The sequence below is a fragment of the Cupressus sempervirens genome, chromosome 3 (genome assembly GCF_028749045.1).
Source record: "Cupressus sempervirens isolate cs-2001-9-10 chromosome 3, ASM2874904v1, whole genome shotgun sequence".
Taxonomy (NCBI): domain Eukaryota; kingdom Viridiplantae; phylum Streptophyta; class Pinopsida; order Cupressales; family Cupressaceae; genus Cupressus; species Cupressus sempervirens.
The window spans coordinates 653,077,347-653,221,525 of NC_143120.1; the positions used below are offsets into that span (position 1 = coordinate 653,077,347).

The window sequence follows — 144,179 nt, forward strand, 5'->3', positions numbered from 1 at the left end:
TTTTCAATGATGAGCTTATGTTCTTGGGGATACTTCTGGCTGAAGTGATCAAGGCGTGCTTGATTTCTTGGAGGTGCATCCTTATGTAACCAATTATTGATATCTGGAGTGAGCTCCTCATGAAGAGGGGTTTTTGAGGATAAAAAGGTTGTTGGGCCAAATTTTTTGTATCGAGGAGGTGGAATCTCCTTAGCTTTGTGATATGTCGGCCATCCATGGGTATGTGGATCAAGTGGGATTGCTCCGACAGCAAATGCATCTGACAGACTATATTCTCCAAAACCTTTGTTGTTGATCTTTATGGTAGATAGGGTGGAGGCGAGGATGGTTTCTACTTCATTACAAGTGTGGGATGAGTTGGTGATGGTTGTGCCGATGTCTATTCTAGGGAAATGGTTTGTATATGAAGCTTCAACCGCATTGCAGTAAGCAAAGGGTTCTGGATCGGCATGGATGGTCACCTCAGTGCCCTGATGCAAAAATTTGATGCACTGATGGTAGGTGGATGGAACGGCCTTCATAGCATGAATCCATGGGTAACTGAGGAGGATGTTAAATGGTAGGTTTAGATCAACAACATGGCAAACTGTCTCTTGGATGATCGGCCTGACCTTGATTGGTAGCAAAATAGTCCCTTCTGTGGTTCTTTCCAAGTTGTCATAAACTTTGATGGTGATAACCTCACTGATCATAACTGCCTCAGTATACCCAGCTTATTTAATGAATTTTAGGGTGCAAATATTCAAGGCTGATCCATTATCTATCATTACTCTTTTCACAGAAAAATTGGATACCATGATGGTTATGCGAAGCGAAAGGGTGTGATCTGGCTCGACTGCGGGTATGTCAGTGGGTTCGAAAGATAGGGCACATGAGGATGAAAGGTGTCCAACAAGATTATGAAAATCAGTAGCATTGATATCAGAAGGGACATGAGATTCTATGAGAGCACTGTCAAGGATGTCTTTGTACACAGCACTAGTGCGGAGAAGGTCTAAAATGGAGATTTGGGATGGCATGTTCCCAAGGTGTTCTAAGATATTGTATTGGCTTTTTGATGGAGCTGATGGTGTTGATGAAACTGGTGGGCCTATGATGTTAAATTGTGCTCTTCGAGTGGTGACTGCACACTCATTGTCTGGTCCTCGAATATTGATAACATTGACAGAAGGCTCTTTCTCGGATATACAACCTATAAGGCTACCATAGTCTATAAAGGATGAAGTGTGGTCATTTTTCTTCCCATGTTGTTGGTTTGGCTGGCGGTTGTTGGTGTTGTTTTGGATAGGTGCTTTTTTAGGATTTTGGTTGTTGCATGGAGGAAAAGCATTTTGATAAATATGTAAGCCTGCATTGGGAGAGGTTTGGGCACCAACAGTGATTTCTTTCCGATCAATGAGGTCCTGCACATAATCTTTCAATTTCATGCATTTGAGGGTGGTGTGACCGTTTACCCTATGGAACTTGCAATACTCATTGTCTTTGTACCATGCAGCTTTGGATTGGCTTGGATCAATTTGCTGGGTAGGAGGAAATTTGATGAGGTTTTCCTTAGCCAATTTTTCAAAAATGACATCCAATGGCTCACCAAGGGGCGTATAGTTTCTAGGTGTAGGTTGGAATCTAGGTTTTTTCCCTACAGCTACATTGATGGCATTAGCTTGATTGTTAGACCATTGAAAGTTGGGTCTTGTATTGTGGTTTTGATAGCTTTGGTTATTCCATTGTTGGTAATTGATAGCTTGTTGGTTGTTTGTTTGATATGGAGGGTTAGACTGGTTTTGAGAAGGACCAACAATATTCACATGTCTGGTGTCAGTAACCCCATCTGTTGCAACATGCTTGTTTTTGTTCCAATACCTAGACTTGTCATTGGAATGTGATTGATTTTGGTTGGCCTCTTTGTAAATATTGACCACACCATCTTTAATGAGTCCTTTCTCAAGGATCATTCCTTTCTCTTTGATATCCTTATAGGTCTATAGACAGTTCATGGTCATGTGGTGAGCCAAACTAGGATGGGCATTATCAATAAACATTTTCACCACATGGCGTTCTGGCAAGGTGCAGGATATGCGGGTGGTAAGGGTTTGCCATCTTTGTAGGTATTCGGCAAGGCTTTCTCCACCTTTTTTCTTGGTGTGGACAAGATCAACTATTGATAGCTCTGTTTCAACAAGATGAGCATATTGTGCTACAAATGCCTCAGATAATTCAGCAAAGTTTTTAATTGTGCCATAGGGGATTCTGTAAAACCATTCAAGAGCTGGTCCAGCCAAGCTTTTGGGAAAAAGGCGCAAGAGGAAGACATCATTGTATGCCACGTCCTGGCAGTGCATGTAAAATTCTTTGATATGTGTGACAGGGTCTCCTTTTCCTTTTAATTTGTCAAATTTGGGTACCTCAAACTATTCGGGAAATGGTGTCATGGTAATGGCTCTGTCAAAAGGGTAAGGACACACATTCTCAAACTTGAATGTTTTCGAATCATTCCCTTCTAGGATGGCTTTTAGAGCTGTCTTCATTTGCTCCCATTCTGAATTGATAGGTGATGGCCGGGGTGCCCCCAATGTAGGAGTGCCTTGAGGTAGGTATGCGCTAGATGGGGTCACTAAATATGGATGGCTGTGAGGGATTTGCTGATAGGGATTGCACATTGTTTGGACAGCTGCATGGTGGATGACGGGTTGCTGAGGGGGAGGTGGCACATATTGCTGCATGTGTTGTGAGGCTTGCTGTTGATATGGGATTTGAGGTTGGGATTGAGGAACATAAGCTGGTTGTGGGATAAATGGATTGCTTTGTGGGGGTAAGGTATAAGATGGTTGTGAGGCTTGGGGAAAGGATCGGGGGGCTTGTGGGGTTTGACCAATATATGTGGGTTGTGCCCCCATTTGGGATGGTATCTGCAAATAATTGGTGGTTGGCTGGGGTGGTGGATTACCTCCTAGAAGTGGCATTGAAAAGTAGTTGGTAATAGGAGGTAATGGATTAGTTGGTGGTGGAGGTGGTGGGAATTGAAAGCTTGGGAATGGAACTGATGGGGTTTGATAGCTTTGTGGTTGGATTTGGAAGCTTGGTAGAGTGGTGGTGGGAGCTAGGGTCGCTTGGGAGCTTGGCAAAAAATTGGTAGTAGCTTGTGGAATTTGATAGCTTTGTGGAGTGAGAGTAGTAGCTTGTGGATTTGTGGCTGATGGTATTGAGCTCCCAAAACCTAATGGAAATGATGGGATTGTGCTTTGGGTTGTGGTGAACAAGCTGGGGGTGATGAAAGGTTGATTACTTGGCCCCATGGGTGGCATCCCTGTTTTATATTGCTAAGTTTGGCCAAAGATGCTAGCACTAATTTGGGAGATGGGTGGATTTGGAAGGTTGGATTGGGGAGCAGCAGCAGCAATAGTGAAGGGAGTGAATGGTGAGGTGTTTTGGGTAAAGGGGGTTTGGAGTGGAGAGGTATGAACCAAGGATGGAGTGGTGGTGGTTGGGTTGGCTTGCGGCATGGAGATTTCAACTTGGGTGGATGATGGTATATTTGGGTCTGTTGGATCATATGGATTGGCTGGAGGCTCTTCTTTTGGCATATATTGAGGATAATTTGGATCATAAGAGCCTATGGGTGGTGGCAGCTGCCCAAACAATGGGTGAGATGGATCTGATAATGGAGGGGGTCTTCCAAAGTCAAAGGTTCCTACATTGTCCCTTCAAAAATTAGCCATGATTGTCTCTTTGTTCTTGTCTATAATGGCGTTTACCAATACTGCATTTCTTGGTTGGTTCATGAAAGCTTCAATCTCAGTAGGTGATGGCATAGCTTTTTCTAGGCTAAAGGATGGCTGAGTGCTCAAGGGGGGTGATGTTGTTCGATCCAAATGATAGGGCTCCATTGTTTCTTTCTTCTTGGCTAAGCAAGTGACGGGTGGCATGAAAAATGCTCCTAGGGATGAGATGCAATAATGCTGATGGATGCAAAAAGGGGAAGGCTTCTCTATGCAAATGATTTCCTAGGTTGAGGAAAAGCTATATGAAAAAACTTAAGGAGGATTGGGTTGGGGATTCTAACTTCAAAGATATGTTTCCAAAGCACGAAAGGTCTACTTTCCTATGTGCAAGCTTGGTGGTGATTGTGTCAACTTAAGGATAGACTGATGATCCTTTAGGAAGAACATGAGATTGACCACTTATGGATCCCAACCTTTAGCTCAAGGTGATGAGGGATAACAAGTGACAAAGCTAGATTACCCTAGACAAAGCTCTATCAAAGGGATAACCTTGGTGAGATTGGTGGATTTGAAAGATTTTAGGAATGGCAAACTTTTGGCAAGGTGACAACAATTTTGAAGGCTTGGATGCAAATGTTTTTGGATTGCTAGCTAGATGGTTTGATTCTAAATGAGATGGATGAGCTAATAATGCTTAAGGGGATAACCTAAGATGGTTGGCTTTTCTACAAAGATGACTCTAAAGTGAAGCTTATCCAAGAAGATGTGGAGAAACAAGGGTGTTTAATCATAGAAATCATGCCTAGTTGGTAAGGCATAGGCAGGATTAACTCCTGGATGTTGGCTAAATTTGATGGTGCGCTCTAACCAGGCCTCTTGAAGTGCTTCATCAGTAGCTTTGTCCTCTGCTTTGTGGAGTTTGGCAATTTGTGGGCTTGGTGTTATTTCTTTTCTCTTGGCTGAAAGTTCTTGGTATGCTAGAGATGGCTTGAGTTTGACCTTGTGAAACTTTTGTTTGGGTTTGGGTTGTTCCAACATAGATTTCTGAATTTGCTTGGCTTTGAGAGATCTCAGTTGTTTTGCTTCAACTTGTTCAACTTCTAAAATAGGCAGTGACTACGCTAAGTGTGCCCTAAGCTAGGATTGACCAAGTTTGACAAACATTCATTCAACAAGTAAAATAAAATCAAGCAATAGATAGGAACACCTAGATAGAAGTTTGTGGTTCTCAGAATGTGATACTTGCATCGAGGAGTGTGGATGTTCTACAAATGTTTTGATCAGTCACTCCAAACACATTAACACCCTAAATGGTTTTCTGCAAGGCTAACAGTTGGTTTAGCTAGGGAATCCTCGATATACACAAGGTATGTGAGGCTCAAATCCATAGATGAGACCAAAAAGATGTCACACAGCCGAGAGGAGCGGTAACCCACTTCTCCTCTTTCACTTCTCAAGGGTATAAAGTTCCTTGAGGCTTAGCCCAAATGAAAAAATCTTGATCCCAAGAGAGGTGTCTTTCGATTCACCTCCCGATTCTTATACTCTGCCGAAACGCTGGAGTTGAGGTCGTCCAAGGGGTGATGAAATCCTCAAGCAGGCCTCCTAAAAAGAAACAAGGTTTTGGATCCTAATCTTATGCACCCAAGATGGCCTCGAAAGATGACAAGGGGAGAGAAGACATGGATGACCTTGAGCTAAAAAACACGCTTGTTCTTTTACCAACTGACTCTTATGTGTGTTAATCTAGACTTTGCAACTTGAAGCGCCAACAAAAGTAAATCGATCGAAAAATGCAAACAATAAGAAGAGTTAGGGTCAAAAAAAGAAAACTCGCGCGCCCGGAGGCCCTCCACGTCAAGTATCGATTAATTTTCTTTAAGGCATTCAAGATTGAGTGTGAGTTTGTTTTAAGCTCAAAACAAAAGTGTGTGAGATTCGATTTCAAGCGCGCGCTCGGAGGCTCTCCACGTCAATTGTTGTTCAATTTTAGTGCCCAAACTTGAAGTGTGATCAATTTAATCTAGAGTTTTTGTCATTTAATAATTTTGATAAAGTTAAAACAAACGTTCAAAGACCAAGTGAGTTAGTTAGATTGTGGAACATTTAACACATTTTTCAAGTAGACCCATCCCCATAAATGGCATTGAGATTGCAACCAATGGTTGAATTGATGGGTGATTAGAAAAGAGGTGAGTTCAAGGAACTACTCAAATTGATTCTTGCAAATTTGTATTTAACTTAACAAAGTTTCTTAATTGTCAAAAAATCAAACTTTACCTAAATTGCATGTGAAAGAGAGATTTGTTTTGTTCAATTTTAGAAGCTCCAAATGAAGTGTTTGATATTGCAATGGTTAATTGATCCTTGAAATTCAAGATTGGATTTGTTGTTTTAAGCATGCATTCCAAGAAAAATTGATTTTAATCCATGGCATTCAAGAGTGTGTTTTGAGCAACATTTATTCAATGGAAAATGTGTTTAACCATTCAAGTTCATTTTTTAGCAACATGCATTCAAAGACAAATGGTTAAACATTCAAGTTCATTTTTTAGCAATATGAGAACCTGCAAGAAACATGGTTAGTGGTTCCATATGTGCTCCAACCTGCAATGAGACAAAAAAAAGCAATTTAGTTAGTTACCCAAAATCTTCAAAAATGAGAGCTTAACTATGGGAAAAAAAATTTAACTTTTTTTGTTGTTTTTTCTACGCGTAAAAATGCTTAAAATGGTTTAAATCCTACAGAACCACTAAAAGTCAAATTTTGATTTATACTCCTTTTTTTTTTAAAAAAAAAAACTACAAAGTGCAGAAATAAAGCTTTTAAAATAGAAGTGCAACAGAGACAGGCGAAGATGACAGTTCATCAGGCGTAGATGCTAAACTGTAGAGACGCTAATCTGTCGAGATGATGGCGGCAGCGGAGACGACAGTTCAAGTTGCGAAGACGACAGAGTAGTCGATAGAGGAGCTGATCTGCAGAGACGACAGTCCAGGATGCGTAGACGACAGTCAGAGACACCAAACTGGGCAGATGACAATTTGGTTACAGAGACGACAAAGTAGCTGGTGGAGATGACAGTTTGCAGGCACAGATGCCAAACTGTGGAGACGACACTGCGCGAAAAAAAAGATGAAAAACGCAAATTTTTTTCAGAATTTTTTTTTTTTTAATTTTTTGTTATTTTCAAAATTTTGAGCGTATGTCTTCTTCCCAAGTGCATTCTTTAACCTGCAAAAACAAGCAAAACACCTTACAACCCACTCAAACAAAAAGAAACATTAGATTGTTAGAAAAAACAACATATAGATCGAAATAGATGATTAAATGACCCATAGTGGGGTCCCACCGGACGTGCCAAAATGTAGAACAAGATTTTAGTATGCAAAGAACATTAACAAATAAAGTAAACATTCACAAACCAAAAGTAAATTCACATATATGTTTAGACAAAGAAAAGCAAACAAAAAGTGCAAACCTCACAAGAGAAAACACTCCACGCTTTCTTGATTCTGTAGATATGTCCTTTTGATGTGGGTGCATGCTCAAGATTCTCAAAAGCTGCTTCAATGAAGGTGGGTAATGGCAAATTGGTAGCTTTGTGAGCTCTCAATTTGGCATTATAAAGGTAAGATTGATAGCTTTGGTTCTCAAAATAGCATGGTAACTTTAGCTCAAAGATTGTTGATGAAATGGCTTGGGAGGGGATTCAATTTATAGGCTAAGGGCTTGAGGGATGGAGGGCTAAGATGCAAGGATGGAGAGATGGTTAAGGAGGGCTAAGATGCACTCAAAGGGGAGCACATGGATTGTGCTTGTTTAGCACCAATGGGAAGGTGACACTTGTCACAAGGAGGATGAGTGTGAGAGGGTAGGGTAAGGGGTTGGTTAAAGGCATGATGAGTGGGGTTGAGTATGTAAGAGAGATGTAAGAGGAATGAGTGTGGAAGAGGGAAGAGTGTGGAAGATGGATGTAAGAGTCATGAGTGGGCTTGTAAGAATCTTGTATAGTTTTTAAGAGCACTCATGACTTGCTGGTTGGGATTTTTGAGAGGAGACTTTGGTTTGGTTTAGGAAAGTCTTAAACTTGTTTAGGGAATGTGACAACATTAGGGGGTGGATTAGGCTTGGGTTTAGGATTAGATTAGGGATGTTAGAGATGTGCAAGTGGATGGCATTAATGAGAGTGAGTGAGTTAGTGGCTAAGCTTGGTTAGTATGGGTAGATGGGGTGGATTAGGCTAAATGGAAGATTAGGGATAGGTTAGGGGTTTTTGGATTTGAGGATTTTATTTATCAAATAGATTTATTTAATAAATGGGGATTTTTGGAATTAGATAAAAAAATAGGATTTAATTGATAAATAATAGGTTTATTTGATTTATCAATTAGGACTATAGATGATTAATTAAATTAATCAGCTAGAGATGGCAAAGTATTAAATAAGAATTTAATTAATGATGCCTTTAGAGATGGCTAAATTAGATTACCAAAGCGGTGTAATCAAATTTAGGTGTCTACAGTGTTCTTTTCTAGTTTTGGTGAAATTGCATTTTTGGGGACTATACCAACTTAATCCTGCATTTTGCAACTTCAAACACTCCGTACAAGCTCATCTGGACATGAAAATAGGTTCTATTTTTTTTGAAAGTGCATTTTTTTTGTCTACTTCCCATAAATGTAGTCAAATTCTAGGTTGTGTGGACAAAATTCTCACTTTCAGAATTAGGCCTTTTTTCTGCATTGTAAAGCTTTGATTACTTTTCAGAATTGTTATACATCTGAGCTACAGTGCTTAGTGACATATTTGGGCCTCAAAAGGCAGTTGTAAAAGTAAAATTAGAAAGTCCACTTTGTTCATTTTGACAAGTGTCCCATTGTACATGCAATACTTATAAAGTGTCAAAACTATCTTTTTTGGGGGGCGGTCTTTTGATTGAGTCAAAGGGGGGGTGTATTGTGTTTTTTGTGTCTCTCTTGTGTGCTCTTTATATTTTTTGCATCATGGGTTCATTTAAATGTCCACCTCTAACTTCACGCAATTATTCTACATGGAAAGATATTGCATGGAGTAGATTAATGGAAAAAGGTTATAGTCTTTATGTTGATGGTACAATTACCAAACCTACTGATGCTAAAGAACTCATTGAATGGAAAAAACAAGACCAACAGGCTTTAGGAATTATTAAGAGTTTTGTACATAGAGATCTCTTGTTTCACATTACCAATTTCATAGAATCCAAACCAGCTTGGGACAAACTTGAATCATTGTATGGTAAGGTGGATGAAGAAAAGGGATTTCAGATTGAGGACGATCTACTTCTCTTGGATCCAAAGAACTTTGACACAATTCAAGATTACATCAACAAAGCCAATGAGTATAGGGCACTACTTAAAGATTGTGGAAATCGCATGAAGGATGAAAAGTTGATTCATCTCATCCTAAAGAGGCTACCTTCAGAGTATGCTTCATTTCTTTCAAGTTTCAATACTCACAGGTTGACCATGGGAATTGATTAACAAAGCCTTCATTTGATGTATTTGCAGAGATGTTTATTGTTGAACAATCTCACTTGATGGATTTAGGACTTCTCATGACATCAAAAACCAAAGCCTTGGTGGCTAGTGATGAGCACCAATCAAGTCAAGGAGGGAAAAGTTCAAGCAACAACAACAAGAAGTAGTGGAAGCAGAAATCACAATCTAAGACACAACAGTCGTCCTCACAGCAAGGCAATTCTTCTTCCAACAAGAAGGGAAGTAATGAAAAGAAGGACAAACTTTTTTGTGCATATTGCAAAAAGCCAAATCATGACAAGCATCATTGCAAGACTAAAAGAATTGATGAGTTAGAAAACCTACTCAAGAAGAACAAAATTCAAGTGCTAAATACTTGTAAGGATTCAACTCCAACCTCTTCAAAGGGAAAAGAGCAAGCACTTATGGAAAACTCAAGTTCTTCAAAATGGATACCTGACTCAAGTGCCTCCTACCATATGGGTTCTTCAAAGGGAGACTTTTCTTCATTGAAGTAGTCAAAGGTCCCACACATCTTCGTGGGAGATGATACTAAAAATGGAAGTTGAAGAAAAATACATGTGGAAATGGAAAATGGGGAATTCAAAGATGTTCTCGACATTCCAAACCTTGGCTCTGATCTCCTCGTAGTTTACTAAATCACTCACCTTGGAGATGGTCACAAAGTTGAGTTCCTTCCAGATTCAGTGATGGTGCGCAGTCTTAGAGATGATTCATTGGTTTCAGTAAGGAAAGTCAATCATGAAAAGAGGCTTTATTCCTTCTTCCACTTTGTGCCTAAGTCTCCTTCTCAAGCCTTGTTGACTCACTCTAATTCACAAATTACACTATAGCATGAGCAGTTTTGTCATCTTGCCTTCCACTCTCTTCAACAACTTTTCTTCAAACACATGGTGAAAGGTCTACCTAACATCATGATGTAGGAGCATCCAGAGGTATAAGGACAATCCTGTGTCACCCAAAAAAAAATGTACTTAGACTTAGTTTTTGTTTCATGTGTTTTCATTTATGGATACCAATTTGGGTCAAATAAAGGTTCCAACTCTCATAGTTCCACTTTTAGTAATCTAGGTTAGAGTTTTTTAGAGTTTTTAAGCACCTTGGGATACGTGTAAATGCCAAGAAAATAGGAGTATGTAATTGAACCATAATTTTTTTGAATTAGAAGGTCTAAATTGGTTAGATGATTGTAATTGTAATTTAGAGCATTCTAGAAAAAGAATTAGGTCAAAAGGCCCCACGGTTTGAAAGTTATTGCAATTTTTCGATTTCTAGAGACCTCCTAAGAATGCTTCAAAGTCAAGTTAGGGGAATTAAATGACCTTGAATAGGGATTTAAAATGGGGGACAAGCAAAGCTGGTCCATAGGACTATAGAACGCTTTGAGAGCTTTCCAAAAATGTAAACAGTTCATCAATCAGAGCTACAGTTCAAAAGTTATGCCTCCTGAAAGTTCGACTACCATTTCTGGAATCTTCTAATTTTGCACTGACTTCTAAAGCAAATTTTGGAACCTTCCATTTTGGTGGTGGATGCCAACTAGCACTTTCTAGAATTTATTCCTAATCCTTAACCCTTTAGGGTCTATTTAACGACATTTCTGGCATTGTAAAAGGCAGTTCGAAGTGGAGTTTGAGAGGAGGTACTAAAAGAAGAAATTATCTCTAGATTTATACTATTGTAAGCCCATAGGGCATGTTTTGAAGTCTATTTTCTTTGTACTGAATGTATTAGCATATTTACATAGTTAATAAAATTTTCCCTTTCTTGTTGTGACCATTCTGTTATTTGGCTTGACCCCATCACATCAACTTTTCTAAGGGACAGTGTTCATCATGTTCAATGGATATACATTTCAAGGAGAAGTATGATAAAGGGAAGTCTTCTAGAGCTTCAGTTGTTCTCCAATTGGTTCACATGGTTTTAGTAGGACCTTTTGCAGTGACTTCAATCAGCCAAACCACTACATCCTTACTTTAGTTGATGACTTCTCACGATTCACTTGGGTCTACATCCTTCATCACAAGAATGAAGTGATTCATAAGCTTGAAGCCTTCAAGACTCATGTTGAACACAAATCTAGGAAAGCCATCAAGGTACTATAGATGGACAATGAGAATAGATATGTGGATAGAAGACTTAAAGACTTTTGCAAACTTGAGGGAATTGATCTTCAAAACCCACCAGTATTTAGTCTGCATAAGACAAATGTTGCAACATTGAGGATTAGGACTCTCAAATCCATGGCAAGTTGCATAATAAAGGCCAAGTCTCTTGATCCTACATTAGAAGTCGAAGCTATTAGCAGTGACACTCACATACTTAACAGGTCTCCCCATAATGCCTCAGATGGAAAGACTCCTTTTGAGGCATGGTGCAGTAGAAAACCAGTTGTGAGTCACTTCAGAGTCTTCAGTTGTCCCACATGGGCTAACCTATCTTCCAGGGCTTGGCCCTATACTTTCATCGGTTATGAAGATAATGCTAAAGCTTACAGACTTATGGATCTAGAGTCTCATGAGATTTTTGTGGAGAAGGATGTTCACTTTGAGGAAAGTTCACCCATCTTATCCTCTACCCCTCTCCACACTTCATTAACTGTGGAAACTAATAGTGACATCAGTGATAGTGCTTCAATAGATTCAATCATGTGGGGTTCTATTGACAGTTGCAACCAGAGCTCATGACATCAGTCAAGTCCACATGCATACATTGCCACAATGAAAGGTTCAACACAGTAGGGTACATGTTGTCTTCTAGCTCCAGCTTCAATTGATGACTACATGGCAAACATTGCAGGTTTTTTCATGGAGTCACACACTGTAGACTTGGGAGACAGCCTTGAGGACTTACATCTCATTGATGAAGATGATCCTTCTACAATTGTTGTGAGGGCTCACTTTAACCCTCATGTCCATTCTCTACATGATCAATCTTTATAGGTTGGTGTAATTGTGGATCCTTATGAATAGAAATTGTCAGAGGTCTCTTTGTCAGTTGAGGAGATAGATGGTTCATTGGAACAAGTTTAACAGACATCCTTGCCAGATCTACATTCATTCTTTTCAGCACAGTTGGAAGGGGTGACCATCAATATCAGCACAGGGATACATAAGCAGGTTTCAGGACCAGCATACATCTTCAGAATTGCACCTTTGCCATTGTTTCTTCCAAAGGAGAGGAACATCATCCTACACTCTTGGACTAGCTTCTTCCTTGAAGCAGCTTTCACTGACAGGCATTCTTCATTTGGGGGGGGGGGGGGGGGGGGGAGGGACTTTTTCCTCTTATGAGGTTTAGTTCTTCTCCTTCTTCACTATTGTATATACTAGATGTATGTCGTAATGGGGGGGGGGTGTCTTGATTACTCCATCCATCTATGCATCCTTATTCACCTCTCTTTTTGGGGGAGGGTTTTTCCCATGAGGTTTTCCCTCTTTCTCCGCTTTATGAGAGATTGCATTTCATTATGTACATGAGTACCTAGCATGGCCTAGTAGCTAAGATCCATCTTGCATTTCATTCTAGTTCTCGTAAGCTTAAGGGAATTCTCTTAAGTTTCACTTAAGGGAGGGTGTTGGTGTAAATATGTATTTACTATTTACACTTACTTAAGTTTACTTTGGTTAATGCATTATTTTATTTTTTGAGACACTTAGGAGTTTGTGTACCTTTTTGAATTGTCATGTTGACAACACAGAAGTACGCAACTCTATTTTAGCACATGTTGTCTACAACATTGATTTATGTGTTACACCCTTGTAGGCTTATCCTCTCATCATCGCACTTACTTCTATGCTTAATGGAGGATAATCCATATCTGATGGACATGTGCTTGGTTGTATGACTTATCATGTAGTTGATTCTGAGGCATTCTAGATGTATCTTAGAGGCCTTTATATACAGGCACTCCTAGTGTACTCTTAAGGCATATTGAATGAATATATCATCATTTTGATCATACTCTCTCTTTTTGGTCTATAGTTGTGCTTGTGTTTGAGTTCTTAGTTCCTGGGTGAATTTTTCCCTAAAGCAAATTCTTACAATATGTCAAAACCAATCTAAGATTAACAATCTCCCCCTTTGACATGAGTGGCAAAAACACTTGGTCATGCATGAATAACCTTAGCTCTAGAGCATAACTCAGATCATCTCTATAAAAAATTTAAACACTTCAAAATTTTGCAAAAGCTTATGGGTAAAAGTACAAAGTTGTGTCACCTTTCAGGCTAACTTATCAAAATGACTGAATTTGAGTATTTCTATCTAAAAACCATTTTTTATATAAACATATGATCTTGATAAAATTATTCTAGCTAATTTATATATAGTCTCACACTTTTCCAAATGGAAATGTCTATTAAATACATGTTTTATACTAGTTAGTATCCAATTACTAAAAAAATACAGTTATTTCAAAAAATTGACATTACAATAACTCTTACTATTTATTATGATTTTTTTTTAATAACATATAGACACCATTTTATAGAGCTCAAAGTCAATAATATTCTCATATAGACTTCATGGTGTTTTAATTAGATATAGTATATTGTAATTAAAAAATTCTACAAGTATGTTTTTTAACACTCGAGAAGATGTTGATTTTGAGAAAGAAAAAATATTAAATAATATAAAAAATTAAAATTTATATGATGTTCTAGAGGAGAGAGCCCTCTTCCAAAATCTATAATTTTTGTTTTGGTTGGAATAGATTTATTTTGAAAAATGTGGTGGGAGATGAAAACTATCAATTTGAATAAGTTGAAATAAGAATCATTATAAAAGAGAAAATATAGGTCTAAAGCCTTCTTTTACTTTTGATTTTTCTAGCTATATATATTATTGATAACATAATCTAAGATCAAAGGGAAATAAGTTTATCTCCATATAGTTTTGTGGTGGGAACTAGACCCCTAATTTCCAGCATTTTTCAGCAACTAAAATTTATCTTTAAAAAATAGGAAAATATATAATTTCTTATTCTAAATAATTATTAAAAATTATGATCCTAAAATTTATCCATTTCTACACATTTTATTAGTTTACTCCATTTTAAAATTCTAAATAATAATACCAATTTTATGTCATTGAATGTAAACAACTACACTTTTGTTAGCCTTTTCCCTTGTAAAACGGTGACATAGTTTTGTGCTTTTACCCTTATGACTTATCAGTCATACCTCAAAATTCTATAACTCCCCCTAAGTTGATTGTTCTGTTCTAAATCTAAAACTAAATACTCCTACTTGAGTAGATCTATTGTACTGGCTCTATTTCTGTAGTCTCCCTCTGTGTTTGGGCTCTACCAAAACTTATTCTTACCTTTCATGCATTCTCTCCCTATCTTCATTCTCTCCCCATTTTGACACTTATTTCATGGGTGGTACATGAATTGCATTTTTTTCCAAGAATGATTTATGGACCTCCATCATAATTTTCAGTGTTGCATCCCAATTGTCACATGCTACCTCCAAAGATTTGACCTGAATGTCCAACTTGGCAGCAAGGGTGACTAGGCCTTTATGAGTAGAAATATGGGGATCTTTCTTCATCAATGTCTCTGTATATGCTAGTCCTTGTGTAACACTTCCATGTGAGAGGTTAACATGGACTGGATGTTGATCAATGTAGCCCTAATATTTGCATTTTGAGCATGTAACATTGCTAATTGACCTTGTACTGATAGAAAATTTCCAAAATGAGACTAACCTTGACTAGAAGATTGTTGTAGAATGTTACCTATTTTCTTTAAATCTCCCTCCAAATGGTCAATGTGTCTCTGCACTTCTCGTGTGAACAGGGGAACATCACACAACTTGGTGTAAAGAGAGAAAATGTTCTCCAATATCTTCACATCCTCAATTTTGGTTGCTAGGTCAACTTGGTGTAGTGCAATGGCACTAGATATCTATTCATTCACCTTTGTTTGAAACTTCTTCGCAGAGCATTCCAATAATTTGACATTGGTCTGTAGGTCTTAATTGTTTATTTTCTCCATAATATTTGCCAATTGCTCAATGATTGGCTTGACTTCATCAGGGACAGGTAGGCTAAATGCATCAAGAAATATGTCCTTGATGCATGAAGTTCTTGTTTCTACCTATGCTCCCTTTTGAGTAGTTCTTGGTGTTTCTTCCTTGCTAGAGAATCCCACAATATGCTCATGTGTTCTATTATGATTGATGCAGGATCAAACTTTGGTAACTCGATCATCTCATCTAAGTTGATGTCACCATACGATGTCACCTCATCAACCTTAGATGTGCTAGGATTGGGCCTTGATGCTTGCAATGGTGTAGCTTCTATACTCGGCCTATAAAATGCTTGACTAGGAGTAGGAGTAACAATATCTGGTAAGGTAAATAGTGTGAATTGCTATAATTTCCTCTAGCTTCATAGTTAAGACTAATTCTTTAGTCCTATCCTTATCTTTAATTTCTTCTCCACCTTGCGCTTGTGGTATAGGTGTAGGACTGGCCTCCTAGCCTATTTGGACTAGTGTCCCTTCTAGCTGAATTATTGTTACTGTTGGTACTGAAACATTTTGTACCTTAGTGCTGACATGTAAGGACATTGTGTCCTTCCTTTGGTATACTACAATAGACATTGTGGGTTGCACTTCTAAAGATTGAGAGGGGGAAATGGATAATGCTTGTGTTTTCTCCCTTGCAGATGCCAATTCTGCCTTCTCAATCTCATCCACACTCACCGCAATAGGATGACTATATAGTTGTGCCTTGATGGTGGAATCAGTCAATATCTTCTACATATCCTCTTCTATTAGGGGATTGATGCTCTAAATGGTATAGTCAGAAACATCCTTAATCTTTATTGTATCTACTTGTGGACTAGCACTCGGCATATGTCCCTCTAGTACATTCTGATCTTATTATTGCTCTTCCTCAGTTGTCACCTATGTAGTGCCTTCCTCATGTACTTTCCTTACAGATTCATCATTTGTCACTTCAACTATCTCTTTTTCTTCTTTGTCTTCACCTACTTCCTTAGGTGCTTGCTCAATAGCTTTTTGTGTTGTCAGCCCATAGATCACTTTCATAAGTGTGTAGTCTTCTGAACAACCTCTTCAATTTTTTTTAATAAAATATTAAAGGCTCTATATTTTTGAATAAATCTTCCCTTATACTTTTTGATAGCCTTTGTCGTTTCAGATTTGTCCAACTCTGGCATCACTCTTGCAACTGTAGTCTCTCTAATATTTCTCTCAACTGTGAGACTATATTGCCACCTTTGCTCAACTCTATCATATGTGTCCTTGGGTAAATAGTTGGCAATCTTAATTGGAGTCTTCTTGAAAATTGCCATCATGGCATATACAGAGTCTTCTACTTTATACTTTTCTATCTTCCTAAGTTTATTAAACTCAACATGTGTAAATCCACTTAAATCAGCATTATTCTTGATATTTTCATACAAGTTGTCCAAATCAGAAGAGGGACAATGACTTACCACTTTGAATTGGTTGTTTTCATTTGAATCAGTCCTCTCCTCATTCGATTCAACTAGGGCAATATATTTCCTTCTTCTTTTTTGCTCAGGTTCATCTTCTTTTGTAGTTGTGCTAGCTTTCTTGCCTTTAGGCTTCTAAACTTCATGAGTCTTCTTGGAAATAGCCCTTGTGCTAGCCCTAGTAACAAGAACTATAGGCTTTTTTTGTGAAGGTTTCACAACCTTTTTAGGTTTTCTTGTTGTTGGCTTATTTTCTTTTTCTCTTCTTTTCTCTTGTGGCAATAGGTGCTTTATTGGCTTCTTCTCCCTCGGCACCTTCAACAAATTTTGTTTCTTTCTCTCCTTGGTCCTCACCTTGATCCTGTGTAATAGTCAATGGTTCTTGGTTAGGTGCGATGGTTATCTTCATTATCCTCTTCTTCTTCATCTCCTTCTTCCTCTTCACCAAATTCTTCCTTAAGTTTCTTTACAAGTTTGTTCTTCTTTCTCAACACAAAAGTTGTCTTCAAATTCATTGTGATCTTTGACTTTGCTACATCATAATTTCCAAATGCAGTAGCACTCTTATCTACTTCCTCTACCAATAAATCAATGATGGTTGCAAATGCCTCATCAACATTAATCTCATAAGGCAATGGTCTAAGCTAGCTCACCCTTGGAACAACAACTTGTGCATAAGTGAAATCAACATCAACTAGAAAAAAAACATCATTGAAATGCTTCTCTACTAGTGACACTGGAATCCTATGTCTTTGTTTCATTGAATTGTTAAAGTCTTCAAAATAACTAGTCATCACATACTCAAAATTATCTCCAAGTTTCTCTATGTAATCACCAATTTGCACTACAAACAACCTATTTTCCCAAAAGAGGGGAAAGTGTTCTACACATAGAAAAATATACAAACAAGTATTGAAGCAAATTTGCATTGTGCACTTTTTGTTTTCCTTATGGCTCCCAAGTTTTTAGATGATTGTTTGAGTTGTAACTCGTAAAGGTAATAAGAATGGTCTTTCCTTACTATCCTGTAACCCAAATCCACAGCCATACATGGTACATTTTTCAACCTATTGGATTGAAATAATTTATGTGCAATAACTCTCACTACAAATGCAATTAGGGGATGAGTAATTGTGTCTATGGTCATTCCTCTCTTGTTCCATAGTGCCCATGTATTCTTCTCAATTGCCTCTTTTGCATCACTTCTCATAGTCTTAGGTCTATCTAGGGTTGGGTACCCTATCACTCTATGAATAATCCTCTTTGTGATTTTGATAGGATCATCCTCCAACCATACAGAATTATCATGAATTCTACTAAGCACAACCTTAATCCCCTCTATCTTGAATACATTAGGAAAATCTAGGGCATGGTTTAACCATTTTCTCTCTACAACCTTGTATTCCTCTTTCAATACTCTATTTTCACATAATTTTCCATATAGGTCTCTTATTTTCAAGTCTCCAATACTTCCTACCTTACAAGTGTAGCAACACCTTACATCTTGTATCATTAAAACTTGTGGTGGCATCATAGATAACACACCAGACATGTCTCCTTTGTAAGCAATATCAGGAACAGCTCTAAAAATTGGATGTTTGATTTCATTGCTTATCTATTGAACATTTAAAACTTCCTTTCCTTCCTTAACCAAAGCAACAAAAAATCTAGATGTCATAACAGCTAATTAGGGTTTGCATAAATTCAAATAGTGTAGCTTGACACACGATGAATACCTTGAGAAATATGATGTATGGTGTCGAGTAGCTATTTACCTTTAGCTCTTCATGCTCTCTTCAATCGCAAATAATTGCAAATGAGTCAAAAATTGACCATATAGCCCTTGAAACTTCACAATAAATGCTTAGTGCTTACACAGTTGTAAGCTTGGCTCCAATAGCAATTTTGACTCACTCAAATTCCATGTAATTCCTACTACACTTGACGTCCACAGAGAGCTCAGCCAATACTATCACCTTCGATAGCTCGACACCAAGTTTTCATTTAGCAACTACAATAAAGCTTTTCATGCTCAGCAGCAACATGAAAACTTATAGATTTCGTTTAAGTTTTAACCAATACTTTGCATCTTACTTCATGCATATATAATCTTTTCAGAACTAAATCTTTGGAACTGATGTATAATTGAACTTTGAAATATCAGTCCCACACATACCTCTTAATTTCCTAGTTAGGGGTGGTGTGGTCACCTGATCCATTGGATGAAGTGATCTCATATGAACTTGATGTGTTGCAATCTTCCTTCTTCTTCCATGTCTTGTTCATCTACACTTTGACATTCTCAATATCAACCTTTCCTTTTCCTTTATTGAATTCACTTCTAGGTGCCTTTGACCTTGTTGGATAATTTTTGCTAATGTGACCAGTTTTCAAATAGCTAAAATATGTAGTTTAACTCAACCATCTACTGTAGTCACTTCTGGGATGTGTTCTAATGCAATTTTCAAAAACATGTCCATATTATTGACAATAGTGACAACTATACCTTGTATTGTAATCCCAATTGTAGAATCTATCAGTATGGTTTACCTTGGCTTGTTTGTTTGATGACTAGTTAGGCTTGGATTTGCACTCATATGCTCTATGTCCATACTTCTTACAATTGTAGCAGTAACCTTCAAATATTTTTGTGCTTGATGTCTCAGTCTTGCATTCATCTGTTTGAAGTCCTTGATTGTTGCACTTGTGATAGCTACCCATGAATTTCTTCTTAGGGTTCTAATTTGCATTGTTGCTCCTACAAACATTTGTTGTATGACCTATCTTTCCACAATTATGAGAAGTAGGTTTATAGTTCTTACCTTCGTTGTTTCTTTATTCACCACTTTTAGATGATTCTCCTTCTTCAGTACTTGTGTAACCTAATCTAGTAGTATCACTGTTAAATCTAGGAGATCCCATTAATTGCTCAAAGAATTTGATGGCTTCACCAAGTTTGTTAAAACTTTTAGCAAATTCTTTTTTTTCTTTTTAGATAATTTCTCAGTTGTTCATTTTGCAACTTCAGTGTTGTGATCTCAATATATTTTCCATTCAATGCATGATTGAAAATCATCATTTGATTCAATGTTTCCAATTGCATGTGATCAATCCTATTCACCTTTGATGTCTTTTCTTCTAATCTGTTGGTCGATATCCTTTTTTCATCTTCTATCATGACTTTGTCTTCTTCATCTTTCTTTTTTTGCTTGGTCACCTCACATAGCAATATTGATTGGACTTCTTGTTCTATCTTAAGATTTCTGACCTCTTCAGTTAGGGCACCATTCTTTTCCATCAAATCCTGCAACTACTCCATCAAATTCACTTGAATTTCTAGTTGCAAACAATTTAGTACTATCAATCTCTTGGTAATGTGTTTCATTTTCATCAATAGTTATCTCTCTCCTCTTCAATGAGTGCTTCAACTCATCTCTTGCTTCATTTAGCTAATGTAGGGCAAGTTGGATTTCAATCTTTTAATTATCAATAACCTTTCTCAAATTGTAGAATTCCATCTTCAAGATCTTTCCTCAAAGCTGCAAAGATTTCCTTTGCAAAGAATAAGGCTTTGATACCAATTTTTGGAAATAGAGGAGGGTTGAATCAATCCTTCAAAACTTTAACCCTTAAAATAATTCACCACACATCTATCTCACAATTTGCATGTAAACTTAAATAGCTAACTAAACATATTCATCCATAGTATGATAGCAAATAACATTCAACACATGTATTACACAAGATATTTGGTTACCCAGAAACCCTGTAATTGGAAGGTAAAACTGGGGTGGGGATGATAACCACAAATCTTCACTACTGCAATAATAAAATGTATCCAATGAAGCCTACAATGTTTAATCATAAACTATGATCTACCCTTGAAAGTTTTGCCCTGTTAAATGCTTACAAGATTGTTAGATCATACCCTATTAAAGGATTTCAAAACTCTGTTAGAAGTGTGTCTGACTAAAGAACTTAAGACTTACAATGAAGTAAGCACCTTGTTAAAGGATTTACAACAATCTGTTAGGACTACTCTGTTGAGAAATTTAGTTGATTCACCTGTTAGAATGTCTCAACAATGATCCTATGATTAGCACTTTGCTGCTAGATAACAGGTCACCTCTTTCCTGATGCATACTTGATCCTCTCTGATTAGATGTATCACTTATGTCCTCTAATCCCTTTCCTTTGTTCTTTTCTAACTGATTCTACAATGTATCTCAATTTACAAGTCCTTAGCCACCATAAATGCTCAGTTTGCGCATGCAAACTTCTCTCTTCGCTTCTTCCACTATCTCTTTCTTTTAGGGTTTTTCCTCCTTATGAAGACTTAGGTGACTTAGGGTTAGGTATGAATTAGCAATTTTGACTCACCCATTTTGTCACTTAAAACATTCCTTCAACTGATTGGTTGCATGTACTACATAAGGATTCTCAATATAGAATCGTCCTTATCATCTAGAATCGTAAAACAATCCTTAAGTTAGCTCAAAAATGGTTTACCTAGAAGTTTGTGTCATTACAAACAACTATGTCCAAAACTGTTTACTCGACACTTGAAGTGTCTGATGCTTGGCATCCACTATATCAACGATGTTGTAACTCGGCCTCTAAATGACTCAGCATACATTTATCACTTGGCATCTGAATAACTTAGCATCTACTATCTACTCGGTGCTTACTAGTTACTTGGCATATATTGTATATATCTTGCTCGACATACACTATCTGGCATCTTATGCTCGGCATACATTACTTGTTCAGCATGAACTAAGCAACTTAAGTCTATTGTCACTCATATGTCAAAACCAATTTGAGATTAACAATTGTCTATTATCCTACATTTAAAATGACCTTGTGATATCTATATAAATCACATCTTATATCATTTATAATTTCTAAGACGCATTCTAATCATGTAAATAATGAAGAAAGCAATTATATTCATGAGCCATCTAGTTACAAAAAGCATTCTATATTCAAGTATGTTTTTATGTTTTTCATTTATTACTATCACTCTTCTCACCATCTTCGGTTTTGAACACCATCGAACTAGAGAACTCATCATCCATATCTAGCACCTTTTGCTCCATGTTTTTCATTTATTACTATCACTCTTCTCAGCATCTTCAATTTCGAACACCATTGGACTAGAGAACTCAACATCCATATCTAGCACTAGCTGCTCCAAACTTTATGTCTATGTTTCTCTTTGTATCTTTATTCTAAATCTAGGTTATTTTGTCTATTATTATTTTCATATTTTTTATTCAGTGTGAATTAATTCATTTTGTCTACAGTTAATCTAGATCACACACACACACAATTTGCAATCTCATATCTTTTGCACCAAAGAAATAGAATCTCAATGTTTAGTGCTCCTTCCAAGACTATATCTAGGCCTATGTTTGTTCTAATGTTGTACAAGGATTTATGAAAACTCTAGTTTGAATTGATTTTCCCAAGATCTCATATGTTTACATCTTCATGACTTTATGCAATTGATAGCATCATCGAAAATTGCAAAACCCTTCTCAAGCAACAAGGTTTTGTTCAAATAAGTAGTTTATTTCAAATCCTTCGATGGGATGAGAATTCTGGACTATAGCTTTTCATAGCCTTCATCCTTTGTTTTTAGTTATGTTTCAACAACCTCTTCCATCATCTATCTCTTCTAGTCGAATATTTAAACTAGTGTTATTTTCAAAAAGCTTCAACTTGTCTTAACTTTTTTCTCTTTAAATATCATAAACCTCATCATATTTCTACTACAATTTTGTTTCATTTTTTTTACTTAACTTCTTGATTTCACTTAGGGAAAAAATGAGTTCTTGAAGACGTGCTTCTTAAATTTCATTTTCTTTCACTCCATCTTTTCTTTTACACAAATTTCTTCATCTTTCATTACATTATTTTCTTTATGCTTCCATGAAATATTTCTTGTTATGATTCTCATCATTACTATCAATAAATAGGTAAGAACACTAGACAAAATGTTTATTTTACTATAAATTAAACATTTAAATACAAACTTGCCTTTGTGTTTGAATTGATCTCTTCCTTATTCACCTTCTTTGTAGCTTTGAACAATGCTCTCATTTGTAGTTCTAATTATTTATACAATGAGGATTCCATCCAATACATTTATTTTTAACGAATTCGTAATCTACATTGCTCTAGTGACAAGAGCTTTAGCATCAAATTTTGAGGAGAGAAACTTGAGCACCTTCTATGCAACCATCAATTCTTATTCTTTTCCCAAGTCTTCTAAATACTATTAACTTTATCCACACGATATAAGTAATCTTCAACATTTTCCTCATCTTTCATTCTCAAGCCCTAGAACTATTTCATTCTCCAGTGTATCTTTTATTGATCCCCAGTGCATCACTTTGGAAATTTTAAATTATGCCAAATAGCACAAGATAGTATTAATGACTTCTACACTAATTTTACTTTCTACCTATTTTCTCTTGATTTTGGAACTTCTTTACCTTGACATTGCCTACATAAATGTTGTGAATTATGCCTTAGATATCTTTTGTTGATCTACAATGCATGAATTTGACAAATTCAAATAAGGATAGACCACTATATAGCATCCATGACTTTTGCATTATTTTCCCTGACCTACGTTCCAACTCTTGAACAATTTTCTTCAAGTTTTGGAGCTTAATATTCTTGACCTTTTTATTGCCTTCACAGATGCAAAATTTAGCCTGAAACACTTTTGTGGAGATGCAATGCTTTACTTTATCAAATTCAAATTATGTTAAACTACACAAGATAAAGCTCGTGGTTTTTGCATTACTTTCACTTACCTGTTGAATTATTGTTGGAGGGTGTTGAAGTTTGATAACAATCTCAATGCCAAATACCTTTGAGCCATTAAAAAGGTTTGCATCCTTGTACTCCAAAATGTATAGGTTGTTGTGTCAATAATTTCTTGACTATTGTGTGCACTCTAAAGTCTACCTTGTAGCAATTAGATTTTACATAAACTCGCTTTGATACCAATTTATGATCACACACTTACACTAAGCGTGGGGAGGTGTGGATCAGTCTAAGTCAATCTTGTACCTCCAAAAATTTCAACATTGATAAAGATACACCTAAGATCAAACAATTTGGAGAATATTTACATGTCAACTCTTGAGGAGAACCGTAAAGATAAACTACTTGGATCTCTCATCCAAAATTCAGCAACAAAAAGATAACCTTACAAAGTTTGTAAGCTTCAATTCACTCAAGACACAAGCAACTTGGATCTCTTATCCAAAATTCAGCTACAAGAAGATGATCTTCTAGAGTTCGTAAGCACCAATTCATTGGAGATGCTACCTTTACTTATAGAACTTGCAAGCATCAACTCATTGAAGACATTAATCCCTACTTCTAAAATTTGCAATCACCAACCTATTTGAGACACCAATCCCCAAAATTGAGCACCAACTCAACAAGACACCAATCTTTGCTTAGGAGGATGTTTCACCTTCTATATTTTGTTACCGCAACAAATGAAGTTCCTACACTTCTGATACTTCACAACATCTGCTTTGCTTACAAATTTTTTCTACTCTGTATATGAATGATAAAACATTTTCACGAACACCCTACTTACAACCAAACTTCATCTTGCTACACCTATTTATACATGTAAGTAGACCCTATAAATTAAGTCATTATAATAATAGAATTTCACGAGTTTACCTTTAATTACCGCATTCATAATAATATTTTTTCTATGTCAACATCCAAATATATTTTTCTAAATAATAAAGTTCCATGAACTGGCCTCTTATTACACCTCTTTCATAAGAATAAAATTCCGCAAATTAAAGCCAATATAACAATCGCCTACTTCAACAACAACATTTGTCATCAATTTACCATATTTCCAACGAACTCATTCTAATGTCAATGACCATGTTTCCCACAATCTCCCTTATTGAACAAAGCACACTTTGATATCAATGACAATATTTCTCACCCACCCACTCTAAACATAAATACTATATGTCCAAAACACTCATTTCTTAATCAAACACTCTTAACATTAATAACAATATTTCAAACAAAGAGCATCACATAATGTGCATCCATTTTACCTCAAAATACAATGAGAACTATATATATATATATATAAACACGCACTAAAAAAACTCATTTTTTCAATCTCAAAAGCTAAATCAAGATTCTATGGCAGCTCCACAACGCCCTATTAACACCATTCTCCACCAAAGCAAATAGTCATTCACCCAAAAGGTTACATACTTATTGATAAAAGAAATCATATACCAAAACAGTATATTTGAACTTAATATAGACTGCCATTCCATACAAACCAATGTTTTATTAGTTATAAAATTTCCATAACACGATAAAAGAAATCATATACCAAAACAGTATATTTGAACTTAATATAGACTATGCCATTCCATACAAACCAATATTTTTTTAGTTATACAATTTCCATAACACGTGAAAAGTTGCCAAGGGACAAAAAAGTTCCACAGAACTTAAAGAGCTGGAATACAATCAAACGAGCAATTAAATTGGCATTTTTCAATAAGATTAGTATTTGTCGATGAGACTAGTAGACATCATCCATAGAATTATAATCACACACTGTCAAGGAAACGATGCACCCTGATTATTCTCACCATAGCTCAAACGACACTTTACAAATTGTGCGTTTTAAATTGACAGTCAAGTACCAGTAACTCTAGTGGAAGTCTGCAGTTCCTTTAGTAGAAATAGTATATACTATCATGTATAGATCCGAATAGGGCATATCACACCAATCTAGACTGATCTTGTACTGGCAATAAAGAGAGTACATTCCCAAAATCACTTCAAATGTTTCTCAAACCATTCCAACATTTTTTTGTGCGCTACTTCAGCATTAGTTACAGCAACTTGATCTTTCTCATCGTATCTTACAGTCCAACCATGAGCAACTCCAGGATGAATGTTCACAAAGCTATCTACCTGCAATGGAAAAGGAGGACAAGTGTTACATGCATCATACTTACACAAATAAGTTTATCTTTAAAGAAAAATGTCAAAACAGCTTACATAGTATATAAAGTCTCTAAGGAATATATTTAATCACTCTTCAGGGGATCAGGTGGCTGAACGCAACTTTGGAAGCAAGTTAGGAAATCATGCAGTGTGATAAATGTTTTTTTATTTTAAAACCACTTCTATCATACGAGGACTCTCGGCATATCTAAAATTTCATGTTGCTAAAGGATAATGCACGATTGTACACTACCTTATAAAAGTATTTATCCGTAAAAGCAAAGCTTGCATTCATCAACAGGCATGAGTCCTGTCACTAAACGGTCTTTTCAAGGCATGCAAGTTCCATGTGATATTAACATCATAATTTTCTGACAGGTTTACCCTTTCCTATTATTTTTATTAGCTAAGAGCACATACAGCTCATACAAAACCAACATTCCCCATATGTTACAATTAACACTAAGATATCTATGGAGGTCCAGCTAACCATTTCTCCTTGCATTTCTGACAGAGGAATAGGTTTGTAATGCCTCTTCAACCATCACTTGTAATATTATACTACAATTTGCAGTCTTCAAGTCAAAGGAGCCATCTGAATGATTAAGTTCCTTTTATTTTTTGAAATGTGTCTTTCATGATATCATGAACTAAAGAAAACTGTTATCATGTTAAATATTGTGGATCTTTGATAGATAAAACAATTACAAAATAAATGCTTGCAGAGAATATCTTACTTGAATAATGCAGAATGTATTTGCTTTTCTTTTGGCAGTGATCACAGTATTATCTTCCTCCTTCAAACTGTAACTGTAACAATTTAAGTGCTGTATAACAGATGAAATAATAATGATAACAGTGAGCAATGTTTATGCAATATTGTTTGTTGACTGCAGGTACTTTGAATGCCGTGGATTGATTGCTTTCCCTGCGGCAGCATGCTCATATATATAGGACAGAAAGAGACATGACTCCGAAGAGTCATGTCTCTACGTGGCCCAAGACATGCCTCTTCGGAGGCATGTTAGTTTGTAATAATAACAAACAAACTTAAAAGTTAATATGAATGTGCCCGATAATAACATGGCACGATAATGAGTTGTCTCCTGAATAACAAAGGAGCCCGATCATAATGAAGGCTGCCAATCAATCAATAAAACATGATCACAGTAATGCCGATAATCCATATAACATTACATGGACGTAGGCATATATATGTGTGTACGTATATTAATATATACCCATATACATATGCTTATATCCCTGTGATTTATGGAATCAGCAGTAGTTTCCAGTATATCAAGTAATCCATGTTTTGCTTCTTCTGACACTAAACATTAACAATCACAACCATATAGTAGGAAAAATCTCCCTAGATAGACAAAAGAAAGGTGAAATCAATGCCTACACCCCAAGAAGCATTAACCAACCTCCTTCCAAATACAGTTGTTTTTAATATTAGTAAGTTAAAGAGAGATTGTTTTTAATATTAGCAAGTTAATGCAACTCAATCAAAATATCAACTCCCCAGGTAGAGAATGAGGGGTCCTCATAAGAACTACATTGTGTGCAATTAGAACTTGCAGCTTTCCCTAATCGTCCAACTATTAATGAGAAGAGGACTTTGCCAGCAGAGGCACAATTGCATTATTAACTGAATTCGCCTTGAAGGCAAGAACAAAAGATTTTAGCAGAAGGATATTTCCAAGTGTAAGAAGCTTGATCAACATTATCCTTTGGACCACAAAACCTGTCTTAATAACATGCAAACCGCTATTGTGAAGACTTTACTACCAAACCTTGGTAGAGCAATTATCAGCCCAAACATTTTGCTTCTAGTAAGATAAACATTTTTAAATAGATTGAAATGATAACCCCACCTCTTGATCAACTGCTAAGCAAGTCCAAAAGTGCATTTCACAAAATCACAGAGATTCTTTGCTAATTGATAAAATATTAAAATTATTTTCCATTCTCTCAAGTATCTCCACAATCATGACCGTCTTGGTGAGCAGATTTATCTGGTCTCTTTAAAATTGGGTTCTATCCGTGGTTTTCCTGATATAAATTTAGTACTGGTCCCTCTAACTTCTAGGCTCTATTTGAGATGTTTCCTGATATAGATTTAGTTAGTTTAATCATGGATTATCAGTTATTTCCTAGGAGCCCTCAAATGGGCCAAATGAGAAATGATCTGGTTCTATTCACGTGCAGATTTGTCTGATAAATTATTGGTAGACAAAACTGATATATGACAACAGATATGTATGCCAAAAGAACAGCAAATAGATGCAAACGAACACCAAAGCCATCACACAGGACTGATGATACAAAATATAGAGAAGTATTTCCTTTTGTATTAAACTAAAACTAAATAATTTTAGTCTTTCATCACAACTTTTCACAACTATACTATTATCACTCTATAGCTTTTTTTTGTCTTCTATTAAACTTTCAAGAAAACCAGCAGAATCAAACTGTCTATAACACACAACGTATGTGATACTTCCATGTCTTTGTATTTCCATGCAAAATTCCCCTTATTGTTAAAGTGGTTAATTCTGCATCTAATGTGCAGCTGGTTAGTTCTGCATTTAATGATCTCTCTTCTTGTTTTAGCATGGTTAATGAATTCCTCATGCAAAATCATGAGCTAGTTAATTATTCAATTCCGCTTCTAATTATTACTTATATTCTGTCCTGCCCTTCTGGATTCACTTCAAAATGCTGTGGGCTTATCTCTTTCCACTACAAAAAAAAAAATTTATGGTCGATTAACTCCTCTATTTCTAGTAGACTTAGTATTTACTCAAGATTCCATCTCAAGTGGATACTAGCATGAGCATTTCATACTTCATTTGCCAACATAACAGTTGTTGGTTTAAGTAACAATACTCTGAGAACATGTATATGTAATAATCTTGCATCAAATTCAAACTGATCTTCACACGAAGCTGGGCCAACATTGCAACTTTGTCTTTCTACCATTTACATAATATATCAGTCCTTCCGGCATAAATTGGGTGCATCCAATTTTAATGCCAATCGTCTTCCATTCCCAACTACATATGGTGTTCCAACCATGATATGACTATTACAAGGTAATTGGTAAATACTTGCTTATTAATAACAGAGACCGAAAGGTCAATTTATACAAAAGGAAGAATGATATTTCCTTAGGAAATGATCGTAAAGAATAGAAACATTCTATTCCAAAGAAAGCAAAAAACGAAAGCAAACTAAAGCTAAAGATATTTACAAGATAACCATTAACTAATAATAGACGTCTTATCTATTATTGTAATACCCTCCCTTAATGGTTAATCTATCTAACACACCAAGCTGTCCTCTGAATTTGACAAACTTATCAGGACCAAGAGGCTTGGTGAGAATGTCTGCAGTCTGATCTGAGGTAGGAACATACTGCAGATCTATAGTCCCGTCTTCAACCAACTGTCGTATGTAATGACAATGAACATCCACATGCTTGGTTCGTTCATGGAAGACTGGATTCCGTGCTAACTTGATAACGCCTTCGTTATCAACAAACAGAGTAGTCGGTCCTGCTGGTGACATCTGCATATCCCCAAGCATCCGACGAAGCCAGACAGCTTCACATCCTGCCTTAACAGTCCCTCTATATTCAGCCTCTGTAGAAGAGAGAGAAACTGCCTGCTGCTTCTTGCTGGTCCATGTGACTGCACCGGATCCCAAACTGAACACATATCCAGATGTTGACTTTTTATCATCAACAGAGCCTGCCCAATCTGAATCTGTGAACCCATTGAGTTTAGGATTAGAACTCCGAGAATACAGAAGTCCAGAATCAAAAGTGCCCTTCACATAACGAAGAACACGCTTTGCTGCCATCCAATGATCAGCCTTAGGAGCTGTCATAAAGCGTGAAATATAGCTGACTGCGAAGCTGATATCAGGCCTAGTAGCAGATAGGTAGATGAGGCTGCCTACTAGTTGCCTATACGTAGTATCATCAACGGAAGGAGAATCAGACTAGGCTGATAACTTGAGACCTTTCTCCATAGGTGTAGATACAGGTTTGCAATCTTGCATTCGGAATTTGTCTAACAAGGCTCTAGCATATTTGGACTGAGAGATGAATATACCAGAACACTGTTGCCAAACTTCAACACCTAAGCAATAATGCACGAGCCCAAGGTCAGTCATATCAAAAGACTAGCATAAGTGTTGTTTGATTCCCTGAATCAAAGATGCCGAACTGCCAGTGATGATCAGATCATCCACATAGATAATCAGAAGGATGATGTCACTGTCAGTAGTCTTGATGTACAGATTTGAGTCTGAAGAACTCCTCTTGAAGCCTTGATCACTGAGGTACGTATCAATCTTGATGTACCATGCCCGAGGGGCCTGCTTCAAACCATAGAGAGCTTTTACCAATCTGAGAACCTGATGGTCTTTACCAGCAACCTTGAAACCAGGAGGCTGCGTCATGTAGACCTCTTCATGGAGATCACCATTCAGGAAAGCACTCTTTACGTCCATCTGATGGACCTTCCAGCCAAACTGTGCTGCCATGGCTAGGACTAATCTGATGGTGCTCATCTTTGCAGTAGGAGCAAAGGTCTCCTCATAATCAATGCCCTGACACTGAGAAAAGCCCTTTGCCACTAAACGAGCTTTGTACTTATCCAAAGTACCATCTGATTTGTATTTGATTTTGTAGACCCATTTGCAGCTAATGGGTTTCTTCCCTGGGGGAAGATCAGAAAGGACCCAAGTGTTGTTCTTCAGTAGGCTCTGGTGTTCAGATTGCATGGCCTGTTCCCACTCTGGAATTCCTTTAGCCTTGGAATATGTTTGAGGTTCAAACACACTGTGAATGTTGGCCATAAGAGCAAAGTTAACAGAATCTATAGTTTTTCTCTTTTTTCGAGTAGTTCTCCCATCAATGAGCTCATCATCATGAAGATCAGCAAGTGTCTTAGCCCACCACTTAGGCCGGAGAGGAGAATGACCAACAGTAGTACTAGGAGATGCTTGATCAGCAGGATCCTGATCAGAAGAATTTGGATCAAACTCAGGTGAAGCATCTTCAAAACGAGGTGATCCTGCAGGAGAAGCCGGAGGTGGCTGTACAGGTATCACTGGCAGGACTGGAGCTGTAGGAGCTACTGGAGCCCTCCCATCAGGTGGACCTAATGGAAGCCGAACTCCCAAATCATGAACCTGCATAGGCTGGTCTGCTGAATCAGGAACAGGAGAAACAGGCATGAATGGTCCTCGCTGCTCATCAAAGACTACATCGCGGCTGTATATGAGACGAGATGTCTCAACATCAATAAGGCGGTAGGCTTTGTGAAGACTGTTATATCCAGCAAGCATCAGTTTCTGACACTTGGCATCCAACTTGGTGCGTGAAACATCAGGGATCCAAACAAAAGCAAGAGAGCCAAAAACCTTCAAGTGACTAATTCTGGGCTTGCGACCTGACCAGGCCTCTTCCGGAGTTTTACCTTTGACCGCCACTGTGGGTGACCGGTTCAACAGATAAACTGCAGTGTTAACTGCTTCTGCCCAAAAACGCTTCGGAACATGTCTGTGTTCGAGCATGGAACGAGCCATCTCGGTGATTGTCCTGTTCCGACGTTCAACTACACTGTTCTGTTGTGACGTGTGGGGTGTGGTGAACTGGCGTTGGATGCCATGTGTATCCAAGAAGCTGGAGAAAACATTAGAACAAAATTCCCCCCCATTGTCTGATCTAAGAGTAATAATAGATTTCCCAGACTCTTTTTCAACTAAGGGTTTAAACTTCTGAAATACAATAAATGCATCAGATTTCTTTTTAAGGAAATACACCCACATTTTTCTACTGAAATCATCTACAAACAACAGAAAATACTTGTACCCAAGAACAGAAGGAGTGGCCATAGGGCCGCAAATATCAGCATGAACAAGCTGAAGTACTTGAGAAGCTCGCCAAGAATCGCCACTGGGGAAAGGTGTGCGATGTTGCTTCCCAGCCTGACATGCGTCACAAACTCCAAGGTGTTGGGTTTGAATCTCTGGCAAACCAAGAACAAGCTCATCCCGAGCAAGTTGTGAGAGATAATGCACATTTAAGTGCCCATATCGCTGATGCCAAAGTGAGCTGATGGAAGATCGCCGAGCAGCCATAGCTAAGTCCTGAGAATCACCAAAATCAGTAAGTCTGAAAAGACCATGATCCTCAAGACCAACTGCAATAGTAGACTTAGTCGCCCGATCAGTGATGGTGCACTGATGTGAACTGAAGGTGACTGCCAAGTGTGGAAAATGTCGCAGCAACTGACTGACCGAGAGTAGATTTAGTTCCATCCCTGGAACGTAGTACACATCAAGGAATATGAGCTTCCTCCCAACAGACTGAATTTGAATGTTGCCTTTACCAACAACCGTGTACTCTTCTCCACCACCAAAGATAACAGAATCTGAATAAGGCTGGTAGTCAGTAAACCAGTCTCTGCGGTGAGTGAAATGTCGAGAGGCACCTGAATCAATGTACCAGGCAGATGACTGTACATGATCTGCAGGTCTTTTAGCCATGAAGGCATAAAAGGCAGATTCCACCTGCTCAGTGTGCTCTGCATTGTTCGCTTTGGGTTGCAAACCTGATTGCTTAGTCTCGGCAGCTAAGCGTTTCCGACATGCAACCTTCATGTGACCATACTTGTGGCAATAGTTGCATTGAATGTTCTTCTTTTTGGTACCATCGGATGCTGGAGCAGAAGACTTATGCTGAGATGGTTGCTGAAACTTGCCCTTATCCTTCTGAAAGGATTTCGCAGCAAAGGCTTGCTCAGTGGAGGTGGAACTGGAGCTGCTACCGAACTGTTGTTTCCACCGATCTTGCTGAAGTAGCAGGGTGCAGAGATCAGTGAACTTTAGATCAACACCAGTAGATGTGATGTTGAGAGTCTCGATAAAATGCTCATAGGAATTTGGTAAACTCCGAAGAGTGATTACCACAATATCCTCTTCCTCCATCTTGCGACCGATGGCAAGTAACTGATCACGGATTTCCTGAATCCGATTCAGGTGTGCCTGGAGCGAGGTGCGCTCATCCATGACAATAGAAAACAGAGTGTTTTTCAGAAAGAAGGCTCTGCTCTTGTCAGAAGTCTCATGAAGACCTTTTAGATGTGTCCAGATTTCGGCAGCTGTCTTGCCGAATGGAATCTGAGAAAGCTGGTCATCAGCTACGGAGAGTTTGAGAAGCATTACTGCCTCTCGATTGTTCAGATCCCATGTATCTTGATCAGGACCCGGAGAAGTCGGACGCTGCTTAACGCCCAAAACAAGTTGATCGGTGTTTCGATATTCGAAGATTGCGATGATGCGCTGCTTCCAGGTTCCATAATTGCGACCATTGAATTTGGAATTATGCTCGAGCAGAATATTTGTCAGAGATGCCATGGCACATTTTTCAATGAAAAATTGTGAAAATTTGTGAAGGCACATTCTTCGAGGCAAAAATACGGAACACCCAGAAAAATCAGAGAATGACCCAAAAGAGAGCTCGAAAAACCCAAAAGGAATCTGCTGTCGTTTTCTGAATCCGCTGGCTCGAAAATCGAGGCACAAAAATCGAGGCACCCAGAAAAAACGGACGACAACCCAGTTGAGCTCTCGAAAAACCCACCAAGAATCTGCAAACAAAAAAAATTTTTGACCCCAAAAATTAGGGTTTCGAAAAAAAACGGCCCTAGCTGAAAAAAGCTTGAAAAAACTTCAGATTTCTTGATGAAAAATGGTCGAATCTGCTTCCCAGAGCACGATGACAGACTGAGACGGCTAAGAGCATGAAGATTTGATACAGAAACATGCAGATTTTCACCCCAAAAACGGGAGTCTTAAAAAAATGGCCACGATTTCCACGCAATTTGCAGACCCGTAATTCGGGAATTTCTCCAAGCAGAAAAACCCTAGGTGGGTTTTGGAGAAATTAGCTGAAATAATTTTGGAAAAATTTAAACAAATAATTTCAAGAAGAAATTATAAATTTTTCCGAAAAAATTTAAGTATTTAGCTCTGATACCATATTACAAGGTAATTGGTAAATACTTGCTTATTAATAACAGAGACCGAAAGGTCAATTTATACAAAAGGAAGAGACGATGTTTCCTTAGGAAACGATCGTAAAGAATAGAAACATTCTATTCCAGAGAAAGCAAAAAACGAAAGCAAACTAAAGCTAAAGATATTTACAAGATAACCATTAACTAATAATAGACGTCTTATCTATTATTGTAATAATGACAACAGGTTCTACTGGTCACAATATCTTGAATTAGTAAAACATCAACTGGCTCAATATTAACTCACTACCCATTTTCAATCAGAACTAGTTTGGTTATAATGGGGGCTTCCCAATTTCTTCCATGACTTCTAAAAATATGTCCATCCCTAATTCTTTGATAATAGTATTTATCGATATTCATTTCCAATTCTAGGTCAACTACCATAACTATTATTTTAATATTTTGGCATCACATTGTTTGCTAACATTCTGGTAGCATACTTGAACATAATACATCTTTTTGATGTTAAGCTTTGCTAAGGTTAATCTATAGGCATTGGTTCACTTTCATTTGTTATTGCAAATACTTGAGGATAATTCTAGAATATCCCACTTATCCTAGTCAAATAGGTAGGTGTATATAAATTTGAGACTTCGTAAATCGTTCTCATGTCCCAATCGTCACTGGATTGATTATTAACTATTACTTGTTACACTAGAATTGACTGAATGAATATCATATAAGTTTTACAATTAGCTTGTAATATCATTTAGCACTTCTGTTAACTCTTTTAATTAGACTAACTAATACACTTACGTATGTAATGTTGCACATTTCATAATAATTATTAGAGTCTGCAGTTAACATTTTTATAGGTTTTTATTTTCCAACTGTCTGTTTAGTATGAAAGTGTCTCCATTATTTTATTGCTATGCAAGGTGCTTATTTATGAGCTTGTTCTCAGATTTAATATTTTGTGGCTTGTTTATGGAACGTCTTTGAGACCATAAACCTTCAAGATAACAGAGCCAAAGTGTAACTCCAACTTCCACCTCGCCGGTGTTTTCTAGCATGACTCGGATAATAATCTGTTATATCCTTACGACCAAATACCGTAGCCAGCTTTGTTTTTGGCCCATAGATATTACAACTAAAGAATAATTTATCATCTAGAGAATAGAAATGGCTCCCTTTCTCCTCCAATAGAATGTTGTAAAATTATTATTATTTTCCAAGCTGAAACGATAATGCTTAGTAAATACAGCCCAACAATTAATTTTCATATTTTACTCAACAACTGAATTAAATATTACTTTGTATATTAACACTACGCAGCATAAAGGTGGTAAAATGGCATGTAAATGGAATATGAAAATAGGTATAAAGGCATATGAATATGGCATGAAATGGAACATTAATGGATCTCATCACTTATGTGGAAGACAAGTACTTGTCGACATTTCTTGTTATAACCTAAACCTTTGAATATGTAGTGCCTTAGATTGTTGCATCCCTAGGTTACATTCTACTATGGCACTTAAGTAGTGGTTACATAACATCTATGATGCCATAAGTGAAATGTGCCCTACTACACATCAATGCACCAGTAAACAATCCTAAGGCCTCCTAGATCATCTCTCTCCATGCTGAGCTCACACACAAGCTTCACTCCGTGAGCCTATCCATGAAGGCAGCCTAATGGAGATCCAATATAATATGAGTGAGTATGAAAACTACGAAGTACAGAAACTTACAATACAAAAAGGTGTTCCCACTATAAAATAACTAGCAGTTGCATGCTTTTGTGCTTGCAACGATGCATCGATAGGTATTATAATAATAAAATTATTTATTAAATATAATTTAGTGTAAATAAATAAAATTATAATTCATTTTCAATTTAACTTCTAAAAAAAATTTTAAAATAGACAAGAAAAAAAAATTGTTTATATTTAAATTACCATATATGAATAAAATGGTCTTCTAACAAAATCTTCACATAAAAATTCTACTATGAAAAATTAATAGGAAAATAAAATTACAAAAACTAGCACGGATAAAGATAAGAGCAAAAAATAAACTGAAATGATTATAAAAAATAAAAAATAAACTATTTAAATAGATAAACTAGTTTTAAAAATACACTAAAATAATTTTAAAAACTAAAAACTCACTCAATTTAAAAAATCAAAATCAAATTTGGATATTTCAAAAGAAAACATAGATTAACTTGCTACTTATGAAATCATATGCCAATTTCTAGAAAAAATAACAATGAGAAAACTAGAAAAAAAACTCAAGTGTATAGCCAGAAAAGAAAACCTTTTATGAAGAGGGCTGACAATTTCCGGTAAGAAAAAGTTATTTCTGGGAATAAAGTTCCCACATAACACTATCAACTTAAATAAATATAAATCCAACATCAAAATTAAACAAGGTGTATAATAAGAAATGGTATCAAGCGGGATTAATCCCACTTCTTATGGCACAATTGGAAGGAAAATGACCCACTAGACTCAAAAAGACCAAATGCTGAATGTGTGCAATGATCATTTGCTTTGAGTGAGGGTTGATTAGGAAAATACGATTGGATAATGTAAAATAGAGGTATAGAAAAGCGGAAGGACAAATTGCAAGATGCAAGGGCTAACAAAGAACAAATAGCTGAGTACAATACCAAAACAAATCCCAAAGGTTGCAACTGACCTATAAAATTGGTTTTATGTTGTTTTGGAAGAACTAGGTCACCTAGGCCTAGCTGCTCATAATTGTTTTTGGTTGCAAATGCAAGGTCATGAAATTTCTAGATCCGATCCAATGCGAGTGCTACATATTCTTGCACATAGAAAAGAAAATTGTTGTCTAGAGAGGGGTTTGCCTCAATCAAAGCCCGGTTGGAGTCATCCTTAAAATGAAATGAAACAAAGCCCGCTAACATAAAGCAGAGGCTAGATCTGAATTATAAAGTGTATGGTGCCTTGGCAATAAAATGCTTCTTTGAATGTAAGATCGTTGATACAATAGCTCTAACTCCACACAAAAATCCAAAAGAAAATCATCAATGATAAGCCCTGCACAATGGATGTTGTAGTTTACTATAATGCTTGATGGAGAGATAGAAGGATAACTTAGAGTTGAAGACTTCAATGCTTAGATGTAGATGGATGCTTGTGATCTTCTTCCTTGATGATAGACTCCTTTGCTTGGCCTTCAATGGGGGAAGAAGCTTGATCCATGGAGAAGATAACCCTTAGAAAACCTTATAAATTCTTGAATATCAACCTTAGATCTTGATAATGGCTTTTGAAATCTTGATTGCTGAAATGAATACATGGGAATGGTTACCAAAACACGAGAGGTTTTTCATATACCACTCACAATGTATTGGAGCTCAAAAATTGAAGGAAGCCAACAAGATATTAGATTTCCCACTTAAACATTGAGACAAGCCCCCAATTTGGATTTCGAGGCAAAACTCTAGAATAGATCACCTCAACCCCACCAAAATGTCTCAAAATCTTGCTCGGGAGTAGAGATTACGCCAAAGATGCCAAATAATAAGTGGTGCGAGGCTAGAAAACTGGAAATCAATGCAAGACCCCCTACATGTTAAATGGGGCATGTGTGACCTTCTCAGACATCGCCCCATTACAAATGCGGACCCCCTACTTTTTTGTCCGCTTGGCCATTTTGGGTTTTGTTTTCCCCTTAACCCCCTCAAGTTCTGAGAGAGGTGCTGATTTTTTTGCTAGGCCTAAGTTGAAGAGTCAAATTTGGTTGAAAACGGTTAGCTCTTGTTTAGGGGAAAATGGAAGCAATGAATTTTACGATGTAAACTAGATAAGATGGGTTCATTAAATAAAACTTCACCCTAAGCCATTCAATACAAGAGAAGAGGAGCTTCCAAACATAACTCTTAATATAACTCAAGTTAGATTAGCAAAACCCAAATGGGATGAAGAAATGCCAATACAAAATCCAAATTATACTAAGAAAGTATTCAAGCAAGTCCTCTTTCATGCAATGTTCATTAACCTTAGATGTACACTGTGAAAGTAAATTGATCCAATTTGATTAAATGACAAAGATGAATTAAGACACTTAGAATTAATAGATCAACGAGAAATATATATGCAATCAGTCCAATTAAAGTAGAAAACCAGATCTATGACATAAAATGAAAAGGAGGAAGAAATTTGACCTCAAAAATATCCAAGGGAAAGTGTCCTACTCAAAAGAACTGCTAATCGAAAACAGTGATAGAAAATCGGATTGTAAATCTTGAACCAAAACAGAAAACCCTGAAAATCTCAAGTCTCCAGGTATAGATCAACCTATATAGGAAGGTTTATGGACAAACGACCGTATTCTTGAGGAGTAGAAACAAAATTGACCCCAGATCTCCCGAAAACTTTCAACTGTAGGTTTCTGAATCTGAGTTCACAATTCCGATAACCTGTTTCTACACACCATAAAAATTGGTTTTATTTGTTGGGGTAGGGTTTGCCTTGATCAAACCCTAGATTGAGAAATCAACCTTGAAATTGAAATGATATGATAAAGGAAATGCTAGCAAGTAGTAGACTTGAACATAACAATGAGGAATATAATTACCCTTGTAGATGTAATTGAATTTATGATCTAATCAAGTATGTTAATGCAATAGCCTTGACTCAACACAAAGAAACTATGAAAGTCAAAACCTCATGAATGGGAAAGCTTGTGTCTACCTTGATGAAGAAAAGAAGAATATGGGTGAGTGAATGGAAGATCTCCTCCTTGGAAGCCAAACTCCACTACCACCTTGAAGGAAGAAGCTTGATGCAAGAAGGAAATGCTAGATATTGATGAATGTTTGAGGAATGCTTCATTTATACCTTGAAAATGCATGCTTGACGTCTCATGTCTATGTATGCTTGAATGCTTCATGTGTTCTGATTGATGAAAATGAAATACCCAAGCCCCCTTATATACTAGTTTTCCAGATCGAAAACAAAACAAACCAAACGGGGTTTATAATAAAATAATTTAAACACCTGAGACATCTTAGGCCCCAGGAACAAAATACCTATCCCAATATAGTTCAACCAAGTCGACCCATACCTTGACCTATACCTAAGGGTATCACGAGGAAAGGTGACCTTGACATCTCGGGGAAAGTGTAGAACGGAACGAGAAATGATGAAAGCACCAAAAGATATGACCAAAATAGGTGATAAAATAGCACCTATAGCATCGTGCATAAAAACGAGAGATGAACTAAAAAATTTGGGAAAGATCGAAAGAGAAAGGGACCAAAACCACACAAAGGAGGGCTTAAAGGTCTCAAAATTAAGTGTTTCTGTTTTATGATGGTACAAGTCTAAAGACCATCTGCTGAAAAATAAGACTAAAAGAGCACCTAAGAAAGATCAAGTTTGAGGACCATTCGTAAAAGGGCATGTAAAGCACAAAAAAAAACCACTAAGTCAAGAAACATTCCTATGATGTCTTTAAGAGTGTTCATGGGAGAGGAAGGATGAAGAAAGGGTGAATTGGTTAAGTGTTGATAGAAAATGCAAATGGTGTGAAATTCTACCTAGTCCAGAAGCACCTTTTAAAACATACAAAAATTTAAAATGAGAATTGATTGAATATTAGGGCAATAAACAACTAAGTGTGAAAAGTGCTCGACATAACTTTGAGTGTGTCTATGGGCACTACCTCTCAACGATCAAGGGATCTACTTCAAAACATTTAAATCCTTTCCAAGTGCCCCTTTATGCACTCATCCATGCTAAAGTGCAAAGACACGGGAATCAAGTCAAAAGATAAAACCCTTAGTAGGATGTCCACCCAAGGTCAATTAGTCTACTCAAGTTGAGGGAAGAATTGCAAAGTTCAAAGTCCCTTGTAGTCCTTGATTAGCGACCAGCAGTGTGAGAATACAAGTACCAAGAAAATAAGAAAGTTTAAAAACTTCTCAATCACATCCCAATTGCATCATGGGTAATCAGATGCGAACACTCAAGTGGAGTGTGTTGAACTGAAGAAGAAATTCCACTGCATGTGCTGACATGCACTCATTAGCACTAATTCCATACACCTAAAGAGCTACATCCAAAATCATACATGGAAAAGGTAAAGGTTTAAAATTAAAAAGTCCAAACTTCAACACTACTTGGGACATAGTGAAATTGCATGAGTTTGAGAATGAACTTGCATGCCCCCTTTTGGCTAACTTGGAGAATAAAGACAATTAACTTGAAACTTCTCCTCACTAAAGATTACAAAAATTTGGTTCCACTTGTAGTCTTATGTAATAATAATGAGATAATAATAATATCTCGAAGAACCAAAATTTATTAAATAACTACCCGACTTTCTCAAAAGTGTACAATTGAATATATGTGGCTAGTGAAATGATATTATATAGATATTTGCATTGGGTGCAATACGATGATTTTTGCAATGAATATATGATTGACCTTGTGTTCAATATCTATCTCTATATTGGCAATATATACTATTATTTTGATTGATAATTTCTTATAGCAATTAGATTGCTATGCATGATATGATCCATTATCATATTCAACAGTGAATTAATTATATATCACTTAGATCACCATGGTTGTGATTTCTAACTTGTACTTGTGATCTTGTAAGAATATAGATGTTGTTTCTGACCCGCCTACTGATCCTTGCAACTTCTCACTCACATCCCAAGAAAAAAAGAAAGTTAAAAAACTTCTCAGTCACATCCCAAATGCACTCATGGGTACTCAAATGCGAACACTCAAGAGGAGTGTGTTGAACTGAAAAAAAATTCCATTCCATGTGCTGACATGCACTCATTAGTGCTAATTCCATACACTTGGAGAGTTGCATCCAAGTTCATGCATGGAAAAAGTAAAGGTTTAAAATTAAAATATCCAAACATCACCACTATTTGGGACATAGATAGTGAAATTGCATTAGTTTGAGAATGAATCTATGTGCCAAGGAATTCCAAATTTTGAAAGAAAATGTAATGTCCCCTAGTTGGCTAACTTGAAGAATAAGGACAATTAACTTGAAACTGCTCTTCTCACTAAAGATTACAATATTCGCTTCCATTTGTGGTCTTCGATAATAATAATATCTCAAAGAACCAAAATTTATTAAATTGCTACCCTACTTTCTCAGAATGTACAATTGAATATATATGGTCAATCAAATGATATAATAGATATTTGCATTGGGTGCAATATGTTGATTTTTGCAATGAATATATTATTGACCTTATGTTCACTAGCTATCTCTTTATTGGCAAATATATATACCATTATTTTGATTGATAATTTCTTATAGCAATTAGATTGCTATACATGATATGATCCATAATTATATTCAATAGTGAATTATATGATCCATAATTGTATCACTTAAATCAACATGGTTGCGATTTCTAACTTGAACTTGTGATCTTGTAAGAATATAGATATTGTTTCTGAACCCAACTACTAGTCCCTGTAACTACAATTTCTTCTCTAATTTGTATCTTAGAGTTAGATCTTGAAGAATGCTTGAGGAATGCTTGATGTATGCCTTGAAGATGCTTTCTTGATGTCTCATGTATGCGTATATGCTTGATCTTGAATGATTCATGTGTTATGATTGATGAAAATGAAATGCACAAGCCACCTTATATACTAGTTTTCGATATCGAAAACAAAGCAAGCCAACCAAGGAATAAAATAAAACAATTTAAACACCTTAGACATCTCAAACACCAGGACCAAAATTCCTATACTTAGTGTGTCCTAAGGAAAGGTGACCCTGAGGTCTCAAGAACTGTATAGAAAGAAACAGGAAATGATGAAACCACTAGAAGATATGACCAAGAAAGGTGACAAAATAGCACTTATGAGGGCAATGCATAAAAATGAGAGATGACCTAAAAATTTGGGAAAGATTAGAAAAAGAGAATAGGACCAAAACTACACTCGGGAGGGAGCAAATAGAGCACTCTCTAACATACTATTGAACATCTGACTTCGGGCCTTTCCAAGTGAATCTCTCCCAAACCTGTCTGTATGTCTTGAAGAACCTAGAATGGCCACCTACGAGTGAATCGTGAAAGGCCCTTGGCACAACCTGTCTAATACTCGATCCTGGGACCATCAATATCCTACCCTTGTAAACAATCATCTCATTTATAAGAGTGCGCCTGCAATCTTGAATAGACCCAATATAACACTAGGTGTCCACGGATCTGTAACATACTCAACAAGGATCAAGTATCTCCAATCCTCAAATATCTCAATCAGAGAAAATAAATGAGGTCTCTGCGAGAGTTCATCAACAACCACACTCTGAGTACCATTGATATAGGAAATATCAAAATCATAAGAGTAAGTTTGTTGACCCATTTTTGTTTTCTCTCACTAAGCTCTTGATGTCCAAGGAAATGTTTCAGGCTGCTATGATAAATTTTAATCAAAACTTACTACCAACTAGATACTGCCTGAATTTGGTCAGGATGTGCATTACAGCCAAAATCTACTTGTCATAAACATTGAAAGCTCCCTTAGAACCCTTGATTTTCCTACTCCCAAAGGCAACAGGATGGTGATCCTGGTAAAGAGAAAAATGGATGCCCTCACTAGAGGCATCACAATGCAACTCAAATGGCCAAGAAATATCTGGCAATGCTAGGACCAAGCATGATGTCATAATATGCTTGAACTTCTTAAAGCACTCTTGTGCCTGAGAGGTCCCCTCAAAACTGCCCTTATGAGTCAAATCAATAAGAGGAGTTGCATGACAAGAGAACACAGCCAAAAATCTGCAATAGAAAGCACGCGGACCAATAAACCCTCTAAGTTGTGTCACGTTCTCTAGTGAACAACAACCAAGTATAGCACAAATCTTATCAAGATCCATGTAAACTCACTTTGCACTGATAATATGACCAAGATATAACTTCTCTGTCAACCCAAAGCACACTTGGAATCCTTGGCATACAAGGAAGCCCTATCCAATATACCTAAAACTATATCCAAATGAGCAATGTTATTATCCCACGTCATACTGTACACAAGGATATCATCTAAGAAAACCAAAACAAACCTCCTTTGTTGATTGTGGAAGACTTTGTTCATGCTGAACTAGAATGTAGCAAGAGCATTAGTCAAAACGAAAGGCATGACTAAGAACTCAAAGTGACCACAATGGCATTTGGAAGTTGTCTTCTCAACATCCTTCTCTCAAACTCTAATCTGATGATACACTAATCTCAAATCAACTTTAGAGAAGTAGCATGTACCATGTAACTCATCTATCAGCTCATCAATGTGTGAAATCAGATATCGGTTCTTAATGGTACTCTTATTCAACATCTAATGATCAATACACATCTTGAGCATACCATCATTTTTCTTTACCAAACAACTAATAAAGTGGAAGGGGACTTACCCAACCTAATATGCCCCATAGCTAACATCTTCTAAATACGCTTCTCAATCTCATCTATTACGCACTTGGGATACTGGTAAGGAGTGATCATAATGGGCTTAGTGCCCTCCTCGAGCTCAATGATGTGCTCTATGCATCTATAAGGTGGCCTACCTATGGTATATTACTAAACACTTTAGAGTATAGTTCTAAGTTGTTCTAAGTTGTTGTATATCTGGAATATAAGTTGGTTTTACTATCTCATCATGAGTAGGTAACAACCTACACTCTCTTGCTCACTCAACAATATCATACCTAATGAGACACTACATAACTCTGAATGAAATCTCCCTTAGATTACCCTCTCATATGGCCTTAAGAATATGTTTCTCAAAACCATACCAGTGCCTCCCATGTCAACAATATAAAGATCAGCTTTAAATTCATAATTATCTAGCTTCACAAGAAGTTTGGAAATCATTTTGTTACACTTAAGTGTGTAACCATCAGCCACCTTAGCTCTAATGCCCTCGAACTCTTATGTTTGTATACCCTCTTGGATACTAACCATGAATCTATTAAGTTGTAAGTAGTACCTATATCCAACAATGCAATAACACGTTGACCTACTATGGCCCCGCATCCTAAAGGATTCTTCTTTTTTCATGCTAAAGATATATACTACCTTAAGTTTGGAATCATCATCAATCTTTTCATCATTAAAAACCTCCTCCATAATTTCTTTCTCATGATCAGCCGGTTGTCCCACAAAATCAGAATTATGTTCATCCCTATAAAACCACTCCATACGCTTGTTTTTGCCTTTAGGCTTCAAGGGACAGTAATACTACTCATCATATGGGCCCCTACAATAAAAACACAGTTTTTTCCTCCTCAGACCACTGAGTGTTTCCTGATCTAAAGGAGAGCTGCCATAGGTCTCTTTGAATCTGAATTTTCAACCTTCTTTGGAGCTGCCTTAAGTGGAAATAGGTGGTTATCAAGGAAAATTAATTTGTAGTGTAGACATTTCCAAATTCTTTGCTTTCTTCGTGGCCTCTGCAAGATGAGTAGATCAAGTGACTTAACCCAACCCCTGAGAGGCTCAACCAAATTCCCTGGAAAGAGTATCACAAACCTCCTCTCTCAAACGTCATAAACCATCACTGATGTACGTTGAACTCACTAATAAAACGCCTTAAGACTACCATTCTGCCTCAGTTGTGCTCACAAAATAGGACTCTGGGTCCTTCCTGTCAAATATCTCTACCAGGTCAAATTCATGATATGAATTGATCTGATCATTGCGTAGAGGAACTAACCCGTGGTACCACCAATCATGGGCTATGCCATCCAAATGCAACTTAGCAAACTGGATAGCATCATCCTCAAACATAGGATGCAATAAGAATTATGTGTCAGGCTTGTGAACCCAAGCTCTAGCTGTTACCTTAACATTGCCATCAAAATGGGCCAAAGACAACTTGCTGGCTGTCTGTTTTAAATCATTATTTCTATGCTTTAGTCTCCCATCAGCATCGGGTCTATCTCTGAAACACTCTCTCTTGTAGCTCTTAAACCTGACAAAGTTCAACTTTTGTTTCACCTCTTGTGGTAAAGCATCACACTTTGCATATAGAGGCACCACATCATCAGCAAAGGTGTTTAACTCAAACTACTAGCCTCATCCAACTCAAGCCTCTAGGAAAGTAGGACGCATAGGCCTGTCATGTGTACCTATGCGATCAGCTCTGTAATCTGCTCTATAATCATCTCTACACCTGTGTGTGCTCACTGAAATAGTCCTATTACTTGTGTCTTTACTACGACCCTTGGGTAAGGTAATGCATTGAAGAGTGTCAAAGAGTTGTTGCAGGACATTAGCTACCTAATGTTTACCAGCTACAAGGTTCCTGAATAATCCTCTAGCCTCTCTATCATCATCATTACTTGCATTACCTGCATTTCTGTCCCCCATGTTAAAATTAGAACCAGAAAAGACCACCAGTAAGCTCTACACAAATAATTGTCCTGGGAAAAACCCTCTTCACAGAGGAAAACAACCCAGCCCCACAAAAGCCTAAAGATTTTATTAAAATCAATAGAAATAGTTACAGGATTTGCATGAAAAGAAATCCATTACAGATCAATAGAGAAGTATCTTGAGGAATTGACTAAACTCATAAAACAATTGATAAGTCAATGTCTAATACAATACAAATAACAAATACTAAATGTTCCTCAAAGACTCTTATCGGACACCCTCAGCATCAACTCCCAGATGAGTATAAGAGTATATGCATACATATAAAATTTACTAAGACTTTTGTCGCAGAATGACAGTTCTCTATATAAACTTAAAGAGAAACTCTGGCAGTGAATAGATAGACTCACACAAGCATAAATCACACAGCAGGAGCACATAATTGAATACAGTGAATCTGAAGTAGAGCGAACTGTGTGCTTCAAACTTCCTTCTTGGATGTCGCTATTACACTCCCAATAATATGCAGGGACGTATATGATATGCAAGAGCATGTCCATACGTGAAAACACCAAACACGATGACTAATGTATTTCTGCAAAACCAAGTGTCTATCAATGTTGTTGGAACAATAACAATTCTTTTCATAACTCCTCGAGCTCAAGTCGACTCATCACTTGACAGTTACGAATGGAATACAAACAGTCCCCCGTAATCTCTTTATTCTGGATGGTGTTGTAAGGAAGGAGAGTAGACTTGGGCGGCGGTGAAGGATTCACTCTGTTTGAGCAAGCTGACACCTGTCAAACAACTATTGTGGTGAATCCATTCGAACACACAAAGTTCTAAGCCAATGAAATGTTAGTAACATCAATACAAGAACCATGAATAATGCATATAATTTCATATGATGCTATCATATTCAACACCCCATAGTGCCAAACTGAATCCCCTATTCGCCTTCACCTAGTGGTGAAGCTCTACCTCTGCAAGTATAATGAAGCCCTAGAATAAATCTTTGTGGTTAGATGCATAAAACTAGTTCCTTGAAGGCTAAGGAAACCACTCTGATACCACTGTAAAGAGCCCTAATGGCTCTAACTTCAACTATGGTGAAGAAAAGATATTTTTTTGGTTTTTTAAAGTTTTTGCAATCTTTTGTGTTTTTGAGATATATGCTGCTTCTTTTTGTTTGAAAATATCAGAAAAGTTCGAAATGATTACAGTGCAAAAAAAAAAAAAAGTTGGAATTCAGCTACTCACAATGTAGTAAATATAGAAATATCTAAACTTTATTCTAATTATGCTGGAACCTGGTATCAAAAGAAGAAATGATGAATTAACTCCACAGCTACTCACGTTGCACCCAGCTGGTTGAAAAAAGGGCCTTGCAGATGAAATGCAAGCCTCATAAATCTGAAACACAACCTTTAATTGTTAACACTGCCCAGCAAAAAGGAAACAGTGGCCCTTGATAATGACTATGGCAGCCAACATCAAGGCATTAGCTGTTGTAGTTAATAATGGGGGCCTCAAAAAAAATGCAGAACTACAGAATGCAAGATGGAAGCCTCGAGATATAGGAAAGTAACCAGCAGATGCATCAAAAATGCTAACCAGTCAGATGGCACAATTCACTAACTCAAATGCTGGTTCAAAGTGCTCAAACTCCAAACAAGAATTATCAATTCTTGCAGGTCGATTCTACTTGAAACCCTTGCAATTCTCACCACCACAAGCTCATAAAAAACGATAACAAATGATGAATGAATTTGGCTTGGAATTGTCTCTATAAAATCGATCCACTAGCTTCTTCTTCACATGACGTTTAGCAGCTTGAAGATTACACATTTTTTATATAACATAACTTGTCTTTGGTTGCACAAGTAAATTTGAAATAATTAAAAGTAAAGCAAATTGGCGCCATAATGCACTTTATTATGATGTCTCTCAACTTAGGCTTACAATGTTATTTAATTAAGTATAACTTAATTAGATAACATCAATTAGAATCATAGCTCATAATAGCCAATAATTCATCCAGTACTCCACTCAAATGTAGAAGCAACACTGATTAGATATAACACCCAAGTGCCATCCCAAAAATGTAAACTAGCCAAACTAACTTACTATAAATAGTAAGTGGATCACCAGAGACCCTCAAATCAAGTTTTCAGCTCACAAAGGTCGCAATGATGAGCTAACACAATGATGCCCCTGATTCCTGCTAAAAAGGGGACATCACACACCAGATCTGTATTTTCTACACTAGTCCTGCTTTACTGAAATGAGCTTCAATTAATTCACCAATTAAGTAGAATTCAAGCCTATTAACCAATAGAATAATGGACAAGGACATCAAATGGCATACCTGCTTGAGCAACTATACACATTGCCACAAAATAACATTTCAAAATCTTTGTTTTAATTAAGCATCAACATTTAAGTGACTTTGGCAGGGGTATTTTATTATTTTGCACATTATTAGAGAGAGCAAATTCCACAGCTACTTTTAACTGACATATTATGTACTTTACAAGAAAGAAGCTGTGAAAAAGGGGAAACCAAAATGGAAGATGTACCTCTGATTTTTCAGACAAAATTACTTCAAATTGCTTTACAAGTTCAGGAGGTGAAATCCTGTCCATTTCTGCTCCCAAAATTGCTATTGGTACTTTAACAGCTGATGCAAACAAGAAAACACTTATCCATCATCTAGAGTTAAGAATGGAATGTAAACACAAATGTAAATAATGCTAGAAGTTTGAAGTTAGAGAAAAACCTTAAACAACCATAAAATGAACTACCATACAGCAGAGAGCCAAGAATATTAGGTTAACATTGACTCACAAAGAGCTTTAAAATAAGTTTTACATTCTCACCTTTAATATCATCAACAGTAACAAAAGATGGATGCAGTAACACTCCTGCTTTTATAACCACCCCTTTGGCTAGCTCCACTACAACCTTAGCTGTAATAATAAATGTAGTAGACAATTAAGCTCTTCGGTGATAACTAGACTAGTAGCATGATCTGCAAAAAATTTTAGCACGCTATACCACTTGATAGCATTAATTCTATTTCAGATATCAACACAAATAGAATACACCTTGACACATGGCATGGTCAGAAGTTGAAAGTAAGTTTATCTTTCCTGTGAATCATTCACAAAAATTATTCTTACCTCCCCAGCAAAAGCCACCTGCTCCAATACTAGGTATGCCCCTGTTCTTCAAAACATCAATAACTTTTACAGCATCCTCAAATCCTTTCTCCTAAAGCAGGATTAACAATTGAAATTATCATTATCTTCCAATACTTTTGCAATGGCAGAAAAAAGCAGTGATAAAATTATATAATTCACGAAGTAATGCAGCAAACAAGTTTTCAACTAATTCACTGAAGTTGAAACAATGCAAACATGTTTCAAATGCTAAAATTTGTCTTCGCATATAAAATAATATCCATTAAAAAGCATTACTGGTCCATGATTCTTGATCCAATCTTGAATGGTACCACGGTCTGGGACATATGGATCCCCATAAAAAAAGTCAGGGACAACCACAAAGTATCCAGCTCCCGCTACTTTATCAGCAAGCTTCCTATAACCACATTCAAATTTTGTTAAAATTCTGGAGCATCAAATGCATTCAAATGTTTTACTATTATTCTGAATGATTCATTAATAGTTCACAAATCAGTCTTGTTTATACAGATAACATACTCTAATATATACCATTTTTAAAGAGCTATGTCTGTTAAAACTTTATCAGATACAAATAAACCACCAAGAGCTATATGCAGATTTATTGAACTAAGGTTCCTTATAGAGATTCCAAGTTCTGCATGAACCTTGAAATTTTGTGTACAACACTAACCTATTTTATAATTTGGTTTAAAACAAAGGCCCAGAACATAAAAATGCAGTCCCATGTTAAATTAGATGCTTCATATGACACCAGTAACCAATAAACTGCATATTCAATACAAAAAAAATGGAGAATTCTTTAAAAGACCAGCAAACAAGAAATCAATTTTAACAATTACATATTATAATCTTTACTCAAACATATAGCATAAGGCCAAAGTTGGTAGTTCTGGCTTAGATCCTAGTTTGGGTATGTGGATCCATTAGATAAAAAAATGAGAAGTCAGGTTTGATTTGGGTTCATCCAAATTAAAAAGAGACAAAAATGATAAATGTATAAAAGTCTAACCAGAAATATATAAATATAGTCTTGGCATAAATTGAAGACCAAGAAAAAGAAGACCATCATCAGGGTGTAAATCAAATCAAAATTATCCTTTGCTAAAGAAAGGATTGAGAGGGATAAAGGCCCCTTTGTAGGAACCTTCAAAGAGCAATTCACTTTTTCCCATACAAGAAGAACCTTTGGTTTATACACATAAGTGATTGAAGAGAACGTTAGAAAAGGCATTTCATAACAAGTCTAGAGAAATTGTCAAAAAATGGTGACATCAATTGACAAGGTTCAAAGGGGTACAAGGGTCCACGTGTTGAAAATTTGCATGGCAAACTAGAGAGGTGAAATTTGTAGAGGACTCCTTGAAATCCGTAAGGGATTAATGAATCCAAACAGGGCTGTCCATCATTTCCAATGATGGAAAGATGCAAAACATTGGCCACTGATCAAAGTTCTTGCAATATCCCCTTAGAGACAATTTTTTTTAGAATAATGGATAGTGAAGGAGAGTTGAGGGAGGTGCCTTTATTGCAAACATTCTTTGACAAGCTATTGAAGAAGTGGGCCCTAGAAATATTGTGCAACTTATAAAAAAACAATGCCAAACATTGTAGAATTGTGTCATTTGTTGAGAAACACTGCTCACACTTTTTGGACACCTTGTGTTGTTCATTCCCATCGCGTAATGCATCAAAATACTAGAACCAAAATTGATGGGATCAAATAGGTCTGTGTTGAGGCCAAAGATATACAAATGTTTGTTGCCAAGCACCATGTGTCACACGACATATTTAGACCATTCTCAAGATTGGAGCTGTTGAAGGTTAAGTTAAATAATAAATATGTTTCAGTTTAGTAAACATTTTAATTTTGTGTAAATTGAGTTTTGGTAAATTTAGATTAAATTTGATTTTGATTTTCAGTCAAGGTGTTGAGGCTTGTTTTGCATGCAACATATTGGGATAAGAAAGCTTGTTAAGACCTGATGCACTTTAATCAGCCCAAATTGGTGACTCCATACGGAGGTAATCTAACACTACAAGGGCAATAAAGGTTAAGCAAATGATCCTATATGACATTTGATATGATCATCTTCTCAGTGTCACTAAGCCCATATTGAGTGTGATTTGTTATACAACATGGATAAGCCTTATTTGGATAAGATAATATAATTGCAGTTGACTCAATGGTTAAGAAGATGAAAATCATCATAAATGCAAAAGAACAAGATGCTGAGGAGTAAAAAAATGAACCACACCAAATCATTGTGGAGATGGAACAAAATGACAATTGTATTGCATCTCTTTGCCTTTGCATTGAGTCCCAAATATTACTTCTTAACTCTATTCAGTTGCCACAAGAGTTGCCCCATATAGAGATTTTGATGTTGCTCAAGGGTACAAGGAAACACTTTGTAGACTCTTCATTGATTGCGATATGTGAGATGTAATGAGGGTTGATTTCATGGGTTTTGCATCCTCCAACGAATGTGGTCTTTATGCTCTTTGGGACAAGTATATGGCCAATGCTCATAGTTGGAACTTGCGGTACTTCCATGGCAAAACATACACTCACCTATGTTAATGTTATAAAGCTGTGTGACATATCATTCTTCCTATCATTCGCAGTTTTGTTATATGAAAGAGTTTCATCTTTGGAGACTTGCACATATACCTTATTTATGTTTGTGCATAACATATTTGGCATCGTGTGTGTGAGGCTCCATGCTTAGCTGGCATGGTGGTTATTCCTTCAGCTTAGTATGATTGTATTCATCCTATCTTGTACTATGTGGATGTTGACTTGGTGTTGATTACATCTTGTCTTTCAGATTCACCATTGACAATGAGTATTGGTTGTTGATTACCGTTTTGGCATTGTGGCATGTTGTTAATGTACTTCGACAGTTATCTATTCTCACTGGTTCATTTCCTTATCAGGTTCTTGCATCATGTGTGTGGCTTCACTTCATTCTTGTGGCTGTCGGTTCATTTTCTTGAAGAAGTCAGTTACCCTTGCCATGTATGCCTCATAAATTTTGTTGTTTTGTATTCTTGAAGAGATGCCCCTGGCTAGGTGCAATTACTCTTATTCAGTCATTGGGAGATTATTCTATGTCAGATGACATAGGTTTTGCAGTTCTGCATATTCAGCAGTTTTTGGCATTGATTGTGTGATTATCATATTAGCAGTGTGACAGTAATCTGATTATTGATTGTGTGTGATTAGTAGTGATATCACTCACAGGACAATTGTTCTGTTGGAGAGGAGTATTCTTGTGACTTTGTGTTTTTGTGTTCTTACGCACTCTAATTGCTGAAATATACGTATATATTTTGTGTTGACATAATATGATTTGTGTGTAATCATTGAGCTGGTTCTAAGAACCATTTTATTTGTTATCAGTTTATATATTTAATACTGTGAGATGCATTCAAACTGTAATCACAGTATGTGTATGAACTGTGAACAGGTTTATTGTTGAAGTGTTGAGAGTTAACAGTCACAAGTCTGATATCAATGTATTTTGTGAGGAACAAGATTCAATAAAGGATAACCTTTGCCATGGCTAGGTTTTTCACTCCAGTAGGAGGGTTTTCGTAGGGTATCTCTAGTGTCATTATGTTCTTGATTTATCTGTTATTTAGTTATGTTATTCTGGTTTGAAAAACTTAACTTTGTATTAGAGTGTGTCTAAGGAAATGGTCCAGAAATCGAAGGTTGCTTAGGGGATTAGTGCCTCTACATTGTTGATGCTTTGGCTTCAACAAGGGTATGACTTTGTTTGGTGGCATAGGGCTGACTAGTTGGTGACTGTGTATTCCTTTCAGTTGGGTCTGATTGTGGTCCTCAAGCCAATAGTCTATTCAAAAGTGATCGGAGCACTCTTTGCCGCATTTCAAGTGGCTGGGATGTTTATTTCTTGAAGAGTTGCATGTACAAGAAGTTCCAGTAGAGCAGTGATTGTTAAATAGACTCATTGGTGCATTTGAGAAATAAATATAGGCAATCTTGAAGTATCTTTGAATAATGTTCACAGATTATTTATACTATAATAGTGGAATTAGTGAATCATGTATGCTTTCAGCACTGATCTATATATTTATCTTCAAGGTCGTTTGATTCTATGAGTCATTAATAATCTGACCCAGTTGCAAGATGGACCAAGAAGCAATGGGATGACGAGAGAATACATGCAATGTCATGCAGGCTGTAAGTATGTACATTTGACAATGGTTGCAGCCTTGGGACTAATTTGGTTTCACATATCATCTTTATAGAGGAAGAACCAATACAGTTTGGCATTCTGATTTGTTTCTTTGAAGAGGAAAAAATGACATTCAGAGGGAAACTATTCAGCTGTAAAATTCAGATTAAGAGGAAGCTTGAGTGGCAGAGGGAGTTTCAAATCCTTTTGCTTAGGATCAACAGCTTGTGTAGCATTATGATTGCTGAAGCTCCTTGTTTGGTCAAACTTGGAATCAAATATTTTACTTTGATAATCTAAGCTTGAGTATGTTGTCCCCATTGAGAGAGAGTCTTGGCTGAGAGGGAGTCTCAGCATTCAGATGATCTTTCATATGCTTCAACTAGTTCTTCTCTATGAGAGAAGTTCGAGGTGTAATCCCTTGTTAATGAGTTCTTCTCTATAATAGAAGTTTGAGGTGTGATCTCTTGTTAACAAGCTCTTCTCTATGAGAGAAGTTCGAGGTGTGATCCGTTGATTATGAGTTCTTCTCTATAAGAGAAGATAGAGGTGAAATCCCTTGTTAATGAGTTCTTTGCGCGAGGAGTTTGAGGTGAAATCCCTTGTTAAAGATTCTTCTCTACAATAGAAGTTTGAGGTGCAATCCTTTGTTAATTCATTCTTCTTTGTGAAACAAGTTTTAGGTCAAAGCCCTTACTTCCATCCTTCGGGTGTAGCCATGATGCATGTCATGTGAGAGAATCTCTATATCAAGAAATCTGTGATGAGATTTTGTTATGTACATTTCTTATTGTAGCTTCATTATGCTTGTCAAACTGAGACACATTATGACATTTGAATGATCTATCTCTTGCTAATAGGGAGTGTTAATGTTTTATAGTTGCGAGAGATCATTCTTCCTATTGTTTGCAGCTTTCTTATATGGAAGAGTTTGATTATCTTTGGAGACTTGCATATATTCCTTATTTCTGTTCATGCATAATATATTTGGCATCATGTGTATGAGGCTTTGTGCTTAGTTGGCATGGTGGTTATTTCTTCAGCTTAGTATGATTGTGTTCCTCCTATCTTGTACCATGTTGATATTGAGTCGGCATCGATTAAGTCTTGCCTTTTGCATTCACCGTTGGCAATGAGTATTCATTGTTGATTACTGTTTTGGCATCAGGGCATGTTATTAATGTGCTTAGACAATTATCTATTCTCACCAATTCGTTTCCTTATCAGGATCTTGCATCATGTGCATGGCGTCACTTCATTCTTGTGGTTGTTGATTCATTTTCTTGAATACATCAGTTATTCTTGCCACGTATGCTCATTACTTTTGTTGTTTTGTATTCTTGATGAGAAATCCCTAGCTTGGTGCAATTACTCAATTCAGAGTTTATTCTGCAGTCAGACGGCATAAGTTTTGTAGTTCTGCATATTCAGCAGTGTGTCAACATAAATTGTATTATTATTGTATTAGCAGTGTGACAACATTGTGATTACTGATTCTGTGTGATTAGCAGTGATATCATTCATGGGATGAATGTTCTGTTGGAGAGAAGTATTTCTGTGATTTTGTGTTTCTGTTTTCTTAAGCACTCTAATTTCTTGTGTGTTTGCGCTGCATGTGTGCATGTGCATGTGCATGCGTAAGCGCGCATGTGTGTGTGTGTGTGTGTGTGTGTGTGTGTTGAATTGACATAATATTCAGGATCTATGTATGATCATTGAGCTGGTCCCAAGAACCATTTTATTTGTAATCAGTTTGTTAATTGGAGACTGAGATGCATTCAAATTGTTATCACAGTATGAGAATGAACTGTGAACAAGGCTTATTGTTAACCTGTTAAGAATTAGCACTCATAAGTCTGATATCAATGTATTTTGTGAGGAACAAAATACAATAAAGGAGAACTTTTGGCATGATTAGGTTTTCCCCCTTTTGCCCTCGAGTAGGAGGGTTATCTTTGGGTATCTCAGGTGTCATTGCGTTCTTGCTTTATCTGTTAGTTAGTTATGCTATTCTGGTTTTAAAAACTTAACCTCTTGCGATCAAAATTTCCTCACGAGTTTAATAAAAAGATCTTCTTTTATACATATTTTGATTCCATAACTAAAAACTTTTATTTTGTAAATCTTAACTCTCAAATTTTACCTTGATATGTTGTCATTTAATCTACATCCAAGGGACACACTAGAATTTTGCCTTAATATGTTGCCATTTAATCTACATCTAAGGGACTACTCCATCCATTCAATGAAGCGCAACATACTACAATCAAAAAGGCACAGGACTTAGTATTTGCGAATTCGAAGTTGTCGTTCCTTGTACACAAGCAAAGTACCTACAAAGAATGAGCGACAAAGAAAAGGGATACCAAGACAAAGAGTATAGACATGGGTGCTTCCACCACCCACTTTGCTGCACTTGATGTTGACGATGGCAATGAGTCACCTAGTGAGCTTGAGAGTGCTAGGCTGATGCCTATGCTAGTGGTAGTGCCAGTGCCAATGACACAACATAGATCATCTAAAGACTAATATGGATGACGAAATATTTTTAATGACCTATATGATATTTGATCAATGATTGCTGATTGTAGACACTTGACATTATTAATTTTTTATTTTAAAATGTATCATGCCATTTTTTAATTAATTTTTACTATTAACATGGTGGTGTATATTAAACTTCAATTACTGCTTCAAAGGTGTACACATTTATTATTTTTAAGTATTTTTGTATGTACGCACCACCATCAAATGTAACACCGAAATAATTTGACTGAAACCACAACCCAAACCTTCAACCCTGACCCTGAATAGGTAACATTGCTAAACAATTACAAGAATATCATACATTCATATGTAATAAACTTGTATCTAACTAATATTTATTATTTAATAAACAAGGCAGCTATTATAATTTCATGAACCCACGCTATTATAATTTCATGAACCCACTCCACAAACCTCGGTAAAGAGATTAAAATAATGTTAGATGGGTTTAAAATAAAGTTACCTGGGACCCGGCTTCCACCAGAAATCCACGCATTTCTAAAATAAGAACATTTTTGGGGACAAGGGTACAATCACAAACATTTCCAAACCATACTCTGACCAAAACTTCAGAAAACATTTCTAAAATATGGAAACGATCAAAGCGAGGATAGAAAACGACTAATTGTCCAATCTCCCTGACCGTTCCAAGGACAAACATCCGTTCATACTGACAGCAGCCAAAAAGTGAAAGCCCAAACTTTCTTTTTCAAAAACAATTGCAGTAGTGGCCCCTACACTTTTATGCAACCCTAAAATGAATTAAGCAACACTTATATGCTCGTTCTCTCATTCATTTCATTTTAATTTTATAAAGAGAAAAAAAGGGGCAAGAACGTGCAACAAGGTTTGAAGAAGAGTAAAAAGGAGGCAACCATAGGGCTTAAAGTAGCATTTGGAGGAGTTGAAGCATTTAAGGTGAGTCCATTCTTTCATATTTGGTTTTCTTTTACAATTTTTTCATAATTCATAAAATGAGAAGTCCATCAAACGTCTGATCTTTATTTCCAAATATTTCAGTATTTTGAGCTTGCATTACCCTCATTAAACATGACCAGCAGCAATGGCAATGGTAAGTGGAAGAAGTTGTAATTGGGGGTGGTAGTGAAAGTGTTCAAGGTGAAGCAGTTGATACACCTAACAAATTTGAGAGACCTTTGGTTGTCTAAAAGGACTATGTACAATGCCCTTTTTACCCCAAAAAACCTCTTCAATATCTTGTACATCCAATAGATGTCAAATGAAACATTCAGGTTGAAGTAGGGTGTACATATGTGATATATGAGATAGTAATTAGAGGGTGCTACTCAAAGGGTGTGATAACATTTCTTGGGTGTTCTAGTCAAAGGAGTTAAATTTTGTAAAAATCTAGAGGAGGTAGAGAAGTTAGAGTGTTATAGATTACATAGAGGTTGGACGCAAGTCTAAAGGTGTGCCCATGCCAATGCACCAGCTCTCGTAGCCATCTACTCATCACCCAACATCATCTAGTGTTAATGTTTTTCATAGGTGGAAGCCAGAAAAAAAGGAAAGGCGAACGGTAGCACTAGTGGGCAGCCAAGGTCAATTCAAACTTGTTCAATGTGCAAGCACAAGAATTGACAAAGACTTTCATTTCTGAATTTTATTTCCCATGCCTTCCCATTTCATGATGCTCGATCTCCTTACTTCAAAAAAAATGATCAAAGATGTAGCTAATGTTGGTCTCTCTTTTGAACCCACTAGAGATGATAAGCTACACGCTACCTTCCTTGGCAAAGCATATTCTAAGGTGAGTTTGGTAATGGAAGACATGAGGCATTCTTGGATGAGGGTAAGTTGTTCCATTGTGATGGATGGGTGGATCACTAGTAGCATCGACCACGTATCAACATCATAGTCACCTGCATAGTTGGCTCCTACTTTCTTAGAGCCATTAATTATTCTAGGGAATGCAAGAACCCGGACTTTCAATTTAGAACTTTTAGAGAGACCATATAGGAAGTTGGGGGCTCAGTTGTTGTTTGGGTAATCACTACTTCAGCACAAATGTGCAAATTGGTTGGTTTGATGGTGGAGGGTGCTTACAAGCGCATCATTGGACTGCATGTTGTGATCATGCATTGAACAATGCATTGAAAGACATAGGTGTCAGGAGGTTTCCACACCATCACTCCATTACAAATGGGGAATCCCCTCTTTTTTCTTTCCTTTCAGCAAGTGCCAGTTTAGTTTTTACAGGGGTCAATGTTTGAGTAGAATAGAAACATTTTTAAAAAATTGGTGGAATTTTGATCAAATTGTTGAAGATACCTATAATGGAGGTGTCCATATCTCTCTTGCTAAATTCTACTCAAATTGTCGACATGGGCAATATGTAATAGTCCAAAAGATGACTCAAAACCGTAAGACCTATACAATCGACGCTCATGCTTTGCTTTGCCTACTGTAATAATCCTTTATAGACGGAGTTTTTGAATAATTATATCTCATGGTGAAAACTGTCTTTCCATCACTATGGTGAGAACTCAATTGTCTTTCCATCACCAATATGAAAAGTCTAGTAAATTGAAAGATTGGTTGAAGGATCAAGAGACTCAAAGCTGCTCTTTGTCAATCGTATTGTACTTGTCCCCAGAATTAGAATAGGTGAAAAGTTTCCCATTGAAATCTAAGGAGTGGTATTGTCAAAAAAAGACTCAAGACCATGTGAGTGAGTTGTGATGTGAGGATCCTAAGTCAACAATCAAATTATCCTTGGATGAATCTATTGTCCTCAATGTAAAATTCAAAAAATTAGACAACCCTGCATAATTTTTCATTAATTGGTAACAGATTTCTCTAAGTTAGGTGTTCCTGGTGATGTTTTACAAAGGCAATCAATCATCCCTTGATTTATCCTAAGACTTACCGTCTACAAATGCCATTTTTGAAGGTGCCTGTAGAGTTTTTTGTCTTCCTTGACAACATAGAGTTTTTCCCCCTAACTATTAATACTAGATTTTTAATAACCTTCTAGTCTTTGCTTGATTTTTCTTGATTGTTTTGTTTGTTTTCAGTTTTATTTTCATCCTAAGTTTGTTGCTTTTTGAATTTTGTTGGTTTTGAGCTATCATAGGTCTAATTCGGAGCTATGTTTTAAGAGATATTAAGGAATTAAAAAGTTGCAAATGGGGTTTTTAAGCTTGACTACAAGTTCTTGTTCTTTACTTAAAAGTTTGCAATGTTTAATCAAAAGTTCACCAAGGTCTCTTAAGTCCTGAAATACGGACTTTATGTAAGTCAATGCATATCCTCTTGGGTGTCATTTACTTGCGATAAGGGAATTAGAGTCCACCATTATATATTTGTAAGGAAACATGTAAAACTTGAGTGTGCTTTTAGTACATTGGTAGGATTTTGAAGCCTAATTGCATGCCTTCTCTTTAGAGTTAAAATGTTTGCAAAGGTTCATGAGAAACCCGTCTTAGGAACAAAGGATGTTTGTAAATAAACTTATACTTTTTGACATGCTTTTTAAGCTTGAATGCAAGTACTATCTTTCTTTTAAAAGAAAAAAAGTTATGCTTGCAAAAATGTTTTAAAAAGCCTAGATTGAGCGTGTATAAGGAAAGAAAGTATGTGTTGAATTATCAGAATCACTACAAATGTAATAACATTGTCATTGTTATAGGTTTGTTCCAAATGTAGATTTGAATCTCATATAAAATAATAAATATGAGAGGAGACATGTCTCAATGGTTTAATCATCATTTAATTAATAATAATATATTTTTAAAAAAATATGTATAACAATATATATATATAATATATTATGCACTATAATATATATATATTATTTAACATGGATAAGTATATATAGGAAATGATAATTTACCAATAACAATAATATATCTCAGATCGAATCAATCTAACTAAAGCTACAACCTTAACACTCCCTCTTAGCTAGGGAGGATTTGAAGAACACATTATGCTCTCAAGCATATGAGGAGATATCATCTCAGTATAATATTCATGGAATGGCATATTTAAGAATATCAACATAAATCCATCAACTTAGATGTTATATTTCAATATTAATCTGAAGTATGATTCAACAAGAAATATCAATCATATGATATTCATCATACGTATACTCTTTTGGCATGTGCACTGGCATCAAATCCTTGACGCCTACTAAAAGAATATGTCATATTCTAGAAGGATGAGTTATCTAATTTCCGGCATTCTGGGACAACTTAACAAGAAATCACCGTGCCATGGCTTCTATCATGAAATATCATGATCTCCAACACTCTGGGACAACTTAATGAAGTTTTCTCATGATACGTTCGTTATCATGACTTTCAGCACTCTAGGACAACAACTTAATGAAGTATGTCATGATAATAGGTCTATCATTCATAAGATCGTCACCTTACAATGGTTAACTTCTGTTTATATATGTCAATGAAAAATCTTCACCTTTCATTACATATCATATGTGAAATAGTAACCACCAATGAACCAAGTCAAAGTGTGGTACAAGGGCTTTTACATCAAGTCTCTCTCACAAAGAAGAATGCATTACAAGGAATTTCACTTCAAACTTTTCCCTTATATAGAAGATATCACACTTCAAATTTCTCCCTCTGAACAACAATCCTAGAAGTCAAGTCCTCTAGTTACTCCCTTAGATCTCTCTTCGCCTAAGGCTACCTGTCAAACTCTCTCTAAATCTAATATCAATCTTCTTGACTTTCTGGTGATAAATCATTACTTCCTCATTATGTACACAAGAGTAGGCCCATCAAAATCATGCAGTCACACACATGTATTTCTAGACTCCCTCTGAGTATAAATTTTCTAAGCTCCTGCGTTGCCTTCGAACAAGTGTCATAATCCCTCTTAGTGTAGAAGGATACTCATAATCTCAATCATCAAAGATATTTGCTTCAAGATCCTCAATATATCCAGCCTAATCACAACTCCTTTAAAGTTACTGTCATAAGATGCCTAATATGTCATTCTTCTTTTCCTACAAGATCAATTTTAGATACAAAGGAAAAGATCAAAACATAACTCGTATAGTTCATATAAAACTGCAAATGATAGAGAGACTATGAGTAGATAAATATAATACTTAAGAATAATAAATACTTATTTGTACATCACAATCGTTAAATATAAATGCTCCCAATGAAGATCCATATGCATCCAATCAGAAAATGCCTCCAATGGGGAATGAAATATTGGTTAAGGTAATTATTCATCCCCCAATGTGAAATTCCCACTCTTTGTACATAGGTTCATAGAACTATTATACATCTTATTCTTAATCCTTCCTATTGGAATGTATATTATCTTGCTCTTATGCATCTCAACTGAAAGCTAGGATCCCTTCACATTTATATTAAATGACAACCATTCTTCTTGAAAGAATCATCTCTCTATTCACTTTAAATGTGTGGTCCTATGTCTTTTCACTTTTATCAGTTATCCTTGATTCTTTATGTGGAACATTCGTAACTTATATGTGGGCTTCGATGCCTATTCACCCCGACTCTTTATCTCCCACTTCACTTATACTTGGATGTTCAATTTATATATAGGTTCCACTTGGTGTACAAAATATCTATTCGTCGTTTGCTTATGACCAGCCTTCACCTCTTGTCATCATATGTGGTTATGACTTAGTCTTTACCTTTTTTTTTTTAAATTGTGAGTACCACAAAAGTGCTTGATCAAAAGAATCTACTCTTATTGATTGGCCTTTTGTGTGTTCATTTGTTTGATGCCCGACAGAACCTATCAAACATCAACACTCCCGCTGACTATCAATCAACCAAGCTCTTTCAGACAGATATATTAGACTCCCTTTGAATCTAATATTTATCTTGTTTTTCCTACAAGAACGTTCTCGGAGGAAAAGATCAAGGAAAATAGCTCTTATAGTACATACTGAAAATAAATAAGAAAGATATAATTATCAATTATTTAATATAGATAATAAAATATACTTTGAATATATATGCATATATTCAATCTTCTATATATATACTTTAATCTATATTTTCAACATATTATTTGTTTATCTAGCTATTCATACAAGCACATACTCGCACTCTACACTGGGACCTAACTATGTAGCCATTCATATAGGAGTGAGCATAGTTCCTACACTTGCACTAAAGATATTTCAATTAATTTCATTTATAGAATTATATTTCTATCTTACTATAAATTCATTTTACATTTAATAATATCAAATGATCAAATCTTGTCATATATATGTTTTCATATGTATTTACATGCCATTTATCTAATAACACATCAATGATATAAGAAACATAAATATTATAATCCACAATACAATGAAATGGAAACTTAAATCGCATGTGCTTACCTTTAAGGCATCGCTACCTGATATGTTCTTACTTATTCTTACCTATTGCATATGATCCCTATTATTTGGATGACCCTCTTCGTTGGATAGTCCCCCATCACCAAGGTCTCCACATGTCAATGTCGATTGTCTATGTGTTCTATGTACCCAATATTGTATCAATGTCCACGAACATAACTATCTTTTCTGCCATGTATCAGTATTTGACTAGATGGCAATACTTATGGCCATAGTAACTCAACAACAACTACACAAGGGGAATACTGTTAAGAATATAACCTAGATAAACCTACAGGTTTGACAGTATAGACCGTACTTTCTCTTAATAATATTATATCTCTAATGTTGGCATTTAATATACATATATATTTCTCCTAGAGGTGCTGGTGATTTCTAGATGATGCTTTGTTCGGTGCTTGACTAAACTAACAATTGGTTAGTTAGTCATTACTAATCTGTATCTCCTAGATTGTCGACTTAGGAATAATATGGTTAGTGCCAAGTTAGGAAGGGTTATGTCCCTTGAGGGACATACCCTTTAGAAAAGGTATATAATTTAAGTTGTAAATGCAGTTTAGAAGACACACAGTAACAGCAGTCTGCTCTTCTAAGTATTTTATATCCTACAATTTATACCTGAGATTCTCCCTCAGGATAAAAGGTGCTATATTCAGTATTCGATCTACATTATAATAAGCAATAACTTCATCCATATTCAGAATAAATAAAAGATCTAACTCAGCATATAAAACTGGATTGAAAGTATGATTAGGAGACAAGGATTTAGCAGAAAATTTACATGGTATCAAAGCCAAGTTATCAAACCTAGGGTTCTCCAAAATTCAGTCATCAAACTTTATATATATTTAGTAATTTTCTCCTATCTTCAATGGCATACACAATCAGACCTGAGGACAGGTGTGATGGGAAAGAACTCTTTGAAGCCTAGAAATTCAGAATCTTGATGATTCTTGAAGAGAACAATGTAAAATAATTCGTTGATGGAGCATCCAAACAACCCCCAGTTGAACCTCACAAATCCATATGGAGCAAAGGAAATAGAAAAGCTATTCAAATCATCTTGGATGAGTTAAAAATGTTATTGTACCTATGCTTACAAAACATCAAACTACTTTTGATATGATGAATGCATTATGAAATGCATATGAAGTAAACAACGCAACTAGAGTTCTTGCACTAAAATGGCAACTGAATCACATTTAGATAAAGAAAGGAGAATCGATAAATTCTTATTCCCTAAGAGTTGATGGCACTAGAGACGAACTATCAAGTATAGGAACCATCATTAATGACACAGAATTAACGCTTATGGCTATAGATGGATTGCCATATTCATGGGAGACATTTGCACAAGGAATAAGTGCCAGATATCAGCTTCCGAACTTCAACAGACTCGAGAATGATTGTCTTCAAGAGGAATCCAAAAAACTAAAAAAAGGAGGGAAACCAAAAATAGAAAATGAAGAACTTCACATTCTTAATGCAAACTCCTACAAGGGCAAGAAGAAGCATTTCAAGAAGAAAAAGGGAAATCAAAACAATGGAAAGCCCAAGAAAGATCTATCTAAAATAAAGTGTTTCAAATGTGAAAAATTTGGACACTATAGATCAAATTGTCTTTGAAAATTCCAAACAACAGGCAAATTGTACAAATGTCATTAGAGAAGAAGATACTTATGATCCTGAGAACCGTGTTTTGTATTCCTCTCTATCAAATGAAATTTCAAATATAGCATGGGTAATTGATAGTGGATCTTCTAGACATATAACGGGATACAAAGAAACTCTAGATTCTTTATCAGAGAAGGTTAATGGTGAAGTTACCATTGGTGATAACTCAGCACACTCCATTGAAGGAATTGGAAATTGTATTTTGAAACTAAAATCAGGAAATACTCTCTGTCTTAAAGGTGTACTCTATGTACCAGGAATTAAAAGAAACCTAATCTCAATTACAACACTTGAAGATGATGGACACAATGTTGCATTCGTCAATGGCAAAGTATTAACTTGGGCTAAGAACTCTTCCATCAAAAAAGTAAAGTTAATTGGTCAATGAAAGGGATATTTGTATGAATTGAATACAGAATCTTGTCGATCCATTCAAGCCCTAGTTCACGAAGCTGAAGATTCAAATGAAATATGGCACAAAAGATTAGGGCATCTAAATTTTAAAACTCTATTAACTATAGAAAAGATGGTTACTAGATTACCCAAATTAAATAAAGATCACCCTAGTATTTGCAAGGGGTGTGCTCTGGGTAAAAGAACCAGAAGTCCCTTTCATGATACTACTAGGAAAACAAATAATGTACTAGAATTAATTCATTCAGATTTATGTGGACCTATGTATGTTCCTTCTCTTGGAGGATTCTAGTATTATATCTTGTTCATAGATGACTTCCTAGGAAAACATGGATTTACTTTTTTAAATGCAAGGAATCAGAAGAAATCCTACAAAGATTTAAAGAGTTCAAAGCATTAACTGCAAATTTTTCAAGACATAAAATTAAAACCCTTAGAACAGAGAATGGAGGAGAATATACCTCAAACTTGTTTAAAAGGTTTTGTAAAGAATTAGGGATTAAGAGGGAGTACACTGTTCCTTATAACCCACAAAAAAATGGGGTAGCAGGAAGAAAGAATAGGACAATTATAGAAGCTGATAGGGCTATGATTTTTTACCCAAATCTATAATACTATCTTTAGGCAGAAGCCTCTTGTACTGCTGTATATATTCAAAACAGAAGCCCTCACTCCTCTCTTAAAGAAAAAACCCTTGAAGAAGTATTTACTAAAGTAAAACCCAATATAAGTCATCTTAGAATTTTTGGATGTCCTATATATATCCATGTTCCAAAAGAAAAGAGAACCAAGTTAGAACCCTCTGGGAGGAAAGGTATTTTTGTAGGGTATATTGAAACTTCTAAAGCATATAGGATTTTCATACCTGGATAGAAAACTATTGAACTCAGCAAAGATGTAATCTTTGAAGAAGATCTTGCATTCAAAAGAGCCATAAGTTCTAATGAACCTTCTCCTTTATCTAGTTCTGAAAGAAATAGTGAATTTGGATCCCAGAGGGAGAACTTAGAAGAGATCGAAGATGAAATTCAAAATATGAACCTTGAAGAAAATTCAACGAAAAGACCACTTTGGGCCATAAAAACAGTTGAAGTAGCTCAAGACTTTGCTGCACCTTCAAGAACAGTCAAAGAAAGCAAACAACCTAAAAGATTCTCTGGTTATACAGCAAACATGAGTGACTTATCCAAAACAGAGCCAACCAATCTATTATGAAAAATGATGTTTGGGAAATTGTTCCAAGACCTAAAGGAAAATTTGTTGTTTCTTCCAAGTAGATATTTAAAATAAAGCATGCTGCTGACGGTAGTATTGAGAAGTATAAAGCCAAATTTGTAGCCAGAGAATTTTCTCAGCGAGAAGGGATTGATTATGAAGAAACCTTTGCTCCTGTTGCCAGATATACCTCTGTAAGAGCAGTCTTAGCAATTGCCGCATCAAAGGGATGGAAGGTACATCAGATGGATGTAAAAACAACATTCCTAAATGAAAAGATTTCAGAAGAAGTATATTTAGAGCAACCTAAAGGATTTGAAACTCATGATCCTAACGCTTTTGTTTGCAAGCTCAAGAAAGCTCTCTATGGGCTTAAACAGGCTCCCAGGGCCTAGTATGAAAGAGTTGATAAGTATCTCACCAGCTTAGGATTCTCCAAGAATGAAGTTGATCCAAATTTATATTATAAAAGAGATAAAGATGATATTGTAATTCTAATACTGTATGTTGATGATCTACTAATTACAGGTGATGATCATCTCGTAGATCAGTGCAAGAAAAATCTAACTAGAGAATTTGAGATGAAAGATTTGGGACTCCATTACTTCCTAAGACTGGAAGTACGGCAGAATTTTGACAATATCATACTAAATCAAGAAAAGTATACATCAGATATTTTAAAGAGATTTGGAATGTGGAATTGCAAACCTATGTCTTCTCCTATGGAGACTAATCTACATAAACTTAAGGAAGCGGCTGCAAAATCACCATCCATAGATTCTACTCTCTACAGACGGATGATTGAGTCTCTTATGTACTTAGTAAATACAAGATCGGATATTTGCTATGCAGTTAATGCCTTAAGTCAGTTTATGTGTGAACCAAAGGAGATTCACCCAGTCACAGTTAAACACATTATGAGATACAAGGCACTCTTAATTATGGACTCAAATATGAGAAAGTTGCTTTAGACTTGCATGGATTCACTAACTCAGATTGGAGTGAAAGTGTTAAAGACTGGAAAAGCACGTCAGGATGTTGTTTCAGTTTAGGATCAGCTATGATATCTTGGATATGCAGAAAGCAGTCTTCAGTAGCTTAGAGCTCCACATAAGCCAAATACATTGCAGCAACGATGGCCTCTCGTAAAGCAGTCTGGCTAAGGAAGTTACTTGTAAGATTATTTGGGCAAGCCATGAATCCTACGATTATTCATTGTAATAATCAGAGTTCCATCAAGCTCTTAGTGAATCCAGTTTTCAATGACAGGTCCAAGCATATTGAAATTCCTTACCATTATGTACGAGATATGGTAGACAGGAATTCTGTAAAATTGGAATACATTTGCACTGCAGACCAGACAACAGACATACTCACCAAACCTCTATCTAGAGTGAAGATAGAACATTTCAGGAGGAGACTTGGTATGGTTAAGTTGTAATCCATTTGTACTCTTGATTATTAATAAAATAATTTTATTTTTTGTAAGGCTATTGACTGTTATGGGCTCCACCATGTGTAATCATTATTTAAAGAGGTGACGGTCTCTGAAATAATGAACATTTGTATAAAAGGCATTATGAGAGATGACGATCTCTTAGATAATGTACTAAACAATAGATTTTACTGTAAGATCTAGATGAGTTTTAGATCATATTGTGATGTTGACATTGCTATGTTCATGGGTCACAAATTGGATAAAGGAAGAATCTTAGTATTCTCTGAATTTATCCTGTATTCTGGTAGATCTTAAACTCAAAATCTCGTTGTGATATAGAAATACTAGTTTCTATGAGTCACAACCTCTATCTTATCACTAGTAGCAGTGATTTGTCATATCAGAGGTTTAGTAATATGACTTTGTATCATGTGTTCTATGATACCACATACTAAGAAGAGACAGATATAGAGTATTAATTCTTGCTTAAACATTTGTATTGGTGTTGCTAGATATAATCTCTCTGTAGGATTATTAGGTTAAGAGGGAGTGTTAAGAATATAACCTAGATAAACCTACAGGTCTGACCATACAGACCGTACTTTCTCTTAATAATAATATATCTCTAATGTTGGCATTTAATATACATATATATTTCTCCTAGAGGTGCCGGCGATTTCTAGATGATACTTTGTTTGGTGCTTGACTAAACTAACAATTAGTTAGTTAGTCATTACTAATTTGTATCTCCTAGATCGCCGAATTAGGAATAATACGGTTAGTGCCAAGTTAGGAAGGGTTATGTCCCTTTAGGGACATACCCCTTAGAAAGGGTATATAATTAGGTTGTAAATGCAGTTTAGAAGACACACAATAACAGCAGTCTGCTCTTCTAAGTATTTTATATCCTGTGCTTTATACCTGAGATTCTCCCTCACGATAAAAGGTGCTATATTCAGTATTGATCTGCATTATAATAAGCAATAACTTCATCCATGTTCAGAATAAATAAAAGATCTAACTCAGCATATTAGACTGGATTGAAAGTCTGATTAAGAGACAAGGATTTAGCAGAAAATTTACAAATATGTGGTAAGGATCGATTATTTAAACATGTTCCCAAAGATATGGTATGTAATAATATATATCTTGCTCGTATGTGGTGGGATCACCTTGCTTGAATGCTCTTGCAACTTTGCACATCAATCTATCAAGCAATAGTGACCCCCTAATCGACGCGCTTCGAGTTGACATTGCTCCTCGAAACTCGATCTAAGTTTTAGTGGATTATGCTAATTCATCTTGCACTCAGTGATTCCCCTTGTGTGTTTCAAGATCTAAGTTTTAGTGGATTTTGCTAATTGATCTCGCACTCAGTGATTCTCCTTGTGCACGAGGAAAGAGCATCAACCCATGAGAAGACTCCAATCCAATCATACCTTCTCATTGACAAGTGGATTAACATCATCACTAAAGAGAAATGCAAAGAATGAATCCAAGGGCAGGTAGTGGTGGTGGTGATAGAAGGCTATTTTTCCCTACTCTCAAAGCATCTCCTTCACCTGTTGTACACCATTTTCAATGGCACCATGTTCATTGAGAAACATTTGAAAGACCTTTGGAGCCATGGAGCCTTCTGAGTTGCAATAGGTCTCATAGAGGGTGCACACATCCTAGGGAATCTCACGAGGGTTGTCGGTGAAGTGGTGAGTGAAGCAACAAAGCATCCTATAGCATAGCTTGTCATAATTCTTTGCTTTGGCCCTCGCCAACTTGTCCTCTACCATTTTTATGCTCATTCCTCTCTGCAAGTTATCAAAAATTGAACCGGCTGTCCCTCATAACCCGACCCAGTTGCAATGTGTTCCAAACACAAACTCAACACAGATCCAACGCAGTATCATCAATCTTTTCATGGGCCACGTATGACCATGTGTTCTTTCCTTCTATTATGATATCTTTTAAGGCTGAAGGTAATGAATTTCATTGCATTACATCTATTAATCTCTGACTTTTCATTTCATGGCAATATCGATTGATATTCGTTTCATTTCTCATTATTCCAGACATCTTTTGATTTATTCCTTGCATGTTCATTTGTAGAGTGGCTCCAATACCATGTTGAATTATCAAGTTCGTTGCAAATGTACTAACATTGCCATTGTTATAGGTGTGTTCCAAATGCAGATTTGAATCTCATATAAATATGAGAGGAGACATGTCTCTATGGTTTAATCATCATTTAATTAATAATAATATATTAAGAAAAATAATATGTATAACAATATATATATAACATATATACAATAATATATATTATTTAACATGGACAACTATATATAGGAAGTGATGATTTACCAATAACAATAATATATCTCAGATTGAATCAATCTGACTAAAGCTACAACCTTAACAGTATGTCTATATATGTTAATGAGTTTTTTAAGCTCGACTTCAAACTTATTCAAAATGCCAAATATAATTGCAATCAGTTTTAAAGCCCGTCAACAGTGCTCTGAAGGCATTTTTTTTTCATATGCATTTTGAATCAAAAAGCTCATGCGTAATAAGAAGTTGACTTGTAAAAACATTGTGAAAGCCTAATATTATTAAAGTCATATTTTGTGCATGGCATATAAAAGTCCATCGTCAGCCTTATTGAAACACTATTATAAGTGTTTTATATGTAGCAACCTCCTCCAAAACCCTACCATTAACACATTTTTCACTTCCCTTGGCATCCGAGCGACTTGCATCCCGTCATTATTATTTCCATGGCATTTCTTTTAGCTTGTAATGACATTAAAGAACCCCATCTAGGGCATTCATCTATAAGTTTTATATGTTACAAGTGGTTTTCCTTGTAATGTTGATCACAAGCCCGTCTAGGGAAAATGCAATCAATTTTTATGAGAAAGATATCATTTTCGGCCCGAAAAGCCATTTTAAAAGCCCACCTTGGGCATTTTTTGATGAATTTGAAAGGGCAAAGACATTACAAGTTGCAATGTTGCATCTAATGTCCATCTTTGAGCTAAAATGACTCATTCTTTTGCAAATCACAACTTGTATTGATTCATCCAAACCATGTGCTTCTCTACAGACGACTTTTTATTTTTCCTTGCTTCTAGTGCAAGTCAATTTGCAGTGGCATGATCAAACCAGATTCCGGTGTTTGCATGAGTCTTAGAGGTTCCTATCTTCTTGCATTTTGATTGCTCAACCGTTCGTCAAGATTTCATGGAGGACTGAAGATGTATTGGTTTTTGTGAGGATTTGAACATATTTATTTGTTTATATAGCTGATACTTTGAGATCTCTTCCTAAAGTCAGATCATCAAAGATGTGGGGATTTTTCTCAAGATTCAAGACTTCTACCTCGTTGCATTTTGATTCCCAAAAAAGAAAGTATGTTTTCATTTGTTTTTGTTCCTTTTTTCAAGAAGTTTTATATGATGTTTTTTCATCTTCTTTATGTAAAAACATCTACGTCTTCTTTTGATATATATATATATATATATATATATATATATATGTTTGTCATTATGAATCATTTTCAGATTTGTAGCCTTTGTATGAGAGTATTATTTTTCAAAGCAATATGAGTTCTTCCCACCACACCAAGAGTAAACTTGAAGCATCCTTGTTTTTTGTCTACTTGCAGATAGAATTTAAAACTCTGTTTGTAAGCTTATCTTGCCAATAAGAGTTCTAAGTTTTTCCCCACTAATAATTGGAATTAAAAGGTCCACTTGCAAGTGCTTTCTAAGGCATTTGAATTATCATTCCAACCTGCAAGTAGACTTTAAAAATTCATTTGCAAACACCAAATTCCTTCCAAATGACTTGTAATTGGAATTAAAAACCCCACTTGTATGTAATAAGTCTTCCCACTTGTATATATATGCTTGTGTATCTAATTGCCATATCAAACACTTACATTACATCCACCAGCAATGCTCAAGAAAAAACACCTTTTTCAGCTTCCCTCTTACTTAAATAGCTGATTTTGTCTAGTTTCCTCCATTTCAAATTGCTCAAAGCCCTTATATTCATGTCCAATACAAAAACGCCTCCAGATTTATTGTGCTTGAGCCTCTAATAGTGTCTTATAAAATTGTCTATGTCACATGACGATGTTCTTACATTATGGAATTTTCATGTTGCAGCTTCATCCGTAAGTGTTCTTGCTATGTCAAATGAGTCGGTCTCTCCAAAAGGCAAGAAGAAAAAGAAGTATCAGTATGACAAATACCATAGCTCCACCTCACCTTCCCAGGTGGCCTCTTATGTTGATGAGATCAAAGAAATGGAACTTGGGCACCTTGAAATGGCTGAAATTCTTAAACAAGTACAAACTTTCAGAAAGAACAAGATGGCTCTTGTTATTCAAATTCATATTCGCATGCTTTCTACAATTCCAATAGCTGTCCTAGAACCTGAGTTCGTGATGGCATGCGTGTAGCTCTTTGATTCTAAATCTACAACCATCAGGAATGACAATGGAAACACCATCAATCTAGATCCAAACGCTATTGATAGAATCAAGTCCCACTTGTTCCATTTTACATTTATATAAGAAAGGAAAAGGCCTTGAAGAGATGCAATGAGGGGAAGCTAGATTGCATAAGGTTCATAAACAAAAACTGGTTAGTGAACAAAAGAGCCTATTTGTCAAGATAGCCAAAGGCGATCCACGGGTTAAACTTTCATGAGGAGATCAATGAATTGATCTTACTCAGCATGATCAAGGGCCTTAGGGAGTCCAATGTCTTCTTACCATGGATGTGAAAATTCATCTCTTTGATTGTGAGATCTACACAGAAGATTTTCTGCAGTAATTGATCAGTGATACACTTTGTGAGCAGCTATCTCAAGTCACTGACACTCTTTCTACATGAATCCGTACATAGCTTAGATTGCATCTGCCTTGAGGTCCTTGTTTCGGGTCTCTCGACCAAGGATGACAATCATTAGTGCCAATTTGGGAATATTTTGAAAAATTAACCCTAAGATCTAGTTGAGTCCACTTCAGAAGAGTCTAAGATGTCTTATTTGGATATTTCATGGGCCTTTTTGACAAAGATCTTTCAAAGAAGTGAGTGTTTGATGACATGAGGGTTAGTTATTACGGAGGAGAGCCTTAGACACTTCCTTGTTACCCCACTAATAGGATCATCCTTATGGAACTTGCAAGATAGCTCGCGATTGTCCAAGCGTGCCAGTCTTCTCTACAAAAGCTTGAGGTGGGGATTTCTTCATGGAACCTACTTCAGATTGGAGGCTATGCCTTGACTACTATTCCTAAGGAAAATTGCATGGACATTGAACTTCAAGAAATTACTCTCAAGAAGTTCATGTTTAGAAACTATTTTGAGTCTTGGCTAGCGAGGCATGAATGATAAAATGAAAAGAAGCTATATACACATTCATTGCCTTGAGGACATCTAGATTAACATGTGCACTATGGTGGAGATTAGGAAGATGGACTATTATAGATTGATCTTGAAGCAGATTAGAGAATTTAATTTAGCTTAGATTCTTGATGGTGTTGAGGATGATGATGGCATCCTAGATTCGGAGTACCACCAGCATCAAGTTAAGAGCCTTCCTATTTTACTGCCTTCATGGTCATTGGAAAAAAGTACATCTATCTGAGATAGATTTCAGCCTATCTTAACCAACACAAATATATTGCTAAAGAAAAGAGGTCTTAGGTGCATCAAGATCAAGCAAATGAAGGACTTTGACCCTATTGATCTAGTTTGGTTAAAATCAAAAATCAAGGAAAAGTTAAGGATGATGCCACTTCTACATCAGGGATTACAAGGATTCCAAAGCTCACAATGAAAGTGGGAAAAACCATAGTCAAAGCGCCTAAGACAGTTGTAGCAACATAACCTAAGAGAATTCAGATTGTGATCAACAAAGATGAGCTCCAGGAGGAACCCATTTCTAAGGTACCTCATGTAGAAGATGCAAAGGTGATGCGTGCAGTACGAGTCTACGCCAACGTCCAATGAGGCTCCCATGTCTCTGCTTGATCCAGATGTGGATTCGTTCTCCACAGTGCACATTCCTATAGTGGATCATCCATTAAACACCCTATTTCCTCGGTTGCCCCAACATTCACTCCAGAAGAGCATTTTGACAACTTAAAAATGTGTTTGATGCATAATTTTGCTTCCCCAACATGTTAGATGTATCAATGACTCGCCTTGATCCTTCAGTTGCACAATTTGAGCATTTTATGGCTGAGGCTTTATAGAGAAATCAGACACCTGTGGCTATTCAAACTAAAACACCAACCATAGTCACAGCAATTGCGCAATCAAAATCAATATCTATGATGGCTACTACTTCCACCTCCCAGGATACTTCTTTCACCTTAGCTTCATGGCTCTGTTTAGCCACTCAAAAGAGAAAGAAACAAGAAGCTCGTCCTGAAGAGTTTGACTTTAAGTATCTCAATAACAAAAAGCCTCCAAAAAGAAAAAGAGCCAAAACATTTTCAAATGTCATAGTTGATTAAAAGAATGTCAAGTATGCTAAGTTGTCGATCCTTTAGTAGACAAACCGTAGGAAGAACTTCAGGCTTCTGGTTACAAGTTCACAAAACTTGAGCTTGGTAAGCAGACGCAAATTGGTTACCAAAAGGATATGCAAGATGTAGTGGCATTTATTTCCAAGAAGAATGATCAACTATAGGAAAAGAAGAATCAGCTTAAGGAAGCGAATACTTGCTTGCTTTTGACCATTTAGATAATGACTAAACCTTCACATCGAATTGATCCTACTGCTTCTTCTCTTCCAGAGGAGTCAATCTGATATGAAGAGCACATTGGAGGCAAGGCTAAGGCAATAGATGACTAGGGCATCCAAATAAAAGCACAAGGTACACAAGTCACCAAGGATGCTTTTAGTGTATCCAGGGGCGCCAAGGAGACTGTCACCAAGTTGAATGAGCTCCTCACCTCATTCAATCAGCAATTGAAGCTCTAAAGGAGGACTTGAGCAGATGCAAGTGTAAGATAAATGTTGACTTCGATGCATTATGTAAGTATGAGGTTGCTTATGCTCAGGAGATGTATTTCAAGTATCTAGAGTTGATGATCAACAAGCAACAAGTCATATAAATGTTTGTAACAAATGCGCAGATGGTTGTGAAGTTAGCAAGAGCGCATGATCGGCATTGGTTTTGAGGAGCTAGCACACAAGGTAGGAGCTGAAAGTGGCAAGTTGATTTTCGAAGATGTTATATCAGAGCTAATGAAATTGATTCGCCCAGTGCTTGGGGTGGATAACTTTGATCTTAGTTCCATTAATAAACTCACGATCTAGAAAGTTTCATTGGATCGTCTTTGAGAATGCATTGAAGGGTGTAGCAAGACAATTTCTAGGCATGCAAGCATAGTCCTCAAGACAACTGTCATTGCACAACACACAAGTGCACCAAACCCTGCAGTCATGCATGAGTCCATTCACAAGTTCAAGTCCTTCGTTGATGCTCTTTGAATAAGACCCATAAGTGTTACAAACACTTAGTCATTTTTATATGCTTTTTAGATGGGTGTAGTTTTCTTGACACTATACATGTAAGATGAATGCAAGTTGTAATTACAAGGGAATTTTCACCTATACAATAATTGCATGTGTCCAAATTGCAAGTACATTGGGTCTTGAATAAGTCAAAATGGGCTTTTAAATAAGTCAAAGATGGTTAAGAGTTTCCCTTTCATTCTACATCTTTTCCTCCCACTCCTCAAGTATATAAAGGAGTGGCTTCATTATAAATATCATCTTTTCTTTTGTGCAAAAAGTCTATGTATAAATTGCTTGTGCCTTGAAAACTTTGTTTCATTATACAAAATTTCAAGAATGAATAAGGAAGCAAGTTTTCTCAAACTTTGTGTTGTGGAAATTGAGGTTGATTTGTGTCTTATATTGCAAAAGTTTATCTATTTTTTATTAGTTAATGGTTTATCTTTCATAATCTCTTTCGCATTCAATTTAAGCTTTCTAAAGACTCTGTGTTAAAGAAAAGAAATTTGTAATAGTTGATAGTGGCTTTAAATATACTCAAGGCTGAAAGACTTGGTGCTTCATTGTTAAGTACTTTTATAAAAATTAGTGAATAATAATAAGAGATTTTGTCCCTTGCTTTTTCTTTTATTAAATCTTCATTCACGATAAGTGCAAAAGACTTACGGTTTCTACAATTGTTCCACCTATATAAAGTAGATTGATGTCTTTTGTGTTGTTCTTACATCAACTCAAGATTCATCTATTATCGTAGCAATAGGTTTTTTTTGTTAAGTGTCATTCATAAGTTATTTGAAAAATCATTCCTAAGAAAAGGAGGAATTGATAAAGGGAACTACCCTATTTTATAATTTCAGTTCAGTCTCTATTGGAGCCACCTACAATAAGGAAGCCTCCCCTTTTGTAGAGAGGAGAGAGTAATCTCATGAGTCCTTTCCTAAAGTTAGAGTTTCACAAGTTGGAGTCACAGTCACCTACAAAACTTTTTAGCCAACAGAATCCAACCCTCTCACTATAGGATCATGTCCCATACTAGGTTTAAAAGATCAAAGTTGTGTTTCTTCGTGGCCTCCCATAGCTGCAATAATCTTATAACAAACTTTTCTATCATGATTTTATAATCCACAATGAGTACATTAAACTTTTTTTTTTCCTTATACCCAAAAGTCTTTTTATGTGACTTTGGATAGATGTGTCCTAAGTGTCAACAATAGCCTTCTACTTAAGAGGATTTCCTTTAAGTCTTCCTTAGGTTTCTTTTAAAGACTTTCCACTCTTCCATTTGATGATGGAACAAAGAGTGTCTTACATTTGCAAGAGGTAATAGCATCCATAGAGAATTTAGATTAGTCTCTTGTAAGTTTGTCATAAAACTATTGAAAAGAAGGCATTCCATATGCTATTCCAAGAGCATCCATTGTAGAGTAAGGAAGAAGTGAACATATGATAAGGACCATTTAGATTTGACAAAACCAAGAAGACACATTCATTGTCTATTATTATTATACCACTACCTTAAAGTTTAGCAAAGACTTAAATTGAACAAATAAATTATTTGATAGAAGGGAAGACATCAATAGACAACACCCAATTGTAGTATTTTGAACTCATCAACTAACCTAAAGAGATTTTTAAAATTTATCCCATATTTTCTTAGAATTGGAATGACTACCAATGTGAAATTGCAAGTTATTGGAAACGTGACTCGTTGCCTCATCTAGTTCAATCCAATACGTAAAAATATTCAAAATGTTCAGTAAACTACATTGGGTGTCCATTGATATTGCCAAAACTGAAGACTTTTGTAATATCCCTACTCTTGATTTGACAAGAAATTAAAATTTGACTCATGACATTTTAACAAACAGTTTGTGTGCAACCCGGTATGGTGAGGAAGAGTGTCTACAGGTCTATCCCAGCACGTTTACTCTTTCACAATGTGGCAAAGACAGCAATATAATAATGCAAATACTTCAAAGAAGACTTAGAAATTACATTAAACTCTCCATCGCATTCAACCAAATATTCAATTCTCCCTGAGTTTTCATTTCATAACGGCTTGTGATAACAAATATTCAAGACTGTCGTATACGCATATTTATGGACTGAATAATTGACTTGACATTTCAAACAAACAAATTACAAGATGAAATAGCAATGGCACATGGTGCTGCCGTGAGAGGGAAGATTATTCACGTGGTTTCGGCTGACTAGTGTTCTTGTTTGCCCACAATGGCCAGTTAGACGTCGTTGCCCTGTAGCTGTGATTTCCAATGCTCTTGTGGCCACAGTTATTACCACCCAGACCTGCCTCCAATACTCATGTGGCCGTTGTTGTTGCCAGTAAGGCTGCACACCTGAATATGCAACCGCAGACCTTCAGAGCTTCCTCACACCATATATGCCTCTCTCTGCGATGAATATAGGGATTGCCTGGCATCTCAAATTCCTATGCTACCGATCAAAACTGTTGTATTTGATGCCGTGTTGACAGTGTGACCCTCCTGTTGCGTCCCTATATGCTGTGACCTCTAATTCCACCCTGTAGACTGGTATTGCGGGCTCTACAAGATATCAAAACTCCTTCCTAGGTGTGTACATAGACCACGTACTTGGAGTGCATCTCCATAGCAATGGATGAATCCTCATATAATACTATGCTTCTTGATGAATATAATCCCTACTGAGATGTTGGGGCTACGTCCAACTTCTCAGATCATCCCAAGGGGTTTCATCCTCGAGAATAACCAGTCAAATTTCAGCAACCTTTGTTGTTTTCAAACAATATTATATTTCATAGTACAAATCCCAATGCAAATTATTTCTTTTATAACCTCGAAGTGAGGAGAGATGCGAACAACTAAGCGATGTGTGATAAAAGCCTATTTTGTCTTCTAGTCACTTGAGTCATTTTGTCATAAAGTGACTTTAAATAACAAAGTACTTTATAAATCAACTTAATAAAACAATGTGACTTTAACCTTAGAAGTTCCCACTTAAATAACTCCTCTACTGAAACCAAAAAGACTCCTGTGATTGGTTGGCATCCTAAAATAAATACGGTTAGCCTATTCAGATGGAAAGATAGACCAACAAGGTGCTATTACGTCTGGTGCGAAGAAGGGGACATTACAAATTCATTGTACTTCCACTTTTCAAGTCCAATAATCTTGTGGAGTTAACAAATCTATTTTGCATCCATGATGCAAACACAACAAAGTTGTGTCAAATTCCTCTCTTTTATGACTTTGGAGAAGATGTGGCTTAATTGTCTACATTAACCTTCTACTTAGATGATTTTCTTGAAGTCTTCCTTTGGTTTGTTTTAAGGACTTTTTCCCTTTTACCTTCAATGATTTCCTTACAGTTGGAAGAGGTAATAGCATCCATAGAGATTAATTGAGATTGCTCTCTTGTAAGTCTATCCTAAAATTGTTCAAAAGAAGGCAGTTCATATGCTATTCCATATGCATCAATTGTAGAGTAAGGAAGAAGCAAACATAAATAAAGGACCATTTAGATTTGATAAAACCAAGAAGACACATTCTTCATCTACTATTATTATACCAGTACCTAAATAAGTCTAGTAAAACTAAACAAAGAATTCTTTGATAGAAGGGAAGACATTAATAGACAAACATCCAATTGTAGCATGAACTCATCAACTAATACCAAATAGACTTTTCAATTTTATCCCACATTTACTTAAAAGTGGAACAACTAGCAATGTGAGATCGCAAACTATTGGAAACATGAAGACCTATGATACTTATTGTCTCATCTAACTTAATCTAGTAGGTAAAATGTTCAAAATCTTCAATAAATTACATTTGTTGTCAACTGACATTGCCAAAGCCCCTGAGATTGAAATATTCATTGTACTTCCACTTTCAAAGTACGATAGTCGTGTGGAGTTACAAGTCTATTTTAGTATCCATGATGTAAACACAACAAAGCACATGAATTGTGTCATTTAAAACTCCTCAAAATTGTATCAAATCTAAATGTTGTGCCACTTTAACCCCCCACCACACTACAAAAATGCAAAATAAGAATTACTAGATACTCCTGGAGATTTTTACAATTTGTGAAAAAACGACTTTCCAAAGCTTAAATTATCGAGTCTTGAATTCTTACAAAACTCTGATCGATTTAAAAACAAACTTGTCAATTTTGAAAAACAATGTGAAGTTTATGTCATATCAAAAGTTGCACTAATTATGGTAAACTTTGGGGATTATAAAACAAATAAAAATGGTACAATCTTGGAAAATAATTGCCACCATTGTGTTGTTGACTAAAAATGCTTCCCATTTATTACAAATTGCAAAAATATTCCTTCTATTGAAAAGTTATGACCAGATGAAAATTGTACCCTTCTTACTATTTCATTGTAGCCAATCTGATGAATTTAAAATATAACAATAAACCACTAGCATTTAAAAAACACTAATAGTTAACAAGAAATGTGTCAATTATACAACACCAAATTCTTGCTAAAAGTGTGGAAAAAAGATGTTGACCCAAGTCAAATTATGTTGGAAGACCTATTGAAGGAGTTTTTTGTATTCGTTTCTATTAGAAAGCTTAGTTGGGTGTTTTGGTGCTAGGTGTAAGATGTAAGCCTTGTTGGAAGGCCAATAGAAGAAATATTTGCAGGTTTTGAAAAATGTGTGAGAGCTCCCATTAATGGTATGCCACCCTAGAAAAGCACAAAACATGAATGCAACAAACAAATGACTTCAATATGCACACAACATGTGAGCAAGTTCAAAACCCTTATGGGCATGATAGATACCACGTGGAGGTGAGTAAATCATTACTAGTGAAAAATGATGCAAGCTGCTGACGTGGAAAAGTTATATTCCATGATAATGACACCACTCTCATTAAGGGGTTATTTATAGAGGTTTGGCCAATATTGTGAGAAAATGATGTTGCATGTGAGAAAAATAGACCATTGGGCATAAGTTGAAGCTTGTGAAGCCACAGAAAGGAAGATTGGAACAGTAGAGGTGCATAGATGATTACCTACAAAAACCACACCCTTTACATGTTTGCGTACTAGTTCCTCACACCCAACACTATAGTGTTAATCATCAACAAGAGACCATACAAGCAATGGGTATCAGTGAGTGAATTAATCTAAGCAAAGTATCTAAAAGAAAAAAGGCACAAGAGACTTGTGAATGAAAAATGTAGAGTGATTTGTAGACTATGGAAAGGCATGGGAAGAGATACGATGCCTATGTCACCCTACACACCCCGCCCCCCAATCAAGAAGTTGTTGAGGTTTATATTATTGTGACTTGCCCCCTTCCCTTCCTAACCCTACCAGCACATTGACCCTTCATCTGGGTCATATGGATGGCAAAGTATTTATATTGATTACTATTGGCTAAAAGTGAAAAAGGCAATGAATAAAATAAATACTGTTTGAAAAATAATCTAAAAAATATTATGATTGTGGTTGTCGTATGGATGAAAGAACATTATTATGCCATTAAATACATCTACAATCAATAAATTGAACAACTATGAAAAATCTGCCCACCACCATTAGTGGATGTAGGTAGTAAAGACAAAAATTGAGCACATATTTGCCGAGATGGATCTCAACCAAAAGACATCCCTACAAAAAACAAAGCTTGCACAAATTTCTATGAAACGAATTCAAACCAACTTGAAAAGGTAAGCAAAGTGTAGAAGGAAGATGTCATGCAAGACATTGATGCCTCCAATTTTGTTGGGTAAAAACCAGCTAAAAACAGACTCACTCCTACCAAACACCACGAATCCGACAAACTGGACGGAAAACCAAGCAAGATAATGAAAACCCCACAGTAAGATGAACAAATCCTTCCAAATAGGTCGAATCTAGCAAAACATTGTGTGACCAAAAGGATTATCAACCATAATTGGGAGATGGGAAAGCTTGCAAAAGTGTCCTTTGCCAAATAAAAGTTTTGCAACTTTTTAAACAAATTTGTATGGAACATATTTGTATAATATTGTACCATACAACACAATACTACTACAAAAATTGCAAATTTTCACAAACTACCATTCTCAACAAAATCAATGGTAATCTTTCATTCTCAAGCCTCCTTAGTGCAATGGCATTGTGCATTTGGTTCCATTAAGCTTGGTTGGAAGAGGTAAGTGCTAGACTCGCTAAAAATAACAAAGAAACCTGCGCTTCAACAATTCGTTACCATGTTAGTGCAACAAAGAATGAACTCAAAATTCCAAACTTACACAAATGAACCAAACACGACGCAATAGTCATAATTTATCATAAACTGTTTGTATATCCAATGACTTCTCCTTGTATATATAGAACAAGTAGGAAATTGAAAAAAATTGCTTGACTATAGGTGTGACAAGCGTATAACACTTAGGGCAAGCCTTAAAGGCATGTGTCAAGTGTCTATGAAGTGGAACAACTAAACCACTAAGTCAACTGATGCAATAAACATCGAGACATAACAACTTAAAGCACAAGATGAACACAATTTTACATGAAAACCCTTGTGGGAGAAAACCACGCTAAAATATTGCATTTATATATAGAACTCCTTACAAATTTTGTAGGCTCCAACCCACAGGGGACACGAATCCCCTCTAAATGAAGTCATAAGCACCAACCCACTAGAGGCACCAACTCCTACAACTAAGCATCAACTCAGTAAGAGACTCCAATCTATTGAACAAGAAACTCCAACTTCTGATTTTGCAAGACAAAAAGTTCCAACCTTCAAATGTAGAATGATAATAATGTTGTTCGATCTGCCCTAGATCCCTTCAAGACTTCAGCAATATCTACCCATTCCTTCACATAAATATGCTTTGAACTTTTGCCTTAAATCTCTTTATCAAGTCTTAAGTACAATATTCAAAATATGCTCATTAATCTGTACTAGGTCTGCACTAATCAGTACCAAATATTTTCACACTACTTGAAGGAATTGACCATTATGATGAAGTTCAATTTTCCTCGTAGATCTCATCACTTGCAGATCTGATTTTTCTTTCTTAAATATGTTTATCTCTGCATTTTTATTTCTACTCTTAGTAAGAAGAATCTTCAATAAATTCTACCCATAGCTCTGCAAAAATCTTCTTATAATCTTCTTATCTCGTTAAAATCATATTATACTTGCATCTTAGATCTGCTCTACAATGGAGACAATGTTCAATGAACGCTCATGCAAATAAACCTCAAATTGATCTTCTTTTTATACATGCTAACACACCCATTTAGTAACAGATGCAATCCTTCAAACAGGTCAGCCAAGGAAGCAAAATATAATTTTATTTTACTCTGTTTGCATCCCAAAATAGGCTGCTTGTCTCTAGATGGTAGTCCAATTGTAAATATTTTTATTTAATTTGTGTATGAAGAAGACTATTTAATTTGCCTTAAATCCTGCTTTTGACAATTATTTCCTTTGACATCATTGACAAAAATGATCCAACACTTTTCACACTTGCATATGTAAATTTGGATAGGGGATTAATAAATTTATAATTGCTAAAACAATTGGCTTTGCAAGATATACTCTACCTATGGGTATTAGGACTTATTCCACAAAAGTATGCATTCGTTTATGCATGGGTGTATAGAACCATTATATTATCAAGCAAGCAGTACCTATGTAACGTCCCCATTTTTACCAGGTTACTGCAGTTAGCTTGGTCAGTTCACCATCACGACCTCGTGAGCTGATTGTGGGATTTGAAGGTCTCAGTTGTAGGGTTATAGGCTTCCCAGCAACCTATGGTGTGTTCAAATTGTTGGTTCCGGTAAGCTCAACTGAGTTAGAAGAGTTGAGTGATGCTCTAAGTTTTTATTTCGGGCTTCTGGTTTGTGCTCCAAGAATCTTGGAGGGAGCATCCATTTATAGTAAGTCACCCCGCCAAGATCATTCATTTATCTTTCTTCATCAAGATCACTCTGGTGTTGTCAGATTTTGAATCCGATGCTTCTTCAGTTGTTTTCGCAAGATGGGTGAATTGTTATTATTATTCATCTATATATCCTGAGGTTGTTATTTTTGTTGGTGTTTTATGTTGGTCGTCTCAGTATCATAGCTCGTTAGAACCAAGATGAAAAGTTTCAAAACGTGAGCACAAGAGACAGTGGCCTTGTGTGTCAGAATATTATGTTATGGTGGAAAAAGTCATTTCTGAGAGCCAAAAGTAATTCATAATAATATTATATGGCACTTTGTTATATTTTTATGTTGTGTTGAGGAAGCATCTTAAGTGAAAGTTTCATTTGGGAAACTTTGTGCTATTTAGAGATTATAAGTATGAGCTCCTTCGATGAGAAAAGCATCCGATTATCCGATTGAATATTATTTTTCTCTTATTGTCTTTGTGACACTTCTGAAGTTCTAAAATTTTGTGCCCTTCCTGAAGTATAAGGGTTTGTTTCTAAGAAGTTCATAGTAATTCAAAGCTCTGGTATTGTGAATTAGTTTTTTGAGAATTGTTTTTATTTCCATTCCTGTATACGTTATGGTTGGGAGATACTATGGTGTTGGGAATTTGGATTTTGGTGTCTTCTCATACTATTATTACTGTTGCTAAGAAGCTTTTGTGTGCTGGTTAATTTGGAGTTGGTTGAGCACCCATTTATATTTGTTGCTAGGCCTTATTTTCTATCTGCACTTTGGGAGCCAAGTTGCAATTGCATTTGTTTATTAAAGAGTTTTTTTGTTGCTGCTAGTCTTCATTTCAATGGGTTTCAAGGCATGTCTTACCTATAAGTTCATGGATAGTAACTTCTAATTTTTCTGGGTATTGTTGATTTAGATAATAGGGGATATTCTATCATCTGGGTTGTTGGCATTTTTTGAAAATACTAAGTATCTAAATTGATATTGAAATCTGGAATTTTCAGATGTATATTCTCTGTGTAATATCCAAATATTTAAGTTGAAATTATTATTGCGATATCATCTATTTTGATGCTATATTGCTGTATAAAAAATTGCAAAACCTCAAAAAAAAAAAAATCAATTCTTCATCATAAGATTGTTTGAGAGCTAGCAGGGCTCATTACAACCTACATTTACACAATCTAAGAATCCCCGCATGAATTAATAATCCACGTGGCTAAAGGAATGACTAGGTGTCCATCTCTAGTGGTCTTATAAGGTTGGGAGATGAATTTGGCTATCTCTATTGGTATTGCAACACTCAGGGACTAATCAGTGTTTTCTAAAGCTATTCCTATAAATAATTGAGCTATCATACCTATCTTTAGAGAAAAGAAAATTTGAAGTTGCCAAAAGATATTATTATGCATGTCATAGCTATACTTGTAAGATTTCTCACTATATCTTTATGTAAATAGAATAGGTTTAACAAAAGTGATATCTCTTATGTGTTTGTTACAAATATTTCTCTAAAGATAGGTACAACAATTTTACTTTGAAAATATTCAAAAAAATTATTATTTACATTTTTTTCTTAGTTTATTTTTCTTCTTTTTTTATCATTAAGAGGTTGAAGCCAAGGTCAATTATTATTAGTTCCTGCCTTTTGGCAGAAAATAAATAGAATCATGAGGTTCCATATTAGTTACATTAATCTAAAAATTTGAAGATATACTGATGTTTGCAAAAGCTATATAAATTTGCATGTTTTTTTGAAATTGAAAAATACAATTTTTTGAAAATTGTATTGGTCCATGATAAAAAAGGCAATGAAAAAATTTAATTTTCTCCAACAAAAATACAAATATTTTCTAACAACTCTATTAATGAATGCATTAATCACAACTTTATCTTTTCCACATTTATGACAAGTGGATTAACTTTTTTTTAAAACAATCTTCCACCTCACAAATGAATGTATAATCAATATTAATTCTCCCTAGAGTTAAATGTTTTATATTTCTTATTTTAAATATATTTATTATTAGTTTTACATTGATGTTTATTTTTGTAATTTGTAAAATGTTATTCAAATATAGATATTTTAATCAAATATAGAGTTAAATGTTTTATATTTCTTATTTTAAATACATTTATTATTCGAGATAGTTTATGAAGAGGAAGTCATATGAATTTATAGAGTTAAATGGTTTTTAAGTTGTATAATTTAGATATTTTAATCAAATATAGAGTTAAATGTTTTATATTTCTTATTTTAAATATATTTATTATTAGTTTTGCATTGATGTTTATTTTTGTAATTTGTAAAATGTTATTTCTTTAAGTTTACACTATATTTTACTAGCTATCTTACCAAGTTCAAATATAGAGTTAAATGTTTTTCATTTCTTATTTTATATATATTTCTTATTAATTTTACATTGATGTGATGTGTTATATACATATACATATACATAAGTACATACATACATATTTAAACTAGTGTATGTATGGTTGGATGGATTTTAGGAAGACAACTCATATTTCATAAATTGGAAGTCAACAAATTAAATAAATAAAATAGAAAGAAGAGGCTCTATTCTAAAGAAAAACTTTCAAATTAAACAAAATGAGCACACAAAAGCCCTACCTCCAAAGCAAGGAGATGAAAATGGATAGGATGATTGAGAAGATGTGTATTTGGATGCCTATTAACAATCTACTCTTCTATGCATAAAAGTAGTGTGATGAGAGTATGATATATTTTCTATCTGCAAACTTTGGATTACGAATTGTACAAAATTCCTTTTGAAAACATTACCATGAAATTTCAAATCCTTATAAAGTTGACACCATTGATTAATTGTTATAAAATAACTAAATTAGTTTCTTTTCATGAAATAGAGATACGTAAATCAATGTTTGCAATTGATTCTTTTTCATGTAAACAAATAGTTCATTTCCACTAAGTTGTTGTAAGGAACATCTCTCAATGTAATTAATGCATGCAAATTGATTGGCCTTCAATACCTCTTCGAAATTTTTTTTAGAAATACAAGAGCAAAACTATATTACTTCATAAACTATCAATTTTATCAAAAGCTACTAAGGTGTAACAACTCTACGAGAAATAAGAAACAATCTAAAACAAAGTCATATGAGAACACGAGTTAGTCAACCATAAAAACATGTAGGCAGGAACTTTGGCGCATTTGCCCCTTGTTATTTGTTGTGTTTAATTATTTCAATTATTAGTTAAGGTTGGGTAGATTCGAACCCAAGACCTCCCAATTAAGAGGCTCACAATTTACAGTTGTGTTGTAGGCTCTTGCCTAAAGTTTATTTTTCTTATTATAACAAAAACAGCAATTAGAATAATTATTGAAATTACTATGTATTTCAATCCATAAAACAATTAATAGTTATATACTTTAGTAAGTAATACAATTTATAAATAAATTGATAAGTTAGACTTTCGAATAAGAACTTAGGGATCTGTTCATGATGGCCAGAGGAGGCAGATTGGCGATTTGTAGACTGCATTTTTTTCTGGTTCAGGGTTGTTTTCAGCAGTATGGGATTTTTGGAGTGATGTTTTGGGCAGGGATTTTGCTGGTGTAGGGAAGGTAGCGTGAGTGTGTTGTTAACAGTAAGTGTGGTGTTTCTTGGTGTATGCGGTTTGTTGGTGTCAATTGAGCGTATAGGGGAATATTTATTTCTCCAAGGAGAGCCTAGGTTTCGTGCTTTGCATGTCAAAGTAAGGGGATGTTTCGGGAATGAAAAGTTCTCTGTTCAGAGATGTTGTACAAGGGCATGGCTCAGCTCCATTGATGCATGTAAGCCCTTCTTTTGGCTCAAATATTATGGGAGAAAATTCATCACAAATGTAGAATTTTAAGCCTTGAAAAGATAATGGTTGTCTCACAACGAGTGAAACTAGACCAGTCCTGGTGATTCAACCTTGTGTTGTTGAACACAATACCAATTATCTTTCTAATCATGTGTAAATCCATGGGGATTTGAGTATCTTTACCATTCTTGGAATAGTGGGCATATCCCACATGGAACTCAGAAGGGGAAATGGAGGTACTGCTGGATACAAATTGCTACTTTCTATTTATCTTGACATGCATGTCAGATAAGAATAAGGATTTTGAAGGGGGGCCATATTTCTACAATAAGGTTGGCTTATGTATTAAGTCGTGACATGTTGGATTCAGCCCAACTAAATAAATTGCTTCATTGGTTCTAGTTTGGTTAAGGCTTTTGTGGTTTCCATGAGAGTTTTGGAGAGATGATATCTTCAATTTGGTAGCAATGCAGCTCAACAAGTCAATCAGCCCTTCTTGTGAAATAGTGGAAAAGAAGGAATCACCTACGCACTGAAAGTGGTTTGAGTAAGCCTTTACCTGATTCTATAGAAATTTGGCTCTTAGATTCAACTACTAGATTATGAAACTTACCTTTTCATGTCGCATTTGTCATGAATATGGTGATTTGCAGCAAATGTGTCAAAAATCTAACCATGCAGGGCCAACCAATAATGGATCTTCTCTCCCATCTTCTAGGCAAGATAAAGGAAAAGCTCCTATGGTGGAGGATACAGAGGGGTTTATTCCAGTCCAAACAAGAAATAAGGGTGGAGGGCAAAAGACAACCCTCAGAGACAGGAAAACTGATGAGATGTTCAACAGAATTGATGTTCTTGAAGATGTGGGGCAATTTGATGATGCTTTGGAAGGCATGTCTATTGGTTCAGATGCTAAAGAAAAGATTCAATTAAATGATGTGAAAGACACTGATCCTCAAGTTGAAACTCAAGTTACAGACCTTGAAGCCCATATGTATGCAAATATTCCCTTGGTAACTGTTGATATCCTAGAGGGAACTAGAAGTAAGTAAACATGTACAAGTTCAAGTTTTCCTAGCCCATGGTCTAAATTGGAAAAAGGACCCTTGGATAGTAATAAAAGTAAGGGTTCATAGTCATCGTTAGGACTTCAACGCAAAACTATTAAGACAGTTGCTTTAGAAAGGCCCCCCATAACTAAGGGGAGAAAGAAAGATCAAGAAAAGGTTAATTGGTTAGACTTTGATTGAGTTTGGTTCTGTAAAGACCATTGATTCCTACTTCTCTCCTAATCAAAAATGATTATGCTATCTTGGAATGTTGAGAGGGTTGAATAGCATCCCTAGACAAAAAGTTGTTCAAGAGTTGCTTTACATCCTCCCAATGTAATGTTTATTCAGGAATCCAAGTTATTAGCGGATGGTATACTAAATAAGGCCTTTAAAACTTGGGCTTTGGGTCATTTTCAGTAAATGGAACTCGAGAAAACTTTGGGTCTTTGGGTTGCCTTTAGGACCCTCATAAGCTTGTGCCTCTTTGGTTGACTTCTATCAAGTCTTCAATTTTTATGGTCATTGTGAGTTGTGTGTCGAGTGAAACTATCCTTCTCTCTAATGTTTATGCTCCAACGGTTAGTGGAAAAACGGTGTTACGATCTCATATCAAATATGTTTGTTCTTTGGATCAACAAGGAGGCAGAAATACTAGACTTGATTGTTACATTCCAAATTTTGACCTAATTTTAAATTTATTTATAGCCATTAGATTGAATGGATTTTCTTTCATAATCATGTGATGAGGAAAGTTAAATATATCCGTTGTATTCATTATTTTAATTGTTTAATGAAGATTGTTGTTATCCATTATTTGTCATGTGATGATTAGCAATTGCTTGAATTTGGAATTATGGTTAATAATTAAAAAATTTTATCTATATTAAATGTTATTTTGGAATTATTATGGAACTTGTTATTATTGTGGAAATATTGCATGGGTGATTGCAAGAGAAGATGAAGGGGAGAAGCTTTGCTAAATAGTATCAATGGAATGGGATACTAGCTTAGTCCAATCATCATGTTGACGGGTATGACCTTTAATTGCCTTGGTAAGGACCTAGTGACTTAAACAAAGGATACAATCCATGAACCTACATGAGCTATTAAATAAACATATTTTAAAAAAAAAATTATTTTAATTAAAAATAATGCTTATCTCAAATGGTTTTTGAATGGTTTTTCCACCACATCATTATAATGTATACCTATGTACGTGCACATAGATATAGAATAAAGTGACACCATAATATTATTTTTATAAATAATATAATGCCACCTTATAAGTATATCTATGTGCAAGTAGATAGATATAAATTATAATTATCCTCAATTTATAACCCTCAAATCTTTTTCCATATTTATTCATTTTTCTTGCTAAAAACCAAAATGAACATTTGGCATATTTTATCGGCAACCAAGAGCCAAGTATCTTCTTTATGAGTTACGGCTTCTTGGAAGCCAAAGAGACTTCGATACCCTCTTATATTATGAAACCAAAAGAGACGGAGAGCAAAAACATATCACCCGACTTCCTTCTCATACCACCCGACTTCTTTTTTGTAGCACCCAACTTCTTTCCATATCACCCGATACCTCTACAAATATCACACGATATCTCTGCAATTTACCACTTGTTAATCATTGCATATACCTTCCATGATTTGCCATTTATATTGATAATTTGTTGAAGACATGATTGATTATCACATTGGGATTAAGCTTAAAGATTTCTTCCGTGAAGAGTGAGCTGATTGATAGCATCCAACAAGACTCCATTTTATTTCTAGATTTTACCACGTTATGTGGTTGTCCATATTTGAAGTATTGTAATGTGTTTTATTACTACATTACGATTATTATAGCAGTAAGATACAGTTTCAGATTCTGATGCAAATCGTCTTTACTTAAATATCATCAATTAGCCCCTCTCTAGGACAGAGTCGTTTATGATGAATAAAATTCAAGTATTCCTGAAATGATATTATATTTTATTTAGACCATTGAAAGTCAGAATTAATTGATATTTATTCTACAAGTCTTAAAGATTACATTTCTCTAAATCACAGATTGTGATGAGCTGGAGACATAATATTCTTATATCAGTTGAGGACCAACAAACAAAGTCGTTTGCTCTGAGATTCAAGCACCTGGGACTCACTTGCTATATAGCCATAGAAAAGGTGAAGAGGTGAGATGAATCTGCAATAACGTGGAAATAAAAGTCAGAAATGGCATAAAAAATTTAAATTAATTTCATTTAATAGCTCATGCTTGTTTATACTGTTGTCCCCCTGTTGTCAAGTCGAGTGGTGGTGATCAGGTCATTGAATCCATCAAAAAACCTTGGCCAAGGTTGTTAAAGGCATGTTTGTCATCTACAATCACTTGATGTCAATAGAGCCAATTATTCAAACATGTTCGTCCATAACTGTGCGGACATTCTAAACACCCGAATGCTCAAGTGGCTAGACTAAAAGTATTCCAAGCCTAATCTTGTGGTAAGGAGGACCTTTCTATTCAATAGATTGTGTGGGGATAAATATGGTCCAACGTTGGAAGGTTAAGCCTAAGTCAATGCTTCTCCTCTTACCCAAAGTCGAAGCTTGCACAACCAATTAAAGACTCACCAAATACTCTCGTATGTTCTTTCTATTTCATGATATGCATTTACTTTACTTGTATGTATGGAAAGATAGTAAATTGTTATTTCAGTTATATCAGTTAATCGTTATTTCAGTTATAGTTATTTCAGTTGAGCGTTATCATAGTTATATTCAATTAATCGTTATTACAATTATTTCAGTTGATCATTGTTACAGTTATTTCAATTGAACATTATCATAGTTATTTTCAGTTAATCATTATTTCAGTTGATCATTGTTGCAGTTATTTTCAGTTGAGCTTTGCTATCTTAGCTACTCATTGTGAATTAAAAGCAGTAAATATCTCATGAAAAGGAATTCAATGTATATTGTATAATAATCAGTTGAGGAAAACTTCTTCTAGATTACCTTTATTTTGTTATGAAAGTTCGTTTGTTACATTGATCCTTCAGCGGAGATGCTAGGAGATAATATTGATTTGTTTATGATTGTGGATGTTAAGCCTTCTAATAGCTTGTTTACCTAGAACAATGAAAGATGTCGAGAAAAAGCCATAGCAAAAAGGATAATAGATTTTTGGTATCCTACTACTGGATGGTAGATAATTGGACTAGCTTTGAGATTATAGATTAGATAGGTTCTGATTATTTGCTGATCAAGTTCTTGTTTCACGCTTTAAAGCTTTAAAAAAACATATCCTTCAAGTTTCAGCGTATTCGGCTTCATGATCGCTCTCATTAGGAATTCATGTTGGTGGTAGACGAGGAAGTTGGCTTATGGTACTACAATGTACTCATTTGTCAAGCAACTTCATTATGTTAAGTATAAAATTAAAAGATGGAACAAGTTATGCTTTGGCAACATCTTTTCCATAAAGTTGCAAGCACAATCTTAGGTAGATACCATAACTCGTCAAATTTAAGATCAAGGCCTCTCAGAGGAACCAGATAGAATGGATTCTATGGTTGTGAAAGAATTGGAGGAACGGGAACTTCAAGACGAGATTTACTAGAAGTAAAGGCTAGAGTGTATTGGTTTCAAGAAGGTGACAAGAACATGAAGTTCTTTCACAACTATGTAAAGGATAGGAGACATGATAATGCTGTCACATACCTCAACTCCCAAAAGTTATCCCTCTCATCTACTAGGGAGATTGCAAAAGACGCTATTAGATTCTCTCAGACCTTGTTCATGGATGACTCTTTGAAGACCAATATGGAAAAAAGATTAGTGTTTGATTGTATTCCCACTATCATCTTTCTTGAAATGAATGAGAATCTCTCTAGTCCTATTTCACTCGAGGAGATTAAAGGGGTGTTATTTAGAATGAAGAAGACCAAAGCTCCTGGCGCGAGATGGATATTCTATTGAATTCTACCAAGAAATTTGATAGACACATAAATTAGATCTCATGGAGGTTGTGGAGAATCCTATAAAAATAAGCAATTGCTAAGGGCTTTGAACACTAACTTGTTCATAAGGAGGGAACTAATGAGGGAGCTAACGAGGGAGCTAACTCTTTCAGCTCTTTTCGTCCTATTTCTCTGTGTAATGCAGTTTATAAATTATTACAAAATTGACTGTTGATAGACTTGAGGTGTGGCTACTTAGAATCATCTCATCAAAGCAAAGGAGGTTTTGTAGCCAAAAGTTAGATTCTTAATGGGATTGTCCAAGCATTTGAAGCAATAATTTCTATGGCAACTCAAAGGAGTAGGCCATGATAATCAAGATAGATATTTGCCAAAGCTTATGAAAAAGTTAAATGTAGCTTTCTTCGTCAAAAGTTTAAAGCCTTTGATTATTATAGGGGAATATTTTTACTGGGTTATGAGTTGTATCACCAGCCCACCTTTTGTTGTTCTCATCAATACTAAGCCTACTAAACTTTTTGGTGCTTCAAGAGGCTTAAGACAAGGTAATCCTCTTTCCCCATAATTGTTCATCCTGATGGTGATTGGACTTGGAAGACTCATTGAATTTAGAGTAAGACAAGGTTTGACTAAAGCTCACAATTGGGGCAATGGTCTTTCTCCTCCTTATCTTCAATTTGTGGAAGACATGACAGATGTGTGTTCCTAAGCTTCTTGAGGCCACTAACTTTATCCACTTGGTGGTTATTGTCACAAATTAATGAGGAAAAGTCTTTTGGCTACTTTTTCAACAGACATTTGTCTGGTCAAGCCAAATTTCAAGGACCCTTACTTCCTTTGGTTTATCTTCAGTCAAAAACCCAAAGCACCTAGTGCGCATATGCACCCGATGCGGGTGCATCACGCACCCGAGTACCCCCTCTGGCCGAAAATGCACCGCCGCACCTTAGTTGCCCCAATCGAGCACCCGGGTGGTTCGCGAGTGTTCGGGTGCGTCATGGGTACTTGGATGTGGGGGTGCTCCTAGGGTGCTTCTAGGGTGCTCGCGAGGTGCAGCCGGCTGAATGGGCCAAAAAGTTTTTTTAAAAATAATTTTCTTTTCTTCTTTAATTTGTTTTTTTATGCATGCTTAGAGAGCACTTGGGATGATTCCATTCTCATTATTGACATTTTGTCATTTTGTTGATTGTACTCACTTTGATATGGCTACGATACATTATTTCATTTCATTGTTTCATGCTACTCAGCTCATTGTCATCATGAGCATCTTTATGATATTCATATTTCAACAATGAATTTTGAATCTTGCATCTTGAACTAAGTTAATTTGTTAAATGGTCATTGGTAATGGTTATGAAGTTTCAAGTTTGAACTTATGGTTTGTGAATCGCATTTCAATTTTCTCTATTCAACTATATTTGGTATGTTATATAATACATTGAAGTGTCATTTCATAATTAGCATTTTTGTTCATATATATTTTATATATATACTATGCAACCACCTCCCCCTCCTCCCCACCGTCCCCAAATTGAGGCCATTTTTTTCCCACACCCGAAACTCGTCCCCCCGCACCCCCAAGCCAGGGTAACAATGTTTATCTTGGGATCCTTCTATCAAGCTGCCTTCTTCCTAGGGGATTGTGGCATGCTATTTTGGATAATCTTTGCAAGAAGGTGTCGTAGGACTTTAAAAGAAAATGGCTTTCTAAAAACTAGGAGAATGGGAGAATAACTCTCTCTAAGTTCGTGATGAAAGAATTGTTGAAGTTCGAGAGAAATAGAATTCAAGATTTTAAAGTGTTTGGGATTCGGGGAAGTGGCTATCTGGAAAGAATTGCATGAATGGCCTATTGGAGGTTTAATTGAGGCTTGTTATGAGTTAACTAGGATTTTGGCAGGAAGAATGTGTAATTCCCTAAAGGAGCAGGATGTTCTTGCATGGGGGTTTGAGCTAAAAGGAAAATTTTGAGTATCCTTGGGATATTTAGAGTTAGATAGCTTGACTCATGGAAAGGTAAGTGTTCTTTGGTGGAAAAAAATTTGGAATAGATTCTCTTGGCCTGTGAAATTTCTTCCTTCGGTCGATAGTTTAGAAAGGTGTGCTTAAAGTAAAATATTTGGAAAAGGGGATTTCATGGACCCTTTAGATGCTTCTTGTGTAACAAAAATGATGAGAGTACTTCACTTTCTTACAATATTCTTTTTGAATGGAAATTTGGCATTATTTTTGGGATGCTTGTGGAAACATGTTTGTGTTCATTGCACATGCTAGTACCCTTATGGAGTTCTGGAATAGTTTTGGTAGACCCCTAGCTAAAACCTCTTTCCTCTAGGTAACTTGGGACATTGGTCCCCCGTATATTATCTAGTGATTGTGGTTAGAAAGAAATCACAAGACTTTCCAAGATAAGAGGATGTTGAATAAGTAGGTATCTTAGTGAATTACTATAATGTTGTAGAAGACTCTATTAGCAAAGTGTGATCTCTCTGTAGAAGTGGACCACAATAATATACCTACTAATCAAAATCCGAACATTCTAGGGAATGTTGATAATGACCCTCTTTTGAGGAGTTGTTGGGTTAGCTACTGTTAGCTACCAACATGCAAAGAAGAAGGTTCAAAGAACTGGTAAGTGGTTTCAGCCCCCCTTGGATTTATTAAGATTAATATTGATGGTTCCTCTTAGGGAAATTCAGGGCATGCAAGAATTGGAGGTACTAAAAAGGACAATCTTGGAAATGTGATCTTATTTTCTGCTTATATGACAATACATTAATAATCTTATGGAAGCTTTAGTTGTTCTTTCTACTCTCGAACATGCTTGCACTCTTGGCTAGTGCGAGGTGATCTATGAATCAAACTCTCAAATTGCGAAGGAGATGCTAAATAAATAGAAACTTGAGAATGTTGACTAGAATCTAGTTTTGGTAGGTGAATCTAGTTTTGGTAGGTAGACTGATTCTAAGTTTGAAGGATTCTTTTGAATCAATTTATTTTTGCTATATTACCAAGGAGTGGATTAAAGCAGCAAATTGATTGACCAAGTGGACTTATGAGAAGATGATTGGCTACAATGTTGGACATAGTGCTAATCTACCTCAGCATTGTGCTCAATCACTTGTTAAGATCGTTGAAGATGATATTGTGGAGTATGGCCTCTTGGGTCACCTAGCGTATGTTGCTCTTTGCAATTTTATACTCTTTCTAATTCAATAAATTTTTACCTCCTTTTTCCAAAAAAAGTAAAAAAAGATATTAAACTATTATAACTTTTCTTGAGAATTTTTTTTAGCTATTTTACTTTTCACTGATGTTGCAATAAAGAATTTTAAAATTTGTTTTGAATGATATTTATATTTATATCCTAGTTTTATGGAATGTCCATATTGAAATAATAGTGCTTACTTCATTAGGGGTTCACCCAGCAGTGTGTTAGTTAAGTCATTGGCCCTATTAATAGGGCATCACGGGTCCGACTCTCACCTCCTCTTATGGCTTGCAATGAAATAAGGTTCAATTTATGATGAAAGTACGGTCAAAGAGTGCTCGTGCATGTTGATGGAAGGCATTGTTCATGGGGTCCCCACCAACTTCAATGATGACCAAAGTACCTGCTACAAAGGAGGCTTTTGCTTCTAATGTGGAGTTGTCTACAGTGAGAATGGATGTTTGTTGCCAGTGTGTCAGACTTGGTTCACGAGGTGTTGTGCACATACAAAATATGAGGAGACATAAGGGTTATGCCGAATGCAGAGATTAGGGATACAAACCACGTAGAGAGAGAAGGAATTCCTAACTCTCAATGTCAAGAAAGCAAGATATAAGGTGGACAGAGGGATAAGGGGGAGAGGTAAGGAGATTGGCAGCCAAGGAGATACATGACAACCTATAACAAGAAATACATTTGAGCAGGCGTTAATGCCTCCAATCTTGAAATGTAACCTTGGGGATAGGGCCCCCCTAAGGTGACTCCACTAGTTAATAGCTCTAGTCAAAAACATTTACTGATCAAGAAAAAAGAAAAAAAATGTTGACTTCATTTGATTTGGAATTATTTTATTTTATTTCATTATGAACAAGTCATTTTATTTTAATTTTTATTAATCATTGTATCAAAGCTCTTTAATAATTTGTTGACAAATGCATGCAGTTACACTCCATCCCTTGTTGCCACTATAGTTACACCCCTTCACATGATTATTGTAGGCATCATCTTGAATTTGGAAATTGAAGGCTCTGTCCTAGATAGTTACAAAATAGTAAATCAAAATGTTCCTGAATAAGGTTCAATTTTAGGATGCCTTGTACTATCAATGAGTTGTGAGTGAAATTCACGTTACTATTTCGAGACTTGCATAAGGATTTTCAATCTCTGGTCTCCGTTGATGTATTGAACTGGAATGTTTGTAATGTCCCCCTTTCAAGATTGCTATGTAATTTGGCTCTTCTCTCAATATTTGATTAATAATCTTCAAATAATGCTCCTATTTTTTTGTCTTGGAATGAAGTATCCTTTATTGAAAAGGTTACCACCTTTCATTACAATTGAGTCGTCACTTTTCATTATTGCATCGGAGAGTAATATATTATTCCCGAAATTTATCTCCCTTCCTTGTCTCGAAAATGAAACATTCTTCCTTTATATGTTCCAAGGCAGAGAAGAGTTACACCTCTTAATCATGTCTCCTCTTTGCAATGGTCAAAACATTTTTACAATTACTATTCCTTTTAAGAGTCACAAACCTTCATTATTATTGCCCTTTGGAAGAGTCAAAACCTTTCATAATTATCACCCTTCATAAGAGTCACAACCCTTCATCATTGTTGCCCTTTCAAAGAGTCATAATTTTCCATTATTTTTGTCCCTTTAGAAAAGTCGCAACCTTTTGGATTTAATACCGTTTATTACTAAATATACTCCTTTTTCTTCCTTTTTCTCCTCCCCCTCCAAATAAAGTTCTCTTCTCCTTTTTATATCTCATGTTTAGGGGAGTCAACTTTTAATTTCATGCCTCTTGACCCTTCATTAAATTAAATAAGTTTAATTATGTTATATTCCAGTTTATATTTAAAAAAAGAAAATCTTTTTTTTACATTTATTTAATTTTATTAGAGTTAATTACTAATCAATATTGGTTAGTTAACAAGTTTTAAATTATTTTCATATTTTCAATATTATTGATTTAACTATATTATAATTATATTGTTTTACATTATATTATTCATTTGATTCTTTATATTTAATAATATTATTTATCTATTAAATCATTCTTTATTATTATTTATTAAATAAATTACATTTCTGAATTATTTATTTATTTTAATGTATTTTAATATTTCTTTTGTTATGATATTGACTATATTATATTAATTACTGATCAATATCTCATATTATTAATGAATTTATTATTAATCTATTTGTTTTACGGTTGTTTATTACTATTTATCTATTTATGGCAAATTCTCATCCACTTGTTGAATCTTCATTTTAGAAGAGGACATCAAAATGGGGGACATGACATTGTTTGCCTTATTCTCTCCTTGCTACTTGTCAGCCCTTTGGAATATACGATTTATGAAATGGTATTACCACTAACTTTTTATCCTTGAAGATATTTATCTCACTATTCAACATTTTAATAGATGCTTTCTGTGACAATTACTAAATCTTGCCTCACAGGAACACATTCCTTCCATATATCCAGAAGTTATAACAATTTAAGAATTTCCAATCTGCTGAAAGAAACTATCTAGATGAATTGCAGATAAACGATCTCAAAGATCAATGCATTCAGCTTCCATAATAAAAATGAAAGTAAAACATAATCCTCATCCTTTCTTATCAGTATTTTTTCTTCAGAGAAAAAATTAACAAATAATAGTTCCCGGCCTTTGTTGTCAGATTATTTTCTTCAGACTAAGAAGTAACAACCAGAAGAGCGTAAAGGAAGCCTAAAGGATTTTCTCATCTAACACACAACTTAATGAGATCCAAGTACTGTGTTTCTTAGATATTTCATCCAACTCTAACATAAATTATCAGTTCTACTATAAAATATAAAAGAGAGATATGTAAAATCAGATCATAACAGTCATCAGAATTTACCTTAAATTTGGAGCCTCATATCCTGCAACAGAAAGCACACAAACCAAACTTACAACTGTCAGTCTAGAGAGCAATGACTATTTCAAATTCAAAAAAAAAAAAATACAACTTCCATCGCATTCCCTTATCATTCATGAGATAGTATTAGGGAAGCATAAAACCACAGATTATGTATTTCTATATACAAGTACAAACAGATGTATTGTAATTGAAATATATATAAGTACAAACAGATGTTCCACAATAATGTAAGGAATGTAATAATGTTAAGCAAGCCAAATAAGGAGTAGCTTTTATCAGCAGTCCAACCTATATTTATTAAAATAATCAAACAATGTAAAAGCTATTGAAAACATTATCAAGCAGTCTACATCTAAACCAAGCAAACTTCCACAATTGAAACACATGATACTAAAATCATAAGATTATGATCTTACAACAAAACAAAGTACAATTAAAATCATTGAAATTCCATGCCAAGTTTCAAATACTTCCTAGATTTCTATAATTATGATCTTCTAATAAAAAAAGGAAGTACAACTAAAATCATTAAACTGATTGGAGATCAAATTCTGTAGTGCTATATTGCCTAGTTGACTTGGTGATGCACTGCATCTCATCTCTTCTTCAAGAATCCTCCTATTAGGGAAGCACAACTGATCTAGCTGATACTCAAACACACATCAGCAATTAGATACCCTGGCTTTAAAACAAGAATTAATGAAGTCAATTTCTATGATGGATCAGAATCTACACCATTCCAGATGTACAGCTCCTGGGTCCAATGACTACCCCATTGAATTTTTTCAAGTTTTCTTGTAAATCGTAAAATATGAGTCATGACCTATTGATAACAATGCAAGAATTTGTATTCTGCAATTTATGAATAGGTGATTAATAGTGAGTTTGTTGCCTTTGTTCAAAGGAAGCAACATGTTGTTATTTTGATGTCTTCCTATTTTGATGATTTCTCACCAATTTCCATCTTCATAGTCTATAAAATTATTGGACCAGTTAATATTCCTTCCATCTATCATATCACTTGAGCAAAACTGATTTTGCACATATGTTAACAAAAAACTGTTTTTCTTCTCTTAAAATTTCAAAGGAACGATGTGTCATGATAATACTACATATTGCAAAATCCTCCGATAACCTCTCATGACCCTAAGTAAAGGCCTCTATATTACATTTTGGATTAGTGATCAAAGGGTGTTATGAGCAATTTGTTGTATCCCCACTACAACATTGCTCATTGTATCCTATTTAGTGGTCTTCAATGCTTTTGGTAACATTTTCAAACCTCCAAGTTCGAGGGATGAGTTTGAACAATTTTGGGCTGCTAGGAAGTCAAGTTTGTCTTGGATGCGAGCAAGGGCCGTGCTAAGCTAGTTAACGATATGGAGTTGAAACCAAGTGCTCTGTGTCTAAATGAGTTAGAATAATTAGAAAATCCTTGTTCCAACTCCAATTTGACCTTAGAAAGTCAAGAAAGGTTGTGGAGGTAACACTATTGAAGGCATGTTCAATACTGAAATTTGGCTAAGTTTGAGATTCTTTCGAACTCCCCAAATCTAGAATCTTTATTATAACTCCTTTGAAGCTGAAACTTGTCTCGAACATCCAAATAGTGTTTATATAAAATATTCTTTGAAGTATAAGAAAGGACTTAAATGTTATACTGTATATAAATCCTCCCACCCTTTGAGCTGAAGAATTTGAGTTGCAAGATTTGGAAGTTAAATTGCAGATGAAAAACCCTAGCGCTAGGTCGAAATATGACCATCTACTAGGATTCCAATCCTCTTGACCTCCCAAAATTCTGCCCCTTGTAAAAGCCAGTTTTAAGTGCAAATTGGTGAGGAAAAGTGAAGGAAAATGCAAAAGTGTTGTTATTTGAGGTGAAGAAGTCAATCAAAGAAGAATTCTCAGGAGGCAACGAAATCCGCCTACATCCCAAGATTCCCAATTCTTTGAGGGCTAGGATTTTTGGCCCCTTTTGATTGTTTTCTGAGGTGAAAAAGTCAACCAAATAAGAATTCTCAGGAGGCGGTGAAATCCACATACCTCCCAGGATTCCCAAATCTTTGAGGGCTGAGATTTTTGGCCCCCTTTAAATCATGCATAATTCAAGTTTTAGTTTGATCGAATGCAAAGTGAGATAAATTCACGACAAGAGCGGAATAAATAAGGAGATTTTTGAGATAAATATGAATGCATGAGGAAACTTTGGAACAAAAAATATCCTCTAGAGAGGGCAGATCTGCCATCCTCCATGGAATATTAATCCTCTAGACAGCAAGATCTTCGCTCTTGAAAATGAGATAAGGCATTGATTGAGATCATAAAGACAAGTGAATTCATCTTCCCTTCAATTTAGCATGAAGAATGCAAGTACAAAGGACTGAATTTAGAGGAGAAGAAAAATTAAAGAAGATTCTTTGGAAGAGCAGAATTTCCACTTTCAATTAGAGGAAATTCAATCGAATGAAAACAAAATCAATCAAGGGCTGATCTCATAAGTCTTGAAGGCAATAAGGATGGAATCAAAACTATGAAATTAGATTGCGAGTGTAAAGGAAGCAATTAAAAGACTAAGATCAATTTTGAGGGAAGATTTGAAACAAAGCAAAAGAAATCGTTTTGCGATGGCAGACTCCACCACCCTCCAAGGCTCGATAACCCTCTCACCCTGTCAATTTCCACCTTAAGTAGAGAAGTGACGAAAACACAACTCTAAGCCCCCAATTTTGCATTAAAGAATAATAAAAGAGAAAAACTGGACAAGTGAGGAGGTGGAGATTGAGTTTGAGGGAAAAGATTAAAAATCCCACCCACAATTGATTTTCGCCCTTACTTACAGGGGTATTAAAGCAAAAATTGAATCCTCCAAGCTTATAAAATGAAGTAAAATGGAGATTAAAGCTTGAAAATAATGATCAAAATTAAATGTTGGCTAAGTTCAATGAAGAAAAATGATGAGTTGGAAAAGATGATAGGCAACGAAAAAATCCTTGAGGTATGGCGGATCCTGCCACCACTAGAGAATGCCAAAATCCCCAAACATAATCAAAACCCACCTTTCAATAATGGTCTTCAAACTCAAAGGAAAATAGAGGAGGGAAAGCAAACAACATGACCACTAATGTAGAGATGAAATTGGTCATTAACTTGCATGGAGATGTGAATTTGAGAGAGTGAAAATCCACATACCCTCATGATTTTCTTCTTGTCCTTATAAAGATTGAAACACAAATTTGATCTTCAAAATTTACAATAAGGCAAAATAGAACAATAACATGAATTCAAGATCAGTCCTAGTTGAAATCAACTTGAAAGGAATAAAGCTTAAGGAACTTAAAATCAAGGATATAAAATATTTTGTTGCCCCCAAATTTTGCCTCATGTTCATAAAGGTTAAAACAAGCATAATAAAAGGCAAATTGAAGAAGCCAAGTTTGAACCAAGTAAATGATTTAAAATCCTCACCCCTTTGATTTCCACCATATCTTCTTCAAGGTTGAAATACATTAAGCTCTCCAATTGATCTAGCGAAGAAGCGAGTGGAGAGCAAAACATGTAAAAGGATTTTGATTGGCAAGTTGCTTGAAAAGTCAAATAGACTTGGGCCGAATTCAATAAAGAGGTAAAGTGAAAAGGGATGATAAAGGTTGACAAAAGGAAGAAAACTTGATTAAGTTAAAACCAAGAAAAGGAGATGAGAAGTAAATGACAAGATTGGATTGTGAGGAAATAATAAAATTCTTGAAGGGTTGGCAGAATCCACCATCGCCCAATGTAATGTCCCCACTTTAGCAATTGACTAAGTATGTGTGTGTTAGCCTAGTTCTACATGGTCCCCAAGGCTAACGAAGGGTTTGAAGGGATCTTAGAATGTTTTGGCCTAGTCATCTCTAGCTTGGGCCAAAACAGAGTTGATTTACTTAGTCTCAGGCATACTTACTATTTTTAGTAAGTCAGCAAGACACAGGGGAAGCTAGTTTTGGTGTTTGGATTTGATATTCCTTGGCAAGAGCTTTCCGACGAGCTATCGCTCGTGTTGTTCGAAGTCCAATAGTTAATATATTTTTATACCTGAAGGATTATTAAAATAACATTTAATTTAGTTGTAAAATATTAAAGTGTTATTTTAATAGTAAAGTTTATGGGAATCTGTGCAAATCAAAAGGGGCACCTAAGGGAGACAGAAGTGATTATTTTAATAGGTTTTATATTGCACATCTTTTATCCTGCATTGCTCATGTGAGTTGAATCAACCCTTGAAGAAAGAATAAAAGGGAGCATTAGTGGCTTCATTTGAAAGGTTGAATATGAGAAGAAAATTGATGTGTGAGTGCAGATCCGTTCTTGGTATTAGAGGACGTCTATCCTCTCTTGTGACATTCTAGACGTCATTCCCTTGGGGTTTGGCCTTTTGAATCCATTATTATGAGCTTCATTATCAAGCAAATTGGGTGCATTATCAGATTTGATGTTTTGCTCATATCTTCTTCATTACTCATCTGACGCTTAAGCTACTTTGAGGGAATGATTTTATGAAGATATTGGACTGTTTGAAAGACAAAATACCATAGCAACACTGTTCACATGGGTACTGTTCATGCGGCACTATTCACACAACACTATTCATGTCACTATAACAGCAAGTTTAAATAACATTTGCTGGAGCATTATGTCAATAATATTGGAGCAATTAGTGAATTGATAATCTGCCTGTATTCCATTTTATTAAATTCTGAAAATAACATCATATCAGCAGTAATACAGTTTCCAATCTGCATATTATTGTACTTTCTTTTTGTTCATGTTGAGTGATTTTCAATCCCATGCAAGCAAACAATATAAATGTTTCATGTCTGAAGTCATTAAGGGGTTAAATTAGTAAACAGAGGAATAAGGAGTTGAATCCAAACTATTTGACAAAATTCTTATCAGCAGTTGTTTAGTTTTTGGGCATTTCTAGGGTATCCATTACACCCAAGGATCAATAGTTCTCTCTTGTGCCTAATCTCTGCAAAAGAAAATCAAGCCAATAAGAGAAGTGAAGGTGTGAGTTGATAATTAAGAATCAAACCTTTAACTACTTTACTATGTCAAACTGTATATGGTGAAATAGAGGAATTAAAATATTTTAACTACCTTAGAATGGCCAAGTCAGCCCTCTCACGAAGAGATCTTTACAAATCACTAATCACCCATATTGTTATAGTAAACCGTTGTTGTTGTAGTTGATGTATTGAATAAAGGAGATGAAAGCTCCTTGTATAGATTTACAAAGAAGATGTTTCTAAAAGAAACAATCGTGAACTAAAGATAAAGAGAAACTATTCAATAAACTAAAGGTTAACTAAGATGACCATTAAAAAAACATTAAATTATTTTAATGCCTTCCCTTAATGGTCATTGTCACAGATTCTTCAAAACATTTTGTTGTTGCTAAGGCCCTCCCTGAATCTGCAAAATATTAATGACCAAGAAGCCAAAATTTGTCTAGAAAAGAACTAAAAAAGGTGGTTGTAATGTTTCTTCCCTAGCTACCTCAAAGGTAGCGGGAATTATTATAAATTGTCTCTCTTTTCTAAAGATTATGATATCTGATTTTACTTGTAGACTATTATTAATGATTGTGAAATTATAATAATACTATTATGATGTGCACTTGGGATATCATTGATCTTAGATATATATATATGAAATAGAATATATGATCTTTATAATGAGAAAGCATGTTGTTGGTTCCCAAAACCAAAGATTGGAATCTTACGAGTCTTGTCAACTCGATGCTAGGATATCCAACCAGTTATGGCCAACTTGACGGAATTGATCGATGCGATCAAATCCCCTACACTTCTGGCTCTACAAACCAAGGCGGGTGTACCTAATCCTGGACAACAACCTTAAATCCAAAATACTTAAAGCAAATTGGTTAGAACATGAATACAACGAAAGTTTTCCAAATAGCAAGAATTATGGAAAACCTCAAACTTGCAATTTATGAATTAAGAATAATAAACGAATATATGAATGTTTTCAAAAGAAGAATAAGTATAGATTAATGCAACAAATGAATATATTAATTCTTCAAAGGAAAGAGATGAAACAATTGCCAACATATGGATTGCAAATTATGACGAATATAAAGACCAGTGTCAAAGGGCGATAGAATCAATATTATAAGTTTAATACATACAACTTTATAAAATTCTATGCACATAAATTATAAACAATTTAGTAATCAAGATGCGATAGATCAAAAATATGGATGCAATTTTAAAACAGTCTGAAATGTATTTTAACTCCTATGGTTCGTAGACAAACCAAACATAGATTCAGAAATAATTAAATATTTCTCAATATATATGATGTTCGATTTTAAAATGCTATAATTGATCTTGTCCACTTATCTATCATATAAATTATTTATAAAATTAAAATAATAATTATAAAGGACGAAATTATATATTTTAACTCTAAAGCTTTATGCAAATAAAATGAATATTTCTTACTAATCATGCCGGAAATAAAATTGCACTAGAGACACTCCTTATGGATGATCCACCCAATGCAGTTGGACTCTAGAATCGCATATAAATATATTTAGTAATCCACAATCCACGAGCCTAGTTCAAAAAATCATTTCTTTACCAATGAAAGAATATAATACATCAAATGCGTAATATATTGAGTATATAAAATTTTGGAATTGTATATCCTTATTTATAGATTTTAGAAGGGTATTGGTTGCTTTCGAAGCATTACACCTCTTCATAACAAATTATTGAATATAAAACTTTAATACAACTTTTACATAAGATAATCGATAATTTGACAATTTTATTTCCTTGTGCCCTCAAAAATAATTAGGATCGATATAAAATATAATTATTGCCTGGGTCTTCGATTCTCCAAATCCACGCAAGCTTTCCACCAGCAAGCACGTCCTGCAAGAAATACATAATAACATTAGATAAAATTTATGCAAATGATTGGCAATTGACATATAAATTCTATGTTCAAGTGGCTATCCATTACTTCCAAATATCCCTCCTTATTTCAGGTATTGGCAAATATCAAGCGATGAATGGATGATGGATCAACATTATGACAAGGTTGCGCTTATTATTTTCATCCTCCTCTTGCGTGCTTGACCACAAATTTTATTAAGATGATTCGGGTGACCTCCACTTCAGTCTTCATTTGATAACCGGCTTCCTCAATTGGTCCACGGTGCACAAGCTCCCTCCTTTTCCGTGAATATCTCCAAACTTCTGCTGTGTTAGATAATTTACAACCTTTTTGTTAGTGCAATGTCTCCTTCAGATATCTGTGCAATGCTTATGATTTTGACTCTCGATATTACGTTGCTTTTTTCCCCTGCATGTGCTCTTCTTTGCTCTCTCCAAACTACGGGTTGCTTGCACCCATTATATTTTTAATATTCACATGATTTGTTTGATATCTTGTAACAAGCGATGAAATTTGTGTTGCTGTTGAACATTCTTAGTTATCAAAGTGGCCTATTTCCTCTTTGTGAATTAACGCATACGAATGTCTGTATTGCTCCTTCAACAATCACCCGTGTGATGCCATATAACCTCCACGGCCATATATTTGTTTGAAATTTCAATTGGATCAATTACTTGTACAGACTTTGAAGGACTCCACCAAATGCTTCTATCGTGGAGTTCCTTCTGGAAGGAGAGCTTAGTTCGTGCCTATCATAGACTCCAAAGGAAAAAGAATAACCTTAAAAAATGTCTCAACTTTATCCATCTAATGACTAATAAATTTCATAGAACTAGGGGAAGCAGCCAGCAGCACTCTGTCTTCCATGTGACTTTGATTTTGGACTTCATTTCAATTACGTGGTGCTACCTTCATCAGTATCATTGCTGACTCATCTCCGAGAACCTTCCATGTCATGTGATCATTCTCTAAATTGTTGACTGAACTTATACTTTGATGCTTAAATTCTATAAGTAGATGTTCCCTTACATCCTTGCATATACTGATGACAATGTTATGTGTTGTTATTTTCTGAAAAGACATTCCGTATCGGATGAAATATTATGCCTTTGTGTGTAATATGTCTACATCTTTTACTCATCTCCATAGTATATATGCATATACAATTGTTCTTAAAAATCAAAATCTCATTGTCTCTTCATCTACTTATATGAACATCTTATGTCTCATGTTTCGACATCACTCACAATTCTACCCTTGTACCTACAATGTATGATTCCATGCTCTTGTTTGATGTGGGTGGTAAGTCTCCAACCCTATTACTCAAATGGAGACTCTAATATTTTGAAAAAGTTAGAAGTTCCATCACATGCCACAATTGTATGTAGCACAAGTTTGATACACACTATCGCATGTTACTAAGGAGTATATCCAATACTAGGGCAATGCATGCTCAAAGCCCATTGTCTGACCGTTGATCCCTAATTTGATATCGTTGTTGTATTACTAGAATGTGCTTGTTATTACAATACACTTCTAATATTGCTTCACCCAAGATGATCAAAGGTTCAATATATAAAAGGCATCTATTAGTTATAGACTATCCGATCATTGCACTATATTTTCTCCCAAACTTGTACATTATTGAGCAAAGGACAATGGTGTTGTTGAATGTCTAATAGTCTGTGTTCGCTATATCTCCCCTTTCAAATGATATTTCAATCTCCTTTAATATATCATGGTGTGATGTGTTTTGGGTTGTGACTCTTTTTAGTTACCAATCATACCTATTGCAAATATATTATTAATTATCCACAAACAAATTACTGAACGGTTTGGAGTTTCATACTTTGAAATCCTTTCATTAAAAATTCTTGTTGAAGTGGGGTAATCATACACGATGAGGGAGTTGTGTATCAACATTTATTTTAATAGTGCTATCCCCTTCTTTGCTAATCGCAAATCTTACTTAAGCTTCCATCACTCCATACAATATATTGGTATTTTTAATATAAAATCTAATACTCCTTGAATCGTCGATGCTAACCATGAAAGTTAATGAGAAAAACTGACTTGAGCTATAATAATCCATTGGGACTGATCTATAATTGTGCCCAACATAAACATTATTGTTGAAATATGCTTACTCTTTGGTCATTGATTCATTTAGGTATATATTTTGGGTGGAGCAAGCCAAGTCAGGCCACAACATATGTTTTACTCTTATTTAGGCATCATCAACCACTAATGGTTATCATCATTTTTAATCACCATGCCATTATATTGTTCGCTTGTTGACTTTATATATGAATAGTAGGTCAATACTTAGTCTTACCCATTCCAAATTACCAAGCTCCTCCCATTTTATCCATTTTATCATTTTAATTAGATCAATGTAATTATAGTTATAATTATGATTAAATATATAGCTCCTCCCATTTTATCCATTTTATCATTTTAATTAGATCAATGTACTTACAGTTATAATTATAATTAAATATATTATAATTATAATTTTTAAAACTATTAATTTTATTATCTTATTGTTATTTATTTTATTTTATTAATATAATTAAAATTGCTATAACTATAACTATATACATTTTTTAATTAAAAATTACTTATTCAATCTTCTACTTTTAATTCTTATCATTATTATTATTTTCCTAGAAAGTGAGGCATTATAGTGTCCTCTTCTTCAAAATGCTTTGCAACAAGAGACAAGAGTCTACCACTGACTCCACCACTAAGATGAGTCTGCCACTAAGCCTCTCAAAATCAGCAAAACATATAAACCATGAACCACTGTTGTCCTTCAATAAACTGCACATAAAAAGGTTTGAAGACTTTGATCATGAATCACAACCTTCACTGCCCCTGCAATTTTTCTCTTCTTTCTTTCAGCTACACCATTTTGTTGAGGATTATAAGGGACACAAAATTCCCTCTTAATCCCAACTTTAACACAAGAATTATGAAAAATACCAGACACATGCTCTCCTCCATTATCTGATTTCAAAATCTCAAAATCTTAATATTCTTGTTAGATAAATTTACAACAAGTCCTTTGAACTCTTTAACGTGAAAGCACTTCATCAAATTCTTTAGGCTTAAGAAAGTAAATCCAACATTTACGATAAAAGTCGTCTATGAAAGTAACATAACACCAGAAACCACTAAGAGAAGCGACTAATGTAGGACCACAATAATTAGAATGAAGCAACTCTAGGATATCTTTAGCTCTATTTTCACTACTTCCAAGAGAACTTTTAATGTTCTTTACTTAGAGCGCATCGCTTGCAAACTGCTTCAAGATTTTGGTTCAACTTTTGAAGACCAAACACAACATTTTCCATAGAAGATAAAGTTTTGAAATTAAGATGACCAAACCTCTTGTGCCATAGTTTACTTGAATTTGAAGAATCATTAGCTAAGATTTGAATGGTATGGGCTAAAAGATTGTAAAGACTATCATGACGAACTCCAATCTCACAAGTTGATTGAATATTTAAATTATTTTTCCCTGCAAGAGCTTTTCCATCAACAAAGACAACATAATAGCCTTTGTCTACAAATGTTGATATAGAAATCAGATTCTTTTTTATGTCGGGAATAAGGACATCGATCAAGTGAAGGGGAATACCGGAATCCAATTGAAAAGAAGCAGAACCAACACCTTTAACTAATAGCTTGCATAATCTCCAATGATGCCTCGAAGGTAAAAGACTTTTTCTTCCAAGTTGAAGAGATGTTCTCGATAAATAGTGATATGTCGGATTGCACTACTATCAATCAACCATGTGCCACTATTCGTAGCTATATTGTTGGAGAGTGCATAAATAAATAAAAACCCTCTTCCACTTGATTATGTTTAGAAGAATATTCTACATTTGCAGCAGCAGCTTGAGGCTTTTGTCTAGAGTTACAATCTCTAGCAAAATGTCCAAACTTGTCACATTTAAAGCATTGGGTCCTAGACAAATCCCTTTTCCCTTTCTTATTGTCAAGAGCTAACTCCAAGATTTTATCGCTGAATCTTTTGAAGTTTCCTTTCTTCCCTCTACCTTTGGAAGTGTGAGCTGCAAGACCATGATCATCTTCATGATAACTTTTACATCCATTTCCTCTCGCCTATGATTTGGATTCTTCTTGAATGCGATCAGCTCTTAGTCGATCAAATTTTGGAAGCTCGTCTCTTCCACTAACCCCTTGAATGAAGGATTCCCAAGAATGAGGAAGTCCATTCATTACAAGCATAACTAGATCCTTATCTGCAAAACATTCATCAATTGCACTAAGTTGATCCTCTAACTTGGTAATTTTCATAATATATGAAACCATTGTTTTACCTCTAAACATTTTTACATGCAGTAGTTGAAGTCTCAGAACAAGAGCTCTACTAGTATTGTTGAACTCGTACAAATCCTTAAGAGCCTTAAACATCTCCTTGGCTGAATTCAATTAGAAATAACAAGAACCAAATGTTCCTTAACTAAAATGATCATAAACTTCTCAACCGTGATCTGTTATTTTTCCATTAAGTCTTTCAGCTTCATCAGATAGTTCTACAGCATCAGATTTAACATAATCCAAAAGGTCACTCTCTTCAAAGGGCAATGAGAACTCTAGGAGTTCATGAAGAGAAACTAGAAGAGTCATCCAATCGATCCTCCACTATCAAACCATTCACCATAGTCGCAAGCTGAAAACAATCAACTCAAAAAAAGAACAAATTGATAACTAATATAAAACAATTCTTGTTCTAGATCAAATTCTCAGACCCGCCCTAATACCATGTTAAGTTTGAATCAAAAATATAAGAAAGCAATGAATTGAGATAACAAAAAAGTAGAGAACACAAGTATTGTCCTGGGAAAAACCCTCCTCACGAAGGGAAATAACCCAACCCACCAAAATTGTAGCCTTTACTTTATATGCAAAGATTCGATTACAAAAGTCCGCTCTTTGAATTAGATTCTGTAATGCCCCACTTTAGCAGTTAAATTAATTTCCTATAAAGTTATTAAATAAATTAAAAATTAAAAGGTGACTTTATATTTAATTAATTTAATTAATTATTGTATTACAACGGAGAAGCTTCTAGAGTGTGTATTAATTATTGGAAAGGGGGAAGCCTCTAGTAATTTAATTTTCTAGAAGCACAATTAATTATTGTATTGCAAGGGAGGAGTTTTGAGAGAGTGCATTAATTATTAGAAGGGGGAAGCTTCTAGTACTTGCAATTAATTAATATTTGATCTCCTTCTAGAAGGGTGTAGGGAAAGTATAAATAGAGGTGGGAGCTTCATTGTTTAGCATCGGATGATTGTGAATTGCATTTGATAAAAGCTTGGAGGTGTGAGTTAGAGATTTGGTCTTGGCATTAGAGGACATTCATCCTCTCTTGCAACATTCTAGACATCATTCCCTTGGGGTTTGGCCTTTAGAATACATTACTATGTATTTGATTTTATCATTTTGAGAACTAATATTATTTTAGCAATAGTTCAATCTTCAATTTGCATAAATTCCTTCTTACTCATGTTATGTCGATTGAAACCTATGCAAAGACATTAAAATCGCTTTCAGCAATTGGTTTAGTTCTTGGGCATTTCTTGTATCGGATGATGGTGAATTGCATTTCATTGGAACTTGGATGTACAGTTCTATTCTTGGCATTAGAGGACGTCTATCCTCTCTTTTGACATTCTAGACGTCATTCCCTTGGGGTTTGGCCTTTGGAATTCATTGTTATGTATTTGATTTTATCAATTTGAAAACTAATATTGCTTCAGCAGTAGTCCAATTTTCCATTTGCATAAATTCCTTTTTGTTCATGTTATGTGGTTTAAATCTATGCAAAGGCATTACAATCTCTTTCAGCAATTTGGTTTAGTTCTTGGGCATTTCTAGGGTGTCCATTACAATGGTATCATAGCTTGCTTGCAAAGTGTTTCACAAAGTTATAACCGGTAGGTGCCTAGTACAATGGTATCAGAGCTTCCCATCACAGTGGTATCAGAGCTTGCTTGCAAAGTGTTTCACGAAGTTATAACCGATAGGTGCCCATTACAGTGGTATTAAAGTCGTTTCTAGGGTATCCATTACAATGGTATTAGAGCGGAAGTCCTACCATCCTATGGAGGTCTTATAGGGAATTTGGGATAGCCAAATAGAGGAAAAAGTGTTTGACAAAATAAATATCGATCCATATCAGGATGTGATGTTCAGACAATTACTAAGTATACTAGAGGAGGGGCAACGTATGCAAGAGGAGCAGAATAGGCGAATGGATATGATGCGACAGGAGTAGAATAAGCAAATGGATATGATGTTGCAGCTTATGGCTAGACAGATGGGCATCAATATTGAAGATTTGTATGTTGCTCCAGTACAGGAGGTAGTTGATTCCTCAGGTGGGATCAAGACACATATAGAGCCATCCAGCTATGATGTTGGTGATGTCGATGTTTCAACAAAGTCAATAGATGTAGGTTTATGCTCTAGTATTATTGATTCACAATCTGGTGTTGAGTCATGTGTGCAGAGTCAGGAGTCCACATATAAAGCTTTGTTAGGGGATGGCGATGCAGCAATAGTGGGATTAGGACAATGCAAGGATACTGTCATATCAGCAACCACTTTTGTGTCAATTGAACCATCCAATGAGGAGTTTAGTAGTATGCATGCAGTGGTTGATGTTTGTTCTAATGATGGCGCACATGTTGATTATGAGTTTTCATCAACTACAAATTCGGTTCAATTTTCTATTGCAGCAATTAGTGTTGTTCCTATGTCCATATATTTCCATGCGGCTACACCTATTGTTGATACAGTTAGCATGAGTACATATGGTTCGCTTGTAGCTACATCTTTTTCAATGCATGTTGGTGATGATCAGAATTCCAGTCTGATATATATTATGTGGGTGGATACAAGGAAGAAAAGATTTCATAGAGCTTCTATGAAGTTTCCTTCTGGGGACATTCTAACTTCTACATCATTAGCACAAGTTTTGGGTGCTAGGTTGCAGGACGTGTGGTTATTCCTAATGATGCTGGTTAGTAGTTGGTTTAATATCCACAAGGATATCACATATTACTTCAATTGGGATCGAGGTGGAGGTTGGAGTTCATTGTGTTGTTGGATTGCTTGAGGACAAGCAATTTCAAGGAGGGTCAACTATAATGTCCCCACTTTAGCAGTTAAATTAATTTCCTATAAAGTCATTAAATAAATAAAAACTAAAAGGTGACTTTATATTTAATTAATTTAATTAATTATTGTATTACAAGGGAGAAGCTTCTAGAGTGTGTATTAATTATTGGAAAGGGGGAAGCCTCTAGTAATTTAATTTTCTAGAAGCACAATTAATTATTGTATTGCAAGGGAGGAGTTTCTAGAGAGTGCATTAATTATTGGAAGGGGGAAGCTTCTAGTACTTGCAATTAATTAATATTTGATTTCCTTCTAGAAGGGTGTAGGGAAAGTATAAATAGAGGTGGGAGCTTCATTGTTTAGCATCGGATTATTGTATCAGATGATGGTGAATTGCATTTCATAGGAACTTGGATGTACAATTCTGTTCTTGGCATTAGAGAACGTCTATCCTCTCTTGTGACATTGTAGATGTCATTCCCTTGGGGTTTGGCCTTTGGAATTCATTGCTATGTATTTGATTTTATCAGTTTGAAAACTAATATTGCTTCAGCAGTAGTCCAATTTTCCATTTGCATAAATTATTTTTTGTTCATGTTATGTGGTTTAAATCTATGCAAAGGCATTACAATCTCTTTCAACAATTTGGTTTAGTTCTTGGACATTTCTGGGGTGCCCTTTTTAGGGTATCCATTATAGTGGTATCAGAGCTTCCCATTACTGTGGTATCAGAGCTTGCTTGCAAAGTGTTTCACGAAGTTATCACCGATAGGTGCCCATTACAGTGGTTTTAGAGCTTGCTTGCAAAGTGTTTCACGAAGTTATAACCGGTAGGTTCCCAGTACAGTGGTATCAGAGCTTCCTATTACAGTGGTATCAAAGCTTGCTTGCAAAGTGTTTCACGAAGTTATAACCGATAGGTGCCCATTACAACTTCAAACCACAATGATCTCTCAAAGATCAAATCGAAAGAAGAAATCATCAAAGTATCACTTACAGAGGACTTGATACTCAAAACTTAACACAAAAAATATTCATGAGACACTATTATCTTAACTTCATGACTTAGAGAAATATCACATAAAAGATAAATGAACGCTTAGAATCACTTTCCACGTGAATTTTTAGAATATAGACCTCAAAATAGAAAACTAACAAATCTACATAGAGAACTATAGAAAGTCAACAACACTTCTTATCACCCGATGATGCGCACACGAAATATCTCTAAGAATAATTGACCAAGAAGCAGCCACACTAAACATCAGCAACAACATAATAGATAAACACCACTCATGAAGAACAACCGTCAGCAAAAACAAATCATCCAACATCTATGAACCGTTTTAGCTACCGCTTTAAACAGACAACAATGACGATAAAGAATAGAGACAAAAGAATAACCAATATCATGAGAAGATGTAATGGCGCCATGTCACAATGCTAAACAAGAACAAAATGACAGGGTAGAGAGCGATAATCAAGATTATGAAGCCATGATGGACATAGTCACTTTCACACAAAGCTTTCAATCACATATAATTTGTTGAATAGGTTAATAATAGAAATAAACATGGAGGCCTTTGAAGAAGTTGGAAGCTTCAAAATATAGCACAAACGGTACTAGCTAAACAAAGACAATTAGCAGCACCAATATGAAGAGATTGGAGAGAGAATGCATAGATGTCCAATATACATAAGATTTGTCTAGAAGCTACAACTAGTTTCAACACTATCAAGATTGAACTACATAGACTTTTTAGTACTACTTATCATATAGAATACTAATAAGGATTTTGTTGGTTGTCATGTAACTTTGTAGTAACTTCTTGAAATGTTTCTAAGCATGGATTGATCCAATCAATACAATCCTTTGTGCTTCTATTGTCTTTGTTTAATTATCAAGCTAGAAAATTTAAGTCCAATTGGGACCATGTAAGCTTTTCTTAATTATTATGGCACTTTTTTAGTACTCAGCCATTGAGACATTAGAACTTAAATCACTTTTCAAAATTGACTGTACTGTTAATTACACTCGCAATTTCAACTTGTCTCTTTCAACTAGAACAATTTACGGCATTACTTTCTTGCAAATCAACCTCCTAGGAACTCCTATCATGACATTTCAACAATCTTCCCTTAATTTACTATCACTACTATCCTTCGTCCACACACCTATGTAATCACAAGTATTATATATTAAGGTTCCTTAATTCATATATGCATGCTTTATCCATATTCTTATATGAATAGTTACCTTAAATTTGAGGACTTGAAAAGTGTCCAATAATTGCACAAACTTTGGATAACATAGTAAAAATAATAATCCCATGGGCTCTAATACCATATTAGAGTTGGCACATAATACTCCCTGCCATGTGATGCAAAACTTAGCTTTGAAAATAGCAACCAAAGATCTAAAAGATTCAGGTGGAAGATAGACCAAAAATGTGAAAGTGATTTCATTCTATCAAAGTACGCAAATGCACAATGTGCACGTATGACATGAAAATCATTTCAAGATGAATATAACATCCCCTTTATTTGGATCATAGAATTTAATTAAATGATTAAAATTACATAGTCAAAAGAAACATTAAAATAATTTTATTATTAAATAAGGTCATTAAAGTAACGTATTTTATGTCAATAAAGAATTAAAGGGCCCCCTCAAAAAAACATTAAAATAATTTTATTATTAAATAAGGTCATTAGAGTGACATATTTTATGTCAATAAAGAATTAAAGGGCCCCCTTGATTATTTCCCAAGTTTATAATTAATGAGAAGGAAATTTTATAAAATTTGCAAAAGCTTCTTGAGAGGATTATAAAAGGTAGATTTGGATTCATTTCAATGTACTTGGTTTATTATTATTTCTTGCGAACTCGTGAGCTTCTCGCTTTCGGTTCAAGAAATTGAGGCAAACTCTTGCTATTTCTTAGTTGATTGGACGAAAATCTATTTCATCCTTCGGGTAAATTCATCTCAAGATTCATATTCATGTTCCATTACAAATTGGTGGTGTTCTTTGAAGACCAATTTGTAATGTCCCCATTTTTTGGCTAGCATCAGGGGTTGAGAGATTAGCCTATTATTGTGATCCTCGTAGGCTAACTATTGTGGATAGAGGGTTTTCTAAGGCAATGGCTTGGCTTGGGAGGGTCTTGTCTTCTCCACAATTCAATAAGTTACATGTCGGTCTTCGTTTGGCTCAAATCAGACATTGTTTGGGCTTAATTTTGTGTACTAAGTATTTGTGATAAGTCGGGTGTTGATTGAAATGGACCCTCTCTATTTTTAGTGCATTTAGTCACATGGAGAAATAATAGGTATGACTCATATTTCAGACGACATATTTAAATGATGAGTATTTTGGGAGCTATTATATTTTTAGTGGCCAAATTATTATTAAATCATTAAGTAGCGTATTATAAAGTTATAATTTAACTTTATAATTTCACTTTAAGTTGAGGGTTGAGTCATCATTGGAAGGGGCCATTTATCATATGCCTAAGCCAAGTATTAAATATTTATAGTGATGATGTATTGGAAGTTTCAAAAACTGATTTCATTTGGGAAACTTTCACAGATTTTGAAGTTAGGTTCTTTTGGAAACTTTTATCAACAAAGCATCATAAATATGAGCTCATTTCATTGGACAAAGTGCACTTGGATAATTATTTGCTTTTGTTGTATTTGTGGCTTTTTCTGAGGTTCTGAATTTTGTTGCCCTTGCTGTAGTATAAGAGTTTGAATTCTGGGTTGTGTATGCAATCCAAACCTGAAGTATTGTGGATAGTGCTCTGGAAATTATTTTGAGGAATTGTCATGCAATTTTGCTGCTGAGATAAAGCAAATTTCCTTGCTTCTCTACTGTTCTTGTCTGTATCTGAGATGTTTATTGGAGTTGGACAAATTATCCTTGTTTGAGGCAAACAAAAATCTGCTGTTGATTTCCTTATACTTGCATGTGGGTTTGGAGGGCTTGAATATAAGCTGCGGCTGCCAATTCCTTTTTCTGTAGCAGCAATTGGACCATAAATACCTGCCGACATCCATATAGGCAGCACTTGTACATACTGGAATGGCTGCTACTTATAATCAGGCCTTATGATTTTGAATTACAGGCCTGTGGTTACATTTAAGGCAGGGTCTGTCATCTACAGGGGCGTCTGCAAATTGGAGTGGTTGTGGCAATTTATTGAGGTCCTGCGAACTAACATTTGTACCTGCATTTGAAATTCTGAGGTTGCGATTTATTATTTAGGGGTTAACATCATTTCTCAGGTGGCCGAAAATCTGAAGTTGAATGCCCAGACTTCTGCAAATTACATGGGCAGCTTAATTCCCAGTTAGGATCTGCGATTTGCTCAGGGAGAGCAGCTTGTGCATGGGTGTTTCATCTACCTGATAAAAGCAATGTGCTGTGAGTTCTCTGCTCAAGAAATTTGACTGGTAAAGTAATAATAAGTATGAGGATTGATTTTGCTTTCCCACAGATTGGTATTGTTGGTCAAATTGCAGTTTACCATCACAGATCAGAATTTAGTTATAAACATTTGCAATAAATCTTCAAAGTTAGTGTGTATTCAGAAAATTCAATAATTTGGTGTTCATTTGGCATAATGAACAATCTGCAATTCTTTCCTTACTATCTGATTTGGCTTGGCCATCACCCATGATATTACTGAAAGTTGCCTTGCCTTTATTATAAGTATGAAAATTAGTAATTGAGAATCAGCAAACTTTGGGAGTTCATTTCATTGGTTTGACAATATTATTTTATATTATGGAGATTATTTTGAGGGATTGGATTTTTGTGGTTGTTCTTAGGGTGGGTGTTGGGCGTGTAAGCTTGTATGCTTTGGCATTTATGATGATTGCCTAAGAGGATAAAACAAATCAAGAGCTTTCTGTGACATAGTATCAGCATTTAAATTAAATTAATAACCACTAGTTTTGGACACCAAACTTGGTATTATAAAACATTTTGAGTGAGCTGATTTCATAATTTGACAAAGGAAAAGAAGGGTGCTTGCTTGTGGACTGTCATGCCCTGCCTGAGTTAGGCATAATAAATAATAAGTCACAGCACTAAATGATGAATCTCGAAAGCAAGGGAATAAAATATATACAATAATAAAAAAGGCCACTTAAGGGTCTACCCAACTCATTTATTAATAAGAGAGAACCCACCCCCTAGAGATGAGCACCATATCTAGAGGATGTAATATATTAAACATTTGTCCCTATTGCTAGCCAGCCTGGTTGTGACCCTTGGTGACATTTTTTGAATGCAAATTTAAAATTATGTGCTGGCCAACCTGATTACATAAGTTGTATTGTTTGGTAAAGAGATGCCCCTTGGAAGGTATAAAGAGAGATATGTGGAGACTCAATTGGGCATTCATTGATCGCAACATAATTCTGATTTAGAAAGCAGGCAATGAAGATAAACAACAGCAGATACAAGAATATGTTAAAAACTTAAAATACAATCTTGAAAGGGAGAAGAATATAAATTTGCCGAGAGCAGAGACAGAGCAGTTGAAGAGGAGGGATACAACAGAAAAACATATTAAGGGTGTGCACAAAAATTAATAAGAAGCCACAATTCAAAAATAATAAACAGCAGATATATTTTCTTAAGGCAGCGACTGCCATGATATCCTAAGGTAGCAATTAATATTGCTAATGGCAGTGATAAAGAATGAAGAGCAGTGATCAAGTCTATAATAAAACAGTGATTATCTTTCAAAAGATAGTGATTAGTAAAGTAAGGGCACCTCCCTTGGGAAGCAAAGCATTCCTTGTAGAGCATTGCATATTTTCATTCACATAGGAAGATATCAAAAGCATCATCAAACACATCGAACTAAGAGAGAACAAGGATAAGCATCAGTAGTTAAGTCAGTGATTGAGTCTATAATAAAGCAGTGATTATCTTTCAAAAGATAGTGATTAGTAAAGTAAGGGCACCTCCCTTGGGAAGCAAAGCATTCCTTGTAGAGCATTGCATATTTTCATTCACGTAGGAAGATATCAAAAGTATCATCAAACACATCGAACTAAGAGAGAGCAAGGATAAGCATCAGTAGTTGCATAGCATTAAATCCATAAATCACTGATCCTTCACAAAATCAAGCAAACAATCAGTCAGCAAGATCAAGCAAACAAATCATCAAATCTACATCCATCGTCATCATATTGGGATCAGGAAAAGAAACAATTCAGCAATCAAGTATCACTCTAACAAATCAACATCATACAATCATCATCCACCAATATTTCAGACTAGCTAACATTGTATTGTCACTTTTAATCATCTAATCATCATTACATAATCATAACTCATCAATACCTTGAATCGTCAATAAGGAATTCATTCAATCAATCTATCATTCACCAATCATCAGTAGCAGCTGAAGAAAAATATATATACTCAGTAATAACATGATCAAACCACAGGAACACATCAATAATAAGTGCATACAATAGCTCATACAAAAAAGGACTTATTCATATCCTCTAATTGTTGTGTTAAGAGGAATGATTGTATTCCTTGTGCGTATCTGAATGTATGTGAATGTCAAGTTATTTTGCAGGCTCCAACATAACTATATGCTTATAATAAACATATGCAAGTAAATCTACACAATAAACAATATCATACACCTACAAAATCAAACATATTAAGGAAGGGAAGAAGTGCAAAGAGGGGGAACAGTAAGGCCTCACTAGGTAAACCACCTCGTGAGGTTGGTTAAGGACTGTATGAGGTCAAGGGGGACAGAGATTCCGCTCGTGGGCCTAGGGTCAAGTTGAGGACATCCTATTGCAATCTTCCCTCCGAGCCTATAAGAGTTAGTTATTGAGGTAACCAAGAAAGGGGTCCTTAAACATAAGAGAGAAGATAGTGTGATGAAGGGGAGCGGTGTACAGGCTCAGCTAGGTACACCACCTCATAATCATGGCTAACACCACATGAGGACAAGGGGACAGGAATAGTTGGGGCACCTCATCATAGTCTTCCTATCTCTACCCTAATAATAGTTGAGCCCATGAGAATTATGTGTTATAAGTGTATCTCTCTCAATCCTAAAAAATGGATGTATTATATGTATTATGATTAATTTATCATCTAATTTGGTTGCAGGTTCGAAGACAAGTATATCTCATCTTATTCCTAGTTTACAGTTATATCTCTAACTATATCATGTTCCTTGTTTCATTTGGAGTTTGAATATTGAGCAGATAACAAGGCAATCCAGGAAAGTGATATTACATAGGTGCTGATTGTAAAGATAATGCTTATTTGTTGAGAAACCCAAGAAAAATATAAGGTTTATGATTCTTAAGTTTTAATAATTTGGTTTGGTGTGGATTTGAGTTTCAAGGAATGAATTGCCTATCTAGGCATATAAAAGGTACTTTTTGTGCGTTTGAAATAAAAGAAACCAAGCTGCACACTTGTCCTCCATATTCTGAGAAATCGAATCATGTAGTCTCTTCAGTAATTCTTGGTGCAGTTGTAGCCTTTCCAGCACAAGTTTTTTTTCCCTTGAGCATGGATTTAATGAGAATTTTAACCTCGTTGGCATGGCTCTCTCTCAGAGATTGTTTAATTTAAGAGACAAATCTGTATTGAGTTCCGCTTTTTATTGCAGAATCTCATGGTTTGTACACATTGCCTGCAATATACAGCTTTGGAGTTGAAAGCTTATATTTTTATAATCAGTTCTCGGCATCAAGATTGTCCCATATTGACTATTTCCTTTCAAGGAGTTTATGGAAGTTTTCTGCTTAGTGAGACTCATTCCCTACACATAGGCTTTCTTTCCTAGCGTAAGAACTCCAAGATTTGGCACAGCTATGTGGTGTGAGGTATCTGCTGAACAGAGGACATTGTCATTTTCATTCACAGCAGCTCTTGGCTCATATCATAATTATATACTGAGGCATTTGGTGTTTGCTGGGCATATGGTAGTGAAGAGTTTGCTGTAATAAAGATAGTGGGTTTTCAGTGCTGGTCACTAACTTATGCTGGAAGGTGCAATTTTCCTGTTTTGGCGTAATAATGACATCTGGGTGCCTTCCTGTGACATGCTTTTCTTGAAGGCAGAAGCTTTTTTGAATGGCATCAACTCTCTCTCATTGTCTTATGCTTCCAACTCATCTGCTATGTATTTGAAAAATCTGCAATATTATTATTCTGCAACTCTGCAAACGAAGCTTCAAAATTAAAAGCTACAATCTCTGTTTTTTGATTTTTTATTTGTGTCAAGGCTTAACACATAATGACATGACAAATGTACAGATGGTTGACTTTGGAAGAAACTAGGGATATTTACACAATATTGAAGGTAAAAAGGACTATTATAATAAGACACTAATGTTTTTATTCACTTAATGCACAACTATCTTATCTTCATAGTTCGATGGAGTTTCCTGAGAGACAAAGTGGGTATGTGGGTACAGGATCCAGCAATGGCTTACGAAGGGCCTGAATTTGGGAATAATGAGGGGATGGCAGCAGATCAGCCATGGGGGCAGTGCAAATATACAGATTGAGGTGAGTTTAAACTTTAAATCTTCAAGGAAAAATCTGCAACATAACATCTCTGTGAGTGCCCTATGGAAGGCAAACCAGTTTTCACATATTTAAAGGTTACAATTGGTATATAAGCTTGTTTTCATGAAGTTAAAGGTTACAATCAGTACAAGAGCATGCATAATATAGCAAGTGATCTGACTGTGTCCCCAGCAGCGTGATGCTGCAAGGCGATGTTCACCGAATTCCCCAAGTCTCCAGATCTCAGAAACATCCCCTTACCAGAGATGCGGTTTTTTGGGGCATCGTCCCTGCAGAGCAATGCTTATCTTAGCCTTAGGAAGTTGGAGACCAGATTGTCTTAATCCATATGTTACAAGCACCTCAAGCTTTGAAAGAGAGTGGAAGAAACAGTGAGGAGAGAAGTTTATCAGAAAGGTGAAGAAAATAAACAAAAAGATTCAAGAGCGATAACATTCTTATCAACTGTACAAGCCTCGTCATTTAGATCAGTTAGATTCAGCTTCAACATTAGCTCTCTAAAGCGTGAAGATGGCGTCGGCAATCATCAGGTTTTCATGTCATAGTGAACATAGATACGGGGTAGAACTATATATATATATATATATATATATATATTAATAACCAAAAATATTTATTAGTAATTAATCTAAATAATAAATATATCTTATTCTTGTAGTAGTAATTGCCTTCTCTTGTTATGTTAGAATCAGAAACTGTGTGTAGAGCCGCTCCCGCTTTACAAAATATGTAAAATACAGAAACCTGAATATATTGCAATGCTCTGTTTATTTCAGAAGAAAACATCATAACATCTAAAGCATCCGACGAGTGTCAAGCAAATCTATAAATCAACTTTGCTCAGAAATGAACAACTCCAACCTAAAAGACTCCTTTTTACTACCCGATCTAAGCATCTAAAAAAAATATGATTTTCAAAAACTTGATTAGCAGGTCCAGATTTAACTAAGGGAGCCTATATACCGTTTCCGTCTACGGCAACCAAAACCTTTCGCAAAGTTTCTAGCCATTAGAGTTAGCGCATAAGTGAATAAGTTGCTACAGCGAATACATCTAGGCTAAATAAGGAATTAGACTTAGTTCTAGGTAGCAATCGATTTCAACTTCTTGTTTCAGCATTAGACCATGAGCAAACGATAGTTATAAAAATAAAAACAACTCAATCAAAAGAAGTTCACAACAAGTCATGTGAGAAAGTTGCATCGACAACTAAGCTGATTAAACATGCAAAACAAAATGATCAAAGAATGGCATAGAATACCAAAAACGTCAGCAATCAGAATGACTGCGGCAGCGGCGTCAGAGGAACCAGTGACATAAGCCGTCAAGTCATGGAAGGCTTCAAGCTTTCCAACACCGACAGAAGGATGATCTCGTGGTGGAGGTGTCTCACAACACTGCGGTCCTGCCATTTTCTTTCTTTCTTCCAAACCAGCTGTGAACTTTGTCTCAAAATCTGCCCGTGTCTCTACATTGATCTCAGACCCGATAAATATTTAGCCTATAATGCAATCTGTTTCCAAGGTCATCCAAAAAATTGTCGATTGTTCGCGTAATTTCCTGTGATCGCCCCTCGTCAGTGATGACGTTCCGAGAATAAATTTAAATTCGTGGTTTTTTAATGGAAGAATTTTTATCAGCCACAAAAAAATTGATGTATTCTCTAAAAATATGTTTATTAGTCCCCCTTGCCCCCCACCTGTCGGATATTAATTTTTTCGTGGCAGAATTCAATTGTCCGCAACAAAGGTTTTGGATGTAGTATTTTTTAACTCATTTATAGTATTTTTTTTAATTTTTGATTGGCTGCGGAGGAATTTCCTGGGCAGAATTTGAACTTTTGCAATTGTAAAAACCAAAAAAATGCCATGTGGATAAGTACTAAATTGGGCCGTGCATTAAATCGGCAGCCCCGCTTTTCGGTGAAAAAACAAATAAAAAATCTTCTTGAAGTAGCTGTTTTTTTCATAGGAACTGGAAGGAGACGAGTTGAATGGCTCAAAACTCCTTAAAGCTGAAAGAAAGGCAACTCACAAATACTATTAAATGCTACATAGGTCTATCACTCTGATTCATCTATTATGATATTGTAACTAAATTTAGATTTACAGTTATATATTGTTATATTTAATAATATAAATTATTGTAGATAATTTATAGATAAATATTTATTTGATTGATTCTATGTTTATTTATAATTTATAATTTTTATTTCTAATATATAGAATTTACTTATTGGTTTAGAAATTAATTTTAAGACTTAATAGTATATTTGTTGTTTTGAATTTAATAATTATAACTATTTTGTTCTAATCATAATTTAGTTTTTAGAACTAATTAGTATGAATTAATTTCAACTAATCTAAAAGATAACTTAATTATTATTACTCATATGTTTAAACTATTTAACCTCATTTTCAGAAATTTAATAATAAATATTTAATAAATCAATTATTGTTATTTAAATATAATTTTAAAAAAAATCATTCCAAAAATCTCTAAAGAATTTAACATGCATATAAATGTCAATCAAGTTTCAAGCCTAGTTAAACTATAGACTATATAAGAGAACTAACAAGCAATAGAAATGATAAAACAATGCTTGGTAAAGTCTTTACAATAGATACTAGTGAAAATTTTATAAATATTTCAAATTCACATTTTGTTTAAGTACCAAAGTTTTGTTTTTAAATATGCCAAAGATAAAGAGAAACTATGCCATTTAATGATTTTACTTCTTGGCAATTTTAACTATTGCAAGGAACTATTATGATTCCACATTTTTCTTACATGATGCCACCAACATCACTTATTTGTAACTATAAATACATTACACTATTATTATACTCATAAAGTCTCAGAGTTCCTACTAGTATAATAATAGTGTAATGTATTGACTTTGGTCTCTTGTTTTGTGTGTGTGTGTGTGTGTGTGTGTGTGTGTGTGTGTGTGTGTGTACGTACACACACTCCTATTGTTTATTCATTGTGCCATGTAACCTGTCTTGTCCCCTTCTCCAAAAGGCAGGGACTCCAACTCACCAAGAGCCCTTGTAATTTAATAAGTTATTTATTAGTCCCTTTCCAGATTCCTTTCTCATTAATTTTGGGAATCAAATAACTATAATTATTTAATAATTATTTTTCATTCAAATTTTCAAATTTTGTGATTAGCAGCTAGCTATTTTTCAGGGGTTTGGGATATTTATATGAAATGAAAATCAAGAAAAATGTGATTGAAGGGTAGCTGTAAGTGAAGACGTATTTTACATTTAACAAGTGAATAGTGAAAAGGATAGATAGGGATTGTGCAGAAGTTGAAAGCATATTTTACAGTTAACAAGTGGACAGTGAAAAGGATAGATAGGAATTACGTAGAAGTTGAAAGCATTAATTGTCACAATGCTTTGCTACTAGTGAGTAGCCACAGCATAGCCAGTTTCCTTACAACTTATCTCATGTTCTCATGTAGCTACTTAAGTGTCATTTCTGTTTAAATTTAAGCAACATAAGTGTTCCCATCTAAAACAATTATTTCAAAAAAGGAAAAAACTAGAATCTTTTCCTAGATAAGTGGAGCAACTATTGTTTAGGAATTGAAAGCAAGCTATGGGAGAAAAGGAGGGGCTTAAAATAAGCACTTGCACCATGTTCTCATGCCACTGTTTAGCTTATTTTGGCTAGCAATGGCTACTCAATTTTTATAGAAGAAATTTGTGGAGCTAAGTAGTGGTTACTGTTGATTTTTAAGCAGCAATTTTTATTGATTTTAAAATTAAAAAAATTTAAACTAATATTTTGATAGTTCAAAAAGGAAAAGAATTTTATGAAGACACATGGCAGTTATTTTAATAAGTGGACTGCCTGTTTTCAGCCCCCACCATTTTTCACCAGCTTATTTCATTAGCTACAAAATAGTTGCTCTGCTTTAAAAGGAGAAGATTCTATATTATCCTTTTTTTAACAATTTTAATGTATCATGAGAACATAAAACTGCTTAATTTTAAGCAGAAAACACTAATAAGCAGTAGCATGAGAACATGATGTTATTGAAAAAAGTTAGAAGTGACTCCATAAAAAAGAATTATCTTGTTTTTCATTAGCCTAACATTTTGCATCTATATTTAATTTACAACAAATGATATTAATTTTTATTTTTAATATATATTTAAGAGTAAGACTTAAAAAAAGCATAAAATTTTGTTTTCATGGGGCCATCTGCTCCACATATTACTCCAAAAAATATTGAGCAGTTGTTGCTAGCCAAAATAAGCCTAGCAGCAACATGAGAACATGCTCTTAACTTGAGTGGCAAGTATGACTTACCGCTCTAATTATATCTTACCAAATTATACGGTAACAAAATTATTGCAGTTATACAGTAATTACTCTTAATTAGGCTTGAAATTTGATGGTCGTATTGACCGTTTTTGTACTTTTGAACCGTATATGACAGGTTAAAAAATTGTAAGACTGTACGGTTTGATATGCTATTTTTTTAGAGAACCGTAAATATGACAATTAAATTTATTACTAAACCATCAATATTTGTTATCGGTATATTAGTATTATATTTAATATTATAAATAAATGTGATTTCATAATATGTATAATATATATATATATATATATATATATATATATATATATATATATATATATATATATATATATATATATATATATATATATATATATATATATATGTGATAAATTATTATTATTGTATATTATAGATGTTTCTATTTTTTTCTTCATCTTTAGTTATGTTTCTATTTTATGTTTGGTGAATGCGCATTTATATTAATTTAGAATCTTATTAAAATAAAATATAATAAATTTTAAAATTTATTTTTAAAAACATAAAATTTAACAATCTCTTAAATAGCATTTACACAAACTTAGAAACTTGCTTCTTTCATAATATTATATATAGTACTAATTTTTAATTACAAGTTATTCATAAAGAATTTTTTATATATTACTAATTAATATTATTATTTTCTAGATGGTCATGAATTGTAAAGATTGTGATATTAGCCTTCTTTTCTTTGGTAGATGCATGAAAAAACTTAGTATTCTAGTCCCCTTGTTGAAGTCACAATTCTCTAGACTTTTGTCTCTAATACTCTTCTTCTCACTTACATAATTCAGACCACTCCTCTTGCAAATTCTTCTGCCTTGAATGCATATCAGCATTTAAACCATGGAGTAAAATATGTTTATTAATCTCAGCTAATTTTTCGTCTACCACCTTTTTCTCCTTAAAAATATTTTTAAAACCATGTTTATTCCAAATCTTGATAAGCCCTTTGACATACTGCATTTTCTTGTGAAACTGAAACATTTTGGTTCCTGGCTCTAATGGAGCATCCTTCCACCATTGTTTTAAGAGGTCATCAAAGTGGGGATGGTGATACCATACACTTTCAACTAAAAGATGGTCTAAAAAAACTAGTAAGAGGATAATTTGATGGAAGAATGGACAATTGAATAGGGAAATGATCAAATTATGAATATGGTAGTATATCTGATTGGATAGTATAATTTTCCAAATTCCAACATTGTGAACACAAAAATCTATCAATCTAACTACAATCTGGTGGAACCCAACTCTTCTATAGTCCAAGTGAAAGATCCAGCTTGTGGGGAAACATCAAATAGAGCATTATTCTTAACAAAGTCATTAAAGTCTTGGGTAGCTCTAGGAGGGGGAATAATACCTCCACACTTATCCCTAGGATTAAGAATGCCATTAAAGTCATTGACAATAATAAATTTGGCACCTACTGATTGCTGAATAAAACCCGTAAGAGTAGGCCATAAACTTTGTTTATCTGACATAGGGGTAGGGCCACAAACATTAATCAAATGGAATGAAAGTTCATAGTGTTGAATGGATAACATTTGCAAATTAGTTCCTTGATGAAGATGTTGAGCCTTGATAGTCTTAGGATTTCATAATACAACAAGGCCCCCAGAAGCACTTAAGCTAGGAACATGTGAGGAATTCCATGTTGACCAATATCTAATAGATTTCTGAAAGTTATTTGTTGATAGCTTAGTCTCCTAGAGCAAGATTAGATCACATTGGATAAAATCAAGACACCACTTGATCCTATTACGTTTGTTAGGGGCTTTAATGCCCTTGACATTCCATGACAGGATCTTCATAACTGACAAGGAGAATTCTTACTACTCCTTTTCGATCATTTAGAGGTAGGAAAAATATTATCCAAAGTTGACTAGATCTCTACATCAACTTCTTTTTTAGCTTTGGATGCTTTCGATGACCTACCCCTAGGCTTAGAAGATTTCTTAGTTATAAGGGAGAATGAGAGGGGGTTCACAACACAAACAATTTCTAGGAAAAATCAAAGCTAACATTTGTAAGAAGTGGATCAACAAAGTGGGACCTAGTCTGACCAAAACTATCTATTTGAGCAGGAGATTTTTCGACTACCAAGCCAAGATCTAAAACATTCATAAAGCCCTCCATCCTAGGTGAAGGGGTATCCAATTTAAAGTGTACATTATCCTTAGGTAGGTCGTGAAGCATGTTATCTTCATCACAAAATTTGGGAGGAATTGGTACACTACACTCTACTACTAAAATTTGGGCATATTCAAGAGACAATGAATGTCCTTGGGAAATTGATGCAACTTATAATCTAGACAAGAAAGAAAGAGGTTGATCATTATATGAGCTCATTAACAATAGAATCCATATGAGAGTGATATATATTATCTTCTTCATTGGTAATTAGATATGTAATTTCAAGTTTAGAAGATTTCGATGACGTAAAAAGAGACTGATCTAGACTTATCTTGATGAGTATCCCATCTAGAGAAAAAGATGGGTCAAAAACAACATAAATTTTTTAGCAAAATTAGAGGAAAAACACCCTAAAATTGGGAAAAGGCATAAGAGAAAAAGAATTCCCCAAAAATAAACACTAGGAGTTATTAGGACTCAAACAGTCTCTGTGGGATTGATCTTTTTGTGTGTAACAATGATCCTTTGGCAAATGGCAAACAACTAGATTTACAAATGAGAAATCATATGGGTCACTTGACAATTTAGCTTGAGATACACAAGCATTATTAGAGGCAGAAGGAGCAAACTGCATCCTAAAAGTGCACTTTAGTGGGCCAGAGTTATGGTTACTACAAACTATCAGATTGGAGCAACTTGGATCTCGACATTGATTAGTAAAATGACCAAACCAACCTGCCATTATAACCACAGTCTATATGTCCTAAATAATAATTGTTTGGTTCCAACATCCATATTTAGATGACATAATTAAGGAAGAAGGTAATGGTTTATTTAGATTTAGCAACGCACAAAACCTTATAGATAGAGATGGTTCATCAAAAGGCACTAGATCATGTTGGATGAATACTCCAATTTTATTTGCTATTAATTCAATAATTTGCAGATCTCTATATTCCATTTGTAAAGTAGGAAGCTCAATCCAAAATGGCATAAAATCACAGGATGAATGACTAGGTTTAAAGTTTGGAGACCAAGTGTTGGTATATATTTCCAACCCTTTACAATACCAACTCTTAATTTGAAGAATATTATCCTAAGCAAGCTTGGAATCAAATAAACCAACAAAAAAGAAAGACTCATGATCAATGTAGAATAAATCAATAACACTATACTAGTAACGCTTCACCCAAGAAAGAAGATCTGCAGGTACGAGGAAGGACCAAATCTTACCGATGATTGTTGTATCCAACATGTAAGAGATCTGTCGTTAGAGAAGTCCATCTTCAATCACAAGAAGCTGGGTAGCACCATCTATGAGTATGGCATTTGAATTATCCAGATTATTATTGGGACTAGTTGATCTTACTGAAGATGTAGACCCCAATTTTCTCTTCCAAACTTTGGCAAGTTGATTTCCCACAAATTTTTTACCTCCAAGTGAAATATTATTGGGATAAGACAAAAATTTTGGATCGGTAAAAAAAATGTTATTTGGTCGTGACACATAAGAAGGGAGTTGGTAGTTGAAATGTCTGAACTCCTCACCAGTTTTAGAAAAAATAGGTGTGGGTTGCTGAAATGGCCCATGACAAATGCCAAAAATCAGCTAGATCTAGGGTTTGGTAACCTTGAGACCATTTTTTTTCTTCTTTGCACCACGTCCACTATGACCAGAGCCATATGATATGTTTATAATCCCTTACATCTATTTTTCCACCATGATGACAAAGAAGAGGAAGATAAGCTTGGTTTGAAAACCTCCCATGCACATCAAGAGCTCTAGTCCTTCTACCTCGCTCATGCTCAATAGAAAACTCAACCAATTCCCCTTTTGCCAGAGATCTAAATCCATTATAGTAAATCAATGTCTTGTGAGTGAAAATATCTTTGCTGTCATCATCAGGGGTAATGAATCCATAACCCTTTTGCAAATCAAACCACTTGACCTTTCTAGTCCTTTTCCCACTCTGCACCATATTTGTGTTTCAATAATCCAATTACAAACCTTAGTAAATGTATACAAAATCATGGAACTGGATTTGCTAAAGGTCACAAGTCCTAATTTTCTCTCATGTAAATATAGTAGAAAATTAATGATTGACAGAAGTCACAATTCGATATCTTGGGCTGCAAATCCGATTCTAACTTTCCTTGATCCAACTAACTTTCTGATGCAACTTTTTAGAAGTTGATATCTAGTGCAAGAAATGGTCTGATATGATTGTAATTTTATCTGACTAAAGTCAAGAAACTCTATTGAATCCTTTCTAAAACCTGCTTCTAAATCATTTGTTTCTGTAAATGGAGGTTTCGGTGAATTGGAAGTGAATTGGAGGCACTTCATTGAAACTCAATGTTATTGTTGGAGTTCAATGACATTGCTGGAGTTTGCTACTCCAAATCCATTTGCTTTCCTTTGTTGCTGTTAGAGTTCGTTGCTCCAAATCTTTGTTCTTCCAAACAAAATGGATTTTATATTCCTCGAATTCTGAATATAGTATTCTTATAGCTGCTAAAACTTGGGCAATGGAGGTGCAAAATCTTTATTCTCCCAGCACACTATGAAGGCAATATTGTTCTTCACATCGATTCGTGTTTCCAAAAAGAATTGACACAATATCCACTATTTACGACTTCACCAAGAGAATCGATCTGCAACACCATGAAGTGTGCTTAGTGCAATGAAAACAACTTCTTGAAACCCTATGAGGATCAAAGAGCTAGAAAGAAATATAATTATTTCCTCAGAATGAGTACAAATCTACCAAAAAGCTACAAATATGGCTGCACATCAACTCCCCATGCCCTTGTAGAGCCATCTTATTGCTATCAAGGAAGAAAAAATGGAACCTAGGCTAAAAGTTAGGGTTACAACAGATCTGGATAATGGAAGGTTGCTTTCAAAATTGAACAACAGATCGCTCCAATATGAGCGAAATTAGTGGAAATGGCTCCAATATGATTGCAATGTTGAAACAGAGATCAATGTGTTCTTGCAGTCGAAGAGGAAATAGGGCATCTTGTGGTAGGTAACAACAAACATTATCAGTGTTTTGAGCACCAAATTACTCTATTCCTACTACTTTTGTTGATGAATATTGATGAAATGAAAGAAAACTGCCCTGTCCCTCGCATCTACTCATGTTTTTTCCTCCTCTCATGCTTTTCTCCCAGCCTTGTGCAGGCTCTCATGTGACTCCATTCCTCCATTTGATCTCAAACCCTATAAATATTTATAATGTAATCTGTTTCCTCGATCACCCAAAAAATTGTTGATTGTTCACGTCATTTCTTGTGATCATCTCTCGTCAATAATGACATTATAAGAATATATTCAAATTTGTGGTTTTCTAGGAAGAATTTTTATCAGCCACAAAAAAATTGATGTATTCTTGAAAATTTAAAAAGTTATTTATTAGTTCCTACCTTAAATGGGAACTTATGTTCCTAGATTCCCATCCACATTAATTTTGGGAATCAAATAATTGCAGTTATTTAATAATTATTTTTTATCCAAATTTTTTAATTTTGTGATTTGTAGCTAGCTATTTTCTAGGGGTTTGGGAATGAAATGAAAATCAGGAAAAATATGATCGAAGGGCAGTTGTAAGTGGAGACGTATTTTACATTTAACAAGTGGACAGTGAAAATAATAGATAGGAATTACATAGAAGTTGAAAGCATTTATTACCACAGTGTTTTGCTACTAGTGAGTAGCCACAACATAACTAGTTTCTTTACAACTTAACTTCAGTGGCAAGCACGACTTACCACTCTAATTATATCTTACCAAATTCTACAATAACAAAATTATTGCATTTATATGGTAATTACTCTGAATTGGGCCTGAAATTTGATGGTCATATTGATCATTTTTGCACTTTTGAACCATATATGACAAGTTAAAAAAATTGTAAGACCGTATGGTTTGATAGGCTATTTTTTAGAGAACCGTCAATATGACAATTAAATTTATTACTAAACCATCAATATTTGTTATAGGTAAATTAATATTATATTTAATATTATAAATAAGTATGATTTCATAATATATATATATATATATATGTATGTATGTATGTATGTATGTATGTATGTGATAGATATTTATTATTTTATATTATAGATGTTTCTATTTTTTCCTTCCTCTTTAGTTATGTTTCTATTTTATGTTTGGTGAATGCAAATTTGTATTAATTTAGAATCTTATTGAAATACAATATAATAAATTTTAAAATTTATTTTTAAAAACATAAAATTTAACAATCTCTTAAATAACATACACTAACTTAGAAACTTGTTTTTTTCATAATATTATATATACTACTAATTTATAATTACAAGTTATTCATAAAAGAATTTTTTATATATTACTAATTAATATTATTATTTTCTAATTTATATAATATTTAAATTTAAAATGAAAATTGACAATTAATTCTTTTATCAAAACGTAGAATGAAAGACATGAAAAAAAATTTAGTCATCATAAAAAAATCATATGACAGGTAGGGGTGACTGTCAAATTCCAGGCCTACTCTGTATACTTGGATTCAACGATGTGAAAAACGTTCACTTCATTTACCCGTTATGATTTATTCTATCTCTCCTACTTTTCTACGAAATCTTCTCCACTCCACATTTTCTTTGTTCCTCCGCGTCAGAGAAAGTTGTTAATATTAGAGGAAACAAGTTTCTACACATCAAAGGAAGATGTTAATAACAGGGCACAAAATATATAATTTATTTTTCTCTCCACACCAATATAGTATCAAAGGATTAAATATGTCTTATTGCGAATGAGCACATCAACAAGTACATTAGCACAGGTCAATAAAAAATCTAGTTTGTTGTCCAGAGATTCACATTGTGTAGTTAAAAACATGCTCAGGTCAACAAAAGCCCCAAAATTTGCAACTATAGTCGTTGGTATGGGCGGTTTGGGAATAATTTCTTCTTCACAATGTCTAAATCAACACAAAATTCACATTTGACACATCTATTTGGCTTTATGTTTCTACATTTTTTCTACCTTTGTATTGTTCTATCAAAAAAAGTCAGTCTTAAAACATTTCTATCGTTCCGTTTTGAAACAAGAGACACAATGTGTCAAAGTTCCTGCAAATAATTAAAAAAGAAGCAAAATGAAGATGTATAGGTAGAAAGGAAGGAGATGAAGAGAGCTAAAAAAGAGACTAATATGTTATTATATGGACAATTAAAGGTAGAATGATAGAGAGAGTTGAAGGGAATTTTAAAAATATTAATAATTATTTTATTTTAATAAATATATAAATAAAAATAGAAATTATATTATATGAGTGAACTAGTCATTTCTACCAACTCAGTTTTAAGTTGAAATATTTGATTTAAAAAAATAAATTGTTGATTACTTAATTCAAACTACCAAAATATCTAATTATTTTGAGAGGTAGTATTAGTTTTACAAATTGTAAAATGGTATAAAAAAATTAGAATAAGATTGTAAAATAGTAGCTAGTAAAGTATAGTGTAAACTTAAAGAAATAACATTTTACAATGACACAAATAAACATCAATGTAAAAGTAATCAATATATTTAAAATAAGAAATATAAAATATTTAATTCTATATTTAGAAAAATAGATACTGATAATTAATATTGATCAGACATTCATTTGTGAGGTGGAAGATAAAGAAATTTTTTTTTTTGAAAAGTTAATCCACCTGTCACAAATGTGGAAAAGATAAAGTAATAATTAATGCATTCATTAATGTATGATAGACTTGTTAGAAAATATTTGTATTTTCTTACAAATGACAAAAATAAACATCAATGTAAAACTTAAAATGTTAAATCACTTGTCACAAATGTGGAAAAGATAAAGTTGTAATTAATGCATTCATTGAGGCATGATAGACTTGTTAGGAAATACTTATATTTGTGTTGGTGAAAATTGAATTTTCTCCCTACCAAAAATAGTATGGTCCAATAGAATGAATGAAAAATGTGATTTATAAAATAATGAAAATTTAAAAAAATATATAAAAATTTGAAGTTTCTCTTAATCTTTCAAATCTTATGAGTTGATTGGTCAATTGAATTGAATGATTCTAATACTTTCCTCTAAAAGGTAGGAACTAATAAAAATTCAATCTTGAAAACATTTATGATGTCAAAGGTTTGATCATGTTCATGTGATTTTAGCTGAGACAATGGGTTGGGGACACTATGCGATCATGCCTTCATTGTTTGTCTGTGCATTCAAGCCTGTTCAATTGCTCGCCAAATTAGGGAAAGAAAACTTTTGAGAGGTGTAATTGAAGACTTTTTTGAATGCTTTATTTATTTAAATATTTTTATTATTAATATATTAATTGATAAGAATTGTGGTATAAAAAATTATAAATATTTAGTAATTATAGCCACTACATATTTATTAAATTTGAAGATAAATATTAATTTAAAAATACATATCTTGTTGTTCAATTAAAATAATATTATTTATTATTTAATCTTTCATTTGAATGATCTTTTATCTATTTATATGAATATATATTTTCTTTAGATTATCTTTTATCAATTTGAATGAATATATTTTTTCTTTATATTATTCTTTATCAATTTTCAATTATATTATTTTTAAAATAATTTTAAAAAATAATTTTACTAACAAATAATAGATTTCTTACTATTTTAATGTGAATTCAAATATCTCATCAATTCATAATATACTTTTTCTATTCTCTAAAGTTTAAAAATACATTTTTTATTAAAGTCAAAAAATCAAATATAATAAATATTAAATTAAATTAATTTATCCTAGAATTTCATTGAAATAGTTTTTATTTTAATTTCACTTACACAATCATATCAATTACAAAAATAAATAAATTTAAAAATAAAAATATTCTATTTTAATTAAATTTCTAGAATTTTGTTGTTAATTCTTTTTTTCTATATATTTTTTTAATAAATTTCAATGTTATCATTTTTTTCTTCTTATGTCACATAAGGCAGCGACCTTGTTTTTGAAATATAAAGCGACCAAAACTAAGGGGTCGGTCCTTACAAGCAAAAAGTTGGTAACCAACACATTACCAACAATGACCAACAACAAGCAAAAAACTAACTAAAGCATCAAAAGCCAAAGAACCTTCAACTGGAAACTAATCAACATAATACTAGGAACAACTAAACTAAAAAGTCCAGAAGATCTAATACTATGGAAGTTCATCAAGATAATTGTTGGCAAAATAGGCCAACACCAAGTCTTAATTATAGCTGGATACTAGCAAAACCAAAAACAACAGATAAACATAAAAGTCTTGGATTCGAGGATTCCATTAAACTAAAAAACTCAATTTTCTTTTTTCTCCTTCCCCTTCACAGCCAGCAGAATCCAAGACCAGTCAGCAGCAAGGAATTTGAAGAGCAGCTTATGGTCCTCCATATCCATTCTAGTATCCTCCTTTTCTTGCACCAACAGCTGGAGGGTGGTGGCCTCGGCGTTGGTGACTTTGAGGTTAAATTTAGAGAAGGTAGAGAACCCTTCCTCTAAAACTTTAACCCTCTTTTCTAGTTTGGCATACTACTCCACCTGCTCCTCGATCTCTTCCTTGGTTTCCATTTCCACCTTCCTTGTTTCCTCCTTGGTTTTCTGGACTTGAATTTTATCCTACAAAACCTTTGGGTTAGTAAAAACCTTAGTATTTTCCTTGGCTGGGGATGAAATAGTTATGGGGGAGGTATCCATTTTACTACTTTCTTCACATAAGGTTATGGGTTGGAGGGAGAAGCTTGCATGCACATGTGTAACTTTCATAGTATCATCATTACTAGCAGAAACCTGAGTCTATGCATTATCAACATAATTATCTTTCAAGTTTATACTTCTTTCCACCTCCTCGTTACCTTCTTCTTCTTCCTCCTCCCTTTCTTCTTTATTATTTTTTGAGTTTTCCTCCTCAACCTCCTCCACCCTAAACCTGTTGGATTTTTGTATATGCCTTGCCTAGGATTGGGCAAGTCTTCCATATCTTCTCCTTGCCTTACCTTCGGCCTCCTCCTCTGAATCCTCTTCATCCATCTCTACAAGTTTTTCAATTTTTATCTTTTTATTACCCTTTTGCTCTATAGCCGTATTAATTTTTTTATTTTTCTTGTTTTCTCAACAAGGGGAGGGGTGGCGGGTGTGAATTATAGTACCAATAGTAGTGCTTGGGTGTGAACTCTGGCAGTGGCACTGGTTATCAACCACCACCATCCTTGGGGGACACAGGGAAAGGTGAAATTGGTAGACACGAAAAATTAGGCCTTGATGGATTATGGTATAGTTTTGCCCTTTACTTCTCTATTCCCTAATATCTACTACCATATCCTCAAGAGAATGCATAAGATAAAACAGGATAGAAATGAAATCCCTATTTCTAAAATGATTTAACAAATGGAGATGGTAGTAGTAACAAACACTGAACCTACCCTCCAAGGTCAGATATCTCATGAGAACCAAGCACACATCGTCCCATGGGGTTGGCAGCTTGTCCCTTTTAAACCGTCCTCTATATTGAACTGACTCCTCATTTTTTGCAAAGAAATTATTCATACTGGCTTCGTCTGCAGTTTTAGTGACTTTTCTCCATTTTTTCCCTTTCATTGAAAAGCCACTTGCCATGGCAATCGCTTCCTCAGTCACTTGGAAGGTGATTCCATTAATGGTGACCTTGCGATCATTCCACCCATTGGCATATTGGAGGGTACAATTTTTGTCGTACCTTGTCATCGACTGCATGTAGGGCAAAAAGCCCCCTTCTTTCAGTAGAAACCAGGTGGCCATCCTATCTTTGAAGTTCTCTATCTTCATGGGCTCTAGCCTATTCAGGTCCCCACCCATATCGATTATGCCAATTTTTGCCTCCCCTTGTTCAATAATGAGCATTTAAGCTTCCTTTTCTGCGATATCTCTGCAACCACTATTTGCCTCATGCCCTTTAACAATAAACCAAAAAAATTTCTAGACCCATGCTTGATAAGTTTCAAAATCCCATGCAAAATTATTGTGGGATTCGTGATTGCATAGCATCATAATTTTCACACCCTGAAAATCTTTAACAGTTTGATAAATGATATCCTTCGTACTTTTAAATGGGGTGTAATTTGAAATCCACGATGTGTTTCCATAATTATGAAATGACATCCATCTTAATTTGCATTCACTCCTTTTTTTGTTAGTACGACCACATCTCCTCATTTTCAATAGACCTTTGTTAAATTTAGCGAACATCATCACATAATTGCCAAAATTGGTCCTGACTCTAAATTTAATAATCATAATTGAATAATATTGCCACCTCTTTCATTGGTTATCAATGACATAATATCGTGATTGAGATCAACCATATTCTTCCAACACATGATTGCCATAGTTTTAAACCCCACAGCAGTCGCCGCATTTGCCACCTTATTTCCCTCCCTATAAATGTGCTGCAAGTGGACACTTTCCATCCCTTCTAACATTTGCTTAATATCCATTATGATATTTCGAATATTCCATCCTGGTTGGGAGGTTCCCTTGACCATATCAATGATTAATTTGGAGTCTCCCTCAATTGTTATTTCCTTAATTTGCATTTCCCTAATCAGCTGAAGGCCCCAAAACAATGCCATTGCCTCGACCAGATTATTGATTCCATTTCCTACTTTCCCAGCATAAACCAACAACGCATCACCATTCCTGTCCTGTAGCACTCCTCCCGCTGCTCCTATACCTCCTCTGGTAGCACCGTCAAAATTTAGTTTATAATGTGAAAGGATAGGTGGTCTCCATCTCGTTTGTTGTCTCTTCATCATTTTTGAGTTATCAAAGAGGAAAAAATGGTCATGAAAGCCCCATTTTTCAGCAATTAGTCCTTCTTGTCTACTTGGTTCCTCCTTTGGCATCTTACATTTAGCCACTCTTAAATTCTCCTTCAAAAATTTCTCCATTATTCCAAAGACCACCTCCACCGGATTATTCTCCTCCCTAAATATTATGTTATTTCTTTCTTTCCATATGTGCCAGCATACATATGGTGGAACCAACTTCCATAGAAAATTCAATCTAGGGTGAGCAAAGGGACAACTCTAATTCTCCACAAATTGTCCCAAATTGTCTTTCATAACCTAGTTTAATCCAAATCTCTCCCAAACCCTATTCTAGATCGCTAAATCAAACTGGCATTCCAGAAGTAGGTGAATTATGGTTTCCTCCTTTTCCTTACAGAAACATCAACGGTTTGTAATATAAAAGCCTCTTCTTTCCAAAATGTCCAATGTTAAAATTTTGCCATTCTGAGCTATCCACCAAAAGAAGTTAATTTTAGGAATAAGGTTACTAATCCAAACCTTACTCCACAATTGTGGGTAGGGATCCTTGCTAAATAGATGTATGTAAGCTGATTTAACTATGAAACTACCACATGGAGTTAAATCCCAAGCCGTGGTATCCTCCTGGAAAAGTATAGGGATTCTCTGTTCCCCAATCAACTCTTATAATTCCTTGAGAAGTTGAATGTCCTCCTGAGAGTAAGTTTTCTTAACAAGCTTCCTCCACTTCCTCCCCTAATCAATATAATCTCTGACTTTACTTCCCACCTCTTCTTTAAGCAACTCCATTAACCTTCTAAATTTGCTGAAGACCAGCAGTTTCCCTCCCATCCACTTGTCTTCCCAAAATCTAATACTAAAACCATTTCCCACAATCCACCTTGTCCCTTCCCTTAACAATCCTCTACTTCTGACTATATTTATCCAGATTTTAGACCCTCTTGGAAGATCACTATTAAATAGATTCCATTTGAAAGGGAAATTTGACAGATATTTAGCTTTCATAATTTTATCCCAATCCATATTGTCTTCTCCTAATCTTTAGCCAATCTTCATGAGTAGAGCCTTATTAAGGTCTCGAAGTCTTCTTACTCCCAACCCCACCCCCCGCCCCCCCATTCTTTGGTTTGCACACCTCCACCCACTTGACTAGACTCACTTTGTTTTTCTCCTCTGTCCTTGACCATAGAAAGTTCCTTTGTATCTTCTCAATCTTCTTCACCATGTTTTGGTTAATTTTGCATAGGGACAGGAAATAAATGGGGATACCCTGGAGAGCCGTTGAAAGTAACTGTAGCTTTCCAGAATTGCTTAATATCTTCCCTTTCCATCTTGCAAGTTTCCTCTAAATTCTCTCCACTATTGTATTCCAGAATTCATTAGTCACTTCTTTAGTGGTTAGTGCTAATCCCAGATAAGTATCTGGGAGGCTACAAGATTGGCATTCCAAAATATTTCTTATCCTCCTTTGTAATGAGGCATTAGTATTAAAGAAATAAATCTTACTCTTATGATAATTGACTTGTTGATCTGAGCTTTCTTCATAATTGTGTAGTATAGTCTTCCAAGCTTGAGCCCCTACAATTGAAGATTCTCCAAATAGGAATGTGTCATCAACAAATTGTTGTAGGACTTCAGTATCTACTATAGTAGCTGGCTTAACCCCTTTAACACAACCAATATTCACAAGTTTACAGAAAGACCTCCCTAGAGCTTTAGCAATCATAATGAAGAGGTAGGGGGAAAGTGGGTCACCCTGCTTTAGTCCTTTCTCCGCTCCAAAGTTGCCCCAAGGAGAACCATTTAGGAGAACAAAATATTGAACTGTGCCAACCATCACTTTGATCGGGTTTATTACTTTGTTACTAAACCCCACTCTTTCAAGCACCTCATAAAGGAAATCCCACTTAACCTTATCATAAGCCTTAGAGATATCCAATTTGAATGCCATCCCCAATTTTTTGTTTTTCTCCATTGAGTGAATAACCTCATGTGTGGTTATAGCCACATCTAGAATCTATCTTCTTAGGACAAATCCTTTCTGTGGACTGCCAATTATTCTTTCCAAAAAAGGCTTTATTCTATTCACCAATACTTTAGCAAATATCTTATAGATAGTGTTACATAAACTAATAGGTCTAAAATCCAACAGGCACATTGGTGTGGGGATTTTAGGCACTAAAGTAAGAAAGGTCTTATTGATCCTTTTTAACATCTTTCCTATTCTAAAAAAAATCTCTAGTAGCCCAAACCAATTTAGGTTTCACAACCTCCCAAAAATGCTGAAAGACCACTAGGGGGAACCCATCTAGACCTGGAGCCTTATAAGATTTCATAGAGAACACCACACATTTCACCTCCTCCTCCATGATATTGCCAAGAATTTGGTTGTTCTCCTCCATCCCTAGAACCTATAGAATCATGTTAATCAAGCTTCTTTCGATCACTAGATTCGTAGCCTTATTGTCCTTGACATAAGCCTTGCTAAAATATTCCACTGCATGTTTTCCCATCTCCTCCTAATCGTTAAAGACCCTTCCCCCTTCTCCATCTAGCCTATATAATAGTTTTTCTTCTTTTATGGTTAGAGGTTGACCTATAAAAGAAAGTAGTGTTCTTATCCCCTTCCTTGAGCCGCTAGACTCTTGATCTTTGTTTCCAAAAAATTTCCTCCCTCAAGAGAATATCCTTCCACTTTTTTCTATACTCCTCTTCCTAAGTTGCATTGTCTAGGTTGATCCCTTTAGCAATCTCCCCTTGGAGTTTTTTAAGCTTTTCCTCCACTTCGCCTTTAGTTTTGAACAAGTTGTCAAATGAATCCTTAGCCCAAGTCTTCACAATCCTCCTTATGTTGTCAAGTTTTTGGGTCAGTCTATACATCGCAGTACCATCTATCCTTATATTCCACCAATTTTGAACTCTCCCTTTGAGTTTTGGGTGAGATTCCCACTTTATTTCACATCTAAAAGGTTTCGGCCCACTTTTCAAACCATCCACCTACAAGAAGATTATAGGGGAATGATCTGAAGCAGTTCTAGTAAGATTCTCAAGATGAGAGTTCCCAAGTCTATTCCAATTCCCTATCACCAATAACCTATCCAATCTAACCTAGATAAGGTCCTTTCCCTTTCTATTGTTATTCCAAGTATATGGGTTCCCTCTCAGTTCCACATCTATAAAGTTCATTCTGCTCATAAGATCATTAAAGTCTTGCAGGCTTTTTGGGCAGTCCCTATTTCCACCCAATTTCTCTGAATGATACATGGGGTATTAAAATCTCCCATACACATCATTTGTTTATCCTTCATAGTTTCAATAATCCTAGCCAATTTATCATATGTATCCTTCCTTCCTAATTTTCTATTAGAAGCATAGATATTAATTAGCCCCCACCAATGAGTGCTAGAATGGAAATCAATAAATATAAAAAATTTATCCTTCCAAACCTCAGTTCCCTTCATGGAGTTTAGATTCCACATAGTAGCAATACCCTCTGAGGCACCATTAGCATCCCTATGTAGATACTCAGCACTCGGCCAAATATGGCCTATTTTAACAAAACTAGCACTAGACATTTTAGTTTCTTGTATTAAAACACAATCAACTTTTTCCTAAAATATGTATAGTTTTAGAGCATATTGCTTTTGGGGGTTATTTAACCCCCTCAAATTTCAAGAAAGGAATTTCATTTCTTACCTCTAGTAACTATTTCCAGTGTAAGTTGCTTACCACTAGCCACATCCCTTACTACTTGCTTTGTCCTGGTTGCTCTACTAGATGGTCTACCAACTATCCCGCAAGCTCCTACATCTGGTTTTTTTCCCCCCTCCTCTTCTTTTTTTGAACCTCCCATTCCCCATTATCCTCATCATGTAATGAGGTAGGGCTAAGCTCCTTCTCGACCTTAGCAATGATTTCCATCACTTTTGTTGCGATCTCCACTGGGGAAGCTTTAACCATTGTTAATGGGTAACACACTCTCTCCTAAGTATCACCTCCTGCAACAGTAATTTCCTACTAGCTGTGACCTCTTTGAATTGTTGGGGAACTAGAAAGAGGGTGGGGAGTCTCAATTTCACCTTCCTCCAACAACGTTCCATCTCTAGGCCCCCCATGGGTGAACTCAAGAGTTCCTCTAACTCCCTTCTAAAGGGGTATTCATCTATTTCCTTTTTATCCTCCAAAGCTTTCCCCTCCCTAGGGACATTTTTGTCTAGAGTGGAAAGCACTAGGGGAATCAAAAGATTCACCCAATGCTTCCATAACAATCCCTAGAGAGCCCTCCTTCTGTTTGTCCTTCTACAATTAGATCTTACAATCCACAATAAGGTGTCCAAAGTGACCACATTTTTGGCAGAATAGGTCTGTATTTTCATATTCTATGGGCTGGATTCTCTCTCCCCATTTAGTCTTCAGTGTAACCACAGTGGGGAGTGCTCGATTCAATGCTACATTCACATAGAACCTTGCATAAACTAGCAGTGTTTTTTGCATTGTCACCTTGTCCACTATGACAAAATGACAAAAAGAATTCTCCACCCACCTTAGGATCTTATCATCCCAAAATTTCAGTGGTAGACCAGGTAGTCTAACCCAAATTGGGGCAATTTTGTTCAACTCTGCACTAGCATCAAAGCTCAAATGCCATTTCGTTAAGGCAAGACAATGCTTCCCATAATACCAAGTACCAGAGAGAATGAGGTTGATATCCTCCTTTGAGGTGAACTTAAAGTAGAAAAGGATGCTAGGCATTATAGAGACACCAACACTACCCTTGACCTTCCATCTCTAACTGACCTATTTGCGCACCATCTCGATAGTAGGTCAAAATGCCACAAATCTGCCAACAACACACAATTTAAGACTAGATGTCACATTGTCCACCAAACAATCTCGGAGGGAGATCATAGGGCCATTTTGACCATGAGAAATCTTGGGATCCTCCGTAAGGACATTAGTCTTCGAGGAGCCAAAAAGCGCATTCTTCCAACTTGACAAGGTTTAATTTGTCAACTTTTGACTGCCCTTTAGAGGACTACCAACAGGGCCACCACTATCCAAAGCAGCAATGTCAAAAAAAATCTCCCCATTCACCCTAATGGTCCCACAACCATCCAAATTGTCCTCCAAATCCTTGCAAACCACAAGCACGAGTTGTAGGTTTGGGCAAGGAGGCAAATCTAGAGGCCTAGGGCTTGCCATCAACCAAATTCAAAATTCAAATTCAAGGTTTGAGCAGTAAAGTTGTAGAATAATATTACAGATAGTTAAAATCAACCACTTAAGATCAATAGTTACTCTATATTTGTCGTTAATGTATTGTTTGTAATCAACCACTTAAGATCAATAGTTAAAATATTGTCTTGATTTCCCAAATTTATTTAAAATATATATAAATAAGTGTATAGGTATGTTTGGGAACTTTGCTTAATTGAATTTGTTACAAAAAGTTGTCACTTTGGCTAAACATTGTGCCCTTCCTATTAATTATTTTCATCCCACTCCACTTTTAATTCTTTTTTTAAGTTGTTATTTCTACTTCTAACTCTTGATTTTATATTTTTTCATATTATTATTTTGTTTGGGTATTTTGCTTATTAATTTTTCAGAATAGAATTCTTGATGGATTTTTTTAATGATTATTTTATTAAATTTATACTAAATAATATTCATTGTAGAATTTGATCAAAACAAATTCATAGAACCCATATAATACATGTGTTACAAAGAAGGAGGGATAAGTCAAATACAAGGGTTTTTCTATAACAATAATCAAGATTATATTTTTAGCCAAAAAGAGTGAGTAAAATATACAAAGGATCAATCCTCTTAGAAGGAGATCATAAAACCAAAAAGGAAGCCCTAAGAGGTAAATGGTATTTAATAATTAATATTTAATTAGTAAATGGCAATACAAGTGCATAAAGGGAAATCTTAAGAATGGAGTAAAAGTAATTTAATCAATGTAATTAAATTAATCATTTGCTCAAACATGCCCCCTTAAGATGAGCAACAATGCACCTACAGACAGTGCATGAAAAAACAAGAAAACTACAATGCTTAAATAAAAAACAGGTCTCAACAACATGGCCTAATAAGGTACCCGACACAATCAAATATTTTTAAAAATGGAGAAATGGAGAAAACTAGATGGGAGAAGCTCTACTCCAAAAAGAGATGAAAAGAAAGTTCAAATGATATGTATTAAGAGACTCTCTCAAAATCATAAGTATAATGAAACCCCCCATGATAGAGGCTTGCGACTCCATAGCTTCCCTAAAATGGTAAAACTCCTATATTGATGAACATAACAATGTGGATCCAATCTAGAAGAAACAAAGGCAGTGGACAAGAAAGACAAAACCCCTGAATGTGAGGTGAAATTAGAAGTCCTAATTGATGCTCAAAGGAGAATACATAAGAATCCTATAATGGAATCTCCAATAGAAGTGGGAAAACAAGCGTGTTGAATCTGTCATGTGAGAGGAGACAAATGTCCTCTAATATATCCTCAACAACTACACTAGGTGGCTCGATGAATGGAACTATAATATTAGGAAATGTTGAAGAGTAATCTTATGAAACAAATAGAATTTGAATAGGAGGTGGAGGTGTAGAAGTCACAACACTAGTCTCAAAAATAACACATAAGTTCAAGTGACCTGACTTCACCTCAGTAGGCTCTCATAAAGAAGGAGAATCAATCAATGATAGTGGAGATGGTAGACCAAAATGAAAGAAATAGTACAAGTAGGAAGACTGATCAATAGTCCCTATAACAACAATATTACTTGTCTCATAATCTCTAATGTGCATTAAATCTTGTGCAAACTCAATTGTCTTCCCTACCCCAATATGGATAATCTAATAAATAGAGAGAAGGTTAGAGGAAAAGAATAGAACACATAGTATATCATAGAATGCACCATCATCAATGCCAATAAAACCTTTCCCACACACGCATAATAGTGATGTTTCCCATCAAAATGTGCTGAATAAGAGAGGCATCAAAATAAGAGAACAAATTATGAGAAGATGTCATACAGTGTGAAGCACCTAAATCCAATAGTCATCTAGATGAATGTGGAGTAGTAGTTACACATAATGTATGTCCCTTTCTTGTGGCTTGTCCATCGATCTGAAATGATGATGAAGAAGCCCTGTAAAAAGTAGAACAAGGAATATTAATGCTGCTCTTCTGAAGAAGGGTGGTCAAATCTGAAACATGTTTTGTGTATCCATCTATAATCTTCTCATAGTGATGTGACTCATCATGATTGGGCTTTTGACAATAAGAACATTACAATATTTCTCTCTTTGATCTATTTTCATTAAGAGAAAGTGAGCTTGAGGAGAGCTGAGTATTAGAATCATTGTGAGGATCTATAGGTTTTGACATATGTTTCTTCTCCTTCTTTTTTTGAAGGTGTGTGAAGTAACAATGCATGATTCTATGACCCTATGAGAGATTACAACTAAGAGAGATTTACTTGCTCTCAAGTTAAATAATTTTCAAAAAAACATAAAAGGATGACATGGTAAATCGAGGACCCAAAGCATTTGTGGTGGAATGAAAGATAGAAGAAAAATATGAAAGTTCCCACAAAGCTTAGAAAGAATCAGGTAAATGCACTCTATATCAATCGTGTTCTTCCCACAACCTTGTAGCAAATATTTATATTGTTTAAACCAAATCAAAAAGTCCCCAATGAAGGAAAAATAATCAAGCAAACATGATTTAATATTTACCTTAATTTGAAGTTCTCTAAATTCATAGATGGTACCAAACAAGTTGTTGAACTTGGCCCTTGAGGAGTATCACACCCATCAAGATGAAAAAATAAGGTGTCTAAAACTTTCAAATAAATCAAAACCATGGCCTCATCCATCTTATTCATGTGCTTTAAGGTTTGATAGATACCTTAGAAAATTGCATGCAATTCATCTAAACAAGACCACAACCCTTTTGAATGGAGAAGTGTCATTAGGGTTTTCCATGTGTGATAGTTTTATAAGGTTAGAAGTTCTAGACAAGAAGAGGTTTCAACCATTTTTTAAGAATGTTTTTATTTTGATATAATCCTGGTTTATTGATGTAAATGACAGAAACAAGAAAAAAATACACCCCACAATGTAAAAACAACTTAACCTTAGATGCCAATTATACAGTGTATACAAAAAAGAGAATTTTTTTTTAAATTAAGTATTATGTGTACCTTTCAAAAAATATGATGAAAGCAAAAGAGAATTTGGAAATATCTTTATAAGATCTTTCTGACACTTCTTCCATATTGAGAAATGGAGCTAATTTGATCAAATTAGCGCCCCCCCTGAAATAGTAGAAGGATTAATTGGCTTTGACTACAAAAACATGTACCAAAATGGAAAATA

At 35.1% G+C, this 144,179-nt stretch overlaps 1 protein-coding gene across 1 annotated transcript; it reads right to left on the reverse strand.

Annotated features, from left to right (window-relative positions):
- Nucleotides 1-25,269: 25,269 nt before the first annotated feature.
- On the reverse strand, nucleotides 25,270-120,920 carry LOC149568384 (endo-1,3;1,4-beta-D-glucanase-like). Its single transcript, XM_089821320.1, has 7 exons — nucleotides 120,707-120,920; nucleotides 96,706-96,727; nucleotides 48,686-48,806; nucleotides 48,389-48,479; nucleotides 48,086-48,175; nucleotides 47,786-47,886; nucleotides 25,270-25,727 (listed from the first exon to the last, which is right to left on the reverse strand). Exons 1-7 carry the CDS (start codon nucleotides 120,855-120,857, stop codon nucleotides 25,587-25,589), a joined length of 717 nt encoding a protein of 238 aa, XP_089677446.1. The 5' UTR covers nucleotides 120,858-120,920; the 3' UTR covers nucleotides 25,270-25,586.
- Nucleotides 120,921-144,179: the final 23,259 nt, after the last annotated feature.

Coding starts and splice junctions, on each gene's coding strand:
- LOC149568384 (XM_089821320.1), bottom strand. CDS start 120,857: ATGGCAGGACCGCAGTGTTGTGAGACACCTCCACCACGAGATCATCCT. Junction 48,480..48,685: donor GGATCAAGAATCATGGACCA/GTAATGCTTTTT, acceptor ATCCTGCTTTAG/GAGAAAGGATTTGAGGATGC. Junction 47,887..48,085: donor TACTGTTGATGATATTAAAG/GTGAGAATGTAA, acceptor TGTTTGCATCAG/CTGTTAAAGTACCAATAGCA.